This window comes from Centropristis striata, chromosome 4 (assembly GCF_030273125.1).
Source record: "Centropristis striata isolate RG_2023a ecotype Rhode Island chromosome 4, C.striata_1.0, whole genome shotgun sequence".
Taxonomy (NCBI): Eukaryota; Metazoa; Chordata; class Actinopteri; order Perciformes; family Serranidae; genus Centropristis; species Centropristis striata.
The window spans coordinates 21745808-21880601 of NC_081520.1; the positions used below are offsets into that span (position 1 = coordinate 21745808).

The 134794-nt window shown below is 38.8% G+C and overlaps 1 protein-coding gene across 1 annotated transcript; it reads right to left on the bottom strand.

Moving 5' to 3' along the window:
- Positions 1-4651: 4651 nt before the first annotated feature.
- On the bottom strand, positions 4652-111499 carry sgsm2 (small G protein signaling modulator 2). Its single transcript, XM_059331244.1, is given in 25 exon segments — positions 4652-4783; positions 5135-5302; positions 7165-7261; positions 7375-7484; positions 8547-8629; positions 10058-10182; positions 10687-10836; positions 10838-11074; positions 13825-14007; positions 14103-14231; positions 16310-16455; positions 17280-17344; positions 18284-18458; positions 23847-23981; positions 24227-24359; positions 25925-26088; positions 26370-26437; positions 26815-26939; positions 31030-31164; positions 32034-32182; positions 34858-34925; positions 37348-37515; positions 44959-45127; positions 93599-93674; positions 111399-111499. Coding segments are annotated over 25 exon segments (3207 nt in total). The 5' UTR covers positions 111459-111499; the 3' UTR covers positions 4652-4694.
- Between the last annotated feature and the right edge of the window lie 23295 nt (positions 111500-134794).

Below are 134794 nucleotides of genomic sequence, written 5' to 3' on the forward strand. Positions count from 1 at the left end.
AAAATGATTTTAAAAAGCTTGTTGGTCATAGTAATAGTATAATATGTTCTAATTATAGTCTGTTGATACAAGTAGTAGGGTGGCTTTTCAAGAAAAAACAGGAAAACACCATATTTTGAGATGTCCAAAATTTGAAATTTGAAAAAAGTCATAGTAGTATGTCATTCAAAATCACAAAAAGTCATAATATAAAGTCTTCTTTGATGCAGCATGATGCAAGTCTGTTTAGGTTTTTAAGAAGAACCGTGATAAACAGAGAACATATACAGTGATAGAACATTTCTGTAGCATGAAAAGTTAAAAGATGAGGCAGCCCACTAATGAACAAATTCTTATTTAATAATACATTACATTCAAGGCAAATGATACATCCTTACCAATACATAATTCAGCAATGCAATCGTTGGCTCTCTAAATAAATAGAAATTTGAAATCTTGAAGTCAGTGCACAACATTGATAAAGAACACTTAACAGTCAACGTGTAACATAGTCTGCACACATTCTGCATTTCTGCACAGTATACACCTCCAACTAGTGCTGCTAAAACCAACATAAAAAATAGATCTTAAAATAAGTTATATATGTTCTGACTGTCTTCATAGAAATATTGGGCTTTCCGTAAAGTATTTACAGCAATATAGACTTTGATGGATTTTCTCAAACGACAGAAATTGCACAGTAGTTAAAGAATCCAAGATCACCATTTTCAAAAATATTTTACACACATAGTAAACAGTCAGTCTTCAAGATGCAGTATTAAATTGCACATTGTCGTCATGCCACAGAGGGGGCTGTTTCAAGGCTTTGGTACGCAATGTCCTGATTGGAAGAAAAGCTCTGCTATGGGCCCTGGTTCCCCCGGCGACCCTCCTCCATCGGCGTGGTGGAGGGGGGAGGGGCCGTAGCGAGGTACATCCACACCACCGCCCGTTCCTGGGATCAAACTAGTGAATCAGAGAGCCGGATGACTACAGTACACTTCAGGATTGGGGAAGACTCTTGGCACTTGAATCACAGGTGCAGGTCCGTGCTGGATGACCAATCATATGCAGCCATGTTGGACATTTTAAGGAGACGAGGAGGGTGGACATAAAGGGTCACACTGACGAGGGGGATAGGAAACGGTATCAAAAATTCCCTTCTGATACAAACATGAATGTACTCTGTGCTGTCGCCGTGAAGCCAACATAATACTGATTCACTGAACACTAGAGAGAGTTTGGCATTAAAAGAAGTTTTTTTTTTTCTCAGACCACACATTTGTTATTTAGACCAACCCCGTCAAGCATGTTTGAATTTCAGAGGCTGGACTTCTGGCAGGAGGATGATCAGGATCCACATGGACAATTGCAACCACTTCTCCTGACAGCACAGCTGAACAAGTCTTCATGGTGAAGCATGTTTGTCTCTAGTTCCCAGAGAAAATATAGACACATGTAAAGGACAAAGCTGGTAGTATTTAAACATTGTATACTGTCAAAAAATCCCATCAAAACACCACATAGTGTATCAACTAAAGTGTGCAAAGCCTTATATCTTATACAGGATATAAGCATCTCAATATATTAGAATATGATGGAAAAGTCAATTTCCAGGAGTTCAAGTCAAATAGCCCCAACCAAGTATTGAGTCATATAGATGAACATACTTTATAAAAATGGTCTTTTGTAATATTATTTATTTTAGACACTGAATTTTAGGTCTTCATTAAATGTAATCATTATAATTAGCAGAAATTAAATAAATTAAGACATTAAATGTTTATTTCTGTGTGTAATTGATTGATATGTGTTATTTCCACTTTTTGAATTGAATTACTGACATAAATAAACTTTCTATGATATTCTAATTGATTGAGATGCACCTGTATATTGTTTTCATTTGTGCCACTGCTGTCCACAAACTTAATCTCACCAATGATCCAAACCGCTGGACTGGGCTTCCCTCAAACAGAATCCCTGCTGAGACTCCCTGACAAGGCTGGTCCCCTTTCCAAGGAAATATACCCCCAGGAATTCTGGGATATCTGATATTGATCTGTGGAGACTATTGTAGTACAACCCTGATTCCAAAAAATCAGGTTTTCTGAAAGACTTTTGTCATTGTAATTTTTTATTTATTTTTTGAAAAAGTGAATATAGCAGAAGGCAAAATGTGTAAGTTGAAACTATGAAGGTTCAACAAGTGGCTTAATGCAGAGCCTCAAAAAGGCTGAAGCACTAGGTGCAGAATGTTCCAGTTGTGGAAAGTAACTAAGTACATTTACTCAAGAACTGTACTAAAGTACATGTACCTCAAAATTTTTACTTGAGTATTTCCATTTTATGTAACTTTTTACTACCACTCCACTACATTTTTAGGCAAATCTTGTACTTTCTACTTCTACATTTAGCTGACATTTAAGTTACTTTTTGGGTCAAGATTTAACAAGAAAAACAAGATAAATTTAAAGTGATTTGTTTTAAATAAAACCTCATAACAGTATATAAAGTAGTTAAAATGAGCCCTGTCTTTACACAATTAAAACAATAATGTAGTAACATATTAAAATATATAAAACAATCCGAGTGGGTCCATTCTGCATTAGGAGTACTTTTACTTTTGATACATTTTGATGCTGATACTTTTGTATTTTTACTTCAGTAGGTTTTGAATGCAGGACTTTTACTTGTAGTGGAGTAATTAGTACTTTTACTGAGAGAGAGAGATCCAAATTCTTTTTCCACCACTGCAAGGTTCTGATTACAACATCACTGCAACTACATGCTGACTTGCTGCACGCCACTGAAGCAGCGATCAAAGACAGACTCAAACCATTCTGTAGGATTGGTATTTTTCTCTTTCAAAATGCATTTTTAAGAGGAATCACTCCAGGATTACCACACTATCTAACAGATATGGAAGAATAATATCAGGACATGATGAATGCTATTTTGTGACTGAGACTGTAATAGAGGTGTGGTCTATTCGTGGGATTTGTTGACAATAACAAAGAAAAGAAAATAATGCCAGCCTTATTCATGAAGCAATATCCACTGTTAAATACGAGTTAACATAACTGATCTGTAACTGATCTTCTCTGAAGCTTTTGTTAATCATGTTTAATTTTCAGATGATCTCCGATTCCTACAAATCTGTAATACTCAATTCTATTAGACAGTTTCATCTTTTGCCCCTCTTATGTGTCCTTCAGTCAGTGTCTCTCAGCTCAGTGTCCTTTGAAACTTCAGTCGACCTGCCAGTAGCTAACTGAAACAGGGATTTCCAAATACTGAGGTCAGGAGGACAAATTCCCCTACAGTGCAACTCATCCCTCTAAGACATAAAACTCTTCACAATTTAAAAACTGTATTAATGTATTGAATAATATTTAAAAGTTGCAATTTTGCATTTTCCAGCAAAATGCTCTGAAATGTGTTGGGTAATACTAAATAATTTTATTTTAATTAAATGTCTTGCTTAAAAACAGCAACATTTTTAGATATTTATTCTTAAAAACATTGGCCTTAAAAACCTGATGTGTAACATGTGTATAAGCTAAGATGATATTTCTTCCTCCAGCACTTAACTTCCAAATTCTCAGTAATAACTACCTAGTAACTAACCCATGGTACTAGAAAATAAGCATGCACAAGTTTTATACTGTGTGCTTTTGTCTGTACTGTTGTGCTCTGCTGTTCTGTGTCTTGGAACAAGGAGTAAACATGCATTAACCACTGACTAACATGCTCAGGAAAGTTGGCTGCAATTCATCCTGAGTTTCTCAGAACAGTTTGGCCTCTCATGGTGCCTCTGGCCTCCACCGACTCTGGCGAGGCCCTCACCGGCACCACGAAGGAAATCCTCACAAAAAGTGCAACTCAGTACCTTGGGCTGTCACTGATAAAGGCAACATTTGTGTGATAATGAACTCTTGGACACAAAAAAAAGGAGAGGAAGGGGGGTAAAAACACACATGCTTGTAGAAAACACTCATGAAAAGGTAGTTGGCACAGTCCATTTGGTCACTAATGAAAACTTCTTCGTGGCTAAGTCTTCTGCTCCTCTGACAATGTTGTGTGTAAAACCTGCACTCTTGTGGCCTCCGCTGGCATTGCATGGAGGATTCTGTCAAACACCGAGAACACTTTAGCCTTCCTGACAAGCATCCAACATGTTCTGGTTCAGAGTCAGGAAAAGGGGGACACTTGAGAAACTGGAGTATTGATAGAGCTGACATTGTTTCAGTGTGTGTGTGTGTGTGTGTGTGTGTTTTCATGTATGCTCACAAGCTCTGTAGGACTGGGGAGACTCAAGAATGTGTTCACAGTGTGATCAAACTCACAAGCATGCAGACAAATCCACATGTCTGAACGGACACCATGGGCATTCCATGTGAAGGTAAATTATGTAAACAGATTGAGGCCGGGCTCCAGAGCCAGGCTGCTCCAGAGCCAGCCTGCTCCAGAGCCAGCCTGCTCCAGCAGCGCTCCTGCCCCACTACCAGAACCTTCATCTGGGCAGGGAGGAGCGGGTACTCCCTGGACCTGCTCTGGGTAGATGGAGGCCTGGAAACACTTTGTCTCTCTGAGGGACGAGAGGAAGAGCTGAGTGTCCTGTAGCTGGACACTCTCCCTCTGCTTCCTCCCCCCCCCCCCCCCCCCCCCTCCTCCTCCTCCTCCTCCTCCTCCTCCTCCTCCTCCTATCTTTATAGTCACTTGTTGTCCATCAGGGACTGGACTTTGTGAACCAGCTCACGTGCTATCTTCAGGATATGTTGGACGTCATGACGCTCAGCCATCTCTGTGGATCAGACACAGAAATATAAATATTACAACAGCTTTTCAGTACGGCACTCCTGTCTCTTTGTCCAGTCATTCACATTGAGGACAATAGACAATTTCATTCTCTGTTTTGCACTGTGTTCCGGTCATCTTTGCAAATGTTTAATTTATCTGCAAGTTATTTAATTTAATTTTATTATTTTATTTTTCCGTACAAGATATACATCCGTACAACATATATCTATACATACGATAGATAATATACTATTATAAGAGTATGTAGATAGAATGTGCAAAAAGACAGAATATTGTATGTATTAAGTTAAATGTAAACACAGTTTACATTATACCACATGCGTATGTCTCTTACCATTGAAGAACTTGATGATGTCAGTGAAGTCCATGTTGTTGTCCATGATGATCTCACGGTAAACTGTCACCAGGGCCAGAGCCAGAAAGAGAACAAAGTGCTGCGAGGAGATTCTGGGAGCCACCCAGATCACCTCCCACACCGCAAACACGTCCTCGTACAGGAGCTCTGCACACACACACACACACACACACACACACACACACACAAAAACAAATTTTTACACTTCAGAGACTCCGAGTCATCACAAAGATCAGCTGAGAGGCTGAACAGTCGACCTCAAGAGGAAGTAGCCGTTTAATCACTTCCTGGAATGTTAAAAATTTCCACCATGTGCTGCAGGCAGTTTTCCATTTCTTACTAAAGCACTGCGGAAATACTGTGTTACAAGTTAAAGTCATGCACCTATGTACTTAAGGAGAAGTACAAAATTCTTAGAATATTAATAGTACTAAAAGTAAAAGTACTCATTATACAGAATGGGCCATTTCAGATTATTATGTATAGTTTTACAGATTTTATATAGTGCCAGGTAGCTTTATCTTTAATAATACATCAGAATCACTATGTCATTTGTATTATGTATTACTAATCTGAATCTACGAAATAGCTACAGCTGTCAAATACATACAGTGGAGTAAAAAATATTCAAAATTATACAATATTCATCTCCATATCTCCAGATCTTTCCTTTATCTCTTGGATCACAGATTACCTGACAGGAAGACCACAGTATGTCAGGTTGGGGAACTGTGTTTCTGGGACATTAATGAGCAGCACGGGGGCTCCACAAGGCACTGTTCTGGCTCCATTCCTGTTCACACTGTACACAGCTGACTTCAAATACAACTCTGAGTCCTGCCACATCCAGAAGTACTCGGACGACACTGCTATTGTGGCGTGTATCAGGAATGGACAGGAATCTGAATATAGGGATCTGATAGAAGCCTTCAGTGACTGGAGTCACAAGAACTATCTCCTACTGAACACCTCAAAGACTAAGGAAATGATTATAGATTTCCACAAGTTCAAGCTTCAGCCAGTGAATACCCGTGGGGTGGACATGGAGGTGGTGCCAAGTCATAAGTATCTAGGTGTATACCTGGATAATAAGTTGGACTGGTCCCTAAACACTGACGCTCTCTACAAAAAGGGCCTTCTTTTTCTTAAGGAAGCTCAGATCTCTGGACATCTGTAGTAAGATGCTGCAGATGTTTTATCAGTCTGTGGTGGTAGTGTGTTGTTTTCTGCTGCAGTCTGCTGGGGAGGCAGCATCAGACACAGAGATGCAAGGCGGTTGGACAGACTGGTCTAAAGAGCTGGTTCTGTGGTTGGAGCCAGGTTGGACACACTCATTCTAACAGAGCTAACAGATTAACTGAGCTTCCCCTCGGGGATAAATAAGGTAATTTCGATTTTTGATATAAGTATTTACTATTTGGTATGGTAAATGCTTTAAATACTAACTACTTTTAAACATTTGGGGGCAGCAGATACAAATGTTATGTTATCACCTTGGTAAACATATTAGATCATTAACAGTACACAGCAAGAAGATATGAGGCAACATTAGCATAATTTGGGCATGTGTTACTCACTATGTTCCATTATATTTAGCTAATTGATATAGCAGGCTTATCTATGGAAGACAATTGGTGCCAGGTAGTAAAATGAAATGAGAGGAGGAAAAAAGGTTGAAATATCGAGAATAAAGTTTAAATATGATTCCGAGGAAAAAGTTGAAATGAGGAGAATAAATTCAACTTTTTGTGTTCAGTAAAGTTGGAAAGATCTTCACAGATTGGTTGTTCCTGTGTCAATAAGTCATCAGAGGAACATTGTTTTCTATCTGAACAGATACTGCAAGCTACAACCTGATTTACATCAATGCTGTACAATGGGCAATAAGCACAGTATTTAGGGCCAAATATAACTGCTGTTGCAATAAACATATATAAACGTAAAGTTGTCTGACTGAAATGTTGAGTTTGATAATACAGGTGAGTGAGAGTCATAGATGTGTTGGTCACCTCTCTTGAAATCCAGCAGGAACCAGCGGTAACAGAAGTAGAAGTGAGTGTAATCTCCATTCTGCTGCATCAGCTCAAACAGCTCCGAGTCCAGGATCTGACATAAGAGTGAGAGCAAACGTTAACCAGTGAGATTAAATAGAGGTGACACACTCGCTCTCTGTCTCTCACACACACACACACACACACACAGTATGAGTGATCCGTCACCTGGATCAGTGACCTCATGTTGGCAAAGTGTGTGTCCATGGCTCCGCCGTTAGGGAAGTTCTGACTCATCCTCTTCATTAGCTGAGTGAAACAGCTGTAGGCCAGGCACTCTGAGACACACACACACACACACACACACACACACACACACACACACACACACACACACACACACACACACACACACACACACACACACACACACACACACACACACACACACACACACGAAGAAAATAGGGTCATGTACCCAAGACAGCACTTAAAAACTCTCTCACATTCAACCATCACAGTTGGAGTTTTTATTATAATTTTTGGCAAGAAATAATATTTTCCAATTTCACTTCAAACTCATGAAATAATATATGACACATATGGATAATGTGGCGGCCTTACAAAAAATAAAACACAGTTTCTGTCATAATAAAGCTGTTCACTTTACCTGAGCTGACCCACATACCAGTAGAGCAAAGTAACATTTACTCAAGTACTGTACTTAAATACAATTGTGAGGTACCTGTACTTGAGTATTTCCATTTTTATTGAACTTTATACTTCCACTCCACTACATTATAGGAGGTAAATAAATATTATACTTTTTACTCGACTACATTTAGCTGCCTGCTTTTGTTACTTTTCAGATCGAGATTTTACATAAAAAACATGATAAATTAAAAGTTATTATACATTTTAAACCCAGCAGCATATTAGATTTAGCATTTAGCATTATCTTTAAAAAAATTAAAACACTGCTTACATAAATGAATCAATACAAATAATCTAATAATATATTTAACAATCTGAGTGGGTCCATTCTGCATAGCGAGTACTTTTACTTTTGTTACTTTAAGTACATTTTGATGCTGACACTTTTGTACTTTTACTTTTACTGTAGTGGAGTCATTTTACAGCGTGTTATTAATACTTTTACTGAAGTAAGGGATCTGAATAATTCTTCACCACTGCTCAATATACACTAAGAGCTCTCCCTGTGTATGATGTTTGACTGTGGCATAACTCAACTAAACTAGCTGCTATTATATCTGCAATGTACATGAATATTTATCATTTCTATTAGGGATATTCAATTCTGTAATGACTACTGGGGGTATTTTTTTAATCTTTAATTTCAGTTAGGAGATATGAAGTATATGATGATTCTTTCTTCTCACCATCATCCAGGATGACCATGAGCGGAGCGAGCAGGTCACACATTCCTTGAACATAGCCAATCTCTAAATGCTCCCACACATAGCTGCAGGTAAGAAGGAGACACAGCAAACAGATCACACTCACCTCCACAGGTGTACCAAATGTATGTGTGTGTGTGTGTGTGTGTGTGTGTGTGTGTGTCAGCGTGTGTGTGTGTGTCAGCCAGCGGTTGAAAGGAACACAGTACATTTACTGAAGTAATGTACTTACAATCATGGAAAAAATTATTAGACCACCCTTGTTTTGTCTAATTTATTGTTCATTTTAATGCCTGGTACAACTAAAGGTACATTTGTTTGAACAAATACAATGATAACAACAAAAATAGATATCTAGCCATTTTCCATGGTTTTCTTGATAACAAACTAAATCATTATCAAGAAAACGATGGAAAATGGCTAGATATCAGCTCTTAAATTAAACTATTATGACCTATTTTGTTGTTGTCATTATATTTATCCAAACAAATGTACCTTTAGTTGTACCAGGCTCTAAAATGAAAAAGAAGTTGAAGAAAAAGGGTGGTCTAATAATTTTTCCATTACTGCAAGTGCAAATTTTAAATACTTTAAATACTGATTTTACACACTTGGGGGCAGCAGATACAAATTTCATGTTATCACCTTGGTAAACATATGAGCTCATTAACAGTACACAGCAAGAAGATGTGAGGCAACAGTAGCATCATTTGGCTATGTGTTACTCACTACTTAGTGGATGCAAATGGTCCACTATATTTAGCTACTTGATAACTATCTCTGCCTGTCGTTTAGTGCTGAGCAGTTAGTGTTCAGCAAGCTTATCTGAATGAGAGGATAAGTGCCAAGTAGGAAAATCAAAATGTCGAAAATAAAATAAACTTTTTGTGTCGGGTTGGCTTGAGTTGGAAAGATATTTACAGATTGGTTGTTCCTGTGTCAGTAAGTCATCAGAGGAACATTGTTTTCTATCTGAACAGTTACTGCAAGCTTCAACCTGATATTCATCATTGTCATAAAATCAGCAATAACCTCAATATTTAAAGGTGTAGTAGAACTAAAATCCCCTGACACATAAGTGAGATCTTCTTGTTAGTAGGCTACTGCAGCTATTGTTTTGGGAAAAGCTGCTTTTATGTAATTTATGTGAACCTTTTAGACAAATATTAGATGTATTGAAGAAAATCAGGTTGTAGCATGCAGTCTACTTTACCAAACTCAAAAAGTCTACTTTATTCTCTGCATTTTGCCTTTTTTGTCGAAGTACATAATTCATTTTGTTTTCAATCCTCATTATTTTTTTCTCCCACCTGGCCCAAATCCTCTTCTGTATTTATTGCTATTTTCTGAAAATGACAATGATGAGAGCAGCGATAGTGACTCAGAACAGTAAAAGTGTGGGCTGTAAATAAAAAATAATAAGCTGCAAGATGCTACAACCACTCCATGGTACTGAGAGGAACCTGAAGGATCTAAATACTTCCTCTACACACCTGCACATGATGTTGCGTAGCTTCTCCAGGTTGGCTGTGGTGAAGTAGTAATAGTTGCGGTCGCAGCGCTGCACGTCTTTGTCGATCCTGTGGAGGTTGAGGGCGACTGTGTCCAACAGCTCAATCTGCACAGAGGAAAACGGGTTTTAGGGCCGAAAGTGTTTTACTGTGTTTTACTACGAAATGATTCTGCCACTTGCTGCAGGCTTGCTTAGTCAGATTCATTCAACACATGTACAGTCATGGAAAAAATTATTATTCCACCCTTGTTTTCTTTAATTTAATGTTGATTTTAATGCCTGGTACAACTGAAGGTACATTTGTTTGGACAAATACAATGATAAAAAAAAATAGCTCATAAGAGTTTAATTTAAAAGCTGATATCTAGCCATTTTCCATGTTTTTTTGAGAATAATTCAGTTTTTTATCAAGAAAACCAAGAAAGAAAACCATGGAAAATGTATAGATATCCGCTCTTAAAATAAAGACTTGTGAGCTATTTTTGTTGTTATAATTATATTTGTCCAAACAAAGGTACTTTTAGTTGTACCAGGCATTAAAATGAACAAGAAACTGAAGAAAAAGGGTGGTCTAATAATTATTCCATGACTGTATAATACTTTACATACCGTATATGAGGAGAGTGACGGTGATATGGCCTCTGCAGCTGCTCCGTTGGTCACTAGTTTGTCCAGCTGACTGCACAGCCTGTCCTCAGTCAGAGAGTCCTGACACCCCCCCAGCACACCCGGAGTCCTGCCCTCCTCCCCGCCCCCCCCCTTCCTCCTCCGTGCTTTGACCGTCGTCTATGCTGGACAGGATCTGGGAATGAGCAGAGGTCACTGAGTAGTTTCTGGACGAGGGGAGACCTGAGTCGGGGGAATCAAACTCCACCAGAGGTCGCTCCTCTGGGGGGAGGGCTGCAGGGGGAACCAGGGTGGTCATGGTGGGGGTACTGTCCTCTCCACTGGGGGTCTCCTGGCTCCCTGCATCTGGCTCATCCACCGACATAAAAACCTGAGGAGGACAGCGGATGCAATGATGCAGGGTGCTGGATCATAAATCATATATGGATCGTTACAACTTCATGATATCATGAATTTTTATTTCTCTCTGTCTAAGGTGGGCAAGACAATGTTATTCTTCCTTTTGTTGAACCTGGTTGCCAATTATTCCCACATTTGTGAAACCACTCACAAATAAACTTTTGTGCATTCTGTGTTCTACGGTCACTGAATCAGTCTTTTAAAGAGGAGATAATTGTACAGAATCACTGTCACGTTCACATCATAAAGTCACAGTTTAAAGAGCAGTTGCTGAGAGAAGAGATTTCCTTAATGAAATGTGTAATGCAAAGAGTAGTAATTGTTTCCAGATAACATTATGCCATTTAGGAATCTCAAATTGTTGGATTTATTAAAGTTGGTGGACTTGCCGGAGACAGATTAAAATGTGAATAGTTTGGATGTCTTGAAGGCCTCTGGACTTTTTATGTTGCATGTTATCTCTCATGCCTTTTTATCTCCATTCTTACTGTTCACTATCAAAATAAAATGTCAGAAAAATGCACCAGGAGCTGAGATATCGTGACAGGACATCTTTGTCCTTAGAATGGTTCAAGCAATAATCCTACACCTCCCATAATGCACCTCCACAAGATATTTTAATGAGATGCACCATGTCCACATCTTTTAAACTGTGTGATGTGTTGCTCTGTGTGATGTGACCGGGGTTTCTGTTCAATGAGTAGACATACAACTGTTAGGAGCAGTGTTAGGGGAGTAATGCACTACAGTATGTCATCTAAATTTGACAAAAAAAGACATAGTATAGTACAGTAATAATATTACTCTCCTCAGAAGTGATAATTACTAATATAATTTCAGTAATATTACAGTTACTCCTAAATGAGATAATTTGTTACAATCTTACTGTTGCTACATTCCCATTTGTGTTCATGCAGAATCTGAAGAACGGTGAAGATGAAAAAAATTTGACCAATGCCATGTTTTAAAAACACAGCATTTAAAATGTACTTTCGCACATGAGGAAACATGCTGATGTTCCTTTACTGTTGCTCACTCTGAGTTGGATGTGATTAATAAAGGAGACAATCAAACAGAGAAGAAAAAGAATGAATGTCAGTCTCTAAAGGAGACAATCTAGTGTTTGACAGTAATATATCTCTGATTTAGTTTGTAACTCCCATGACGACATCATTAGCCTGATTTCCACTGAAGTGAAATAAAATTTTGAAGCGACATTTTGAAATGTGGCATTCAAGAAAAAGGGAATTTGAGACGTTTCCATTAACTGTTTAGATCAAATAAAAAAAGCTGCATGAATGCACTTTGGTCAGAAGATGGCAGTGTAATGTGTTGCTTTAGGCTAATCCCTCAGTTAACAGTAGAAGAGATTTAGCAAGAGAGAAAAAATAATAACAAACAGGTTGCTAATCGGACATTTTGGCCCCCCCATGAGATAAAATATGTCTTCAGGCAAAAGATTCAATTAGGCAACTTATAATTGTTCTTTCATGTCAGAGCGGAAACAGCTGATCAGCCATGTCAGTTAAATGTTCAACATATCGTATGTTATTCGGAAAAAGAGTTTCCATCTCCAGTTTAGCGTATGAAGACAAAAAACACCTCATGCCAGCCCAAACACTTTTATGCACATTTTTGAAAGCTTTTCTTATGCGAATCTTCAAAATGTGCATCGAAATTTAGTGATGGAAACACAGCTAGAGTTAAGTTTTGTTCACTTTCTCAACCTCTCATGCACTCTCTCTCTCCCTTTATATTGCCGTTTTTTGCTAGTTGTGAAGCCAACATTAACCTTGTGTATCAACATTACCAACTCTCAAACTCCCACATATAGAGATATGCATACAGTACAGGCCAAAAGTTTGGACACACCCATCTCATTCAATGCGTTTTTCTTTATTTTCATGACTATTTACATTGTAGATTCTCACTGAAGGCATCAAAACTATGAATAAACACATGGAATTATGTACTTAACAAAAAAAGTGTGAAATAACTGAAAACATGTCTTGTATTTTAGATTCCTCAAAGTAGCCACCCTTTGCTTACTAGAATATAAGACATGTTTTCAGTTATTTCACACTTTTTTGTTAAGTACATAATTCCATATGTGTTAATTAATAGTTTTGATGAATTTACAATGTCAATAGTCATGAAAATAAAGGAAAAACATTGAATGAGAAGGTGTGTCCAAACTTTTGGCCTGTACTGTACATCCCCGCCTCCTATTGACCCCCCAACCCACGCCTCGACCCTTCGCACCCTCAGCGAGACAAGCGGGTCTGTGACAGTGCCTGAAATGGCTGCAGGACCGGATGGCTGCTTGACTATGCTTTGGACGGGTTGATGGCAAATTTTGTTGTACTAGTACTTGTTTCTCTGTGCAATGACAATAAAGGCTTCTGATTCTGGTCTGATAAGATGAAGAAACATATATCCATCTCTTGTCCTAATATTAGTACTAGTGGCACGTTGTGGACAAAATTTCATGGGATGTCACAGGAAAATTAAATACTATACTATATATAATATATTATAAGTACTGCAACAAATTACTGTTGGCATGCAGAAATAAGTAATAATAGTACTAGAAACAAAATAACATTTTCTGAGTAACGAGCCGAGTTGAGTTCCTCTGGAACAAATACTGCCCATGCTGCAGAGTATAACAGGAGTCAGATGTTTGTTTGATGGATGTCATATTGTGCTGAGCTTCTTCACCTCGTTACTAAGTGTAGAGTCTCTGTGAACGAGTCGCAGCACGTGACTGTCAATGCTGCTGCCCGAGGAGAGCTTGGCGAAGATGGCTGATTGCATCTCCTTCTCTCTCTGCTTGACGATCACCTCACAGGCCTTCCACTCCCGCATCACCTGCTGGTAGCGCTCGCTGATCTTTGCATCGATCTTAACAGGAAAAAAAAGCCATCAAAGGGTTATTTTCTAGTCAAAAGACAAACTAGGAAATTGTGTGTGTGTGTGTGTGAGTGTGTGTGTTGTACCTGGCCCATGTCCTTTTTGCCCATACCGAACTTGTAGTGTCCCAGCAGGAAAGGCCACACCTCCTTCCTGATGTCATGCTGCACCCCGCCATAATAAACCAGCCTCAGTAGCTCCAACTCCTTATAGTTCTACAGAGAGAGAGAGAGACACACAGGAAGAGAGAGAGACAGAGAGACAGAGAGAGAAAGAGAGCAGAATTTCTTACTACACTGTAGTACATACCAAGACATCAGAACAAAGTTCTTTACTAAAATAAAATGTAAAGTCCCAAACTTTGCTTCCCTCTCTGAGCAGACTAAAGCTTCACAATATAACATGTACATGTTGTCTCTTTATTTACTAGATTTACTTAATGAACTGTATATTTGTCATTGATTTGTCTCTCACACATCTATATATATATATATATATATATATATATATATATATATATATATATATATATTACTGTTATTGTGTATTGTACTTGTGCTTTGGCAATAGTGTTTTGAAACATTCATGTCAATAAAGCCTTTTTTGAACTTGAATTTGAGAGAGAGACAGAAAGACAGACAGAGAGAGAGAGAGAGAGAGAGAGAGAGAGAGAGAGAGAGATACAGAGAGAGAGAGAGAGAGAGAGAGAGAGAGAGAGAGAGAGAGAGAGAGATACAGAGAGAGAGAGAGAGGGATAAAAGGAATATAAAACAAAAAAAATGAGAGATGACAGCAAGAAGAAGCCTGGTGTCAGCGGTGAGAGAAACAAGAGGAAGTGCATCAATAATGGAAGGAGAGAAAGAGTGATGGCGACCCATTCAGAGGAAGACAGAGATGAGTGCAGAAGATAAAGGACACAGATATGAATAGAGTGTAAATTAGTAGTGATGACTTTGTTGGGAGTTGATGAATGGTTACAGTGGCTGCTTTAATAGCTACGCTGGTATCACGCTGCACTCTGTGACGAGACTTCATTCCACTGAAACTCATTAAATTTGCATTAGAGTGAAGAAGAGTGGAGGAGGGGGGCAGGAGCAGGACATGTCCCTGACTTTACAGTGAAGGAGGATACAATTATAAAACACACAGAAATACAAGAGTATTAATTGGAGCAAAAGGATCTCCAAAAGATATTTAGACACAAAACACACTTAATTATGCAAGAATACTGTGAAAACTCACATACATAACATAAAACATTGAACTCCTTGATGGTATCTTTACAGTTTAATCTGTCTGTTATAAAAACAGGCTTTTGCATAGTTCAGTATATATAGCTTCTATTTTACCCATGTATGCATGTTTTTATACATACAGGAGTATGTTTATTGATCGTAAACGTTATAGATGCTCAAGTTGGAAGGTTTCTTCTAAACGCCCATACCTAATACAGGTGCATCTCAATAAATTAGAATATCATAGAAAAGTTTATTCATGTTAGTAATTCAATTCAAAAAGTGGAAATAACACATTATATAGATCCATTACATACAGAATGAAACATTTCATGACCAAATTTATTTAATGTCTTCTAATTATAATGAGCATGGCTTACATTTAATGAAGACGTAAACTTCTGTGTCTCAAAATTTTTTTAAATTCAATGTTCAATATGGAAATATTGGCCTCTGAAAAGTATGTCCATCTATATGACTCAATACTTGGTTGGGGCTGTTTGACTTGAACTACTGGAAATGGACTTTCCCATCATATTCTAATGTATTGAGCTGCACCTGTATATACAGAATAATAGAAACACATTAACCATGATTATGAACTAAAGCTCAATTATCAAGTAAAAAAAAAGTTGTATTCATTCTTTCTACAATTAGCAGCTGATTCATCATGCTGCCATATTTTAATATGAATATATGTTAAGGTGCTCATAATTCTCTCGGGAAACATCCCTCAGATTCTTCACTTTATAAAATATGACTTTATAGAAAAGTGAAAAGCCTCCACTCAGCACCAAATTACCATAATTTATCCATAGGGGCTTAATCAATAGCGATGCCCCAGTGATGACTTGGCAATCTGCTGTGATTTCTGGCTTTTAAATTTGCCAGTGGACGAGGGGGTGTCAGATGGTGCAGGAAGAAGATTAAGGTTCTTGTTATGTTGTTGTAATTCCTGCTGCTCGCTGGCAGAGATCCATCACGCTGGCATGCTGCTATATACAGTATATATATATATATTAACTCTCACTGTATGGACCTGTCTGCTCTGTACCCACCTTGCAGTCTTTCTGGTACTTGCTCCACACCTCCTTGCTGAGGCCCCCGGACGCCTCGCAGGGTCTGTCTGGAGGGACAATGTTGTGGTTGACCAGAGCTGACAGGTGAGTTCGCACGGTGGACAGGTGTCGACAGTAGGCCAGCCCTGATGGACAGGTGAGACGTGGACAGACACACACAGGTGAGACCAAGCATCAGTAAAGACAAGTCAGTGGCGTTTCTACACAGGGGCCTACAGAGACCACTGCCCCTGTGAAGAAGCCCTTGGCCCCTGCTGTGGCCTCTGTGTCAAATTAATAATAAAATGATCAATTTATAACGAACGGTGGAACAATTCTTAACTTTTTTTTGTTTGAACAATATCTAATTGTACACAAAAGGAACCAAGATATATAGATAGAAGTTTCTCTTATCTGACAAAACAATTCTTGATTGAATTTCATTTTGTTGACACAAAATTCAGTTAAACAGTTAAATCGCAATATATTGTATCTCAAAACTCAACATTTCACAAAACGTTTAAAATCGCAATAATATCGTATTATGACTCAAGTATTGGGATAAAATCGTATGGTGGGGCCGATGCGCTGATTCACACCTCTAATGTGCTTCATTGCATCATGTTGAAAATATTTCGTAAACCACTTGTTCTATTGAGTTCAATAAACTCACTAGCAGTAACCAAGTAAGGTCTCTAGAGTCATGCGGAAATTAAAAACAGGTCTCCTTGAAAAGCAATATTTGAATACCAATATAAATACATTATGTTACCCAGCAGGGTCTTACAGCATTGACAGTCAACCCTGTGTGACATACAGTATACAAAGGGATTATTCATTACAGATTGCAAAACCAAATAGCTACTCTATTGAAAATAGTGAGTAATGTTTCACTTGAGTGTAAGCAAAAAGTATAGGTGACTGTGCAGAAAACAGCAATAATAGATACATATGAATTTGATGAATTTACATCCATAAAAGGCTCTGGAGACGATCTGCCTCTTCATGTTCTGGCAGAGCATCTTCAGAGGAATACTGGAGGAGAGGAAAGAAACACACCATAACTGTTGAGCCACTGTTACTGATTTGTAAAAGCATATTCTTTAAATATTTTGCTTTTAATGAAGAAACATCCACTGTGGCTGAAAGCGTCTGCAACAACAAAGAAAGCATACTTAAGTGCCTAAATGTGCTAGAATAGAATAGATGAATGAGATGCTGCCTCCATAAAATCTCCTTGGAATTTTATTTCATAAAGACACTCATAAGTACAGTGATTTCACTTCTCATATGAGCAGTTCTGTTGTTCTGACAGCCTGTCACAGCTGCTCTGGGTGCTGATAAGATAAGATAAGATAAGATAAGATAAGATAAGATAAGATAAGATAAGATAAGATAAGATAAGATAAGATAAGATAAGATAAGATAAGATAAGATAAGATAAGATAAGATAAGATAAGATAAGATAAGATAAGATAAGATAAGATAAGATAAGATAAGATAAGATAAGATAAGATAAAGATACATTCTATACACATTATATACATACAGTCATAGAAAAAAGTATTAGATCAACCTTGTTTTCTTCAAATTCTTGTTCATTTTAATGTCTGGTACAACTAAAGGTACATTTGTTTGGACAAATATAATGATAACAACAAAAGTAGCTCATTAAAGTTTAATTTTAGAGCTGATATCTAGCCATTTTCCATGGTTTTCTTGATAATAACCAAAATCATTATCAAGAAAAACATGGAAAATGGCTAGACAAAACCCCTAATAATTTTTCCATGACTTTATAATAAAACAAACACGTGCACACTTTCTCCTCTTTGTCTCTTGTGTTACTCTTTTAGCTATATTGATTACCTTTATTTCACAAATGAAAATCTCAACTAACCACTTAAAAAAAACTGCATCAAATGAAAAGCCGACCAACAGCAGCACACTCTCAGGGAGTTGATGAGAACGTACGTGTGGATGTCTGATGGGTCGTGGATGCAGGTGCAGCCTGCTGGGTAGTCGAACGACACATTGCTGCCGGCCGTGGAGCAGGACTGACACAGCGATTCGTGAGTGGTTACTTCAGCCTGTTGCCACGACGACGGGCTGCCTCCAAAACCCTGCATCTCCACCATCTCCCCGTGGTCTAAACCAGAGAGAAGGAAAGTGAGAAGACGGCGAGAGGTCTCACCGTTCTGAGACAAAATGGATGCCGCTGTCTTCATGTGCTACACTCTTAATTATTATCATGTTCTGTGCCTTACATATTATGACATAGGCCCCTCAGCTCAACCATAAATACATCTTTCCATGTATTGTTATTCATGACATCAAGAGATGAGTAGATGGATGAAAGTTTTACACTAATGTTACATGTGAGAGCTGGAAAAACAAGCGTAGAGAGGAAACGAAAAGTGGAAGGGGACAGTTTAGGAAGCGGGAACGGTGCTTTGGAACAGACAGGCAGAGAGGATGCAGGGAAGCCATGCTGGTTCACTTCATTCAGAGGGGGAGGCAGAGGAGACAGCAGAGCTCAGGGGACACTCCGGACAAACAGGAGAGAGGAGGAAGTAGGAGAGGAAGCGAAGGAGCTGAGAGAAGAGGAGAGGACAGGGACGAGGCTGACGCTCAGGCCATGCAGGATGCATAAAGCCAGAACAAGACAAGAGACACCAAAAGAAATTATCTCATAAAACAAATGGACACCAGTAAAAAGGACACACAAAGGGGAAGGAAAAAAATCATAAGAACTTCAACATTAAATAAATGCTCTTCACCTTAATTCTTCAGGTTGGAGCTGATGACCTGTCATAAATATGAAGCTGCGCTTTGGTCGTTCAATAACCCCAAAAAACAAAAAAATATTAAGAACGTAAAAAAGCAAACAGAAAAAATGCTGGAGCGAGACCAACATGTGGCCTCCCCCCTCTTTACTTTTGGACTAGACGTGATCAACAACTGTCTCTGGGCTCAGTAATGCAACCCCACTCACACAAGGACTCCACGTCTCTACTACTGCGGAACCCCACAGGACCGTAATGAGAGGGGTGGAGGAGGGGGCAAGGGGAGGGGGAGGGGGGTGGCGGGGCTGGTGAAGAATTACAGTGAACAGCACTGCAGCAAACGACTGCACAAACAAGAGGAGAAACAACTGAGGAAGTCAGAGTCAGAGAGAGAGAGAGAGAGAGAGAGAGAATTCAAAACGAACAGAGGAGGAGACTGTGAGAGGATTTTCCATCACAAATACGTAGAAACACAGAATCGTTCTTTAAAAACAATGAAATGGGTGCATTTTTTTCCATGCAAAACTGTCAGGCATGTTGCAAGTGAGAAATCAAAGGACAAAAAGAAGGAAACGGGATTAAGTCAAATTAAAAGGAGTGCAAAAAACCCAAAACAAGGCAAATGATCAAAGCGGTTCTTGGCCACGACAGCAAAATCCAAAAGTTGAGGCATGCTTCCAGAGCTATAACCCTTTCATAACTCTGGCAGTCAGCAACTGCAAATCCCACAATGCAAAGCAACCGGAAAGGGCTCGACCTCAACAAGAAGACCTGGGGAAGTTTGAATCTGTGATAAAACCAGGTGACAGTCAGTCACTGTGTTCAGCAACAAGTCTATTCATCTGTGTGTTTCCAGTGTGTGTGTGTGTGTGTGTGTGTGTGTGTTTCAACAGCTTGCATGAGGATCCCTGCCAAGCCAGGGGATTAAAGTGTGTCACTCAGCGGTGCGAGGAAAGAGAAGAGACAGAGGGAGAGAATAGCATTGAGCAAGAAAGGTGTAGGGGCAGTGTGTCAGCAGCTGCTGAGGCTTTAACTGAATGTCTGATCATATCTGAGACAAAAGCAGACAGGATGGTACTGTGCCACATCACAATGTCCTGGGACTCTTAACTTCCAGCAGTCATTTAGAGTAAATACAGCAAACCAAAAAGCTCATCATGTGTCATATTGTTGAGTAAATGTTATTGAACGGTTGGATTTTGGTGCTAGAGATAATCCTAACTGTTGCATCATGATGGTGTGTGATGAAGCATGTGCGCAGATGGCACTAGGGACAGGGGGATATGTCCCCCCCAGATTCATAGTGATCCCGATCCGACCCCCCCACTGTCCCTACATAAGGCGACAAACATCGGCGGTATAACAAAGGACTAATGTTCCGTCAGTTAGGCTAATTTACATTGCAGTTTGTGAGGTTCAGTAAATGGTGCATTCAAGGTCTATACAAATGTCAGAATTTTCGACGTTGTTCTGAGCTCCAAGTTCCGACTTTCAGTGTAAATTGAACACACCATAAGGCATTATGGTAAGAACGTGTTCAACCCGCCTTCAAAATAAAAGCAAACACAAAACTTTCAAAATAAGAGCACATGGATGATGGATGTGTTAGCAGAGTCCATCACAGAATTTACAAGAAAACTGTCAAAATATGAAGCCTTAAATAAAACAGAACCCTTATTCTTTACAATAACTTATTAAAAATGTGCAATGATTAAGATGGAATAGTGGCATTACAATGTGTGAGAGGCACTAAATTTAGGCTTTTAGGGCGAAAAACCCTCAGGGGATCATGCCCCCGGACCCTCCTACTTTGTTTAGGTCCCCCCATTATAGTCTCAGAAAATCGTGTGGGAAACACTACTGGTCCTGAAGGCTTGACAGACTGGACAGACAAGAAATTGCCCAGCAGTATGTTCAGGGTGATGAAAGGAGGAGAGATGTTTTTGGGTCCTTCATTGAGTAAGCTTCAAGTCAGTAAATTTGTTTGGCTGCACTTTGAATTTCATGTACAAACTTCTTTTTATATATGTAAATATGTTGGTTGTTATTTACACTACTGTTAATTTAAAAAAATGTAAACAAAAACATATTTGGGTTAAGGCACGTAGTGGAAAAATAACTAATTGAGGTGAAATAATTTGCTGACAGCTACGTCCCTCCCTGTTCAAATTCCCATCTGCACCCCTGTGATGAAGACTTGCTCATTCTCCAACATTAGCTCCTATGTCTTTTCTTAACCTCTTCACATCTTTCCTCGACCTTAGGACGTTTTCCATAGAGGTCAAGTAAATATGTAAAGAAGGAATTGAAGAAGGATGACCGTAGTGGCCAGAGAATCAGACTTCACTTATACTAAGCCTGTAATTATGCGTCAGGGGGCCGAGGTTATCGATGTAGGTCTACTGGAGTTGGGGAAAAAATCGGTACAGCATAGTATCGCGATATTATTATAATAATAATAATATTGATTCATCGCCGCCAAGAATCCATATTTAAAGTTCCGACGACCGTCAGTAATTTCGCCGGAGGCCATACAGGGCCCACTTTTGGGTACATACTAGAGAATATTATAGTATTAAATGAAACTAGAAGATCTGAGGAATCTATAGGAATCATGTGCGTCAGGATATCGTGACGGGAAGTTTTTCATAGCGGTCATGTGACCTCTGACCTCATTCTATCTCAATGAAAATCGGCTCTCTGGGTTCCCACAAGTCTCCTCTTTACATACATGGCTACCTCCCAATGCAGAACGTACGAAGAAATTAACACAATCCATGACGGTTTTCATTTGCAAAAACTCGAGGAACCAGGTATTGTCACTCCGTCGTGACGTTATTTCAGGGGCACACCCGTATCGAAGCTATTCAGAGTAGTGAAGCTTAAAGTTAAGGAAGTTTGATAAAATGCTGCAGTTGTTGTCGTCCATACATGTTTGATATCAGTTCAGTTCAGTTTGACTGAACATTTTGTTGGTCAGTCTGTGGGTTTGACTCTCATTGTGGAGAAATAAAAGGACTGAAGTGAGAATTTTCTCTTATTTGACAAAACATTTCTTGATTGAATTTAATTTTGTCAACACAAAATGCAGTTAAACAGTGAAATCGCAATATATTGTGTCGCAATACTCACCATTTCACAAAATGCTTAAAATTGCAATAACATCGTATCGTGACTCAAGTGTCTGGATAAAATCCAGATAAAAATAATCCTGGATAAAAACAATTCAATCATGCACTTTCTCACTGTAACTTCAAAAATCATATTCTATCAATCTATGTGCAATAGTTTGAATTCTACTGTTCAGTCTGTCTGCTTATATTTAGCTTTTGTTACTGTTTACTTATTGTACTTTTATATCACTTTTTTTTATTTATCACTTTACCGGTGCTTCTTGTTTTACCAACTTTGGGATTAATAAAGGATCTTTAATTAAAAATATGACTTTATCAGCAAGTTTGTAAGTGAAATTAAAAAAAAGAAATAGTAACCAGCATTACAAGTGAAATGAAAAAGTTGTCACAGCAAGAAAGGTTGCTCATGATCCTGTCCTCTCGTATTTATCGACATTAACCCCAATTAAGTAAGGAAGCATTGAAGCTCCTTTCCTTAACATTTAGAGAATTTGAGCAGCTCTTATCATGCACGTCACTTAGATACTTCATTTCACTCAGTTAGGAACCTTGTTAAGCAAAAAGGACTTCCATCTGACACATGGGACCAGCAGCTTCACCTACAGTTCACAGGATTTACATTATGTCACTAGAGTTACATGTGCAGAACTGGACAGCTCACTGCTGCACTTTCATAAAGGCATTAGGGCTTAATGACACATGAATAATGAGCGCTGTCCAACTGACAGGGCTATGAAGAACATTCATATAGAACATATGTCCTTTCACCTTATAGCATATTTTAAAACAATTACCTAACACACTAACGCTAATATAGGTGCACCTCAATAAATCAGAATATCATAAAAAAGTTTTTTTATGTCAGTAATTCAATTTAAAAAGTGGAAAAAACACATTATATCGACCCATTACACACAGAATAAAACATTTCATGTCTTAATTTATTTAATTTTAATTATAATGATTATGGCTTACATTTATTGAAGGCCTAAAATTCAGTGTCTCAAAAACAAAGTTGGCCTCTGAAAAGTATGTCATCTATATGACTCAATACTTGGTTAGGGCTATTTGACTTGAACTACTGGAAATGGACTTTTCAATCATATTCTTATGTATTGAGATGTACCTGTACTCTCAGTTTTGGTCTCCTCCAGCTCCTGAGAAACATATCTGGCTCTATAGCAGCTAAAATTAGAACCACTGAAACTAAATTAAACACTTGGTTTAACTATTGGGAATTATTTGTATCCATTTGCCTAATGTTTAATTTAATGTCTTAATAATTTATCAATGGCAATTTTATTGCCATTGTAAGCATTTCTTTATGTGTATGATAACTTATTTCATCAAGCAACTTTGCTTTTCAGTTTTGTGTTGATGAACCTGAAAGTCCCCATGTCCTTGTTAACACAGGTCGCCCCAGCCTGCTCCACACTGTTGGGCTCGGCCTCAGGAAGCACACACACAGAGGCAGACGAAGCTGGGGGAGGGGGGTGGGGGGTGGGGGGGTGGGGGGGCGAGATGGGTGGGATGCAGGGAGGGACGTCTGAAGCTGGGGTGAGGTCCCAAGAGTGGGGGGGCGGTGGGGTTGGGTGGGTGTGTTAAGGTGATAAAAACCTTTCATGACATTAGGGTCTGTGAGGTTCCGCGAGCAGATCATTGAGATCATAGCATGGAGCCTATCTTCCTCTTCCTCGTCATCGTCCAGCGACGGAGCGCGGCTGCCCGTGGTGTGGTGGTAGTTTATAGTGACTGCTTGCACCATTGGGACAATAGAGAACACAGTTAGAACAGTAACACCCTGCAGACGGTGGGAACAGCATCGTGGTAAAGACACCACACTACACCCTCACTGTGTAAATACATCATGCCAAGACAACATTTAAGCTGATGTACAGTATTGTTTCTTTTTCGTGATGTGTGTTAACCATAGAAGCCTTTACTGCCACGGGGATACTTTGTACTAGTGTGCATGACGATGTGAAAGTGTGACTCACTGGCGTCGTAGCGGTATCCGGGGTAGACGATGCGAAACACATAGTCAGCAGCTGTCTGCTCCTCACCGTTCCTGTCCTGGTCGATGAGCCTGACAGAACTGCTCCTCTTCCGCAGTTTAGGGAACACCTTTCCCTGCAGAATACAAACAAATGTATTAAGGGGCCATGCACAACATTCAGAACAGTAATATAGCAATAACACAACTATTCACCGTGTTTTAATCCAAGCTCCTCTGTTCTTCGTTGACAACAAATAACAACACATTTTTGTGGTAGCCAGCCTGGCCAACAGTGAATCTGAGTGCATGTGAGCCTTTGTGTGTCCCATCACCGCCTCTATGCATTGCTCTCTTGCGTTACAAACCAAGCACTCAGGAAGAGCACCAGGCTGTTAGGACAATTTTCATAGTTGCCAAATGGTAGAATCACATGCAACCAAATCTTAATTTTTTGGCTTCAGGTGCCACTAAGCAACTTCCATTGGAGTGAATGCCCCCCCCCCCCCCCCTCCAACGCTGTATCCAGTTCTCTTTTTACATCCATGATTTGGACTCATCCGTTGGACCAGAGCCGGCCCAAGGCATAAGCGAACTAAGCAACTTCAGGGCCTCGTGGCCACTAGGGGGCCCCCAAGAGCAAATACCAAAAATAATACCAATAATATATATTTATTTTTTGCATGTACGAGTGATGATTTCTGTATTATCAAAGCTATGCCAACAGAGTGCTGCTGCTGATGTTGGCCTATATATTTTTTTTTATTTTTATTTTTATTTTATACAACCCCAGGTCGCTCTTGTAGTTGAATGTGCTACATTTTGAGATTAAAAACCATATGTGACACCCTGGACATCATTCATTTATTGGTATTATTTGCATTATTATTGCATTGGTATTATTTATGTTATTAACTAACTATTAACAATCAATATTATTGGCAGAAATAGAGAGCCCAAAATCGAATTCTGCTTAGGGCCCCATGGAGGCTTGGGCCGGCTCTGCATTGGCCCACCAAGTATTCCGATATGTTTTGTTCACTGATAACATCTTCCAAACACACTACGTTGTCAAGTAAAGATGTAAAGCGTGACTCTTAACTTCCAGCATTAATTTATAGAAAATACAGCAAACAAAAAAAGCTCATCATGTATCATATTGTTGACAAGATGCTTTGTTGCTAGAGATAATCCTGACTGTTGCACCATGATGGTGTGTGATGAAGATTTGCTCATTCTTGAATTGAATATTCCAAAACATTACCTCCTTTACATCTTTCTTTACTACATTCCTTAACCTTAAGACGTTTTCCATTGAGGTCAAGTAAGACTGTAAAGAAGGACTTGGGGAAAGACAAACGCAGCGCCCGGAGAATCAGACTTCACTTACACTAAGTCTGTAATTATGCATCAGGGGGCGGTAGTTATCGACGAGGTCTAAAGTGGTGAAAGTGCAGTGTTCAGAAGATGGACGACAAGAAGTGCATCTTCACCCCTTGCGTTCTTACTGTGTTGTTTCATGCAGCTATATAAACAGCTCCTTCAGAAACAGGCTGCTTATAGATATCGCAGGTCCTTCAACATCCTGCTGCTGAAAAATCAACACTGCTCTCTGCACTCACATTGTCCCAACCCACTACGTTGTCAATAAAACTATGATCTTATGTTTAGATGGGATCACAGGTCTAGCAAGGTTACACACCTTGCCTTTCTGGGACCAGAGGGGGGGCTCCAGCTGACCTCGCGGCAAAAGACCTGTTTCCAGACAGGAGAGGAACGCCAGGAGGTGACCACCTGGGGGGAAGTGGAGAGGCGGCCGCTGGATCCCATCCTGACTGACCAGAACCAGCGTACCACCACAATCAGCTGAAATAGGATGAAAGCAAGATTACGCCAGGATAGAAGGATAGAAGATAGATAACATGCACTGACATGAAAATAGCAATATGACCTGCACTGCCCACAAACAGTAAAGTTACACTTTATCAAGACAAGCAATCACTATTTTGATATGACAACAGCTTATGAAAAACAGTCTCTACGTGACAAAATGCTCTTAATATAAGCTGATCAATAGTGTGAAGGAAGACGCTTAAAGAAGGATGACGGAATGATGAGGTGTTGCAGGAAAGTGGCAGTATACTCACGGCGTTGGTGACAGTGGATACAGACGATCTGGCGCAGAGGCACAGTGAGAGCATAGTCCCAGTAGATACTGACAGAGAGGGGAAGACAAGGTGTAAACTGAAGCTGCAAGGTGTGGGATCATTTATACATACACTGGCTCTCATTTATCAAACGAGCGTACGACAGAAAGTGAGCATAAAGTGGGCGTACGATCATTTCTACTCAAGGCTCTTTTTGGCCGTATTGCGTCCTTCGGTGTCATAATCTTTGATATTTAAATGACGCTTGTTTTCTGGCGCCACATTTATCAACAGCCGAACATTCTTACACTGTGATTGGCGAGATGCAACTGTTTGATAAATCACACATGAACCCTGTCGTAAGACGAAATAGACGCTCAGATCTGCGCTCATTTCTAAATGAGGGTCATTATCTTTGAATATATAACGGGTGTGTTTTAACCACCTCTTCTCCAGGTCACAGTCTCCCAGTGTGCCGTTGATAAGCTGGTTGGGTGTCCATTTCAAGGTGAGGTTATCACCAGCCTGGTGGAGCGACAAGTAGCCCCGCAAAACCTCCATGTCCTTCTTCTACCGTGGAACAACGGAGAGGAAGAAAAGAAAGGACATAAGGTGTGACTTCAGGATTGAGAGTACTCAGGCTGCTTCCTTCATTAAACCCTTTTCTCCCAACAACTGCTTAGAGATTTGCAGATAACCAACTGAATAACTTTTTTTAAATTCCGCAAAACATTTTTAGAACTATGCTCCGTAACTTTCCTATCCAAGAACTAAGAGAAGACAAAGTACTATTCTCTGAAATTATATTAATTTTCCCAAAGTTTTTTTTAATTATTTCTTGAAATACAGGTGCATCTCAATAAATTAAAATATCATAGAAACGTTTATTTATATCAGTAATTCCATTCAATATAGATCCATTACACACAGAATGAAACATTTCATGTCTTAATTTCTTTAATTTCTTCTAATTATAATGAGTATGGCTTACATTTAATGAAGACCTAAAATTCAGTGTCCCAAAAAAAATTTGAATATTACAAAAGACCAATTTTCAAAAAGTATGTTTGGTATGGAAATGTTGGCCTCTGTAAAGTATGTCCATCTATATGACTCAATACTTGGTTGGGGCCATTTGATTTGAACTACTGTTAATGGACTTTTCCCACCACATTTTAATGTATTGTAGATGCACCTCTTCTTCTTTCAAAGTAACCTCAAAAAACTTGGTTCTGCTGTTTCATCAGGAATTTCTGATCAGATTTAAATGGCAATGGTGTCTCCATGGCAGCACAAGAAAATAACTGCTGAGGTTATTGAAAATAGGTTTTCAGGGCCTCTGAGTGAAGTCGCCCATAATTTAATATAGATTTTTCATATTCAAACAGGGTAAGTTCTGAGATGCTTTCTGACTCTCTGAGACCTGCCACTTCTTTGCCTTTTTAAGGCTGCAGTGGGCTCAGACGTGTGGGAATCCACACGTCTGAGTCATCCCGTCATGTTTTGCCGGGAATAGGACCTATTAACACTCCAAAATTCAGCTAAATGTTGGCAGGGGGGAAACTGACCTGGCTATTTCCAATATGTCCCTTGACTTTTGACCTCAAGATATCAGAATAAAAATGTGTTCTATGGGTACCCACTAGGGATGGGCGTTTGGAAGAAACCTGCCAACTTTAACATTAACGATCAGTTAATGGAATAATCACTGCATGCATACATGGGCAAAATAAAAGACATATATACAGTACTATGCAAAAGCCTGTTTTGATATTGGACACTTTTATTTTGAAAGGACAAAAAGATACTTGATCCTGTCAATCAACTGAGATTAAGCTGTAAAGATAACGTCAAGGAGTTCAATGTTTTCATATTCATATTTAAATGTGTTTTGTGTTTAACTGAGTTTTGGATCAAATCAAACCTAGTAATTCATGCTAGCAAGGTTTGATACAGTAAGTACAGCAAATTTCTACTCTTGTATTTCTATGTGTTTTTATAATCGTTATTGCAACTTTCAGTTTGCAAACTGTAGCTTTATCCAACTTAATTCTCAGCTCATTGGCTTATTGACCTACAGCCGCAGAACTGAATGCACAGCTGTGTTTCAGTTTAGTGAATACTGATACGCAGTCAGAGATCAAATTAAAAATAAAAGATACACAGATCGATTAAAAATTCCATGTGATTGAACAAATTCTTATTCTTATCATTCTTATTTCCATCTCTAGTACCCACAACAGACATACCCCAATTATGCCAATGTCATGCGGTTTGGGGCAAAAACCCCCATGCTGCTCAAGTTAAGGAAAAACTGTCTTTGCCATTTTCAAAAGGGTCACTACACTTTTTTGCACGCAGATTAAATGTGTTTCCCCATATTCTAAAATTATGCATTTGCATATTTTTGCACACTGGGGTCCCTAAACAGAATTGCATAAATTGGGTATCACAAGATAGCTGAGACTCTTGAGACCAATTAAATTCTTTTGTGATGATGCTAGTGCCCATAGTAGCTTTTCAGTGCAAATTTTTCTGAGCTATGTACATTGTATATAGACAGAAACTACTTTATGAAACGAGCAGCAGAGGGTAGAATCATATGGAGTATCATTTAGCATGCAGTGAATGCTGGATTTTACTGCATAAGCACTCAGCCACAAGTGTTAGCATGGTTCTGTCTGGCTGAGCACTGTGGGAGGCAAATATGTGCTCATTATATATTCCCAGGGCCAAACATGTTGAAGCTTCTTGGCAGCACAGAGCACATTACAGGCAGGAGAAAGACAGCTTTCATTTCAAAGATCACACATACAAAACACTGTGTGTGTGTGTGTGTGTGTGCAGCTCAATGATGGATGAAAATAACCATCATTTGCAATTTTTCTGTGCACCAGCTGAGTTTTGTCTATCTGTACTGCCTGTATGTAGGCTTCCAAGTTGGATTTCTGCATTCATCCCAAAGCAACAGTAGCTTTATGGCCTCCACAGCAGCACATCAAGAGCTTTTACATCTATATTAGGTTTCTATCAAGAAAAGCTATGTTACATAAAGTCAAGATAGACAGCCAGGGGGTAGCTGTAAAACACATTTAAATATAGCTAATTTATTAGAAGTGTGAATCAGCGTATTGGCCCCACGATACGATTTTATCCCAATACTTGAGTCAATTATTATGATTTTAAGCAGTTTTCGATATGGTGAGTATTGCGATACAACATATTGCGATTTAACTGTTTAACTGCATTTTGTGTCCAAAAAATTAAATTCAACAAAGAATTGTTTTGTCCAATTAGAGAAAATTCGCAGTCTATTCATCTCACTTCAGTCTTTTTATTTCTCCACAATGAGAGTCAAACCCACAGACTGACCAACAAAGTATTCAGTCAAACTGAACTGAACTGATATCAAACATGTATGGACGACAACAACTGCAGCATTTTACCAAACTTTCAGAAACTTCAGCTTCACTGCTCTGAAGTTTTTGAAAGAAACATAAAAGAAAGCCTAAATTTGCAGCGTAATTTCGACAACTTCCCGACACAATATCCTGACGCACATGGTGCCTATAGATTCCTTAGATCTTCTAGTGTCATATGATACCAGTATCTACAGTATATTCCTAAAAAAAATGAGCCCGCTTCAGCCTCCGGGAAAAAAACAACTGACGCCCCACCAGACCACAAAATATCAATAGAATATTGCCACGCAAAATAACACGATACTATGCTGTATCGATTTTTTTCCCCACCAACATTTGGTAAAGTGTTCAGATGAACTTCTAGATCAATGTAACCAATGTCACAGCAACAGTACATGATCAAATGTTGTAGGATTTCTCTGTTCTGATCGTTATCTTCTGATGTGTAAATGGCTGCTGAGTAATAAAGTACGGGTGCATCTCAATACATTAGAATATGATAGAAAAGTCCATTTCCAGTAGTTCAAGTCAAATAGCCCCAACCAAGTATTGAGTCATATAGATGGACATACTTTTCAGAGGACAACATTTCTATATTAAACATACTTTTTAAAATTGGTCTTTTGTAATGTTCAAATTTTTTCGCAACATTGAATTTTAGGTCTTCATTAAATGTAAGCCATAATCATTATAATTAGAAGAAATTAAATAAATTAAGACATGAAATGTTTCATTCTGTACGTAATGGATCTATATGTGTTATTTCCATTATTTGAATTGAATAAGTGACATTAATAAACTTTTCTATGATATTCTAATTTATTGAGATGCACCTGTAAACATTTAAAGTGTCAATGTCTAAACAAATGAGAAATATGAGAAGGATATCTAACCTAAAATACTGGTTCATCAAATGTGCAGATGGCTGATTTGAGACATCAGGAAGCAAGATCAAACATTTACACCATGCACCTAATATCAAGTACTACTCACATTGGGATTGGGAGCAAAAAAAGAAGGTGATAAGGACAACTCTGTTTTTGAACAAATCTTTTGACACAAATTTCAAATACAGCAGAGATATTTCAGGTATATACGTCAGACAGTAGTTCTGCAGGATTATCGGGGAAATCCAACTAGAAGCCCATAGTTTAGTTCTAGTAGATAGTCACAGACAGAGATGCTTAAGGAATTGTAAATGTGAAAGCTGGTCACAAAGTAAGAATGTGCAGTCGTACCGGTTGCACCAGGACGTTGTTTTTGCCGTAGAGAAGGTGTGTTCTGGAGTTCTGGTGCAGAGACTCCACGTACTCCCTAGCTGATGCAGCAAACCTGTCGTCTGACATGCTGCCACTGGACTGTCTCTTGCGGATCTAGAAAAAGAGAAGATTTTTAACAATTATTAATAACTTTTACCACAAGTCCCATCGCACATAACCTCAGTGATCATGTCTACACTATCACTAGAGGTGGGGGAAGAAATCGATACAGCATTGTATTGCAATATTTTGTATGGCAATATTATATTGATTCATGGCTGCCAAGTATTGATATTTAGTGTTCTGACGGCTGGCAGTATTTTTCACCTCACCTTTAAGAATATACAGGAGATACTGGTATCATATGAAACTAGAAGATCTAAGGAATCTATAGGCACCATCGTGTTGGGAAGTTGTCTAAATAACGCTGTAAAGTCAGGCTATTCTTTGATGTTTCATGGTGATTTTCAAAGCGGTAATGGGACTTCTGACGTCTATCTCAATGAGATAGTCTCTCTGGGTTCACACAAGTCTCCTCTTTACATAAATGACTGCCTCCCAATTCAGAACTGAATATCCTGTGTGTCAGGATATCGTGTCAGGAAGTTGTCGAAATGACACTGCAAAGCTCGGCTTAAAAAAAATAAAACAAAAAAAATTCAGAGCAGTGAAGCTTGTTGTTTGTGAAAGTTTGATAACATGCTACAGTTGTTGTCGTCCATACATGTTTGATATCAGTTCAGTTCAGTTTGACTGAATACTTTGTTGGTCAGTCTGTGGGTTTGACTCTCATTGTGGAGAAAAACTGAGAATATTCTCTTATTTGACAAAACAATTCTTGATTGAATTTAATTTTGTAGACACAAAATGCAGTTAAATCGCAATATATTGTGTTGCAATACTTGTATCACGGGGCTTCTGCTGATTCACACCTCTAACTAACACCTCTGGAGACTAAAGCAGCTGGTCTGATCCACACTCACCCCCAGAGCAGGTCGGCGGCCGGTCGACGTGTCTTGGCCCCGGTGGGCCCCGTGGATACGATGGCGCTGAACTAGTTCGTTGGCTGAGGGGTCTGTCCAGAAATGATCTGACGTCTTCAGTTTGGTGTATTCCAGAGCACAGGGTCCCACTGAGAGCACAGCACACACACATGAAGACACAATAACAGGTGCATTAACCAGACACACACACAGTAAAATCCTCAACTCAAACCGTTTGAAAGTTTACTACTACTACTACATCTATTTTAAAAAGGTACAAAAGATCTCAGTCTTTTATCATTTAATGAAAATTGTGCTCAGGTAAAACTGCTTCTTGAATGGGGAGTCAGCAGTCAAAAAAGGTTTTTCAAAACCTGTGAATTACTGCACACATGAGAGGTCCCTCAGCACACAGTTATAAGTGTGCAGAAAATATTTAATGTTTTAAACTGATCAACTTATATTTGTTGTAAAAATCCACTCTGAATTTGATGCCTTTTGTTTTTATTAACGTTTTACACAATATCTGAATTCTATGACGGCAAATTAGGGCCAAGTATGAATAAATAAATAAATACGGACCCAGGAGAGGGGGGTAATTTTTTGTGAAAATTTGCAGATTTATTAGATTAGAAGTAGCAGATTTATGAGAAAAAAAGTGTCCTAGATGTAACCAGTGATATCCTTCATCTGTCCATTGCATTTTAGTTCCTGATGCAGAAAAGCTCTCACCTCATCCAAATCAGTGCGGTGGGCTAAAACCACGAGTATTTCCTTATTGCTAAATCTGATTACAAAGTATAATTTGATGAAGTCTCTCCCTGCAGACAGAGTACACGGCATGCAGCAGCTTCTGTGGTCATGGAGTTCCTTGAAAAACTAAACATAAATCTTTTCTTTTTTCCCCTCATAAATCTGCTACTTTTTTCTTGTAGAGTTGCCATCTTTTTCTTGAAATATTACCCCCCTCCCCTGGGTCCATATATATCTATATATATTTTTTCATACTTGGTCTAATACGCCGTCGTACAATTCTCTATAAACTCTCTATAAACTCTAACTCTAAAAACTAAAAGCAAAAATAGCATGCAGATTAAATTTGGGTTGGAGTTTTAAAAACCTCTACAACTGTATCAAAATGCAAACCACAGCAGAAATTGAGCTACTCACTGCTAGTAAATAAATATAGTAAAAAATGTTTTTATTAAATAGAGGGTTCAACAGACAGTTTTGTTCACATCCGAACAGTGGTCAAAGAAGTACTCAGATCCTTTACTTCAGTAAAAGTACATATATATAACACAGTCGGACACAGTAATGTGCATGTGTGTCCCAGCAGTTCCTCACTTGTCCTCCAGGTGTCCTCAGTGTGTTTGCTGCTCTGCACCTGTTGCTGACTCCATTATCAACCCTTGTCAGCTGCTATCTGCCTCATCTGCATCTTGTTCCCTCTGTAGTCAGTGTGGACGTTGTGTTTACCTCGTCACACTGCTTGTGTTGTCTTCTCTGGTTTAGTCGGCTAAGATTTTCTTTTGTTTGTTTTCTTTCCCTGCCTCGCTGCATGTGTGTTCCTGCTCCTCTGCTTATTAGCTGTTATGTCTGTCAGCTCCTGCTGCCATGCTGTCAGTGGAGGTGGTTGGAAACTGTCTGCTCTCACAAATAGCTCTCAGAGTGGTTGACTGTGTGGTAGTTATAAGGATTTTAGTTCCTGAAATGACTGTCTAATAATTTGATGATGTAATCGTTGATCTTACAGGAGCATCTCAATACATTAGAATTTCATGTAAAAGCCAATTTCCAGTAGTTCAAGTCAAATAGCTCCAACCAAGTATTGAGTCATATAGATGGAGATACTTTTCAGAGGCCAACATTTATATATTAAACATACTTTTTAAAATTGGTCTTTTGTAATATTAATCTTTTTTTTGAGACGGTGAATTTTAGGTCTTCATTAAATGTAAGCCATAATCATTATAATTAGAAGAAATTAAATAAATTGAGACATGGCATTTTTCATTCTGTGTTTAATGGATCTATATAATGTGTTATTTCCACTTTTTGAATTGAATTACTGACATAAATAAATTTTTTTACGATATTCTAATTTACTGAGATGCACCTGTACATAGGCTTGTCATAACATATTTTTTACGACGATATACAGTATTTTCCCAGAAACCATCACGATAAACGATAGTATCGTTGATGTCATTTTATGCCACTGATATAATGATATTAGAGCATAATTATCCAAGTACATCCTTCTCCAATTCATTTTTAAATCATTGGAATTGGAATTGTGGAAAAGAAATATTAAAATATCCTAGATAAATAAAACATAAATAAATAAACAAATAAAAAAGACTCTCAGCAGGCTCTGGCAACAAAACAAATGCACTGAGATTAATATTTTGAATTACATTATCTTATATTATAAATAACATATGAACTCGCTTCCACTTTTAGAGTGACGGGGCTCCTTTAAGAGACAAGGCAGTCTGTGTTTGTATGTGCGCATGTAATGAGTGTGTGTGGACATGCAAGAAAGAGCGAGCTTGTGATTCTGGTGACAGTAAATTGTGGGAAGCCGTTTAGGGAGAAACACAGAGAAAAAATAGTTGTCTTATCTAAACAAACATGCATATTAACAACAATATATTGAGTCCAGAAAAAAATATTTTTTATATCAAATGATAAGTCGATATTGTTATTATCGTGACAGGCCTAATCTTACAGAATATTTGTTCTGGATTGTGTGGATTTGTACTTTTTGTTACTGGCCTCTGGTAATTTTGGCAGATAAAGCACAGTGTGATCTACTCACCCAGGAGGGCTGCCAAGATGGGCCCGAAGACTGAGTCATGCATCAGAGCTTCCCTCTCATAGTATTTACTGCAGAGATAAACACACAGAAAAGAAAAGGTGAATCAAAGGAAACCATAAGCAGATGTTTCTAGAGGGAACTTGACTCGATATCTGGACGGTAGGGTTGACACGATTCTAAAATTTTCAACTCAATACTGATACTCAGGAAAATATTCGATACTCGATACCATTTTTGATACCACAAGGATAAAAACAAAGTAAATGTAAAATGTAAATGTAAAATGTAAAAATTAACAGAACCACAGGTTAAATATTTATAATACAACAGTTGTGCAAAAATAAACTGCAACTATGATAACAAGCTTCAGGTCTGAGGTAGTGCAAAAAATAAATAAATACAATAAACAATAACAATTAGAACAATATTTTGAGGTTGTAAACTGTGCACAATATTAGGCAAGCTTGATAAGTCGACTTTTCTCTTTCTCTTCTCTTTTTCACTTCAAGAGAGAAAATAACACTTTTCTGTCACCAACATTCATGTAAACTTATTAACTCTATGCTTATGTGTACTGACACTGTGTCAATAAACGTAATATGGGCATGGTATGTGCCTGATTTATTTATTTATGTTGTTTATAATCATTAACGTGACGTCAGTCTTTGATTGCTAGCTGCGGCTAATGGCTAATAATAATACTGCCAACATTAATGACATTAATGATAACATCAGTAATAGGTAAGTTTGAAACGAAAGGTCGGGGGGGGGGTATTGATACTTTTAAAAATGAGTATCGTATCCGGATACAACGTTTTAGTATCGATACTTTTTTGTGTATCGATACTTTTGACAACCCTACTGGACGGTGGCTTCAAGCTCAGTGGACCAGTAGCTGGAGAGGTGAGCAACTGAACCCCCTAACAAACCTAAATGTGCCACACACATCCTCAGAACTGAATCACAAAGTAAGATCAGTAGGTTAGCCAGCTATTTTTGGTTTTCTGGTATCACAAAGCTGGGTAACTTGTCATTACTCTTTATATTAGCTATAGTACTATAGTACTACTCCCTGCATACAGTCATTCCTCACACTACTCTTTTTTAAATTTTTTTTTTAAAGATTTTTTTTGGGCATTTTTTGCTTTTATTGAAAGTGACAGATAGAAAGGGGGTGATAGAGGGGAAGACATGCGGCAAAGGGAGCTCAGGCCGGATTCGAACCCGGCTCCGCCGCAGCACGGACTCAGCCTACATGGTAAGCGCTCTACCAGTGTGAGCCACCGGGACGCCCCCCACACTACTCCTTTTATTACTTCTCCATTACATTCCACAAAATTGGTGATTGCATCCTTTCTCTAGCGTCATTCAAGCTACAAGCTTCATTAGTTCTTAGTCACATGTAACCCACAATTAGAATCTGGTTTGGGGTGTATAGTTATCATCCACGGCTGCAGAGGGCTCAGCTCTGGTGGGCAGGGACTTTATTTCCATGAGCGTCATGTCGTTGAGTTTTTTGTTCTAGTCAATGTTTCAGGAGATTTTCAGGTCATGTTTGTTGTAAAGAATTTAACTGTTTCCATCTTTAATGCTAGTTCGCTGCTTGGTGGCGTGCACAGGTGACGATTAAAATGAGTGTGGGGATTCTAAAAGATTGTTGGCTCTCTGGATTTTCTAAGGACTACTCGTTACTGGTAAATGTAATATTACAACAATATGTTACTAATAATGTATTACTGCCCAACACTGATGGGAACCCAGCTGCAGCTAAAAATGAGATTTAAAAGATTTGTTTTGGGCGCAGAGTATCTATAGTTGGCCTTTCTGCTTTGGCACAAGTTACTTTAATTGTTTATCATTTGAAAAAAAAAGCACCCAAATGTCACTACAGAAAGAGAAGTAATTGTCTTTTCCTTACTCACTAAAGATTAATGAACATCTTTAAGATAACAACCATATTAAAAAAGCCATATGTTCAAATGTTCATCACAGATAACCCAATGGGAGCCAGGCTTAGTTTGACTTGCTGCAGGTCTATTAAGGCTGCTGTTTGTTAAGAAATGAGTGACTGTGGAACACCTCTATTTATTTCTGGGGGACTGACACAGAACTTGAAATTTACCATGGACGCTCATCAGATTTGATGAACTACGCTGCAGTAGTCCGAACAGTTTTCGATATTAAGCTTTCGATATTTTATCCATTTAAAAGTGTGATTCATATTGTCATATGTCTGTGAACCCCATCTGTGCACTTCATGCTGGAGGCTTTGATCAGTGAAGTGCATCATCTCACTCTGGCTGTGGCTGAGGCGAGTGTGGACAGCTTATTGAAGCACACAGCGGTTGTTATCCAGACGGAGCACAGAACAAAGCGGCCGCGGAGCGAACAGGGCAGAAGAATGGAGCACTAAATAGGCAATTCAGGGCACTGTTCATCATTCGGGCTGCAGTGAGTCACTGCCAGGGAGCGAAGAATACAACAAATCACCTGGAGTTGTCGACGATGTACTGCACTATCTTGTCCAGAACTTTCTCGAAGAGAGCCGTCCGGACCCAGATGTGTTTGATGGCCTGGGCGGAGAGGGGCTGAGGGGGGCGGCTGGTGGTGGAGGAGCCCTGTCTCCTCAGAGGCTCATGGCCCACACTCTGGCTCCTCCTGCAGGACACAAAGCACAGGTCAATAATAATACAATCAACTACTGCTGCAGGGAACAGCTCATGTCAGTATCGTTACCGTTAATATGGAATGTAAGATAATTACAGTATAACATAAGCAGTGGTGGAAGAAGTATTCAGATCCTTTACTTTAAAGTACTAATACCACACTGTGAGCTTACTCCACTACAAGTAAAAGTCCTGCATTCAAAACTTACTGAAGTAAAAGTACAAAAGTATCAGCATCAAAATGTACTTAAAGCATAGACTGTGTAAAAAGTTAAGTTACTTAAAGTATCAAAAGTAAAAGTACTCGTTATGCAGAATGGACACACTCAGACTGTTTTATATGTTCTAATTATAATATTGGATTATAATTTTTGATGTTTTTATGTAAGCACTGTTTACTTTTCTCAAGATAGGACTCATTTTAACTAATTAATATACAGGTGCATCTCAATAAATTAGAATTAAAAATGAATTATTGTTGAGAAGGATGTACTTAGATAATTATAATAATTATATTATATAAATATAATTATATCAGTGGCATAAAATGACATCAACAATATTATTGTTTATCGTGATGGTTTCTAGGAAAATACTGTACATTGTTGCAAAAAATGTGTTATCGTGAAGCCTATGTACAGGTGCATCTCAATAAATTAGAATATCATAGAAAAGTTTATTTATGTCAGTAATTCATTTCAAAAAGTGGAAATAACACATTATATAGATCCATTAAACACAGAATGAAAGATTTCATGTCTTGATTTATTCAGTTTCTTCTAATTATAATGATTATGGCTTACATTAAAGAAGACCTAAAATCCAGTGTCTCAAACGATTTGAATATTACAAAAGACTAATTTTAAAAAGTATGTTTAATATGGAAATGTTGGCCTCTGTAAAGTATGTCCATCTAGATGACTCAATACTTGGTTGGGGCTATTTGACTTGAACTACTGGAAATGGACTTTCTCCATGATATTCTGATTTATTGAGATGCACCTGTACTGGTATGAGGTTTAAATAAAATAAAAAAGTCTCATGTTTTTTTAAGTTAAATCTTCACCTGTAAAGCAACTAAAGTTGTCAGCTAAATGTAGTGAAGTAAAAAGTACAATATTTGCCTCTAAAATGTAGTGAACTAGAAGTATAAAGTCACAAAAAATGGACATACTGAAGTAAAGTACAAGTACCTCAAAATTGGACATAAGTACAATACTTGAATACATGGACTTAGTTACATTCCACCACTGAACATAAGCAAGTAAGACAAGAATTAAGAGTATAAGAGTAACAGTCTTCCTCAAAATCAGAGCCCGAGGATGTATCGGATGATGGACAATATCCTCTTTTATGAAAACAGTTTTTTTTTATTTTACAGAAAATATAATGCAAATGCAAGTGATGCATTGGCTGAGTAAGAAATGCTGTTAAATGTTTCATTTTATTCTTAATTATTATTTCCTTCAATGATCAGCAATCGACTGATGTTTATTGGAGCTATTTTTTATGTATTATTTATTGTGTTTTGTTGTTGTCACTTTACGGTGACCTTGAGTGATAAGAAAGGGCCTAATAAAATGTATTGTTTTCATTTCTAAAATATTGAAATATACTAATAATATTTTCTGATATAATGCATAATAATAACATAATTAAATATTCTTACAGCCTTCTGAGTACTTATGCAAACAACCCTGATGCCAAAAAAGTTGTCTGAAACGCTGATAAAACAGAATGTGATTATTATAATCCTCTGACATATACCGAGTGTACAAAGACATATTTTTGGGGTTTAAGCTGATAAACTTTGGTGTTTGTAATTCACTGAATTCTGAAATTGGTCCACATTTTAAACAGCATCCAAACTTTTTTGGAGTTGGTGTTATAGTATTGGTGCAAAATTGGTGCACAGTCCACATAGAAATGGTCTATTTTCATTTAGTGCTTAAAAAAACAAACTCTACATCAGCTGCGATATTAGCAATCAGTGAATTTTTCCTCTCTAGGTTATTTAATCGGTCTCCAACATCTACGCAAAACATGCAACAACTTTTAGCTGCACATTTGCAGAGACTTATGCGTAAAGTACTAAACTAAAAGTAAGCAAGTTTGACAAATGGAAATAAATTGGAAGTTTGACCATCAGGAGGCAGCATTTAACACCACAATGATTTGCTAATTACAAGTCATCATGACTTACATCAGCCGATCACTGGGTTGTTTTTCAATAAATGTGAACCGTGCCAGACACAAAAGGTGCTATTCTATGTTGTAAATCATCTGTCTCGAGTGTTTCAAGAATATGGAGGCAACTGCCGTCTGCAGAGGAGCACTTTCATCCCGGGAGGAGTTTGATCTCCGGCACTTCTACAGCAATCAGACAAAACCATTCACACACACCCACATCAACAGGCTAATGAATGTGTGTGTGTACTGAGGGGGGCTCGGCTGCCACAGTCACGATGTTAGCAATCCCCCAGCATTTCTGTCTGTGTGTGCCAAGTCACGATTTTTGCAGTCCCCTACCATTTTGTGGTGTATGTGTGTGTGAGTGTGTGTGTGTGTGTGTGTGTGTGTAGAGAGACAGTACTCCAGGGGATGGGGGGAGCGTTAAGATGATGTCAGAAATATGCAGAATGCAGAAGAGACAGGGTCTTCCTTTTCTAAATAAAACCTGCAGTGTTGTTTGACATGAAATATGAGCTTCAACTCAAGCTATATGTTACTTTGGTTCTTACTTGTACTGTACTGTATTTAATCTTTATAGTTTGCCTTTGGTATTATCAGTCTCTCCTTCCTGATGTGAACTCTTTTGCCTTCGCCAGGTCAAAAGTCAACCATGCAAACAAGATGTCTCGTTAGAATTTAACAGTCATACTCCCAGAAGGAAAAACCCATTTGGCTTTTCCACACATGATAATAGCTTAATAAATGATAATAAGGAATATACTGGAGATATATATCATATGGAACTAGAAGATCTAATGAATCTATAGGCACCATGTGCGTCTGTATATCATGTCAGGAAGTTGTCAAAATTACGCTTGGCTTTTTTATGTCTCATTCAAAAAAACATTGAGAACAGTGAAGCTTAAAGTTTTTGAAAGTTTGATAAAACGCTGCAGTTGTTGTCGTCCATACATGTTAGATATCAGTTCAGTTCAGTTTGACTGAATACTTTGTTGGTCAGTCTGTGGGTTTGACTCTCATTGTGGAGAAATAAAAAGACTGAAGTGAGATGAATAGACTGAGAATTTTCTCTTATTTGACAAAACAGTTCTTGAATGAATTTCATTTTGTGGACACAAAAACAGTTAAATCGCAATATATTGTATCACAATATTCACCATATCGCAAAATGCATAAAATCACAATAATATCATATCGTGACTCAAGTATCGGGATAAAATTATATCATGGGGGCTCTGCTGAGTCACACCTCTAGTAAATAATGTTCCAGAGTTGGGGTGAATTTTGACTAGTAAAACTGGGGTGACCATCATCAAAGGGCTGCCTCTCACCTTTACAGACTAATAATCATAACAACAGTCTACATCCTGAAGACAAAAGAAGTGAGTAATCACAATTAATCAAAGCAAATTGTGTGATTAATTAGTTATTTTTTGTAAAATTAATTGACAGCCCTAATTTATATACAGAGATTTACAGCCATTATCGACTTTCTGCCATGCCTGGTACACCAGGTCATTATCTCCATGTTAAACACACAGCTACAGATACACTCCATCAGCGTCAGACACAATCTCTGGTCAGTTGAGTGTTTACTAAAGCTAAGCAATCTGTGTGCACACTGTGATAAGCCTCAGGCCTGTTTCTAGGTGTGTGTGTGTGTGTGCACGCGAGGGGAGGTTGGTGTGCATACTTGCTTACGTGTTTGCTTATGTATTTCTGCATGTATGACAAGTATGATAAACTGCTTTATCTGCAGGCACTTAGGTACTAGCTGAGCTGTTTGCAAGCCCATTAATTGTCCATTAGCCTGAGCCACATGGCTACCACATGTCTCTCCACGGCTGCAGAGAGAGGTTTCCAAATGGAGGAGAGAAAGATTTGGGCAACAAACACACAGAAATACACACACAACTGAATAAAAACACGAACTGAATGTGCAGCAAGACGTCGATGCGGCGTGGCTGCATTATGTGATGTAAAACGAACGTGTCTGGCTACGCTGGGCGCTCATCTCTCTGTCTTCATATCAACCTCCGTCTCTCGCTCATCTGTCACATCTCATTGGCCTTTATTTCTCCAGACACACAACATTAAAGCCTATTATGGTGTATGGATCTGGTTTGCACAAGTCGCACCCCTTCACCAGAATGCATACATGCATTCATGCACACTTATAACACACACACACACGCAGGCAGACACACACATGTTCCCACCCTGCCCCCTCTCCCTGTCATCCCACCTCAGGGCTCCATCGCTCATTTACCCTGGTTACCACGGCAACGCTGTTTGTGCCACTGGCAGTGAAAGAGGCAGAGAGCATGATGGGAAACAAGAGGCAGAGAGAGGAAGACTATGAGCAGACATCAACAGTGGAATAAAGAGTTACTGCGGTGAAGTGGATGTTAATTTTGTGTGCGTGTGTGTGTGTGTGTGTGTGTGCTTTGTTGCATGTGCTGAGTGTGTGTGTGTGTGCTGAGTATGTGTGTGTTTTTTGTTGCATGTGCTGAGTGTGTGTGTGTATGCTTTGTTGCATGCGCTGAGTGTGTGTGTGTGTGTGTGTGCGCTTTGTTGCATGTGCTGATTGTGTGTGTGTGTTTTGTTGCATCTACCGAGTGTGTGTGTATGCTTTGTTGCATGTGCTGTTTGTGTGTGTGTGTGTGTGTGTGTGTGTGTGTGTGTGTGTGTGTGTGTGTTTGTGTGTGTGTGTGTGTGTGTGTGTGTGTGTGTGTGTGTGATGTATCCCTTCACAACTTTTAACTCCTTTTTTAACCTTTTTTCTTACACAGATAGTACAGTGATAAATGACATACACACCACCCTCTCCTCTCCTCTGGCACACTGGGTAAAGAGCAACACTCGCATATCATCTGCATTAATTTCCTATCGTGCTGTGCAGTCAGCCGACCCGCTGTGGCAACAGTCAAGGATTATTCTACTTTATTACACCTGGCCTCTTTTTTTCATAGCTTTGTCCTCTCGTTCTATATATATATGAACAAGCAAGGAAAGTCCAGTAGGCTACTCTGCCTATGGTTTTAACAATGTAGTTTTATGAGTTGGAAAAACTGTTCAAATGGATGCATTACTATAGCAATTGATTCCTTGATATCTGACAAGTGTTGTAACTTTTTGAAAGAGACAATGGTCCTTTTTGGACCTAGCTTTAACTCTCTCTGATGATTGAGACATACGTTTTCTTCAAAAGATCAAAGATACACCGTTTATCGTAGAAAGAAACTGTAAAAGCAGCCATTATTGCCGAAATTTTAAAAAATAGAAAAAATAACCAAAACGAAGCTTAAAATTTAACTGTTTGGAATAACTAGATCTTGTTAAAAAAAAATTTTAAATTCTGCGCTCTGACAAATATAAAATCGGCTCTGCTGTACCAGTCACTCTTCATACTTTAGAGTGCACACACCGTCTCCTGTACTACACAATCTATTCTATAATCTCTCCAGTATTTCTGTTTATGATGCACACACAGAGAACAATCATGGCTTTTACTTCCTCACAGAAAATGTCAGTGGATCCCTCCATATGACCAGATGTAACACGTCGTTAGAACTGAGTCCTAATATATCACCCTGACATATTCCTTTTCCATATTCATAATCATTTGTCAGTTCAGAATGTAGTCTGGTTGTAATCATTGTAATCAATTCAGTTAGCTACATGTTGACATTTGTTGACATTTTACATTTGTGTAAAGAGACGGAGCGCCGCGTGGAGAAGAAGAGACAGCTCTGTAGGAAGGGGTGTTGCCATTAGAGGAGGCTTACACATCTGATCAAGCTTTCTGTAATTACGCAGAGATTATACAGTTGTGTGAACAGATGCTCAGAGGCAATGCATCATCATAGAAGGCATAATTCAGCTCATTGTGCTAGTTTGTGAATGATGTAAGGCCTGTGCACAATGGTGTAATATTATATTCACATTAAAACTCTAAATCATTGTATCAAATGTCCAAAATAAAAATACTCATGATGATCAGACACTCTGGAGCTGATTAACAGAGAGTTGAGGCTATGTTTTGGTCAGCTTGTTATTTTAATATATATATATTTAAATAATAATAATAAAATTACTAATGAAGTTTCATGCGCAATACTGTTCAGAACTGGAAAAAAATGGAAATTTTACATTTTAAAACTACATTCTTGCCAGTTTCAGTTTTATAGCAGAAAAGTAATTAACCTGTCATTGTTCATAACATGCTGTCGATTTGTAGTCTAATAATACTAATAATATCTTCTTCATCATCTAATTTCATATGATACCAGTATTTCCAGTATATTCCTACAGTGAGCCGGCTACAGCCTCTGGAAGTACCCGCCGGCTGTCTGAACACTAAACATCAATACTTGGTGGCCATGAATCGAAATAATATTGCCACGCAAAATATCGCGATACTATGCTGTATCGATTTCTTCCCCTGCCTCTAGTATTTAGACCTCTGACATTACGACATGGTTGGTACCAATAGATTTCTCAGGTTTCCCTTCTGGTTTAATATGATACCAGTATCTTTAGCCTGCTACAGCCCCGAACTTTCATTTTGTATTAACGGAGTTCATTTTTAAAAATTTGCTAAATATTACAAATTAATTGCAAATATTTATTAGCGTATTTCAACATGTAGATATGGTGAAGATGAGCTGCTGAAGTTCAAAGCGAGCATCAGAATGAGGAACAAAGGTGGCATGGTTGTTGGTCTTAGTATATCACTAACTGCTGATTTACTGGGATTTTCACACACAACCATCTCTGCCTTAGTGACAAGGCACTGTATAATGAGTGGAGCCATCATTGATATGATTAAATACACCTGTTCCTTACCTTAGATGAAAAAGGTCTACAGCCTTTCACAAAGACAGGATGTATTACAGGGGGACCTAATTGGATTGCAGGTGCTTCTATTATTTTGTCCATCAAGTATAAAAACTTTCACTGATAGTAAATTCATTGTAAATGATGTAAATGGGTTTATTTTCTGGTGCATAGCTGAAGCGACACTATGAGTCTTATTATCCTCATCACAAAGTGGGCTTTAATGGAGAGGAGTATGTCTTCCTCTGTAATTAAAATGACTGATTAACTCAATTTGCTCAAATGAAATTGTGATTGTGGTTTCAGGTATGTTGTGTCAGGTGTGGGGACACTCGTATGTGAATTCAGTTCAGCAGGAAGTAAAAACAGAAGGAGGGGGTGTGGGACGAACCGTGTGACCAACCTGGTGAGGTCAGCCTGCTGCTGGAGATGCTCTTGCACTTTACGGCAAACTTCGGCCGCTGTGTCGTAGACTTTGCCAACTTTGGTGAAGAGGGCGGCTATCTTGTCGCTGCGGAGGAATCCGGCTGCCCGTCTCTTCAGCAGGTGACCCAGGCAGGCCTCGATGGCAGCTGGAGAGAGAGAGAGGAGGACAAGAGTTTTAATATCGACAAGAGAGGAGAACAGCGTAATTGCCTTCATATTGGAATTGAGGGAAAAAAAACAGGCATTAATTTAACATACTGGGGCCCACGAGAGCTGAGGGACAGTCCCAGCACTTTTACAACACACTGACAATACACAATGTATATACAATTTGCCCAGCACAGAAGATGCTCCACTTATCATCCACACATCAACTTATCATATGCTCAAACAAACTTTTGTTTGGGTGGCATTGGTTTTGCATGTCATTTTACCCACATACTTTGGACTGCACCAATCTCTGAGAGAAACTCTTTTCTCTGTTTATTGCAATGAAGTCACAGCTAAATCTGTTCCACCATTGTTCTGTTCGTACCATTTTTTGGTACACACCAGCAGTGGTAGAAGAAGTTTTCAGATCTCTTACTTTAGAAAAAGTACTAATACCACACTGTGAAATTACTCCACTACAAGTAAAAGTCCTGCATTCAAAACTTACTGAAAAAAGTACAAAAGTATCAACAACAAAATGTACTTAAAGTATCAAAAGTAAAAGTATGTGTTTTGCAGAATGACCCCACACAGATTGTTTTATATGTTCTAAATATATAATTAGGTTGGTGCATTTATGTGAACAGCATTTTACTGTTTCTGTTACTGTTACTGTTTTTACTGTTAAGGTAGGGCTCATTTTAACTACTTAACATACTTTATGTGGTTTAATTTATCAAGAAATACAACAAATAAGTTGTTATATCAACAAGAGTGGAGAGCAGGGGAAAGAATTGTTAATTCCCAACATGAAGAAGGCAGCGAATGTGAGACATTATTACCCAAAGAACAGAACGACAGAAACAAGTGGTTAAAATAAGAGTGAAACATGTACTGTGCTCATAGGGCTTCTTTCATTTATCAATAAGAACAAGACAAAGCCCGGGCTTTTGGTGCAGTACAGTACAGACACTTCCTCTGGTTGGGGTGGACTTACTTCCAGCACTTCCTTTAGTGATACTTGTGTATGGGAAAATATATTTTTGGGCCAGTGTGCCATGTGATCCTGCAACACTGTGTGTGGCACTCAGCCAAGAGCGCCTCACAGCCCAGAGCTGATTCTGGGAGAGTGTGAATGATACATGCAGATTGTGTGTAAGTCAATAGATATGTTTACTTGCATTTCCATCTGCACAGACCACCTACAAAGCAATTTTCATAATTTGTTGGTGGAGGTTCACACCATGACCACTCCAAATTTACCAAAGAGTTGAGTTTTCAACTATCACTTTGATAGGACTGTGACTGATAATGATAATGATCTTGCTAATATTGTATGCTGTTCTTTTTTAAGTTCAATACCTGTAACCATCAGAAATACATGCATTTCATGCACTTCTTTAAAATCACTTCTTATAAACCACTTTTATAGACTTGCTTTTATGTAATGCTTTCTATCTCACCACTTCTTTTTACTTCTTCACTTTTTTCTTTTTTTTTAAACTCCTTTTACCTTTTATTTTCTATGTATCTGAGTCTTGTGATTGTTCCTGCGCTGTCTCTTATTGTTTTTCTTTTAATGCCTTAGCCTTTAGCCTTATGGCATCATTCTCAGTGTGAACTGCTCACTGTCGAAACATTTTGTAAATTGCCGTTTTTTAAAAGGGGCTATATATATAAATTCTTATTGTTATTGTTCATCTGCAGTCTCTAATGTGAGATGCACAGAAAGTATACATGTCACACACCTTCATTAATTTTCTAAAGCTTCTAACAAATGATAAATGACCTTCTGTGCTCTACACATTTTTCTTTCTTCAAGTGAACCTCAAAAAGGAAGAGACTAGGACATTTTGTGCAAAAGTGACACATTAGCCAGAGAGTGGCACTAAATCAAAGCTTATTAAATAACATTTAGCTGGTTATGAACATAGACTTTGTGCATAACAGTGGATGTAGGCCCCTTTACATGAGGACGCTTGCGGGTAAAAACGACAAAATATTTTATCGGAAGTGCCTTTCGTTTAGACGGTGACGGCGTTTTTGGGGCTTAAAAACGCAAAAATCTGAAACCACCCTCCAAAGTGGAAAAGTTGAATACGCTCCGCTGTAGCGTGTCCGTCTACACTGACAAGACGCAAAACTCTGCTCAGATCTGCTCACGTCACGTACGCATTTACGTCACATACATGCTCCAGTACAGGAAAATAAACAAACATGTGGGATTATTTCCATGCGTCAGACCTTCAAGCTGCTCTGGCAGCTCTAATAAACTTACAGGAGTCTTTCCACCAAATGTACAGGATTTGTACAGATAGTATTAGTGAACAAAGAAGGATCTGTAACTACCTCTATCACATTTTGGATGGATTTTGGTCGGAGGCGAGCCAGACGGCTTTGGACCTGGGAGATCTAGTGGATGGTGGATAACTTTGTGGAAGGAGTAGCTGATGAAAATACATGGTGTGAAAACTTCCACATGCCCAAAGATGCTCTTAACTCTTAACGCCGCCTGGCATGCATACAATCCAATTCACACACTTTTGCATCACCGTATGGACGCAGATTTCCTCCCGAAAACGCTCGTCTACACGCGGAATAAAAAGTGAAGACGCAACGCCACTTTTGCGTCTTCTGTTCAGGCCATCATGATGTAAACGTAGCCATAGTCACTGTGACATCACCCATTGGTTTGTAAACTTGAGTTTTGGCCATCACCATCTTGGTTTATGGCCATGGCCAAATTGGTTTTATTGCAACCAGTACATGCACTAAACTGATCAAGGGCCAGAATGATGCGATGTAATCAGCTGACGCTAACGCTGGCTTGGTTAGCTTGGGACAGTCGTTATTCGAAATGAACTGCTGAATCCTTAGAGTGTCTTTTAGTCCAACCGAACACTGAACAAGACACTTTTAAGTGACTTAAATGTTCCAACTGTCAATTAGAGGTGTGAATCATTGAGGCCCCACAATATTTTATCCCGATACTTGAGTCATGATGATTAAAATAATAATAATAATAATACATTGCATTTTAAAGCGCATTTCTAAACACTCAAAGACATTTAACAGGGAATAAATAAATAAACAAACGAACAAAAAATTCAGTGGTTGTAGGCGGTTTTTACGAGGTGAGTTTTGACGATACGATATTATTGTGATTTTAAGTACTTTGCGATTTAACAGTTTAACTGCATTTTGTGTCCACAAAATTAAATTCAATCAAGAATTGTTTTGTCAAAAAGGGGAAAGTTTTATCAAACTTTCCTCAACTTTAAGCTTCAATGCCCTGAATTTTTTTTAATGAAGCATAAAAAAAGCCTAACTGTGCAGTGTTATTTCAACAACTTCCCGATATCCTGATGCACATGGTGCCTATAGATTCCTTTCAAGCATACCCTGCTTGCAACTAGCGATTGAGACCATAAACTCATTATGGGAATGTTCACTGAGGTAATAAATCAAGTGAGCAGGAGGGTCATTTTCCTATTGACTTACATACAATTAAACCTCTTTTTGCAACCAGTGGTGGAACCCCCTGCTAGCCATCAATGCCTGCAACAGTGCCGGGTCAGATTCCAACAAAATCTGATGGAATCATGCAGGTTTCCTCAGAACCTCCTTCAGCACAGACACCAGCAGCGACCAGCCCACTGTGGACGGACTCAGATCCTAAGCATTTGTCTTCAACCTGCAGTGGAAGCTCTGATGCAAGTGCTTTGGGTTTCCATCTGGCAGTAGTGGCCTCTCCCACGGCCAACAGCAGTACTTCGCCCCGCTGTTTCTCCAGATTTTTTGGAGCCAGCACTGAAACCACGCTGCTGTGGGCCCATACCATGTTACTGGACCTGCATGAAGGAAGTAAGGCCCAGGAGAACCCCAAACAGAATGGAATGGGGCAGACTGTCGGACCCTGCTGCAATAAAATTTGAGGTTTTCTAATGGCAGTTTGGTAGGTACTCAAACTCGCTTTTGTCCACAGGGGCCCCAAAACTCCTACAAATTCCCTGTAGTTGCTTTAAAATAGAAATCGTCTACAGACGATTTCATGACAATCTGTCCAGTCATTGTTGAGCTGCAATATCTTCCTCAGAATCAAATGTTTAGAGGCACAAGAGTACAAAGAGGACAATTATGTGAATTTACAGCATACAGTGTCCTCTGTATCTGTACTGATGTCAACATGTTGCTGCGTCTCATCTATTCATTCCACCTCCAGGCTTTCTCAGAGCTTTGCTAATGGACTTGTGTGTGAAGATAATGTTATTAGTGAACACTTTCCGCCGCATCTCTTGTTCTAGGGGAGAGATGACGGCTGCTTATTAAATTAGAAGCAACACAGTCACCTGAAATGTGATTTTCAGAAGTGAGGTACAATAGCTGGCCGCCTACAACACCTTTAAATATTTAGAGGGTTGGCGGCAGTAACCTACGTGCAGTTGCTTCCTGAACGTGCCCTTTACACTGCAGGGACTTGTGTTGTCCGTTCATTACCGATAAAGATAAGATCATATAAACTTTAATGATCTCTGTGGGGGGAAATGAGCTCTGAGCAGCAGAAAAGAAGGGATGGAAATCTGCAAGAAAAATGCTGTTAATTTCTCTACAGCAGCAGCAAATAAAAAAGTAATACTTTGCAATTAATAAGTGATGTGAATCGAACAAGAACTCACAGATATATATGACTTATGTACGTTTTGGACATGTCAGGGACATGTGTAACAGATTCTCACCAGAAACAGTTAACTTCAGGCAATAAAACCACTTGATTATGGTTTGCGTAAAAGAACAGTGTTGGGGTTAAAAACAACTACTTCTACACTACGCCAACTGATTATCACCTCAAACTGCTGATTCAAAAATCAATTATATTGATTAGCTTTATGCTGATGTGTCACATGCATGCATACAAAATGTACAGGTTGTCAAGTCTTGCAACTGGTCTACAGCTCCATATACACAGAAAAGTGGCCATGCAACATTTAAAAGATACTGTTTAGCGTCAACGGGACATGGGTATATTAAATGTAGCAGAGAGACAGAAGTGGCCCAGAGAAATGCACTGATTCATATGCAGAAAATGAGAGAAATGGAGGTAAACAGCGTCCTTTCTAGCTGCGGCTCATCCATTAGCGCTCTCCCTCCCTCCCTCTCTCTGTAATTGCTACATTAATGCTCAATCATAATGAGCTTTTTAGGCCTGATGGTAAAAGCAAAATTGTAACACAATTATTCAAGCAAACGCAAACAGAGAATCAGCCTCGTAATAATTTTGATGTATGTGTTTCGTGGTTTAATATCTTTTGATAATGTGCAAAACAAAAATTAAATAAAGGTTTTCTGAAAAAAGTATGTTATTCATGCAAATGGGTCTCAATGTACAGCAAGCGCAGAGAATAACTTTATTACTTTTAGAGAGAAAGTCCATCTGCAGTAGGATCTCATATCAGCCTTGAGGTTTTGTGGCTGTCTGCTGGTGTTTTTTTTTTTTTTTACCTCTGTGGGTGAATCTAGGGGATATTACAGTGGAATATAATGACCAACAACAACATAATTCTCCATGATGCTGAGAAAAACTAGTGCTTTATGAGTGTAATAGTCTGCTTTTATTGCAGGTCTTGGAGTCTTAGAGGCAGAGCTGAGAGGTTTGAGGTTTTAAGCTCAAAAAAGTCCAACAGTATATTCACGGCAGCTTTATTCTGGCGGATTAACATGTTAATTTATGTCGGAGTATTGTTTTTTTTGTTTTGTTTTTATATATATTTTTATTGATTCACAGTTGCAGTAAACAGTACAATCGAAGAGACATATTTTCATTTTCTTATATAACCCAACACCCATTCCACTCCCCCAGAGACCCTTACATCGTTGTATTAATAGGTTAATACACCAGATCAGTTAAAACAACAGTGTGTAGAAAAAAAATATTAATAATAATAAAAAAAAAAATAAAAAAAAAAAATATATATATATATATACACACACACACACCCATACATAAAATATATATAAAATAAAATAATTAAAAAATAAGTAAAAAAATTAAAAATATAAAACATACATATATATACACATACACACATACATATACAAAAATATTTCTATATAAGAAAATACATATCGACATATATACACACACCCTTACACCCAAATATACACACACCTATCCATATAAAACATAGTGCAACATAGGTTGTTTGTTTGCTGCCTGCGCCTCAGCATGTTCAACAGATCATCCCAATGTTCCTGGACTGACCTGAGTGTATGGCACTATACCTAGGGGGGGAGGTCGGTGGACCGGTGGACCGGGCAAGTGGGATCAGGGGGATGTTTCAGTAGCAGGGAGCTTGTTAACATAGTCAAGAAGTGGTTTCCAGTGTAAGTAAAACTTCTCGGGACAACCTCTAAGGCTGAATTTGACTTTCTCCAGTTTCAGTAGAAATAGTAAATCATGTAGCCAGGATTTGAAGGAAGGTGGTTGAGAGGATTTCCATAAGAGAAGAATTTTCCTACGCGCAATTAGAGACGCAAAAGCTATAACATTTTTCTGCAAGGATGTGGTCACAAGTTCATCAGGAGGCACTCCAAAAATAGCTATCTGTGGCGAAGGACTAACGGATATGCCCAGTATGTTGGAGATAGATTTAAAACATGATTGCCAGTAGGTAGACAATTTGGAACACATCCAGAACATGTGTGTCAGATTGCAGGGCATCTGAGAGCATCTGTCACAAGCTTCAGTAGTCTTGTCTGGATAAAGTTTGAAGAGTTTATCTCTGCTATAATGCAGTCTAAAGAGTACTTTAAATTGGATGACAGAAAGTCTGGCACAGCTAGAGGAGGAGTTAACAGCTTCCAATGCTTTTTTCCATAAAGCATCAGAAATGTTTATCTGAAGTTCAGTTATGTCGGAGTATTGTTGCTGTCCAATAATACTTAGAGGATAGTAAGGAATAGATGCTGTAAAGTTTGAGCTGAAGTGGAGCGCGTAATATTGTTGGACAGAATATAAATACATGGTTGTTTCTGTGGAAACAAAAATGGAGCTGAAGATGCGAGCGGCTCCCGATGAGACCGCACCCTGCTCCTCTCATTCTGCTGCCTTCCCTCACCAGCCTGCTAATTCATGTTTGGGTCTCTGTGGATCAGATTAATCATCAAATCCTTTCTATCATGTGCGTAATTGCCTTCATATTGGAATTGAGGGAATAAACAGGTATTAATTTGAACATACTGGGGCCCACGAGAGCAGAGGAACAGTTAGTCCCAGTACTGTTACAACACACTGACAATATATATATATACAATTTGCCCAGCACAGTAGATGCTCCACTTATCATCCACACATCGACTTAGCATATGCTCAAACAAACTTTTGCTTGGGTGGCATTGGTTTTGCATATCATTATACCCACATACTTTGGACTCCACCAATCTCTGAGAATCTCTGTTTATTGCAATGAAGTCACAGCTACAGTAAATCTGTTCATTTTTTGGTACACACCAGCAGCGGTAGAACAAGTATTCAGATCCCTTACTTAAGTAAAACTACTAATACCACACTGTAGAATGACTTCACTACGAATAGAAGTTCTAAATACAAAACTTACTGAAATAAAAAGTACAAAAGTATCAGAATCAACAATGTATCAAGAGTAAAAGCACGTGTTTTGCAGAATGACCCCACACAGATTGTTTTATATGTTGTAAATATATTATTAGATTATTATTATTGGTGCATTTATGTAAGCAGTGTTTTACTGCTGTCAAGGTAGGGCTCATTTTAACTATTTAATATACTGTGGTTAGTTTGGAATGCAACTAACTACATTTACTGCATGCCAGTGTAGAAGTCAGCACAGCCCTCATTTCTGAAAATAACCATTTTAAAAGTTTGCTTGTTAGTCTCACAGTCAGACTTGACAAAGGAGAAACTCAAGCCTTAATATAAATTAGTATAATTTGAATCTGCCACTATGCCATTATAGTGTGGTCCAGCAAATGTCCCGCTATATTGGCGGCAAGATCTGTGCTAGCTTTTCGCTTTAGGGCTTTCATAGTGATCCCGCGAAGGCGTGATATTCGTGCCCTTTCATAGTGTAGTCCGTCGTCACGGAACGAGGTGGGAGGAGACGATAGTGACGTTGGACAGAGCAGCAGCAGCGCTGCGCAATAGCACAGTGGTAAGAGGCTGCACAGTTAGCTCTGTAGCAGCACAGTGTGTATGAGCTGCAGCAGCATGTGTTCACTTGGCAACCTCTGTTTGTTTACAACAAGCTCCAGACACTCTGTACACAGTTAGCAATGCCAGTTTGTTTACAGTTAGCGTGCCGGTGTGTTTACAATAAGCGGTGGGCGCTGTGCACAGTCAGCGACGGCAGCCGCAGTGAACAGTGATTCGATGACTGTCGGACCAAATGGGAGGTGTGTGTGTGTTAGACATCACGATTGACATCAAATATTCCGCCTTGCTAGGTGGTCCCGTTCATAGTGGTCCCGCTTCCAACACTCCCACCAATTTTCCACCTCTGTGACTACCTCTGGAGGCGGAAAATTGGTGGGATCACTTGACCCCGGCATCCCGCTTCGGTCGCGTTCATAGTGGAGGCGAGACGTTACAGAGCTGTAAATGTCCTGGCATGAAACGGCACTATTAAAGGGGCTAGTGTCACTATTACAGAGACTTTATTATGTTCTTCAAAAATCAACCAGTGGTTCCAAAAGTCTGAACCATAAAGTGCCAGAACGCAGTCCTGTCAAACTTGCGCTAGCAAAGCCAAAATTCGCCTCACACACTGTGTGAACACATCATTGAGAGTTGATGAAAGTGATGACACAGAATCAAACAAGAAATATAGCTCTAAACATTAACAGAGCTTAATAGAGCTGCAGAATCAAAAAGATGCATTTCTTGTGATTTCATCATCGTGAACAATCCCTTTACATTACAGAATAATTCAATTCACTCTTATTTTTGAAAAAAAAGCCAATCAAGAAGGGTTACATTTGTGATATCACTCAATGTTTCTGCACTTAATTTCTTTAGTGCCATCTCACACTCTTCTTTAATCTTTTTCCCTTTGGGATGGGGATGGCAAGCAGACACTGCAACCTTTAAAGGGTACAAAAATGATTTTATATAAACTGATATACATAGTGAAAATGGGCTTGCACACACTTGCCTCACCATCAAACAATGCAATTGTTTCCCCTGTATTTTGTAGGATTAGATTGTGCGTCAAAAGCATTTGTGCTGACATAGAAAATAAGTGTGCATCTGGAGCTGTCTCCAATGGGATCATTAGGAGATCTAATGAAGACAAAGCTAATTAGGCAGCACTGTTCGTCTCCCTTCCTGTCTGTATCTGTCAGCCTGATACACTCTCTCTCAGGTTTCCCGAGTCTGCTGCTGTCAGTGTCTCCAACCGTCACCTCTCTCAATTGACAACATGCCTCCTCCTAGTGTCTACAACAAAGTCGATGTCCTCTGTTTAATGCATCAATGCACATAGCCTGCTTGTATGTGAGGCTCTTCAACAGACTTGGCCTGACTGAAGAAAGATTAGCCTTCAAAGTCCCATAAAAATTTTCCCTGCAGTACCTGGCTGAATGGAAAAAGCTGGCTAAACTTGCTGTACATGCAAGGGAGAGAAGACTAGACAAGCAACAAGTCATTGGGAATTTAACTTAAATACACATGCTGGCACCTACCAAAGGAGACTCAAAAACGTCAATATAAGGAATTTTTTACATAACTTCCGTGGATCATGCCACCCTCGTAACTACTTCATTTCCAGCATTTATTTACTGCTTAAACTGTCTTTTATAATGCCAGGAAGTTTTTGCCCTAAACCTAGGTCAGTGGCTTTGTAGCATAAACTCACAGAAACTGCAGCCTTAGTAAAGCGTGCTTTACATGCGACTAATAACTTTTTTTTTTACAATGAACACTTTGACAAGGTACTACAAAATGTAAACCATATTTTGTTGTTTATTTTTTACCTCTTAATTAGATGGAAGACTGACTTAAGTATTTTACAGAAACAGTTCTTTTTTCCTCATCCTATACCTTTGTGGTGTCCATCCCCCCAACAGCACTATGTAATATTATAGAGTTGAGAGTGTTGCATCCTTTAACCTCAGTGTGGACATTCAAGCATCTTTTATTAGGGATGGGAATTCGATCACTCACATGGAATTTTTAATTGATCTGTGCATCATTTTATTTTTATTTTATCCATGACTGCTTATCAGTTTTCACTGAAATGAAACACAGCCGAGCGTTCAGTTCTGCGGCCGTAAGTCAATAAGCCAAGGAGCTGAGAATTAAGTTGGATAAAGCTACAGTTTGCAAACTGAAAGTTGCAATAACAATTATAAAACATGCTAGCATAAATGACTGAGCTTAATTTGATCCTAATCCTAATTTGAAAACGAATTGAAACACAAAACACAATTAAATATGCAAGATTACTGTGAAAACTAACCTCACGCCTCTTCGGGGGCTAAAACATAAAACATTGAACTGCTTGACGTTATCTTTACAGTTTAATCTCACTTGAGTTAGTTTTAAGATTGATAGAATCAAGTTTCTCTTCGTCCTTTCAAAATAAAAGCTTCCGTTATCAAAAACAGGCTTTTGCATAGTACTGTATATATACCTTTTATTTTGCCCATGTATGCATGCAGCGATTAATTGATTAATTGATCGTTAACGTTATAGACAATTGAGTTGGCAGGTTTCTTCCAAACACTCATCTTCTCTATGTGACAATAGTGCAGTGACCATAGTAATGCCCGGTATTGCACACTAGAGTCCAAAATGCAGTAATGTTAGTCGTCCAACATGTTGCAAGAAGATCATTCTCAGCTGATCACAACATGAAGGGGCTTGAGCGTGAGCCAGGTGCTGACAAGGGGGCGTTACATTACTAAATTGCGTGTACCATTACTTAAAGCGTGACATAATAAACCGTGTGATTTAGAAGAGCGTGCTGCAAGTCATAAAAAGCATGCACGCCTCCCGGCACTCTATGTTACAGCCTTTACCTTTGTGAAAACATCAATGCATTAAAAGAAAGTCAATCATTTTTGAGTAATGACCTGGGTTTTTTTTAATCATGTGTTAACTATTTCACACTACTACTACCGGCTCGGATTCGGAAGATATCACACAGAAATCTCTATTGATCACAACATCCCTGGCTATGCATTCACAATAGTAATATATAGCATAACTATGATTGATGACTTTAATAACCCTGGGAACTCGCGGCTCTACAAGTTGACAGACACGCAGTGGGGTGGATGTGTGTGTCTCAGCCGTATAAGTGACATAATTGAGCATTACTGTTGAAATGTGATTGTGTCATGGTGGATTTGTAGCTCTCATCCCCTCATGCCTTAAAGGAAAAAATCCAGCCTAAACTCCTCATTAAGGATAAAAAGAGGAGGTGGCAGTAGCTCATACGTCTGGAGTGTATTTTTGGATGTAAATCTTTCTCATTCTGGTTGATAACTGGCCACTTGTAGACAGTATGATGTCATGATAGCATTTCCAGCACAGATAGGGAGAAGCATAATCAGAGTTAGCTTTTAATAGCCCATAACATCATGTACTGTACACACATCTATGTAAAGACCTCAGAGCCACAGAAGCTTTGAAAAGAAGTCGATCTTTTCAAAGGCTTGAAAGAAATAGTTCAGGAAGTAAGTCTCCCCACTGAACTGCAAAATCTCTTTGAGTTGTGAAATGGTTTGATTTAGGCTTAGAGCAGCTAAAACTGGATAGCTTTCATTTGCAGAGAAAGTTCAGGTGAACCATCTGCCCCTGCAGCTAGAAAATCTTACACCAGCCAATACATTTACAATGATGGTATATTTCTCAAAGTTTAACAAGCCAAATCACAAATAATAAACATGATAGTCTGGTAAAATTGTTATTGTCTATTTTTAGGAGAGCCAGTTTCATAACCTGGTTTTATTCCTTTGGCCAAGAAATGTCAAATATAGATCCTTTACAATCTTTTTCCAGCACCATGTCTGATATAAATGTACTATTTTTATCAATTTCCAAACTATCTGACTTTATGAGTCCACAGTCCACCTCTGTGACTACCTCTGGAGGCGGAAAATTGGTGGGATCACTTGACCCCGGCATCCCGCTTCGGTCGCGTTCATAGTGGAGGCGAGACGTTACAGAGCTGTAAATGTCCTGGCATGAAACGGCACTATTAAAGGGGCTAGTGTCACTATTACAGAGACTTTATTATGTTCTTCAAAAATCAACCAGTGGTTCCAAAAGTCTGAACCATAAAGTGCCAGAACGCAGTCCTGTCAAACTTGCGCAAGCAAAGCCAAAATTCGCCTCACACACTGTGTGAACACATCATTGAGAGTTGATGAAAGTGATGACACAGAATCAAACAAGAAATATAGCTCTAAACATTAACAGAGCTTAATAGAGCTGCAGAATCAAAAAGATGCATTTCTTGTGATTTCATCATCGTGAACAATCCCTTTACATTACAGAATAATTCAATTCACTCTTATTTTTGAAAAAATAGCCAATCAAGAAGGGTTATGTCATGGCATGTCTGATATAAATGTACTATTTTTATCAATTTCCAAACTATCTGACTTTATGAGTCATACTGCCGCTCCTGAACTTGAAGCAGATAGAAAAAGGAAAAGAGAGATAGTGGGGGACACTATGGCAGGAGAACTGTGAGGCAGATGTAGGGATTGCAGGGGAACAAATAACATGAAGATGAAAAACGCCAGAGATTATATTAATTTTAGCAGAGAGGATGAGAAACACTCGCTCTCTCCTCCCACTTTCTCCTCCAACTGCCCAACTTCAACAAAAAGGGAATCACAGAGTCTGCTGCTGAACAGGTGACAAGGCTGTGTTTATGCAGCCATTCTGTTGCACAAAGGATCCAATATGTGCTTGAAGAAAGTCCTGAAGTTGTGACGTGGGAGAAGTAAAACTTGAGTCTGTTTTTTGTTCAGCCGTTTTTTGCAGGGGTCCTTTTGACCCCATGTTGTGTATATGGCAAATGTAGACCCATCTCTGTGGCCATCATAGGTCGTAATGCTATCTTGAGGCAGCAGAGAGCTATTGTGCCACTGAACCACAAACACCTGGTCTAAAGTCAGGGTGGTGCAGTATTTATCCTTATTTAAAGGGTGCACGGGGTTCACAATGTACGTACACACACACTGGTGTAACTGGGATTGTAGTTTTATCTGTGGGCTGATTAATAGCAGATTAGTTATGGGTGGGTGAAATAATACATAATTTATATACCATTAAGTAAAATATGAAAATAGCATGGAACAGTGCTCTGCAGCAGACAGGCATTGTGTGTATTTAAACACAATAAGAAAAGGCAGCATAACTTAATTGATTACTTTAGAAGTTTAGTTCTGTTAAAGCTTATAACTACAGTTTTTAGTTCTGGTGAGCTAAACCAAACATTTCTATCAAATGGTAAATGGTAAATGGACTGCACTTATATAGAGCTTTTCGCGTTTTTGCAACCCACTCAAAGCACTGTAAAATGCTCTCTGGTTTGTAGATTGGAAGCCCAAGAGCAAACACACACTGGAGATAAAGTAAGGTCTCAATAACGGCCTTTATTTTTGGTCACAGGTGAAATTATGTAGATAGATCGATAGATCGATCATTCTCCAAGAAATTCAGTTAGACTGACCCACAAACACAAAAGTTTACATTTAATTCTTCTTGGGCTAGGCCTGCCCCTTGTACAAAAATGGACAAATCGACACAGATTCTATTGGCCAGTTAATAATAACAACAGCTGTTCATGATGTTTGTTATACACAATGTGTGTATATGTGAAGTGTGTGTGTTGTTCTTACAGGCACGAATCTATGAGTTATCAAGTCTAAACATGACAGCTGAAAAGCCAATCTGTGTCCTTTTAAATCTGTGAGAAAAAGATTATAAAATCACGAGCGAAGTGGAAAGTTACATTTAATCTACACAGCATTATATTTATCCAAATATAACAGCTCTTGGCTGAGGCTGAGGCTACCCTATATGGTGCCACCTGCCACCATCAGGAATTCATTCATATACCGATGAACGCAGCCTCGGGAGCAATTTTGGGTTCAGTATCTTGCCCAAGGATACTTCAGCATGGTTGCCATGGTCTGGGATCGGACCACCGACCTTTTGATCTGTGGCCGACCTCTACTAACTGAGCCCCCTATTTTTTTATAACATACAGATGGTCAGCAGCGCTCCTCCAAAGAGGTTATCAATGCATTGGCTCATGTGTAGTCAAATTAGGTTCTTAATGGGACATAGGACTGGGAGGCGATGGAGGCAGAAGTCCACTCGCCTGTCTATGCCATGTGCAGGACATATAACCCCTGAGCCCCTTGTATTTTACTTTGTGCCAATCTCAGATTGTGGGCTATGTAACTAGCAGAAGTGAGTTGGCCATGCCATAAATGCACCATGTACTATGGATCGTCACAATAGGGCCCTATGACCTTTAACAGTTTGATTAATCTGCAATAAAACACATCCTTCAATTCAATATAGAAGCTTTTAAATCCAGTATATAAAAGGCTAAGGGGTATTTTGAATACTGCCTACAGTGTATTATGAAACAAGCTCAATAAAAGCTGCACTGGGTAACTTTTTATCTCAATGGCTCCAAAAACCAGTGAGAGGAAAAATAAAAATGTGAATTTAATACCTAGAAATCCTGTGAGGTAAAAATCAATCAGTCACAGAAAGCAGGCCAATATTTACCAATCTGGATTTCGATTCCATTTAATCTCTTCCCCTGGAAACAGATTTCCCATCAGTGATCGCTCCATAAATCAATTTAGGCAAACAGGGAAAAATTTGGGCTTCTCAATAATGGGGGTTGGGCTGCTGTTTGCTCTGTGTGATTTATTCCGATACCCAGTGCAACTTTAATTTAGTTTTACCTGAGTCATAAAGCGTGTCAATAATTCTTCCTAATAGCAGCTTTAAAGGGGAGACAGCTTCCAGTAGGCTCTGGCTGCTATTCATCAACAAGGATGATGAAAATCCTTCTGGTGCGAAGAAGCTGTGTGTCATTTATTTTTTCTTGTCTCAAGTCAAAAGGAGGACTTGCTGTACACATCAAGCAACAATGTTTAGAAATGTCAAACACTGATATTTGCTTTTGAAGATGAGCAGCAAGACAAAGGAATGAACAGGAGTGTTGACAGTGTCCAGTATGTGGAAGGAGAGTGTGTTCTGGCAGACCTGAGAGGAGGATCAGGGTCTCCTGAATCAGCTCGGGTAGATTTAGTGTAAATTGACTCAGTCTCTCGAGGTTTCTTCCTCTGACGCCTTTTTCTGCTCTCTTGCGTGAGATGGGAGGATGTTAGAAAGGAAAGAGAGGAGGGAGGGAGCAACAATGGTCAAGGGGTCAGCCAGGTTGGCATGGCAACCGATCTGCATCTGCTTTCGGTTGCCATTGGAAATGAACTGTTGCTGCAGTTTGCTGTGTGCAGAGCTTCAGCCGTGGCAGGACCAATTTAGCTTTAGCTTTTCTGCACCTCGCCGAGTTGCAACCTTGGCTGTTTGAGTCGGAGCAGCGGCAGTGGAAGCTTTTCAAAAGCGAGAGATGCAGCGTCTGCTATGACTAAGACTGCAGTCCTTGAGCCTCAGTCGCATGATACAGCGGATATAGGAGGGATTGATGGGTTCAGGGCAGGGTTTAGTAAAATGTAATTATAACTGAGGTGAGTCAGAATGGAAATACAGGTGCAAGGAATCACTGGCAAAGAAAAAAAGTCAAGCAGGATGTAAAATGGAGGAAAGGAGAGGAGGCGACTGTGCTGAAGCCCAGGATTAAAGTTCAAAGCGGGAGTGTTTGTCTCAGTAACACTTATTTATAACAGTCAAGTCAGATGCACACAGAAATTGCTGATAAGATTTCAGACACACACCTGTTTTTAATGGATATCCTCAGTTTCCACAAGAGGGATAAGCACTCATCTCATCTACCAGCCTTTAATCTCTCAAAAACACACACACACACACACACACACACGCACACACAAACACATGCGTGCTCTCGTATGTGTGTTTGTTTCAACATTATCGCCTCGTGATTCACACCTTATCTTTACACCTCTTCCTCCACTCTCTCACGCTTCCTCTGTTCACCTTGTGACTTCCAACACCTCCTCTCTATGTCTGTGCGTTCTCTCTTCTTGTTTTCACACACACGCTTTTCAATTATTATTGTTATGGAGGGGAACACAGTTAAAGGCTGTGAAGTGATGACCAATGTGCGTGGTGTTAAGATTCTGTAGGTTGGTTTCAGATGCAAAATAAAGAAACCATACAGCATATCTTAAAGATACACTGATACGACTAAAAGGCTCTTTTATAAAAGGGATTATAAATCATGACCTTATTTATGGCTGATAAATAATTTACTAAATCATTCTAATAGTTCTAGATAAGTTAACATAAACAAATTTTGGTGCCAGGTTGGGAAAAATCTCTTGCTTTTTAGCTATGGTACACTGTAAATAAAAAACTATGCAACACTTTTTTATAACTACACACCATCAGATTGTTTTTACACTTTAACACTTGTAGTTTTCCTCCCCAACCGACACTCACTCCACTGAGGTCACTTGAGGGCATTTATCAGACTCCAGAGCTCGGCACACTGAAAGCTTTACATAACTTTCTATATATATTCTAAATATATTAGAATATCCATATATGGATATGCTAAATATCCAACATAAACATGAATGGGTTTGTATGATTTCCTAAGGAAACTTTTTTCAGTACATGTGATATCCTATGAAATGTAACATCTAGCACTGTTTCACTGACATGTAACCGCAACACAGTACACTCTACGTCATGATCGCAGCTTTAAACATTATGATCACTGTTTTTAATAATGATAATGGTGTAAAACAGTTAGGTTAAGGCACCAAAACCACTTCCTTAAGGTTAGACACCAAACCCACATGTGACTGTCATTTAATACGTTGCTGGCATTTGACCACAGCACAATGTTGACATGGGACCACCGATGTTGTAGACTCTGTTACACATGCTGTTTTAAACATCAAGTTCACCATTTTAAACAAATTGAAAGTGATCCAAAACTCTTAGTTAAGGTTAGGAAAAGTTATCTTGAAACACGACTTCTGAACATTACTTCCAACAACCAGACACACACCAGTCTCCTTGCTGCAACCGGCCAGCAGCTGAAGTATGTGTCACAAGCCCCTTTCAGACTGCCATTTCCAGTCGCAGTATTTAAACTCCCCTTTCCTAGTGCCATTTCATGCTGGGACATTTTCGGCTCTGTATCAAGCGATCCCACCAATTTTCCACCTCCAGAGGTAGTCACAGAGGTGAAAAAAAAATGGTGGGACTGTTGGAAGCGGGACCACCATGAATGTACCAAAGAGGAATATTTCACGTCGCAAGTGACGACTAACACGGCGTCACTAACTGTGCACAGCGTCCGCCGCTTATTGTAAACAAACCGGCATGCTTACTGTACATCTGGTGTCCGCCGCTGATCGTAAACAAACCGGCATCGCTAACTGTGCACAGAGTGTCCGGGGCTTGTTGTAAACAAACGGAGGTCGCTAACTGAACACATACTGCTACAGAGCTAAATGCAGTCTGAAAGAGGCTAATGAGAAAAAAAATGGTGGGATGCCAATGAAATACAGTAAATTACTTTTCATAAGAAATCCTGAGGACAGCCTGCTCCTATACACACACTTTGCTGTATAAACAGAAAAAGTCTCTGTCTGTACTGTATGTATGTCCTTTAGTTTCCTCAACAGCTGTTCAGGTGATGACTACACACTTGGCGGGTGTACCGCCAAGGACCCAAGGAAGTGCATTGTTGAGTACAATCTCTTGAGCTCTAGAGGATATATTAATTAGTTGTGCATTACATACACACTGTGCAGTGTATTGAGAGGTGATCTCTATAAACTCACACCACTGAACTTGCTGCAGCACATTCAAAAGCAGATGAAGAAAGAAAGACTGGAAATGTTACACTATAGCCAATTCAAACTATTTTCTTCTAAATGGGGCCATTATTTACACAGTTCACATCATATTGTCTTGGACAAGACTTGAAACTAGTGTTTGAGATCATAATGTAGCCACGAGAATTTTAATAATAAATCAAGTGAGACGTCACCTCATTTTTTTATTGAGATAGATAGGACCGGAGTTATTTTGCAACTACCATTAGCGACCTCTGTTGGTATATTTTTCCAGGTTTGCTTCTCTGCTCAGACCAAGAAGTTGCCGCCTGGAATAGAAGTAAAGAGAAGTGGACCAATGACAGAACCCTGAGAGTCCCCATTTTACTCTTTACTATTCCAACCATAAGGGGGGAGGATGAGGATGTAGTATGAATAACCAACACCTGTTATTATTAAATGCTTGAAGTGTTCTACAAACCATTAGTAAATTGGTCATTTATTAAACTATTACTTTACAATCACAGAGAGGATAATCATGTATGAAACAAGGTTATACTATTTATTGTGATTATCCATCAAGTTTTTTCATTAAGTGTGACAAGAGTAAATGTAAAAAAACACCTCCTCTGAAGCCACTCTAATCTATCGGATGTCACATGATTTTCCACTTCACATCCACCATGAATAGCTTCCAGTGGTGGCACAGCAGCAGCAGGCTGGCATTTTTCAGAGCAGTCCTTCTCTTAACTGGCATCGTGTCACATTACTGAGAATCAATGCTTTCACTGCGAGAAGACAGATGTGCTCATTATGTGTGGAGTGGAGCACTAATCATGGTGATTGTCAGAGAGAGTTTGGGGCTGATTAAGCACTGGGGCTGTCGGGAGGCTGCTGTGTCTGTTTGCATGTGTCTTCACGCTGGGGAGTTCAGTGTAACAAAAACAACCAACAATGCATGCATATTAAGTTTGTGCGGAAGATACTTGATATTCAGCTGTAGCTGTTGCCACGCTGCATCCTGAACAGAACGTTTGTGAAGTGTGAGATCTGATGGTTGGGACTGTTTGACGTCACAGTGCTTTTAATGGAAGCAGCTGTGTACAGAGGTGTCTTTCCTCAGTGTGATGCAGTGGGATCAGTTTCCCACAAGTAATCAGATAAAAAACAACTAAATGTTACCAGCTTGTTATCATAGGTGGGAATCACAACTTTTTTTGACAACTTCCCCACACGATATCCTGACGCACTTGGTGCATAGAGAATCCTTAGATCTTCTAGTTTCATATGATACAAGTATCTCGAGTATATTCCAGCCTGTGAGCCTGCTATGGCCGTCGGAACGCTAAATATAGATACTTGGCGGCCATGAATTGATAAAAAATCGCCAAGCAAAAAATATTGCGATACTATGCTGTACCGATTATTTCCTCCACCTCTGGAAATGATTGACTTCAACTACTGCTGTATTGGAGTTTGTTGCAGGAAACATGCTGTCAAATTCCCAACAGAATTTCTCCAAGGAGCGTCCATGTAGTCAGCTGTTACACTAAATCCTGGGCAGTTGAGGGTCCTCATAGTTTTCAAACATTCTTGCACCAACACCATTTTCTCCTCCGTTCTATGGCAGCAGGGAGAGGCAGGGATGTTTAGTGTCTACAGTATGTCTACACACTCACCAACACGCTGGTTACATGATTGCAGTTGCAGCGTTTCACTGGGCCACTGCATTTTTCGTCTGCATCCTTTGTGGCACTGACCACAACAAACATTATTATCCATAAATATAAGGTTTGCTGTTATAAAAGAAATAAAGGCTTTAATTTTGTTGAATTTAGGCGGCAAAATACTTCTCTAGACTTTATTCTATATTATCTTAGACTTTATTGTCCACCGTGGTGGAAATTTGTCTTTGGCTTCTCAAATATATAAGATACAAACATGACCCACATATAAACATACAATCTATGAATATAAATACACATAAGTAATAAATAAATACACTAGCAATACACTTTACACCAATAAAAACATACAGCAACAAACAATTGTGCAAATGGGCAGGAAACAGCAGCAGCAGGTGAACATATTTAAATGCTGAGGTCTTCATCGTTTGGCGTTCAGTGCCTGTATGGCACAGGGAATGAAAGACCTCTTATATGAGTTGCTGCTTACCATCGAGGTTAGGTGGATGTGAAGAATCTACACATATCTATTTTGCTTTCCTGAGTACAGCGCTGTTAAAGATGTCGTAGAGGCTTAATGGCTTGCCAACCACCTTCCCTGCAGTTTTAACAACTATGGAAAGCTTGTTCTTGTCCTTCACACTCAAGTTACCAAACCAAGCAGTTATATCACACTGTAGAATGCTTTCAAATAGTCCCTTGTATGCCATCTCAAGAATTTGTTGGCTTACACCAAAGCTTCTAGAGATGGTCCCATCAGGTTTTTTGGGACCGATACCAATCACAGATCACCTAAAGCCTCGCCGATCACCGATCAGAACCGATCGATCACGTGGGACGATATTAATATTTATATTTTACTCTTGTTTTCCCCCCATCAATTCATCCACTCATGCACATGCCTATAGTCTTTCATTTATGTTAACCTTGTAATCATTTATTTACTAGATACTACTAGATTACCTAGATTGACCTTTATTTTTTGCATACAGAAACTATAATATTCCTTCATAGCAGCAGTGGCACTGTGGAAAACATGCCAAAATTATCTCTATAGGGCAGTCAAGAACAGGCAAGAGCTTAATGTTGAAAGTTCAGTCATTCATTAATACTATCCATTTTAAATTGCTGTATTGTTGCATATATCGTATAAAATAAAATAAAAATAAAAATTGAGCCTATTTACCAGGCTAAACAAACTCAAGATGCCAGTCTGAACATTGGTGGCATTATTGTACATCGTTACACAGTACAGTGTAACATATTATTGTTGCTCACTCTCACACTAACATTTCTCTAAATGTCTAAACGATTGCATAAATTGCCGCTAGCGCGTGTGACAGCGGACTCACTCACTTCGAAAAAGTTCCATATGGCAGACATGTTGTCGGTGTGTGTGGGTCATGCAGGCTGCGTGACCACAACACAACACTTCTTCTTCGTTTTAAAGCAGCAGTGTTTCGGCGTACTACCGCCACCTTTGGATCCGGAATGTATATCACACCATAACAAACACTTGTAAAGCACATGTACGTATAATGCAATCGGATCGGTGATTTTAACCTTTGATCTGATTTTTCGATCAAACGTTTTTTTTATCGTATCGGGCCGGTCTGATCAGTTGCCGATCGATCGGCGCCATCCCTAAAAGCTTCCTTATTAAAAACTGTCGCTGGTTGGCTTTCTAAAAAAATACTCACCGAATTTTCATGAAAACTTTGAGTTTGATCTAAAATCGTGCCCAGGTACTTAAAATGCAAGGGCAAAAAAGTTACTGTTTAGGCGTTATAAAAGTAAATAAATGTATGTAAAAGCTGGAATTGTAGAAGTTACAAAAATGACGTGACTACTGGAAGTGACATAGTTATGTAAAAACGTGATGCAGGAAGTTCAGTGATGTTTGAATCACATGCTTTACTTTTTTTTCTCATGGGAAACGAACATGGTTCTCCTGGGTGAAAGTCCTCCACCTCCTGTCCCACCCGAAGTGCAACTTCTCTGCTTTATACTGCATTCATACTCTAGTCATTCATATACCGATAGAGGGCAAGGGAGGACATTCTGACACGTAAATATGGGTTGTATTAAGCTGCTTGTAGAAATAGCCTATGGGAGCGTTTTAAGAAGAGGATAGTGTCCATTGTAGCCTATACGCTTATGCTGCATTTTTGACCACTTCTTCTAGATCTATAGAGCAACAAGTCATGCAAGCTTTGGTTATTGCAGAAGGTTTATCTTAGAAAATCATGCTGTCCAGTATTCTACACACCCAAAGTACAAGCAACACATCTTCTACATGAAGACACAGAGGCTGTCTCACCAACTCAGCTGTGTTTCTTTTTTCCACCATAAATGAGTGAAATCACATCCCTGCTCCAACAGTCACAACACATTGATTTAATCCCTCCCACGTGTTGCTATTTATTCTTGTGGATATCTTCTGTTTCCACTGTGTCACTAATCATAAATAGCGCTACACGACTGCACCGAAGCTCATTGAAAACTGTTTAATGATGTTAAAGACACTGCTTTATGGCACGAGGGGAAATTTACACTGCATACGCCACTGTTGACACTGCCAACCACCACAGACTTAACACAACTCCTGACAGGTTTCCCTCCTGTGTGCAACCTCTGATAGTTGCTGAATGGCAGCGCTGCTGTAAATACCAGCTTTGTAAAGCTGATGAAGTCTAATTTGTTGAGCATCTAATAATCTGTGCCAACCAGCACTGCTCTTTTCCCATGGAGTCTGTCTCAGTTTGACATATGTTGTCAGGATTTCTGAAACTGTGACTCAACCACCTATAATTCATACACCAATTACACTAGGAATCTGGTAGTTGCCTCACTTTGAAAACCACATACACGTATCGTGACTGCTAGAACTTTTTTCAAAGCTTGAACACTTCTGAATTAATTCTAATTGAGTAATTTTAATTTAAGCTTCATTAACATTTCTCATGCTTTTTCTTGTGGTGTTTCCATTACTGTGGAAGGTAGAGAGTCTGTGTTGTTTGCGTGGGAGTGAGAGAGGTTGCAACCGGCTGCCAGCAGCGAGGAAGAAAAGAGAGGGATGGAGGGATTAAAACCAGAGAGGGAGAGGTGAGAGCGAGTGTCAGTTCTCACAACCCCTCCCTCTCTCTGGGCCACCTCCCTGATGCCTGCTGCATCTCACCAGGCGGTCAGGACTCCTGGAGCCAGTCTGCCTAGCACCATGGCTCTGAATAAATCCTATAGAGTCTAGAGCTGGGTGCACAGGAATAAGAAGGAAAAAGGAACACATGAAATCTTCAGTTTAGTGAAGATCAGTTAACACATTTTTTTTCTTTTTTTGGGGGCGGGGGGAGTCATATGCTCTCACACGAGGAGAATTACCTTTCACCGACAGATTGAGGTGTTCTGCCTAAAACATGTCATCTGAGCTCTGTTCCAGGAAACGCTGTCTGTGCTCGATTGCTGAGAGAGCGTGACTGAACACTGGCGAGATGAGAGGAGACCGAGTGGAACAGACTATTTTCTTTACAGCACAGAGGACACTGAACACCTTGTTACTCCATTTATCTGTGAGTCATCATCCCACATACATGCACGCACTCAGAGAGAGTTTCGTTTGATCCTTGAGACTGACAGTAAGTCAAAAAAAGACCTTAAACAGTATGTTTTTGGCAGCATAGTTAAGTGTATGGAATTTCTAGTTAAAACATGTTAAATCATTGTATTGCCCTTTAATGGTGTGTTTATCACTGAGAACATTTTTCACTTCTCACTCTTTTACTCAGATTTTTTCACCCACATACATGTATTTAAAATGTTAAGTGTCAGCTGAAAGTGGACGCTGTCTGATGTCACAATTGAATCGTGTGCAAGTTTCAATTGTTACAGCGTGAGTTATGGTTGTAACGGCTTAACAAATTGTTTGAATGGCATCCGAGTCTTGTCTGAAATGGTGCATGCGAACAAAGGGCAATTATGTTACAAATTGTAATGTTACAAATGTAACAAATGTTTTAGAAATGGTCCCGGCCATGCTTTGGCGTTCCTTACAGACAAGAACTGGCATGCATGATTAAGATTTATTCTTTATCAATGATATGTTAAAAAATTATGCTTGCTGATGAAGAACAACAACCAACTTTGGAACGGGCTGCCCCAAGAGATGAGGCGTGCAGAGTCAGGAACTTCTTTTAAATCACTTCTTAAAACCCACTTTTATAGACTTGCTTTTATGTAATACTTTCTATTATACTACCTCTTTCTACTTCTTTACTTTTTTTACTCCTTTTACCTTTTAGTTCTGTGTATCTGAGAATGTCTTGTGATTTTTCCTGCTCTGTCTTTTATTGTTTTCTTTTAATGTAAGTTTTTTAGCCTTATGGCATTGTTCTCGTTGTAACTAACTGCTCTCTGTCGAAGCACTTTGTAAACTGCTGTTTTTAAAAGGTGCTATATAAATAAAGTTATTATTATTATTAAAATTAAATAATTAAATGTATCCAAACACATTTAAATATAAAGATTACTGTGAAAACTAACCTCATGCCTCTAAAACATAAAACATTGAACTCCTTGATGTTATCTTTACAGTTTAATCTCACTTGATTTAGTTTTACAATTGACAGGATCGAGTCTCTTTTTGTCTTTATATAAAGAAAGTGTCCGTTATCAAAACAGGCTTTTGCATAGTACTGTATGTATATCTTTTATTTTTCCCATGCAGTAATTAATCGATTAATTGATCATAATCGACTTGGCAGGTTTCTTCCAAACACCCATCACTACTCTGGATTTTAATTTTTACTGGCTTTATGCTAAATCAGTTCTCCAGCCACCAACCCTGCGGAATGGGCAAATCCTGATGGTGTTTTTTTCAGGGACGTTCACTGGCCACATGGCAATATGACGAGGTCATGATGCCGTTTACGTAGCAAGAGAAACCTTGCAGTTAAAATTAGGTCGACTAAGAATGCCTCTTTATGCATACCATAAACTGACAAATGTGTCATCACAGGCTTAAGTGTTCAGTGTGTTTGTGTGTGTCCAACAGTCTGCGACAGTGAGATAAAGTTCTCCTATACACGAGCTGCAGCGCTCAGCCATTGATTTCCATTTGCCCATGTTGTTTCGGCCCCTGAAGTCCCATCAGTGAAAGGAGATAAACCTCAGCATTGTTTTTTCCCTCTCAACACTACTTCTCTTATATATTTGATGAGCAGTTGAAGAAGTGATGGGCGGACTGACTGACTGAATCAATATTTAATCACACTGTATGCAGTGCTGACCTGAGACCAGAGAAGGTGAACATAAGATGAAATAACCATAAGGGGGGTGGGGGGTATGAAGAAACACGGTTTGTGTGAAATGAGAAAAGGAGCTAATTCTGCAAATATTTTGCCATCCCGTTCCTGATTTGTCTACCTTAGTTAGTGATTTTCAACTTCAGACACACAAAATAATCCTCTTGGCTCTGCGAATCTTCTGCAACCTTTTGCAAGAGTTAAATCAAGGAAAAGACACAGATGGCTCGGAAATACAGTTGATTCTTTCTGGTGCTGGAACAAAATCCTTAAACCATTATTAAACTACAACACATAGACTGATTAAATCTGCTTTAAAGCCCAAAGATCAATAAAAAGCAGGAAAGCACTAATGTGGTGAGAAGTGTTCTTCATTAAAAATGCAATAAATATGAGCCTTACAGCCACCCATGGCACAAAGCTAATAACAAACTAGTTAAAATCTAAACAGGCATAAATGCTAATTTACTATTTCCCTTTGTTAATTAAAGTATTTTTATTTAATATATCTTGAGGCTGTTTCAATAAAGTGTGGGTGTTGCTTTCCTTTCAGTAGAATCGAGCACTGCACCACTGCTGCTACACTATTCTCTTATCTGCAGACAACAAGAGGAGAAAATGTGTTTGCAAATGTATTCGCCTCTTTATTCAACTGTATTCTAGGACCCTTGAACACATCAATGCCTTGCTGAAGAACACGCTGGCATGTAGACAGGAAGAGCCAGAACGGACCAGGAGCCGTATGATTTATGATAGAATTGTATGATGCATAGAAATCACCACTGCATCAACTTTAGCCTCCTCCTCAGATCATTGAAGATGCTGCTGACTTTTTGTCTTTCAGAGGTTAGTGGGTAGAGATGGGAATAATTAGTCAATGATGGATTAATGGTCGTTAAGAACTTTGTCGATCACGTTGAATATTTAATCGATATGTGTATTCTTTTACTTTAATTTCATCCCTGACTGCATATCACTCAACTGAAACACGCTGAGCATTCAGTTCTGCGGCCATATGTCAATAAGCCAATGAGCTGAGAATTAAGTTGGATAAAGCCACAGTTTGCAGACTGAAATTTGCAATAACAAATATAAAACACAGAAATACAAGAGTATTAATTTGAGCAAAACTAGCTTACTGTATCAAACCTTGCTAGCATGAATTACTGAGTTTAATTTTATCCAAAACTTATTTAAACACAAAACACATTTAAATATGAAGATTACTGTGAAAACTAACCTCATGCCTCTTCAGGGGCTAAAACAAAAAACATTGAACTCATTGACGTTATCTTTACAGTATAACCTCAGTTTAGTTACTTTTACGATAAACAGGAAGTCTCTTTTCGTCCTTTCAAAATAAAAGCTTCCGTTATCAAAAACAGGCTTTTGCATAGTACTGTATATATATCTTTTATTTTGCCCATGTATGCATGTTTTATACATACTGGAGAATGCTTAAAAACATAGCGATTAATCGATAAATTGATCGGTAACGTTATAGATAATCGAGTTGGCAGGTTACTTTTAAATGCCCATCCCTAGTAGTGGCCTCAGCTCTGAAATCAAGATACTGGTCATATAAAACTAGTACATTGGTTCCAACCATGTCATGATATCTTTCTAGGCTTAATTATGGAGGAAGGCAAGACTGACATGGTCACTTTCAAAGGAGTCCTTTGATCTCTGAAGTTTTTTGATTGAAAATGGGCTCTATGAGTCCCCACAGGTCTCCTCTTTACAGACATGTCCACTTTTTGCTGATCCAATGCAATTTGGGGCAGAAACAATGCAGTTTGTCTCATGCAGTACAAATGCTTGAGATTTTAAGCTATTGTAGGCCTATTTGCATATTTTTGCATAATTAATAGGCTTGAAATTGGTTAAATAAATTGGGTATGACTGGAGAGCTAAGATCTCACTGAGACCTCTAGGGTAATAACAACCTCATGACACTTTACAACCACAAACCAGAGACCTAGAGCATTCAGAGGACTGATGGCTTTGCTACGTATATTGACAGCAGCTTCCAAAACCTACAAGTTCTCCAACCTCAACGACAGAAGAGGTTGTGTGTCAGTGCCAGAAATTACGACACGTCGTAAATCGCACAAATCGCGGTTGGCGTTTCACTGCTTGCGGTACGTTCTAAAAATAGCACACACATTGCACATTCACAGTTGTAAAAAAGGCTCTGTGTTTCTGTGGATTCATGTTATAAAACCACTGACCTAGGTTAAGGGCAAAAAACTTCCTGGTAAGACGTTATAAAAGACAGTTTAAACAGTAAATAAATGTAAGTAAATGCTGGAAGTGAAGGTGTTAACAGGGTCACATGACTACCGCAAGTTACGGAAAAATAATAACATAAACAACGTAACTTAAGTTAGGTATCATTTGCTTTTGTTTTCACACGGGACTCATCTCCGCTCTCCTGGGGGAAAGTCCACTGTTTGGTTCAACCCATCCACCACCCAGCCTCCTGCTGAAGGCGAGAATCCGCATTTTTAACTTTGCTTGACTGTCAATGACTACTACGTCAGCAAGATGGCGCGGACGCTTAGAGTGGACAGTGAAATACGTAAATATAGCTTGTTTTTCACAGCCTGTACACACAACCTATACTGACGTTTTTGAGGGGAGAGCAGGAGCAGGATTTTTCTGTCATGTTTCTCAAAGTCTTGGTCTCACATTTTTTATTCAGTTCTTGAGTGGAAACATATCTTCAGGTTGTTAGCTTTCAGATAAAGTACTCTACTTCCATGTGGCATACTGTTGACCTTTTATCTACCCCTAAAAGACCCCCTGCCCCCCTACCGAGAGGGAGAATGTAAAGGGGCTAAAAAACGTTATCATAAATTGTGATCTCAGACTGAAGTCTGTAGCTGGTGGGGTCAGACAACTAATGTGAAGAGGAAGCAAACCAGGAAGGAACTTTTCTTGGGCGTACAAGTTAGGACAGGAATTTACATTTGAATGGCTGGCCGCCATCTCGAAACATGGTATCCAGTTCTCATAACACATTCACGGTTGGAACTCACCCATACACCCACTCAAACTTAATTTGATTTCACAGTCAGTATCAGTTTGTAGCTGTGAAGTTATGCTGTTAGGAGACATGCATGAAGGATTGTTTGGTGTCATAATAAACTACAGTATGTCATTATATATATCAGATCAGAGCTTTGTTTGTTTCAAAAAGTACCATTAAATATGACAATGTAATTTCAATTATTCAGATCCTCACTAGCACAAAGAAAGCATCTGCCATTTTCACACACCGGGAGCGTTATGAATTTGTTCCGCTTATTCATGGCTCTAAATATCAAGTTGTTAATGCTGCAAGTCAATTATGCCGTGATTCATCATGCTTCTATCTGCAAACGGGCAAAGCTGCATTTTCTGACAATAAAACTGATACATCTTTCAAAAAATGCAGACAAATGTTTGGGCTTCAGATAATACTGCCTCTGATTTATACTGAAAGTAACGATAAACTCAATTGTAGCTTATACATTTTACAGTTGCCATTGCACCCTCTGCTTGATAATCCCAACAAGTTCTCCGACCTAAACAACAGAAGAGGTCGTGTGTTAGTACCAATGATTACTACACGTATGGATGATCGCAGCTCGCAGGACAGCGCATCGTTCTAAAAATAGAACACACGTCCAAAGTGGAGTAGTTACAAGGGTCACGTGACTACCACAAGTTACGCAAAAACCATAAGTTACGATCAAAAACGTGACTCACGTAACTTAGGTCAAAAATCTTTTACTTTTGATTTCACATGGGACGCAAACACCGCTCTCCTGTGTGAAAGTCTGCTGTTTTATCGACCCATCCACCACACCAATTTCCAACCTAATGTTGGAATCCACCTTTTTAATTTAGATTGGCTGTCAATCACTACTACTTCAGCATGCATAACAACGGAGGGTGAAATACATAAATATAGCTTGAAATTCGCTGCCCGTACACACAACCTATAGTGACGTTTTTGAGGGGAAAACAGGCTGGATAATCACTCTAGCATTTAGTTTCAGGAAGAACATGTTCACCAAAGGTCTAGTGAGGCTCTCCTACCTTTTCTTCATGGATTCTTGACAGTGATTATGATTGACTGTACAGGTCAGTCCAACATGATATGAGCTCCCACTGAATGTGGTAAAAATATTAGTTGGTTTAAACCTGGACAATAATGGTAATAGGAAAAGAATATTCTACTGGAATTATTTTCTAAGGCTATAAAAATTCAACAGTTCTAGCTGATGTTTTTTTAGTGAGACCAATCTGTGCTGCAACAGATAAAACGTCTCCTTGAATAAGCATCAAAAAGACTCAAGCTTTATATATGCATCTGTGAGTGTGTATACTGTGTCTAAATTTGTCCACATTTGTAAGAGTTACATTTTCTGTCACAAGGTACAAACGTTTATCTGAAGATGGCAGAGTTACCATGGAGACTGGCTCTAATCAGTGACACACCTGACGCTTCGCTACAGTCTCTCGTGGCTTCCGATTCCCGTCATTCTCAATTAACTCGGAGGGAGAGAGTGTGAAGGAGAGACACGCCGAGGAAGAATGAAACAGATGGAGATAGTAAATGGAAAACATTTCAGTGTCTCATTTGCATTCTGCTATTATGTAAACGTCTGGTTCTCAAGCTCGAGCTAATGCTACACGTGTGAAAATAGATAAACATTAATTATCTTGAGGACATGTACAACTAACAGTGACATTCAATTTCTTTAGAAGTTTTTCTCAATTTCAGATAGTCTCAGGATTATCATAACTAGCCTATAAACTATTATGAGGTTTAATGAAATTATAATCACAAATGTATCATGTTTTTCATGTTAAATCTTGCAAAGTAACTAAAGCTGTCAACTAGGGATGGGAATAATTCATCAATGACAGATTAATGGTCGATAAGAATTTGGTCGATCACGTTGAATCGATCTGTGTATTTTTTTATTTTAATTGTATCTCTGACTGTGTATAATTACTCACTGAACTGAAACACGCCGATCGTTCAGTTCTGCGGCCGTATGTCAGTAAGCCAATGAGCTGAGAATTAAGTTGGATAAAAACTACAGTTTGCAAACTGAAAGTTGTATTAACAATTATAAAACACACAAAAATACAAGAGTATTAATTTGAGCAAAACTAGCTTACTGTGTTCTATTCAAAACGCATTTAAACACAAAATACACTTAAAGATGCAAGATTACTGTGAAAACTAACCTCATGCCTCTTCGGGGGCCAAAACATAAAACAGCTTTCTTTTATTTTGCCCATGTAGCGATTAATCGATTAATTGATCATTAACATTATAGATGCTCGAGTTAACGGTTTTCTTACAAACGCCTATCCAGTCAGCTAAATGTAGTTAAGAGTTAAAGTACAATATATGCTCAAAATGTAGTGGAGTAGTATAATGTTACATAAAATGGAAATACTCAGGGAAAGTATAAGTACCTCAAAATTTTACTTAAGTAAAGTACTTGAGCAAATGTACAGATCTGCAATCTGCATAGCATAACTCTGATCAACCCAAAAAGAAAAGCATGAGGTTCAACAAGCAAGTGAGCTTTGTGGTTGCCAGAAATAAATCTTCTATGTAACTGAAGCATCTGTCCTCAATGACAATACAAAACAATCAATTAAATATGTTTATAAAAAATGATGACTCACTGCAACCATGAGAGGTCCTTCAGCTTACAGTTATGAATGTGCAAACAAATGTAAGGGTGACTGGTCAACAAGTTCTCCAATCTAGATGGCAGAAGACATATCGCAGCTTGCGTTTCACGGCTCGCGGGACAGCGGCACGTTCCAAAAATAGCATACACTTCACACACTTTTGTAAGGTAGGCTTCACACACTGGTTGTAAAAAAGGCTGCAGTTTCTGTTTAATGTTATAAAACCACTGACCTAGGTTTAGCGCAAAAAACTTCCTGGTAAGACGTAAGACGTCTGCACCAGTCTGCAAATGAATCATGCGTGCGCAAAATCACTGCCTCACCGTATCCAATCAGAGTCAACTAGTTAGTAGCGGCTCAGCAGGTACTTTCTGAGCCGCTACCTGAGCTGCTAACCGGTGAAGTTGGGCGGATCTTGGGTGGATCCTCTCTCCCAAGCCACGACCATAGCAGCTCACTAAACGGAAAAGTACCTAATGGAAACCCCATTAGTAGTTTGGCCTGCTCACCAACATGGTCAACAGTTGAAGCTGCAGCAGTCTGTGACACATAGGTAACGGTCGTGATCCCATGGAGGCCAGTGGTGCTGCAATAAGTTTACAGTGGCTCTGACCAAACAAACGGACACGGAAGGCATTTGGTATAAAACCGTGCTACAATAAATCCACATTGTGAGCTCAGCAGGGTCATGCATGAGCATTGAGATGTGTTTAGGTTGGAACAGAGTGGGCACTGGGGTGGACAGTAGAGGATAGGATTATGCTGCAGGAGTGCTTTGAGAAGTTTTCATGGGCATTTTGATGCAGTTTTTCACAGTGTGTAAGCCTAGCCTCTGTTCTCTGTGGGAAGGAGAAAACTAAAAAAACTTTTACAGCCACCTTTAAAGACAGGGGGTGAGTAAGTAAAGGAATACTGTGAGACTAATGCGTCTTAAACTGGGTGATTTATCCTCTCAGGCCTCAGCTTCCCATTTCAGTTCATTTTTTTTCTCCCTTACATATATAAGCATTAATATTTTGTTGTAATATACAAGCAAACTACTTATATTTATTTACATTCATTTGCATTTAGTTTGTTTTTACATTATATTTCATATAAACTGTTTGCTTTTGATCCATTTCTTTTTCCCACAAAGGAGTTGTAATATACTATATGTCATTATGCTGCGTTGGATCTGTCCATGTCTGATGTTATTGGCTAACTATCGTAAATAATGCTGACACAGTTCTGTGGAGGCGGGTCGAGCTATGCAATAAGTCTAAAGCACTGTGTGGAGCACGGGTATTCTTGTCACAACCCTGCTGTGGCTCTGATGTGCTGTCTGGACAGCCCTGTGGCCCTTTGGCTCTTTGGCTCTCTGCTCTGCATCAGTCACTGCAGCTTCTCACCTGCCTGAGATGTTGTTTTTTTGGCCACACAAGATGCTGTGCTGTTGCTTTCTTTTCTCTGTGTTCAGAAGTTATGATCTGTCAGAGACTTGAGAGACTCGAACTTTTATTCCTTCTGCCTCCCAGTGGACGTGGTGAGAAACATTTGGTAATGCTATTAATGGAGCAGGTCAGGATTTTTTCATTATTTTCTGCAATATATTTGGATAAAGACCATGAGGCAGCTGTTGAGTGAGGTCATTTTGGTTGAAATATGCTGGTAAAATTATAAATTATAAAGAACCTGGTAAATGAGCAACCATGATGATGATATGGTAAATAGTAGATGTGGGGAAAAAATTGATATAGCATAGTATGGCAATATTTTGAGTGGAAATATTATATCGATTCATTGCCACCTAGTATCAATATTTAGCGACAGCCGGGTACTGGAGATACTGGTATGTTGGTGTTTGATATCAGTTCAGTTCAGTTTGACTGACTACTTTGTTGGTCAGTCTGTGGGTTTGACTCTCCACTAATGTCTACAGTGGTGAAACTGCAATGTTCAGGCGATGGACGACAAAAAGTGCATCTTCACCCCATGTTCGTTCTTACTGTGTTGTTTCATGCAGCTATATAAACAGCTCCTTCAGAGACAGGCTGCTTCACCTGCAGTGGGAAGAGGACGGATATTGCAGGTCCTTCATCATCCTGCTGCTGAAAACCAACACTGCTCCCTGCACTCACAATTCAATCATGCTCTTTCTCACTGTATCTTCAACAATCATATTCTATCAATATAATCTATGTGCAATAGTTTGAATTCTACTGTTCAGTCTGTCTACTTATATTAAGCTTTTGTTACGGTTTACTTATTGTACTTTTATATCACTTTTATTTACCGGTGCTTCTTGTTTTACCAACTGTGGGATAAATAAAGGATCTTAAATTAAAAATATGACTTTACCAGCAAGGTTGTAAGTGAAATTAAAAAAAGAAATAGTAACCAGTGTTACAAGTGAAATGAAAAAGTTTTCACAGCGAGAATGGTTGCTCACGATCCTGTCCACTCAAAAGAAATCGTATCATGGGGCCTCTGGGGATTCACACCTCTAGTGGATAGTCATCAATTATTGAATCAATTAGTCAACTAATCGGATTATCTATTACACAATTACAAACACAACAATGGGGCTGCTATGGCTCAGTTGGTAAAGCTGTTGTCCACTGATCGGAACGTAGCCTCATTCACCAGTGTAAATGTGGGTGAATGAGCACAGTCTGTAGTGTAAAGCGCTTTGGATAAAAGTGCAGTGCATTTACAATGCAATCTTGAATTGATTAAAATTTGGTAATGTTCAGAGCATTTAATGCCAAAGTAATCAACAATTAATAACACAAAAAACCTTAATCTCTTTAACAGATCAATGTTTGTTTCAGAATGTTGACTAATCTTTGCACCCCTAATATGGATACAATCTGCAATCCGTAAAGGTGGTCTCTCCTGGCTGGCAGCAGGCAGATGTTGGCACATTTCACTTGTTAATACTTGTGCTGGTAAAGAAGCACATAATCTGTACCAGATATTCATTGCGACCAGGTACTACTCAACCCTAGTGTTTATAAAGCACCTGTCTGAAGTGAAAGTAACAAAGTGCATCACAAGTCTGTTAAACACCTAACAGGGTCTTCTTGTGTTGGGTGCTCCCCTCCCCTCACCTCATCAAGACCTCCTGGTGATTATAGAATGGCATCATGCTCATTAGGATGTCCTTCCATCAGTAATGATGAGCCAGTTGGCTGATGTGTCCAATGAATGTTTAGTGGGAGCTGGTGGCACTCCTGGTATTTACTGCAGTTAGAGATAGGATGTTTGTTGGCCCGTTTCGCTGCGTGGTTGGAGTAAACTGTTGTATAACTGCGTCTCTGTGTAGGAGTCCAAAACTTCTCCAAAACATTTAAACCGATCACATAACTCACCCTTATTAGCCTCATGGATGGGGGTGTCATGTTGTGTAATGTGTGAATTATTTTTTGTGGAAAGGAATTAGTTGTTATTAGTATATCATACATGCCATTTTATGTGTGATAAAACAGAGGATAAAAAAACTTCTGGTGCCTGGAACTGTGTCCCAGCAAATACACAGTGCATGTGTTATTAATAGAGCACCCAAAATAGTGCCATTAAACAGCTACCATCCCCACGACTGGCTTCATTTTTTTCCTTCCAACGCTGAAAACAGAAACACTAAAATATTCAGGTAGAAATAGAATAGTGAACCATTTGTTGAACATCTCATTTCTACACCTTTCTGCAAAGAAACGCTGCTCTAAACTATTCATAGTCTTCAATTAACTTCACTGTCTGTAATTAAAAAACTAATAGGTAATTATAGACCATGGCAAAGCCTATTCATTTGAATCATTAGGTCCTGGATTAGAATAGGCTGAGGGGGTGGGAATATTCAACTTTGCAATGTGTAGGAAATAAATAAGACAATAAACAATAAAATCTTTTTTGAAGCCTTTAACTACAAATCAACCCCCCTGTAGCTGTTCCCGTTGGTGAAATCCTGCATTTCTGCATAGCAGGAATGAGAGACGGCAAAGAGAGATGAAAAAAGAGGTGATAATTGATCTCAGTGATTGGGGGTTAGAAGAAGGACATGATTTGATTAACTGGGAAAGTGTGGAGGAGTGGAGCAAGAGAAAATGAAAGATTGGTGAGTAAGAGAGGAAGGGATGGCCTGAAGCAGCTAATGGGCTCATTAGGAAACTTGTGGTCATGTAATGACCTGCCATCGAGTGGACATCCGGGACACTACAGACAGATGAACAGACAGAAATAGAAAGAAAAAATAGGAAAGAGATAGCAGAAGACAGAGATATATTTAACCAATGGAATTAATGAAGGGTAAAACACGGGTGTCCACTTAATCCCATTTAGATTTCAGATAGATTCAAATGTATTATAAAAGTTAAAGTTTATAAGGAGATTAAAATGTTGCTGTTAATACAGTGATTGGCATTGAATAATAGAACTACATTCTAAGACTTAATATGTTTTTTGAACTTGTCTAATCAGTTTTATTTTCATCAGTAGATGACATATTGTCTGTTATTTTGATAGACTACAATACATACATTTTTTATTCTTTTTCAGGCCACTCAGCTGTTTCAGATTGTAAAGTACATTTCCAAATGTCGCATGAGGAATAAATTACCTGTCAACCATACAACAGTTTGCAAACAGGGAAAGGACCAAATGCATTACAATGAGTTCTTTTGACAGATTCCCATACGTTTGATGATTTGAATATGTCAATGGAAAGACATTAAAAAGATGTACAACATGTTTCAGGTGGTATGATAATGTAATGCACTAGAGGTGTGAATCAACGTATCGGCCCCCCGATATGATTTTATCCCGATACTTGAGTCACGATACGATATTATTGTGATTTTAAGCATTTTGTGATATGGTGAGTATTGTGATACAATATATTGTGATTTAAATGTTTAATTGCATTTTGTGTCCACAAAATTAAATTCTATCAAGAATTGTTTTGTCCAATAAGAGAAAATTATCAGTCTATTCATCTCACTTCAGTCTTTTTATGTCTCCACAATGAGAGTCAAACCCACAGACTGACCAACAAAGTATTCAGTCAAACTGAACTGAACTTATATCAAACATGTATGGATGACAACAACTGCAGCATCTTATTAAACTTTCAAAAGCTTTAAGCTTCACTGCTTTGAATGTTTTTGAATGAACTTTGCAGTGTTATTTCGACAACTTCCTGACACAATATCCTAAAAGTAAGCCCGCTACGGCCTCCGGAAATGTGAAAGTACCGATGGCCCGATGGCCGACAGAACGCTAAATATCGATACTTGGCGGCCATGAATCGATATAATGTTGCCCCACAAAATATCGTGATACTATGCTGTATCCATTTTTTCCCCACCTCTAGTTGCCACTCTTCCATTGTTTCTGTGGGTGAGCAGTGGCAGATGCCAGTTGTGTTGCGTAAATGTAAATGTGATTGTAATGCTAAGTATTGTTATTATAATATATTCTGACCCAAAATTGTATCTTTGAATGTTTTATGTTTGTAATGCATTTTGGATAGTAATTTTCTGCCATATGGTTCAGAAATTATTCACCTGGTTCAAGATCTCCTGCTAATATGCCTGAATTACCATGTGTTTTGTAGGATGAGTGTTACAGCTATGAATTTTAGTGTATTTTGTAACTAGCAACATGCAAATTCACAGTGTCTCACCATGTGGCTATTGTCAGTACTGCAGTTGAGTCACTCTATAATTCATCATTTCAGCCTGTAAAGGTCCGTAGTTAGACGTAGGCCTTCCCCCATTCTCTTCACTTTTGACGATCTTGTGCTGTTCTATGCCAATATTTTTCTGCCGGTTATAAATTGCATTAAGAGATACAAAATGACAAAATAGATGTGTTCACCATACACCCCTCTACCGGGATCTACTGGCTCTTTACAAGTGAAACTCTGGAATTAATTTGGGGTGCATAAGCAGAAACAATACAGAGATATTAAAAGGGACACTGAGGAGGAGTGGGCCAGTGACTCATTCCTGCGCTGACATCACAGGATATCATTAGCATCTGACCTTTTACCTTGCACCTTTCCCCAAGAGTCGCCAATCTCAAGAGCCTGATGATTAGCGTGCTTTACAGTGATGTCATAGCTGGCTCAGCCTGCAGGCTCTCAGCGCACGACTGGTGAGGAGGAGCAGTCAATGTGTCTGACCACATACAGTCAACTTCACACTGTATGTGCCATGAACAAAGCAGTCTTCATCAAGAGTCAGATAAGAGATGGGCTCAAATAAAAATGATGAACATGTAAAAATGTGGTTTTAATATAAAGCAGAGTTTGTTGGTGGTTGGTAAAAATATTTTGCGTTTTCTGAAAGATGTTCTATCTTCAGTTCAGCCTCTATCTTAATGGTTATGGAGCATTATTTATGTCTCATACAATATCAGAGCTTTGATTAAATCTTACACAACCAAGTATCCAAGTAAAGAATATTAGCCATTTTCCATGGCTTTCTTGAAAATTATTTTGGTTATTATCAAGAAAACCATGGAAAATGTCACGAGGTATCAGCTCGTAAATTAAACTCTTAGGAGGTATTATTGTTGTTATCATTATATTTGTCCAAACAAATGTACCTTTAGTTTTAACAGGCATTAAAATGAACAAGAAATTTAAGAAAACAATGGTGGTCTAATAATTTTTTCCATGACTGTAATATACACATACATATACAAACATATATTTCATATCAGCACATATCGAACAAAATACACCACCGCTCAAAAGTTTGGGGTCACTCAGAAACTTCCTTATTTGTAAGAGAAAAACACAACTTTTTTAGATTCTACTTAGAGTCTAGACATTGTTAAAACTGGAAACGGCTGATTTTCTTATGTATTATCAGCGACACTCACTCCTATGTTCCAGTGGCACATTGTGTTAATCCGTGTTTATAGTGTTGAAAGGCTCATTGATCATTAAAAACTGATTTGTGCTGATTTGAGAAGCAATAAAATGATCCTTCCTCAGGCTAGTTGAGTATCTGGAGGTAAAGTTGGAGATTTGAACAGGCTAAAATTATTATTTGTACTCAAGTCAATATATACTTTAGTTTCGATTCATTTTGTAGCTTATTTCATGAATAAAACAGTTTGTTTTAATGGACATTTTCTGGGTGACCCCAAACTTTTTAGCACGAGTGTATGTTGTTCAATATGTGCTGATATGAAATACATGTATATATGAGCACTAGTGTAAATACTGATAACAATATATCTGATCTACCACTGTCCTGATATATTGTCCAGGCTGTATTTTATACAATGTACCCAATAAGAGAAAAACAGATTATCAAGTGAACCTCCCATCTGCAAGAATGTGACCTGAGGCGGCAGCAGCAGACACACACACACACACACACACACAGGTAACTTTATGTGATTTTAATTACACACACACACAATAGATCCTTTTAATTTTTCAAAAAAATGTTTTTGATATTATTAGACTTTTTTCTAGATTTTTTTCCTAGTTCTTTAAAATTAAAAGGATCTAGCAAAATCTAGTAAATGATCTAGAAAACAAATATCTAGAAAATCCAGAAAAAGATCTAGAAATATCTAGAAATGCTTTCGAAAAATCTAGAGAAGGATCAAGAAAAATCAAGAAAAATCTAGAAAAAAATTAAAAAAATTAAAAGGATCTAGAAAAATCTGGCTCACAGCTATTTGTCTCATGAAAGTAACTGAATACAAACATACCAGAGGAAACTCTGTATGTAATTAGAAAGCAGCTTCAGTGTGGCTCTGTGGTGACACTTAACTGAGTGGAGATTTGTGATGTATTGATATCAGATAATCAAAAAGGTTTGAAATGTTGTATATCACCATTTATTCTTCATATTTTTTCTTTGGAGCCACTGTGTGTTACAAAACATGCTTCATATTTTATCGAAGGAGTTTCCTTTAACCTGCCCTTTAGATATGAAGATAACCACATTATCATCAACCATCCAGTCACTGATTTTGTAAACAAATATCATTCTGAGGATTGAGACTGGAATCCCCTGTGCCTTCAATCAGAGAAATCCATCATTAAGTAAGCACTGAGCAGAGGATTCATGTCTGTACAGCGGAGCTGTCTCATCCCTCCCTCATCTGTGAGTCTGCTGGCTGAAAACCATTTCAAAACATACAGTGATGTGACATATGCAAACGTGTGTGTTGAGGGCAGCAGTCAAAACAAACATAAGCATTACTCGCTAATGCTGCCTCTGACTGTTACTAAAGCCATGAGCTGTTTTACTTACAGTCCACACTGTGTTCACACTGACCCAGGAAAAATACCAATAAGCAGCGTTTCAGTAGGAACTTATCCCACGTATGGAAAGGCCGAAGACAAGCAAGTATGTTGTTTAATGTACTCTCCTGTTGAGTGTTTGGGTGGGCCATTTATTCATTATCCTTAACCTCTCATCTGCACTCGGGTCGCAGGGGCCAAGATGGATGTGTCCAGGGTGTACCAGGGGTAGAGACAGACAATCACACTCTCATTCACTCCAATATGCAAACTCCACACAGAAGAGCTGCAGGCCAGTCGAACTGGAGACCCTCTTGCTGTGAGGAAAGAGTGCTAACCACAACACCACCATGTAGCCCACATCGATGCCATCAATTGCGTTAATACTTTAAGTGGGGGGGGGGGAAACGATACAGCATAGTATCACAATATTTTACATGGCAATATTATATCGATTCATAGTCGCCAAGTATCGATATTTACTTTTAGGAATATACTGGAAATCTGGTATCATATGAAACTAGAAGATGTAAGGAATCTATAGGCAACATGCCTCAGGATATCGTGTCGGGAAGTTGTTGAAATAATGCTGCAAAGTTCTACTTTTTTATGTTTCATTCAAAAATATACAGAGCAGTGAAGCTTCAAGTTTTTGAAAGTTTGATAAAATGCTGCAGTTGTTGTCCTCCATACCTGTTTGATATCAGTTCAGTTCAGTTTGACTGAATACTTTGTTGGTCAGTCTGTGGGTTCGACTCTCATTGTGGAGAAATAAAAGGACTGGAGTGAGATGAATAGACTGAGAATTTGCTCTTATTTGACAAAACAATTCAACAATTTGTGGACAAAAAATGCAGTTAAACAGTTAAATCGCAATATATTGTGTCGCAATAGTCACCATATCGCAAAATGCTTAAAATCGCAACAATATCGCATTGTGATTCAAGTATCGGGATAAAATCGTACCGTGGGGCTTCACACCTCTACTAAGCCATATGGATAAAGTCAAATATCACCATATTTTTAATCAAACACTTGGATATCTATATTTCAACGATATTGTCGGGTTGACTATTGGTTCTTTCACAAAATAGCTACCTAATGAGACTATTGATCACTTAAATCATCGGTGATGGATAGAATGATGAAGAAGGTAAAGGCAAATAATAGAACAGCTAGAACAGTCTGGAAATAATGCAGTTAGAAAACAAACAATATATTACAATATCTACTCTAATATTACATTAATATAATATTAATATAATATTGATCAGTTTCACAGCCCTAATATGGATTTTGGTGTGTAACTGTTTTTGAAAGAGTCACCTCTGTGTTACGGTGTGTTCATTTCACCTTTTCCTGACTATTTCCAACTTTCTTTTGCAGCCTTTCACCAGGATCAGTCAAGTTATATTCACCTTCATATGTGTAAACAAAACAAGACACAGACAAGACAAACGGTGTCAGCTCCACAGCAGCAGTGTGAGAGCTCCCCTCTGGATGTCATATTGAATAGTTATAATTAAACCTAAGACAAACAGTTTAATTTTCACCCTGCCTGGTCCCAGGTCAGCCATTAGGAGGGCAGTTCTTCACTGCTTGGATGGGGACGGGGACAGATGTGAGAGAGACGTTTGATCTACTCATGATGATAGATAATAAACTCTGCTTCCACAGCAGTCATTCTTTTATTGCATCTAATCATGGAGGCCCACAGGGGTCAATTCAATTTGCATGTTCCTGTCTGTACACGAGGAAGGTAAGAATTGATAACATAATCTTTGAATATCAGCATATCTTAGGAAAATGTACTTGTTCCAATAGCTATCATACCTGTGAAATACAAACACTTAAAACTCCCTCTGCTATTGGCTCAGATATACAATATTAAACAATAAATGCCATGCTAAAATTATGAAAATATAACAGTTGGTACAGTTATTAAAGAGACATCATTTAGGAAAAAAAAGCAGCAGCTACTTATATCTCATAAAATAATTTGTTGAGTCGAAGATGAAAGAGGGTGGAATAAAAGATCTCATAAAGCTGTTTCCAGTTGCTGTGGGTGCCCCATGACGTCTATATGATATGTTATGAAATATGCTGCCCAATTTATTCAACATTTTAAACAATTGCCATTTTAAACACATCATTAAAAAGTTATGGCCATTTTTCAACATGGTTACCAAGTGTCCCTTTAGAGTCTCCTAACGTCCTTGGGCATTATCTTACAAAAACTTGTGTAAAATAGTTATTATTTGAAGTATCATCATCAAATGTCCACTAGGAGTATGTAAGACTTTCACCTTTGGTCCCATTGTGTTGAACAATGAAGAATCCCCAGCTATAATCACCTTTAGGCACCTATTTACAAAAAGAATATTCAGGTGGAATAGTTGCACTGTGTTCCAACTTGCATTACTCAAGGCCTGTAGCACTCACAGTAGGCGTGTTTCCGCTGAGTACTTTTTGAGTACTTTTTGTAAAGTGGCTGAGTGTTTTGGCTCCGCCCACTAGTTAGTTCCCCTCGGCCTCTGTTCCCATACAGGTACTTTTGTAGCGGCTAACCAAAGGAGTTCCAATGTGACAAGATACCGACGCAGCAAGCAGTGTTGCCAACTTAGTGACTTTGTTGCTATATTTAGCAGCTATTCAGACCCCTCTACCGACTCTTTCAAAAAAGTGACTAGGGACAAATCTAGCAACTTTTTCTGGTGTCATTTGAGACTTTTGGAGACTCGTTCCTACTCTTCTGTAGGAGATGTTAACCCCTCAGCATCCAGTCTGCACCAGTTTGCAAATGAATCATGCATGCGCGGAGTCGCCTTCTCCACCATATCCAATCAGCGTCGACTAGTCAGTAGCGGCTCAAAAAGTACCTACCTGAGGCAGGTACATTCTGAGCCGCTAACCGGTGAAGGGCGGATCCTCTCTCCCAAGCCACACCCATAGCGGTTCACTAGAGGGAAAAGTACCTAATGGAAACGTAGTAATTCTGACTGTTGGGGACAAAAATTTATAGTGTTAACTTTCAAATGAGACCAAGACGATGAATTTCCTCCAAACTATTCAAGAATGGCTTTCATTTTACTTTAGGTAGATGTTTAGGCGAAATGTGCAGAAATGGTACTAGGTTAACATTGTGAAATGGATCTGTTGGTTGTGTTTAGGTAATAAACTAAATAATTGAGGTTAAACTACTTGGTTAACATATGGTGGAAAAAAAGAGTGGGTTAAAAGAACTATGTAACTGCTGGATGCAGTAATAAGGTGATGTATGATATAACGTAACTTTGTACGGAAGTTAATTAATTAATTAATTAATTAATTAATTAATTAATTTTCTTTGCACTGCTTCACCTAATTTCCAGCTTTCCTTCAATCCAGTCATAATTACTGTGACCACTAGGGGTCGCAACTACCATCAATAAAGAGGAAACAAAATGACGTATTTCTGCAGGCCAGCCCGTAAGTAGCATCACCATGGCATCTATTGAGAATTCTCCTGTGGGAAACACACGTTTCTGATGCTGACACATTAAATTTACAATTGAGCAACTTTTATTATGTTTGAAGCGTTAATGCAGCCGACAGAAGTAAAAAGCTAACGTTATGCTCTCAAATTCAACAAGTTCTCCAACCTAAATGACAGATGAGGTCGTGTGTCAGTTCCACAAATTACAAGAGGTTATGTATGTATCGCAGCTTGCGGTTTACGGCTCACGACAGTGGGGAATTCTAAAGTTTAAACAGTACATAAATGTACGTGAATGCCAGAAGTGAAGTAGTTATAAGGTGTGACATAAAAAAAAAAGTTGCGTTCAAAAATCTGTTTCACATAACTTAAAAATCATTTACTTTCGTTTTCACGCGGGACGAGAACCCAGCTCTCCTGGATGAAAGTCCGCTGTTTGTTTGTTTATCATTCCTGTGGCGCCCCCTATATGGGTTGTCAGGTCACAGTTACATTGGTTATCTACAATTTAAACAGCATTACTTTTTATAGGTATAACTATGAAAAGTGAATGAGAACAGCCTTCACCTGTACAATATGTGTTGCACTACATGCTCCTTATGTGCAGACATCAGCTTACTCATATCTGATTGACCCTCCAACCTCTGCAGACACAGGGAAATGAAACTGACTGGAAACGTCAATGGCTCTGATCAAACTATATGAGGTCATGGGTTTAAAATGATTACATTATGTTTTAGCGAAGTGAAACTTTAAGGAAAAGATATAATAATAAAATAATGCCTGTAACTACACACCTCAATCCACATCAGTAATATGTTGATGTTAATACACTGTGTGCTGATGACTACATATGTCACACAGATTATTTAAATACAGGTGCATCTCAATGAATTAGAATATAATGGAAAAGTCAATTTCCAGTAGTTCAAGTCAAATAGCCCCAACCAGGTATTGAGTGCACACTGCACATAGATGGACATACTCTTCAGAGGCCACCATTTTCATATTAAACATATTTTTTTTTAAATTGGTCTTTTGTAATATACATTTTTTTGAGACACTGAATTTTTAGTACATTTACTACATTTTTAGGTCTTCATTAAATGTAAGCCATAATCATTATAATTAGAAGGAATTATATTAAGACATGAAATGTTTCATTCTGTTTGTAATGGATCTATACAATGTGTTATTTCCACTTTTTTAATTGAATTACTGACATTAATAAACTTTTCTATGATATTCTAAGTTATTGAGATGCACCTGTACTTCTGATACTTCTGTCCATACCGTACTGGACAATTCCAAACCATACAGCATCATATTATACCATAGCAAAACCTTAAATCAAATCAAATTTTACTTACAAAAAAGGGAATTCAGGAGTGTAAAGGCGCTGTCTCGTGTTGCCAGTAGTGGTAGATTGCTAGTCAACTGCCACTCACATGGTAACAGGAGTTGGTTGGGCTTGACGTGCCGGGACAGCTTGTACACAACCCTAAACCTGCTTGGTCTCATGTGGTGTGAGTCTGTAATCCATTACCTGGAGTGCAAGAGGTGTAGGGGAGAGGACTAACAAACCAACTCCACCCACCCCAACTGGTCCGCAATGGCCTTTGGTTTGACATAGGGCTAGCAATCGCATTCAGTAAAAAATACTATATGCTACGGAAACAGCAACAAAAGAAACCATAACATCTGGATGTGAAGGCCCACAGGAGTACCAAACTCGTATGACCGCCTCCAATGAAATCCCTCGGGAAGTTGGAGGTGCGAAGAAGTGGGTCCTGAACACCAAAATCAAACTTAGGTTTGGCTTCTGGAATGTGCGAACCATGCTTGAAGCTGGGAAGTTGGCGCAGATCACCAAGGAAATGAGACGCTACAACCTCAACATCCTCGGGATAAGTGAAGCGAGATGGAGTGATTCAGGATCAATTAAGACAAACACTGGAGAAACAGTTCTATACTCTGGGCGAGACGATGGCCGGCATCAAGAAGGGGTTGCCATCATTCTCCAAAAGGGCATAGAGAAATCACTCATAGAATGGAAACCCATCAGCAGCAGAATATTAACAGCCAGATTCAAGGGACAACACAACAACCTTACAATTATCCAAAGCTATTCTCCCACCAACGATGCCAAAGAACACCTGCCCAAGATCTTCTTGTAGTCAGCGGCGAACTAAATGCAAAGGTTGGCAGCGATAACACCAACTATGAGAGAGCTATGGATAGACACGGTTGCGGAACAATGAACAGCAATGGTGAGAGACTAGCTTCATTCTGTCTTTCCAACAACTTGATCATTGGAGGCACTCTGTTTCCCCATAAGAACATCCACAAACTGACATGGCTTTCACCGAATGGGAGAGACCAGAACCAGATTGACCACCTAATGATCAATGGAAAATGGAGACGTTCATTGAGAGATGTCAAAGTGAGGAGGGGAGCAGATGTCTTCAGCTACCATCACCTTGTAACAGCAGACATCAAATTAAAGTTGAAAAGATCTGGACCGACACCCAAAGGTTCCCCGAGATTTGACGTCGGCATGTTGAAAGACCCATCCATAAAAAAGAAATTTCACAATACAACTCCGGAACAGATACCAAGCTCTTTCCAGTACTACAATGGACAATGTTGAGACTGACATTAACCAGCATTGGACAAATATTGTCGAAATGTACAAGGAAACCAGCAAGAAGACTATCGGACACAAGGGGAAACAGCATAAAGAATGGATCAGTAGGGAATCATGGCAGACTATTGAAGAGAGAAAGAATTTGAAATCCAGAATAAATAACACCAAATCAGCCAGGATCAAGGAAGAACTTAAAGTCCAGTACCAAAATACCAATAAACAGGTCAAAAGGCTAATCAGGAGAGAGCCTACCTGGAAGAATTGGCAAGCGCAGCCGAAGAAGCAGCATCACATAACCAACAAGGAACAGTCTACACAATAACAAACATGATATGCGGGAGGAAACCCAGAAACACCACGCATATCAAAAACAAACAAGGGCAACTACTCACCACAGAAAAAGAACAGGAAGACCGCTGGACAGAACACTTCAGAGAGATCCTCAACAGAGATCCCCCTCCACACCCATTAGAAGCGCAAGAAGTTGTAGAGGATCTGGACATTAGCACCAACCCACCAACAAAACTGGAGATTATTCTAGCCATCAAAACGCTCAAAAATGGGAAGTCCCCAGGTGCTGACAACCTAAATGCAGAACTTTTTAAAGCTGACCCCGAATTATCTGCCAATACCTTGCTCCCAATATTCACCAACATCTGGGAGAGGGGGAAGATACCATCGGACTGGACAAAAGGAGTGATCATTAAGGTTCCAAAAACAGGCACATTGACCGACTGCAACAACTGGAGGGGCATCACACTTCTTTCTGTTCCCAGCAAAATATTCTGCAAAATAATTCTACAGCGCATCACAGCAGCAGTTGACAAATTACTCCGCAGTGAACAAGCTGGTTTTAGAAAAGGAAAGGGATGCGTTGACCAAATTTTCTCTCTCAGAAACATCATTGAGCAATGTAGTGAATGGCAACGACAGCTTTACATCAACTTCATTGACTTCCAGAAGGCTTTTGACAGCATCCATCGAGATAGCCTCTGGAAGACCATGAGAAGCTATGGAATCCCCTCCCTCATAGTCAATATCATCCAACAGTTTTATACCGGCTTTTCGTGCACAGTGGGAACAAGCACCACCAGCTTTATCGTAGGATCTGGAGTCCGCCAAGGATGTGTGATGTCAACACTACTCTTCAATCTTGCAATAGACTGGGCCATGAGGAGAACCACCAAAGACAAGGCAAGGGGGATAAGATGGACCCTCCATTCCACCATTGAAGACCTTGACTTCGCGGACAATCTTGCCCTTCTATCACATAAACACACACATTTACAGGAAAAGACAGATAGACTTCAACACTATGGCAAGCAGGTTGGACTCAATAAAACCAAAGTCATGCCCATCAACACCAACACAACAACACACATAACAATAGAAGAGCAGGTGCTAGAGAATACAGACCACTTCACATACCTCGGGAGCATCATTCACCATGATGGAGGAGCAAGTGACGACATTCAAAACCGGATCAACAAAGCATAAGACTCAAGAAAATATGGAAGACAAACCAATACAGCAACAAAACAAAACTCAGAATCTATCAAAGCTGCGTACTTTCAACATTACTGTATGGCGCAGAATGCTGGAAAACTACAGAAAATGACTTCCATAAACTATCCACCTTCCACACATCATGCCTGCGCAAGATCCTGCATATTTTCTGGCCCAAGACCATCTCCAACAATAACCTCGTCAACATCACTGAACAACAAGACATGTATTATATCGTCAGTAAACGTAGATGGACCTGGATTGGCCATGTCCTCAGAATGGACATCAACACCATCCCAAGAGTAGCACTGCACTGGACCCCAGAAGGCAAGAGAAAGAAAGGGAGGCCAAAAACAACATGGCGGAGGACAATAGAGAAAGAGCTCCAGCAGCCCCAACAGAGCTGGGGGACCATAGAGAAGATCGCCAAAGACAGATGCAAGTGGAGAACCTTTGTTGCTGCCCTATGCGCCAGCCGGCGTAATGGGGATAAGTAAGTAAGTAAAGGGGTGAAATTTGGTACAAGGGAACAATTCAGAAAATAAACACAATTTACATAATAATAAACCGATAACAATCCTATCATACTGCCCCATAACATAAAATAAAAATCCCTCCCTGAAATATTTAAAACTCATCCACTGACCAATCATGAATTGAATATGTGACGGAGGAATGCACAGTGCATGTAGGGGGTGTGGCCTCAATGGGGGCATGACCAATCAGGGGGCGTGATCTCATTGGGGGGAGTGGCCTCAGTGTGCTGTGTGCATGTGATTGAGTAAAAGCAGATATTCAAATGTACTTGCATGAAATCTGGTTGTCAAGAATATGCTAAAATATATTTTTCCCAACTATATTTAGGTTCCCTTTTAAGGGCCAACCTCCAATGTTATTAATTCCCTGTTAATTGCCATTAATTCCCATGGAAAGTTTCCAACTTTGTAAATCTCCGGAATTTTGCATTCCGTATCAGGACATGTGCTTTTACATCAACATATGAATTTTGAGTTTATGCAGATTAATAAAACAAAGTTAACTTAGTTTCACCATCATCATTTTACAGTTAGTTATTTTACATAAATACAAATAGACACATGGCCTCATCACTGTGTATCCAGCAAACAGCTGTGTTTTTTCAATCGCTTTCAAAACAAATGAGTGTGCTAGCCAGATCAAAATCTTTACGACACGAGGTGGTGGTGCTCATTGAAGTTTATCAGTCTGTCTATAAGTAAACAAACACACAAAAAAAATTCTTGTAGCAGCTTTAACAGTGTAGATGGAAGGATGCTGGCTTGGCCCAACTCGTAAAAAATAAAAGTAACCTTAAGCTATGATCCACATTCTTTGAAGAAATAAAACTAACAATATGCAAGTTCTTGGAGTTTAATGCTTTTATACGTCCGGACCGCATGAAATGGATACCATGTCACTGGTTATTGAGCCGATCAATAGCGAGCCGAGAGGCTCCAGGCAGCTGTTTGACCAGTGTGGAGCTGTGACTCACGCACCACTGCAAGAGCTCAAGCATCCGGTCAGGAGGGGCAACCCCTCTATCTTTGGCCAACACACACACACACACACACACGTCTAGGGCTTAGAAAGCCTGGGTTTTGTACAGCCTGTCTCTGAAATTGGTTTCCATTAGCTCCACTGTGATTATTAACTTTCCATTGATGCAGCAGCATAGTCAGAGGCACGGTGACGTCAAGCACTGTCCTTGACGAAGAAGCAGCACCCAGTCACCTGCTGAGGAGTTCAACAAGTGTATGCGTGTGTGTGTGTGTGTGTGTGTGTGTGTGCGCGCGCAAGGCAGAGAGCGGAAGACAAGGAGGCGTGTGTGTGTGTGTGTGTGTGTGTGTGTCTCCAGAGAAAGAGAGAAGAGCGTACTTACTGCACAGTGCAATGATGTGGCTGCTGTCTTCGTGGACAAATTTCTTAGTCACTGCTTCCTCCATAATCTGCTTCACCTGCACACAGAAGAACAAAAGAGCCACAGTTTGTGTATTGTGCCTGGAATCATTTTCTTCCTTATAACTGCCATTATTGTACAGGGAAATCTATAATCTGTGTCAGGCATACATCAGCCACAAGAACATACAAAATACCATCTAACAATCTGTTATGTTATGTTATGTTATGTTATGTTATGTTATGTTATGTTATGTTAGTTAAGGTTGGGCTTCAGTATTTATTAATGACTGTTGCATTATATCTTTAAAGGAGTACTCATTAATTATCATTGCACTAATATTGTTAGACTCATGATCAACAGTTTTAAAAAATGATCCAAACTTCAGAACCAGAGATAAAGCATACTTCGTCCTCTTTCCAACCTGGTACCTAGACTAATTTGGTTTTAATTAGTTATTTATAAAACAGGGGTTGACAGATCACATTGTGCTCTGACTGGGTGGGGGGAACTCAATGCCAAGATTCCGACTCTGGCTGCAAGTTACATCACTAGCACAAGATGGCAGCAGCCATATCGGGGATGTTTTGGCTTCACAGTGGGAGGTTGTGACCAAGTGGCAACCTCTGAGTCTGAGAAGTGAGGCAAACTAGGAAGTGCTTTCAGCTGCATTCTACCGAAAATTCCAGCAGGGGGCGCTGACGGTGGCTGCAGAAACATTTGGATCCATTAATTTCAATACAAAATGAGAAAACTTCTCACTTGATTTATTACCTTCGAAAAATTTTTAGGACAAAACTATGCTCTCAATCGCTAATTAAAAATCTTCTTCAAGACAATGTTGATGTTAATAGTGTAAATAATGGCCTTTTGTTGGCATTTGTTTTTTGTTTTTTGCTAGCCAAAATTAAAACCCCAGTTAATGCTAACATGAATTAGCACTAACTCCACAGTCCGAAAACAAGATGTGCAACTGTAATGCAGGACTCAATGCCTCAAATGGTCCACAAACCAATGGGTGATGTCACAGTGACTACATCCATTGTTTATACAGTCTATGGTTGTGACGTGTCCTCCACTCTTTATGCAGTCTCCGACACAAACCTATGCCAAGTTCATTTGTATACTGGACTGATCTCCGGCTGATTTCCAACTCAGACATTGTCATTGTCATCTCAGCCTCTATTACAATAATAAAGGGAATACTAATTGTAACATCCTGCATGAGCACCAGATTAACATAAAGGAATTTTCTTTGCCTGTATTAAAAACAATGGCTGAATATATCAGCCCAAAATGAGCATGTATTTAATCCAGACAGAATTTGTCATGACTTCTAATAACCACAGCTGACAATGCTACCAAATTACTTGTACTTGGTTATCTGTATGGACACCTCTTTGCCATAGTGTGGCACCTACCTGATTAAAAAAAACATAAATAATGAAGAATTATCCATTCTCCTCTTAACATTGTGACAGCTACTAATAACAGCTCTGACAGTGTCACCCAAACATCTGCACCACTGACTTCCAGTTAATGCCACAGCATCCCGGAAACATTCAAATGAGTCTTTCTGCTGCTATCTATTGTGTCTCTGGGGAGAAGAGCCTGAATGAGTTCAACAACACTGAGTCAGTCTGGTGTTCGCTTGTCTAAGTTGCCGCTCTCCGTAGAATTAATTGTCGTCGGTAATTAATCCGGGACCTGTCTGACTCTCTGCCTTGTTTGGGTTTAATTGATAAACAGGAAGAATTTAATTGCTCAGTTGTGCGATAGTAAAACTCTAACTACAGTATCACTTGGTTTAAACTTTTTTCTTGCTTCACAGAGGTGTGAGAGTTCATAGAGCTGAAGGATGGAGCTTCCTCATCAGCCTTCATCAAGTCTGATAATCAAAGTGTTTTGTGAGGGATGGGCCAAATTACCTATTTTGTACAGCCAGCAGAAGCAAAGACAGACAACCATTTTGTCTAAAGGACTACTGACTTCAGTGTTCCTCCACTGCTTTTTATGACTACAATGTCCTCAAAGCTTAGTAGAGGTGGGGAAAAATATTGATACGGCATAGTATCCCAATGTTTTGCAAGGCGATAAAATCAATTCATGGCAGCCAAGTATCGATATTGCCACCATAACGGCAAAAATTTCAGGCTATGGAATGCTACATATCGATACTTGCAGCCATTAATCAATATAATATTGCCACGCAAAACATCGCGATAATATGCTGTATCGATTTTTTTCCCCCACCTCTACCAGTAAACACATGAGGCTAGCAGGCTTAGGGCTGGGCGGTATGGACCAAAACTCATATCCCAGTATTTTTGGGCCGTATGGCGATATTCAATATACATTGGTATTTTAAACAACACATGCAGAGTGTTTAGTTTTAAAGTAACGCCACAAGAAACCATCATCAACTTGTTTTATTCAAAGACTTTATGAAATTCAAAACTTTCCACCTTTTGAACTAATTTCATCAGATTCAGATGCTCTATATTCACAACCCGAAATCCGAAATACTTCCAAATTACAGAACCCTTGTTTTTTTCTCTTAGGAACTAGTTCTTACAAGTATGCATAGAGGAGCAAACAAATAGTTGTCATAAGTTTAAAAAACATCAAAAGATATTATATATATCAGTATGACGGTATTGTCTCAACTACAAATCTCTTTCTATAATATATCAGTATAACTTCTAATACAGATATACCGCCCAGGTCCAGTAGTAATTTTCATTTTCATTTAGGCTTGCACTTAATCATTTTGTGATAACTTTTAAAATGATTAAATGAATAAATCATTCATTTTCTTCAGTGTTTTAATTAAAGTAAATTGTTTTTCATCAACATTCTTCATCTTACACAGCCCAAAATCTGCTTCTCTATTGATAAGAACAAGTGGGAAGTACACAAGTTTTGATGCCACAAAAGCTGCTGTTCGTGACACAGTTTTAGATCAGATCTGTGCATATTAGTGGTGGGGCGAAAAAATCAATACAGCATAGTATCGCAAAATTTTGCGTGGCAATATTTTATCGATTCATGGCCGCCAAGTATCGATATTTAGCGTTTATTGGGAGTCAGTATTTTCGCCATTTTTTAATTTTTTTTTTACAGAGGCAGTAGCGGGCTCACATTTAGGAATACACTGGAGATACAGGTATCATGAGAGAAGATAGAAGATCTAAGGAATCTATATATGTACTTCAGGATATCATGCCAGAAAGTTGTGGAAATAACGCTTCAAAGTTATGCTTTTTTTGGCGGTTGTGGCTCAGTTGGGAGAGTTGGTTGGCCCCCAACCGAAGGGTTGGTGGTTCGATTCCCTGACCATCGCAGCCTACATGTCGAAGTATCCTTGAGCAAGATACTGAACCCCAAATTGCTCCCGATGCTGTGTTCATCGGTGTGTGAATGAATTCCCAATGGTGGCAGGTGGCACCGTTTAGGGTAGCCTCTGCCACCAGTATAAATGTGTGTGTGAAAGGGTGAATGAGCGCAGTCTGTAGTGTAAAGCGCTTTGAGTGGTCGCAAAAGTGACTAGAAAAGCGCTATATAAGTGCAGGTCCATTTACCATTTAAAGTTTCATTAAAAAAAAAAAAAAAAACAGGGCAGGGCCGTCAGTATTTTCATAGTTCCGAGGGCCGTCACTTGTAGGAATACACTGGTAACGTAAGAAGATGCAAGGAATCTATAGGCACCTTGAGCGTCAGGATATCTTGTCAGGAAGTTGAAAAAATAACGCTGTAAAGTTACGATGGTTTTGGCTACATGCTAAAGACACTGGAACCCAGATGTGTGACTCCTCTTTGAGATAAGTTTGAGAAAAAGCTGCAGTTGTTGCAGTTGCAGTATGCTGCACTAAAAGTACATTAACATGAACCCAATTAGCTGATATACTATATTGTATGCAAGTATCTCATATCAAATGATTATGGCATTACTCTAAGCAACATGAATGTCATCCCTAAATTACATAGTAATACAATATAAGAAGTGAATAAAGCTAAATCTCCGCATAGCATGCTAATCATGAATAACAGAATTTGCACATTACATGCAGACCACTACAACGTCTGCTACTCCATAAAACACTTACTTTTTATAAAAGGATGCACACCATTCAGCACATACACATTGAACACTGATATTCGCTTGGAAACTATTTTAATATTATTCGAAAATCAAACCTTGTAGCGCACTTTAAAACTCTGAAAAATAGGTAGGCTAAATAGACTTACAGATGAGATGAGTCAGGGTGGAAATCCAGAGCGAATTGTGTTACTGACCAGGTGTAGGCCTATCACACAATGGGGTGGAGCTCCCCTAAAAGGCGTCCGATCTGAAACAGTGCAATGCCGCAACACGTCCTACGTAAATAATGATATTTTGAAAAATGTATTTAAAAAATCTTCAAAATTGAGGATGCACACCTTCGTGCCATGCGCAAGCCACATACAAAATGTTAGGTCAGTCTGACTGAACGGTCAGTGAGATATGCCCTAGACACACACACACGCACACACACGCTTTTATAGATAGATACTTTGTTGGTCAGTCTGTGGGTTTGACTCTCATTGACAAAATGCAGTTAAACAGTTAACAGCAATATATTGTATTGCGATACTCACAATATGCATATCACAAAATGCCTCAAACTGCAATTATATCGTATCGTGACTCAAGTATCGGGATAAAATCGTATTGTTGGGCCTCTGGGGATTCACACCTCTAGTGCATATGCATGATTCATGCATGAGGACCATTGTGTTCTTGTAATTGCTGGTTGAGCGACTGTGTTTAAATATGCAACAATTGGATGTTAAGACATCATGCTTCCAACTGACCTGGGACGCTATTTTGTGGGAAAGTCTACAAATCCTGACGAACTAATTTGCATATTGAGATCAGATCAGAATGCAGGCAGAGTTTTAGATCATGAAAACGCTTATTTATTTATGACAGGTGTAAATATATGTGTAGCAGCTTTGACGACATAACTGTATTTAAACGCTGCTGAAATGTCCTTGAGCAACCTTGACTCCTTGCTCTGTATATCTGACCCTGACCTCTGATCAGCTTCAGAGGAGAACATTTACACAAACAGAGTGGGCAATTATGAAGATAATTGAATTGAAGTGGCCTGCCTCCCATTTTTTGAGTCCGATTATTCATATGATGTTACACAGCTGGCAACACCAATACTGCACTCTGCCAACTGCAAACTGATTTTCACATCACTTACCCCACACTAGAGACAAATACTATGAAAAAAAAGCAAGCTCACCATAAAATAAATCAGGTACAGAGAAATAATTATAAAGGCATTACAATGGTCTCCTGGGGTCAGTCTGTAATTATGAGCAGAATAATAGTCCTCAGTGAATCATTTCAGCTGTATATTTTTATTATTTCTCTTTAGGAGATGTATCTAGGACAGTTTTCACATACAGACCCAGGAAAATACATTATGAAATTTAAAACTGATCAATATCCTACTTTAGAAATATGCTTGAAAATAGAAATGATATCAACTTACTGTAATTATTGTCCAGCTGGCCAAATGCCATTAGCCCACAGAACTGATCAGACTTGTTTAGCATTCCCGTCTTAACATACCAGACACCCATGCACACCAACAACTGCTTTTGCATGATTGAAAAAAAAGCATTGTTCAGGACAAACAAGGAAATGCCAAGGCCTTTGAATGTTACAGCACCTATCATTTAAAGCGCTGTATGAAGGGTAGTACTGTACATTTTAAATCTGACACTACACAAAAACTAAAAATGCATTGGTTAAATTGCCAAAAATGTTCAAACATTTGGTAGATTTGAGCAGGGTGGGAGTTGTTTAAAGAGGTTTATGCAGAAAAAAAAGTAGAAAAAAATAGTAATCTGTACATTTTTTATAAAATGTTTGGCTTTACTGGCTTGAAATGGTAGTAAATGTTAATTCTGTCACAACACAAAAACTAAAATTGCATCAAAATCAATATTGTCCTTAATCTTTGACATCCAAGACTGTGATAAAAAAAAATGCCCAGCCAAAAAGTATTTATTACATGAAAAATAACTAATTTTTTGTGTGTTTTTCATTTAAAAACATTGTGTACTCAAACTGGCATTGGAACGGTTAAAACCCTCAAAACCTTTGAATCTTGGTAGTTTTGAGAAGGGCGGAAGTTGTTCAAGCGGTCGATGCAGACAAAAGTAAAAAAAAAAATATATATCTTTAACATTTTTATAGCTTTTTTTTTTGGAAGTGGACATTTTGTCCTTAATGGCCTTAAAGTGATCCCAGAGGGTTAAGAAGTACATAAGTATTACTATTCTGAGGTTATACCATATACAAACTGTAATTTAAACTATATAGCCTGGATGTCAAACTACCACTGATGAACCAATGTTAAATGCTTCACTCTTATTTGCTCTAGTATTTGAAGATACACATAGTGAAAGACCTAACCCCAAATACTAAAGGTTTAATTAATAGAAGATGTGTATACATAAATAGATCCCCATCCCATACTGAATATCTGCAGAACGATCTCTCTCAGGTCAGAGTGAACTCTCTGGAGAACTGCAGCTTTTCATCCCATCTCTTAATGCTCTCATGCAGAGCCATATCCTCCACAGAGATGTGCAAATAGATCCATATATTTACCTCTAGCTATAGCTCCACTTAGTGAATCAGAGGAAAGTGATACACGGTGGTCAGTCAGAAGGTCGATACCTTCACCTGGGTGAGCGAATTGATTGTGTTTGGTAATGAACCAGTTTAATAAGTGCTGCCTGTCACTACATTTGGCTTTTTTTATTTTTTTAATTAAGTAAATGGTTAAATGTAGAGGTGGTGGTGGGGGTAAATCAATACAGCATAGTGTCGCAACATTTTGCATGGCAATATTAGATCATTTTCCAGAGGCTGTAGTGGAGCTCACTTTTAAGTATATACTGGAGACAAGTATCATATGAAACTAAAAGATCTAAGGAATCTATAGGCACCATGTGCGTCAGGATGTCGTAGCAGGAAATGAAGCCTAAAGTTGCCGAGATAATGCTGCAAAGTTTGGCTTTTTTTATGTTTCATTCTGCAGTTGTTGTCGTCCATACATGTTTGATATCAGTTCAGTTCAGTTTGACTGAATACTTTGTTGGTCAGTCTGTGGGTTTGACTCTCATTGTGGAGAAATAAAAAGACTGAAGTGGATGAATAGACTGAGGATTTTCTCTTATACCACAAAACAATTCTTAGCCCTAATCATAGCAACTCAATGCAGTTGCCTAAGGAACTACAGCAGATTTTTTTTTTTTACCTCTTTGTCTGCGGACACTTTGGCTTGTTAGATTATCCAAGGATCCAGAGGACTGATAATTAAGGCAGTGGAAAACAACACAAACGCTTGCATTGACTTTCACTAAAAGAGGACTGTATTTGACAGCTGCAGCAAACCAAGTATCTAGTTCCAGAGAGAACACTAAAATACCATAGTTGGTGTTTGTCAAACGGCTGAGTGAAGCTGACTAACTTTGAAACACTTCTTGAAACACAAGAATCCTGAAGCTAATGGAGGAACAGAGGGAAGGGCTCATTAGCCAACTGTCCGTTACATAAGGACCAGTTTGCTTTTCCCTTCATCTCATGGTCATGACTGGGGCAAACAACACAGCATCAAGTGTGTTCCCTGTGACCACAAAGGAGGACCGTTTACTGATGATAATAAGACAGTTTGCTGTTCTTCTAGGCCAGTACACAGTATTTTGTACATGAATCAATCTTGTGCACCTTGAGAGCTAAATGTGAGTGAACACCTCACATAAAATGTTTCATGGGAGATACCATGGTATCTTTATTGTCATCCTACTGTGACATTTTCAATTGCTGTCAACAGGGCTTCCCACTAGGACAAGGAGCAGCCAGACAGTTTGGGAGAAACAGCTGGCCAGGGGGGTCCAGAGAATTTTTTTTCACATAAAAGCCCAAATTTGGTGGCCTCTCACACATTCAAATACCACTATTTCATCATATGCACTGATCTTATCATTGCATATTTTAATGAATTATTGTAATGGAGAATACAGGTTATTTTATGTTTTATCTAAGGCATCTTGAATTGACAGTCTTCTTGTAAATTCAGGTTCTGTGCTCTATTTTGAAAGCTTCATGCGTTTAGCGACAGGAAGCAATTCAGACCGTTAGTTAGTAACCGTTTAGCTTTTGATTGTGATTAAAACAACTTTAATGTTAGCTAATGTTAGCTCGTGGCTACCAAAGACTACTAGATTACTAGACTACTATGGAGGGCCGCCACAGTCTGGAACCAGACTGAACCACAAACCAATGGATGAGTAAATCCATTGTTTTTATACAGTCTAACCTCACCAGACTCCATGTGCCAATGAGAAAAATGTACATTTTAAGACATTTGTACTTCCCATAATACAGGAATTACTAATAATTAACGATGGTTAAATGGACTCTAAGCTAAATGGAATTTTGCAATCATTAATTTGTATCACTGTTTTCCCCACTCTACCTTGTGAACATGTCTCCAATGTAAAAGGCCCATGCATGACAAAGACAGGGTGCAGAACAGTTGAAACAATGCACAGAGTCTCAACCAATGACAGCCTGTACTGTACTATCCATCAATCACCATCACTATATTTGGAATTTTTGATAAAATATGTCTATTGACTAATCATTTCAGCACTATCTGATAGTAGCTCAAACATACAAATCCACCTGTCTGGTTATTCATTATTATCACAATTGAGGTGAAAATATTTATTGCTAAAATGTCATTTTTCTGTGCTTTTTTCTAAGGATATTGTGTTCTGTGGTGCCTACCCTTCCTTTTAGTCTGAGGAGCTGAGATATGGTTCCATCCTAACAAGCTATTGTTAGGCCACAGCAGAGACACAGTCATTAATGAGGTAATTATTCATGCCCTAGTAGGGTTGGTGGATGAGGAGGAGGGCTGTGGTGCTGCTGCAGTGATAGCAGACTCTGAAGGACGAGTCCGTGGAATCAATCCATCCCAACTTGTTTTGCACTTGTTGACCTGCTGCACTTTCCACACACAAAATGGAACTCCTAACATTTACAGATGCTCCAACCCTGCAATCATTCCCTCTTCTTAAGAGTGCCATATCCTGTGTTGAATCAATTTCTCTGCTTTTCCCGTCAAGAAAATGAAGTGAAAATTAACATTTAACCTCAAAATATCAATGCAGTCTACAGAGCTGGCTCTTGGTGCAGAAGTCATAAAATAAGATCGTGGCAAGAAGAAATTATTCTGTCCTGGAGGGGGTGTCAGTCTGAGGGAGATCTTATCCAACACTCTGCTGCATAATGACAGGATATTTCTTCAGGGAAGAGGCAACTTAATGCTGTTTAGCTGGGAGTTCCAATACGGCAACCAAAGCAGCTCACTATAGTAAACAAAGAAAATAATATTAGGAAAAATGGTAGCCCACGGCAGCAACACCTTGGTCAGACTATTGATGTTGACTGGACCACAACAGGATTATTGAGCTTCAAGTCTACTTTCCATTTTTCACACCTGCTGTAAAATGGTTGCCTTAGGCGTAGTTATCTCTCAATGCTAATTAAAACTCCACAAACAAGGCTACATATTTTTGATGAAAAATCATATTACCCATATGAGTTTTCATGAAAAAAATTTTTTCATGAAAACTCATTTCATTTTTTCATTACAAATTTTTTTTGCATTTTTGCCATTTTTGTTTTTTTCTGGAGGCCGTAGCAGGCTCACTTTTATATGCTGGAGATACTATCCTATATAAGATCTAAGGAATCTATAGGCACCATGTGCGTCAGGATATAATGTCGGGAAGGTGTCAAAATAAAACTGGAAAGTTATGATGGTTTTAGCAACATTCTAAAGACACTGGAACCCAGCTATGTGACTCTGTGGCGATATTTTTTCACAGACACAGCCGCATCCAAGCTATACAGAGTAGTGAAGCTTAAAGTTTTTGAAAGTCTCATAAAATGCTGCAGTTGTTGTCCATACATGTTTGATATCAGTTCAGTTTGACTGAATACTTTGTTGGTCAGTCTGTGGGTTTGACTCTCATTGTGGAGAAATAAAAAGACTGAAGTGAGATGAATAGACTGAGAATTTTCTCTTATCTGACAAAACAATTATTGATTGTGGACACAAAATGCAGTTGAATAGTTAAATCGCAATATATATATTGTATCGTAATACTCACCATATCGCAAAATGTTTAAAATCACATTAATATTGTATCGTGACTCAAGCATCGTGATAAAATCGTATCGTGGGGCCTCTGCTGAATCACACCTCTAATATTTACCAAGGCGGAAAAGGATGTAACGTTTGAACTTTTCTCTCCAGTTTACAACCAAGCAAGCCAAGCCTTTGTAGAGACCAAGGTCAGATTATGACATTGGACCCAAGTGTGAAAGATAATCTGATATGCATTTCAAAAAACCTATTTTTCAGAGTTTAAACAAGACACTTTTTACTGTTCATACTACACAACACACTGTCTTGTTATCAGCAGTTTTAAAGTCATGGTTTTCACATTACATGATGGAAAGATCTTCAATCAGGAGGAATCCCTAATGAGTCTTACTGGTCTACAAACATCAGCCGATCAATCAGAAGTTCCTTGTAGTCAAGCTTGTTGATGTTATCATTTGCATACGTTTCTACAATTTAAAGCCCATGTTGCTAATAAAGTTCCTACTTTTATAAGATGCTCCCCTCAACATGTGTCTTGCTCCCTCATTGGCTGCAGCTCCCCAGCAGATGTAGATTCAGTCCGCTATCTGCGATGCATCAGTGAGCCTCTTGGCTCGGTTCATTGAATAGTAGCACTAGAACACCAATTTGCTTCTGATCTGGGGCTTTTTGTCAAGGGGCTCCAAAAAATGTTGGTGAGTGAAAAATCTGGGCTTGAATCGGGTATTGCGAAGCAAGCATCCTCTTGTGTATGACTGATAACTCAATTGTACTGTATTTAGGTCTGTTACTGAGGCAAAAGGATGCACATTGTTCAATAGAGTTTGCAGAGAAATGGTAAAAGACTGAACACATGATTCTAAAACTGACAAAGGCCCGGGATTACTTTCATATCTGTAAAACTGCGATAAGCAATTATTCTACTGGATAGACAATGTGTTCACTAATTTTACTTTTTAAATTTGGATTTGTCAGTGCTTCTGGCACTTTGGGGAAATAAATAAGGTAAGATAAAGTAAGGTTTCTCAGGGAATTGGAAAGGGACAGAGTTATCTGTCGCAAATTTTTCAATAAAACATCTATTACAGCGTCTGAAGACACACTTATATAAATATTATCTTTTACCTGGTCATATAATATTAATATAAACCTTTAATCTTCTGCCTTTACCATTGTCTAAAAATAGAGACCATCTGTACACAAAAAAACAAGAAGATCTGATGGTAGCAGGTAGAGAAAGGCACTTTTTGTTTCCGTACATGAGACCACCTGACAGGGCCGCCTCACTGCTGTGATATTAATTGCCAACTGATGCAATTTAACTTCTTAGGGAGCTGCTAAAGCTTTCAGTTGCCAAGCAATACTGAGATAGCCGAGTGGCGCTTAAAGAGACAGGGAGCTTTAAACCTGGAGGTAGTTGCACCGGCCTCTCTCCGCTCACTTTACTGTGCTTTAAAATCTCAGAAGGATTTAACTAGCAGCATGGATGAACTATGGTCAGTCACACCATTGATTTTTAGACTGGATACACAGAGAATGCAATAAGTTGTTACTAACAGCAAAATGGTACATTTTTGGACAACACAATTGCAAAAAAACAGATCACTTATTGTCCTAAAGCTACATCAATTCCTCTATGTTTGAGCAAACCCATCTCAGCCCAATTAGCTGCATTGGTTCTCGAGGTATCTGATGAAGAGAATATATTAATATTTCAGTATCTCTGAAAGCCACAATCTGAGCCTAAACAAGGCCGTTTTAGATAGAAAAATTTCAAGGGAATCACAGCATCTGCTTGGATAAACACTGGCCATAGCTGCTAAGAAAGATAACATCAAACTCTGATGCTATCATGTGTCTAAAGCTTTGAAACAGTAACAGTAGAGAAAATATAAGACACAAATGTAAAAATTGTATCACACATAGGGCTGGGAGATATAACGATATAAAAGATATATTGATATATATTTTTTAATGTGATATGGAATTAGATCACACACACACACACATATATATATATATATATATATATATATAAAATTCATTTTTCTTTTATTATATATAAATACTGCCCTTACTAGGGTTTGTCATATTTAGTTCTTTTTTAATGTTCGTTATTCTTTTCTCATATAAATATATCTATTTTGGAAAAACATTGGCTTATTTTATTGCATAGGCTATTTTCTTGAAAGATATTTTTTTTTATTTAAATGTGCACTTTATGAAGCTTTGATTTGTTTTAAAAGGTACTCCTGTTCTTATACAGTATTTATGTTCACTTTTCACTTTTTATGTTGGTTTCAATAAAACTACTTGGGACATGTCATATTTGACTTTGACTGAACATTTGATCTCACTTTGTGATAAAATTATCGGTATGTATATGTATATATATATATATATATATATATACGGTACATGACTTTTGGTCCATATCGGCCACTCCTAATCACACATGACAACCAACACAATGAAAAAATCCCATGCTACTTGTGAAATACAAAGCTGTGGAGAACTTACTAAACATCCCACCGACGCAAAGTTCTTTAAATGTTAACAACCAGGAAACATTAAGAATTTATGCTACCGGAGCACAAAGTCAAAATGACCAGAGATGTGTTTGAAGATTCAGCTCGGAGCGTCAACACAGCAGCTTCAAATGGCCCAGTGACCCAAGAATGCAATGTTCCTCCTTATTTCCCTGATGGTCTGAGTTTAGGAGACACAGATCCCTGCCGCCTGCAGACATCCTGACAACAAAAGCTATTTTCAGCCTTACAGACGTTGTGATGATTCAATTATTTAAGTCCCAAACCCGTGGGTGAATGTGGCACGGCTGGAGGACAGAGAAGTATTTAGCCTAGATATTCAAACTGAATCCTCACAGTGCAGTATTCTGCAGTTTTTTGTAAGTTAATATAGAGTTGGAGAGTTATAGAGTATTACCTGGGGACCTCTAGTAATTTCTAATAATTGCAGTGGTTGCCTGTGATCTTAATCCCCTGCGAATCTGCCACGTCAAGTGAAAATTTTACTGCAAATTACCTAACATATTCTGCCAGACACAGATGTCATGTGATAATGAGTCCAGAGTGAATTGGCATCTCTGTAATTTACCTTGGGAGGGTTGACAAATTTTTGCCTTGGTTTGTCATACTGCTGAAGTTTGTCTTATCTTTCCATAATCATATTGTTTTCTGGAAGGCTACTTGACAGGCATATTTCCATATTACACAGTTATATTAAATGAAAAGATACTTTGATTCTTGTAGTCTTTTGCATTTCTGGTGTTACAGGTCATCTGTTTCCCTGTTAACTAGTGATTACAGGAATGTGAGTAGTGATATCCTACATATTTGTGAATTCTGGCACATTTTATGGAGCTAAAAATATAATGTTATTGCAACGCCACTTTTTCCGGGCACAAGATGGTATACAGAGTTTAGAAAGAGATGGGGATGAGAGCAGTAGAAGTTCTGGAAAAATCGATACAGCATAGTATAGAGATATTTTGCTTGGTAATATATCAATTCATGGCCTCCAAGTATCGATGTGTAGCGTTCCGACAGCCGGCGGGCCGTCAGTAATTTCTTCATGGCGGGCTCACTTTTAGGCTTTACTTGAATCATATGAAACAAGAAGATCTAACGAATCTACAGGCACCATGTGCCTCAGGATATTGTGTCTGGAAGCTGTGTAAAGAACGTTGCAAAGTTCGGCTTTTTTTATGTTTTATTAAAAAAAAATTTGAGCATTGAAGCTTAAGGTTTTTGAAAGTTTGATAAAATGCTGCAGTTGTTGTCGTCCATACATGTTTGATATCAGTTCAGTTCAGTTTGACTGAATACTTTGTTGGTCAGTCTGTGGGTTTGACTCTCATTGCGGAGAAATACAAAAACTGAAGTGAGATGAATAGACTGAGATTTTTCTTATTGGACAAAACAATTATTGATTGAATTTAATTTTGTGGACACAAAATGCAATTAAACAGTTAAATCACAATATGTTGTATCACAATACTCACCATATCGCAAAATGCTTAAAAGAAGAACAAACTGTAAAACAACAGACTCATGAACTCTGAACAGGCACTGATCAGTGTTCTGCTGTATTTTGGCTTTGACCCAGACTGAACCCTCATTTGAACTCAGTCTTGACTTGGACTTGTCACTGACTCGTCTTAACCCATTGACGCCGGGAAAGCATTACCGCATTTCTACCATTAAGCGTAACCATTTAGCGCTGTTGCGTCACTCTACCATTAAGGCCGGGACAGCGGATATGTCATTTTGTAGTATTTGTATTTTTTTCCACCTATTTTCGGTCTCTTGGCCAATGAAATGCATCAGAATCATGATCAGAATACATGCGGGAGTGTCACAATGCAACATTGGACTTCCAGAACTTTGAAATCATGGCGGAAGACGACTATATCGGAGGAGCTCAGCAGTAAGTGACGGAAGAGATCTGAAAACAGCGCCGATCATTTTATTGCTGATCCGGACTTTGAACCCTCGGAACCAATCGACCGGCATTTATGGATGAGGAATATGTTTTTAGACGACATATTTTCACCGAAGAACAGACAGATTTGTGGCCATCTGGAGATAATAATAATATTATTAATAATATATTAATATTAATAATAATAATAGGCTAATTGATTGTGATGATGATATAAGAAATCATGACTGTTTATGTCTTATATTACGTTATGCGTCGTTGAGTACCCTGAAAAGTGCAATATATCAAATGTATTATTATTATTCATTATTATTATTATTATGATTTTTTTTTTTTTTATTACAGTAGGCTAATGAGAACTATGCCTTGTTCTTCCAGTGGTCATATCATGTTTGCATCTTGCTAATGGGCATGTATTAGTATTATGCATAGGATTTTTTTTTCAGTCAAATGTAACATTTGCTGAGTTTGTTGATTTTTTAAAAAACTTTATTGAAGGTTTGGACAAATAAACTCAACTTCTCATGAAAGCCACGGGTATAAGCTCTCAAATACTTTTTGAATTTCATTTCTATCTGCTACAGAGGCTGAAAAATCTATTATTTAGTAGGTGTTGAATTTCCAGAAAAACTTCAGGTTTTAGGGGGTCATTTGAAAATCGCCCATAGGTTTTCCAGGCATTTTTTTCCAGGCGCTTTAGGTCTTAATGGGTTAAGTGGAGGATGATTCCAACTCTGTCTGATAAACAGTCTTATAGGTTGCTTGCCAATGAGCGGCATTTATCAGCTTTAAAAAAAAATTCACTCTGCTAATCGTCCAGCAACATAAAGAGATTAAACTACAGATGCATTCACAAAAATACAGCAAAATTACTTTAACATACATCATACACAGCCAAATGGTGTTGGCTAAAGCTATAAATATACTGGATTTTACATTACACCATGCACATTCGGATATATTTGCAACAAATTCTCCAACCTAAACGACAGAAGAGGTTGTGTGTCAGAACCACAAATTACGACATGTATGTACGTATAGCAGCTCGTGGTACAGTGGAGCGTTCTAAATAGCACACACATATGGCTCGTGGTTGTAAAAAAAGCTGCAGTTTCTGTGAATTTATGTTATAAACCCACTGACCTAGGTTTAGGGCAACAAACTTCCTGGTAAGACCTTATAAAAGAGTATAAACAGTAAATAAATGTACGTAAATGCTGGAAGTGAAGTAGTGACAAGGGTCATGTAACTACCGTAAGTTACGTAAAAAACGGAAATTACGTTCAAAAGTGTGATTCCAGAGGCTCATATTTGAACTCTTAAAGCAGGGGGTCGGCAATTTTACTAACAAAAGAGCCATTGACGGCCAAATAAAGAGAAAAAATGTCAGAATTGAGCAGCAAATCTTATTTTGAGCCTTGCAATAAAGGTTAAACAGCCTAGTAAGTCTGAATTAGCCTACCAACATTGCTAATAAGTCATAATGAGCATTTAATATTATGATCTTGGTGGGAGCCACTGCAAATGGCCTGAAGAGCCACATATGGCTCCGGAGCGGCAGGTTGCCTACCCCTGCCTTAAAGGAACAGAAGAAACCGGCTTGACAAGTGTATCACTGGTGTACTTTAGCAGTGGCCAACATGGATATTTGTGACCTTTCTGTACAGTTTTAAAGTGTTTGTATGAATTTTTGTCCATCTTTTCTACCATGACATGACATTTTAATATCAGCTGCAGTGGTATCAGTTCATGAAACCACGAGCTACAGTGAATGCCTCTGATATTTGCCACCAAATATATATATTGATACTTGCCACCTGTGGTTAAAGTGACGCAACTAATGAGGTATAATTTGGGTAAATTTGATGGGTAAAATATGCTGCTCACACAGCATAGAGAACACTCATTATAATATCCAGTGTTGATATTTTTAGCTTGACCTTTCCTTGCCGTCATAATGATAGAAACTACATGCTCACACTCACTGAGACTGAGGTACAGGCAGTGAGCCACACCTTGTCACATTCAGTCTTTGATTTACACTAACATTTCAGTGCAGGAAAATCTTTCCAGTTGTAGCTTTCAGTGAAGGCAGCATGCAGCATACAATGGGAGTGGGTAGAGAGGTTAAAGGAGTAATGATTTATCCCTCGCTGGAGAGATGTGAGACATTCATCACCAGGAACAAAAAGCCTGTAGCACTGTTTGAGCTGTGGATGTTAGTGCAGACAGCATACAACCTGTGCTTAAAGATGCCCTGCTGGAACACTTTACACAGGCTGGAAACAAAGATTTGTGCCCACAGGGTTGGCTTATTAATGGGAAAAAATTGTCGATTTATCATAATTTGGATATCAAGCAACCATGTAAAGGAGGTGATAAAGAATGAAATCAAACATTAGTATTGCATTACGGGGGTATTAAAAATGCATTATAGCAATAACACAGCATATTAAATACCTTACACTCAATGTACAGTCATGGAATAAAATATTAGACCACCCTTTGAAAATAACCAAAAAATATTATCAAGAAAACCATGGAACATTAAACTCTTATGAGCTGTGGTTGTCGTTATCATTATATTTGTCTAAACAAATGTACCTTTAGTTGTACCAGGCATTAAAATGAACAAGAAATTGAAGAAAACAAGGGTGGTCTAATATTTTTTTCCATGACTATATAGTAATCATTAGAGGACCATATATAACGTTTAAGTGCAACCAATAATGCAGGAATAATTTAATACTTATATTTACCTGAATAAATTGGGTATTGCTAGCCATACAATAAACATTTCAGAGAGAGAAATGTTGCAAAAACTGACAGCAGGTGCAGTTAAGCTAGGTCCTTTTATTTTATTCGGCACCAGTTTCATAAACTTGAAATTGAAATTAATTCAGCCCTTACGCGTAACGTTAGACACTAATACGCCCGCGGAAACGAGCTAAATATTAATGCAACCCTTCCAAGCCTCCTGTCATGGTTTTGAAGTGAATAATGAGCCAATATAATACAGTAGAAATGTAAATGTGCAGCTCGACGGGCCGTCAAACAGCAGCAGCGCCTACCTCTCGTTTCACGTTCCATAATAATTTCTCTTTGTAGTCTTCGTCCGTGGAGCCCTCCATGGCTGTTTGTCTGTCCGACCGCAAGGTGTGTGCACGACCCAGGTCTGTCTCACTGACACGGTCCGTCCGCTCTCCCCGGCCTTTCGGAACCGCTTTCCTTCTTATTCCTCGTTTCCTTCTTCCTTTCGCTCAGCTGGACTCTGACGCAGCCGAGCAGCTTGACGGCGACGTCAGAGGATCCGCCTTCCCGCCGTACTGATCAATGGAGGAGGTAAAAAAAAATCACTGGAGCTCCCACCCAGAGGCTCCCAGCATCCAGCCCCGCCCCAACCTGCCTGCCTGCAGCCTCTCCATCTAACACCACCAACCTGTAGAGCCTCAAGTTCTTTTTAGCATCTTTATTCTTTTCTCTCCTGGGTAGGAAAGAGTTACAGCAAGGGGAGATGTTCTTATATGACAGGTGTGAAATGCTGGCAAATGGTTCGGAGAGAGGTTTCGGTTTGTCACTGTCTGCTGGTTGGTTTTGGAGACGTATCTTGTAGCTTGCAGAAAGCTCTCCAGTATATAGATAATGTGACTCTGGTGTGGTGAAGGGAACATGCAATGCATTTAATGAGCTCATTAAAATACAGCTCATTCAGTGACTTCATTCAGAATCATGGCACAATGGCACCAACATACACACAAACACACACACACACAAACACAAACACACACACACAAACACACACACACACGAACACACCCATTCTTGTACTTCTATCTTTGTGAGGCCCCTCGTTGTGATAGTGAATTCCCTTGCAAGGTTATAATAGTTTTGGATTTTTCATTAGTTTTAGTTTTAATTTCGTTCAGAATTTTTGTTTTCATATTCAGTTAGTTTTAATACGTTTTTTAGAGTGAGTTTGCTAGTTTTAGTTTAGTATTTTTTTTTAAAAAATGCTTTAGTTTTATTTGACCTTTTATTAGTTTTAGTTTTTTGTAATGTGTTTTTTGTTGGGTGGGAGATTAAAAGAGGTCATAATAAAGTTTGCCTTTATTTTCTTTGCCTTATCCAGCTTCATTATGTATGGAAAAAGTTGAGAAAGATGAAAACAAAGGACATTTTTTTCGCTATAATTTTAGTTACTTTTAGTTAGTTTTGTAACCATACAATACAGTTTCTGTTAATTCTCTCTTTTTTTTTTTAAAAACTCTCTTTTTTTTTTTTCGGTTAACGAAAATATTTTTTCAATTCTAGTTTTCTTTATTAAGATTCATTTTTGTTAATTATAATAATCTTGTTCCCTAGCCCCTTACCCAAACCTTCACCATCACAACTAAATGTACAACCCTAACATAAACCTAATTGTAACCTTAACCCTAAAACAAAGTCTGAAATCTCAAAAAAGCCTTTAAAACAGTGAGGACCAGCCGAAATGTCCTCACTTTGCAAAAATGTCCTCACTCTGTTGGTTAAAAAATGTGTTCCGGTCCTCACTATGTACAAGAACACACACACACACACACACACACACACACAGACTGCAGCTCATCCCATAGGATTCTAAAAATAGTGGTTACTGAAGCACATGTTGATCATAGTGAGTGCTGATGCCAGGTTGGCATGCTGCAAAATAAATGACGTCACAGCAACATGATACAGGATGACCTCTTGTGTTGGCGCCCCTCTCATTAAACCTACTACTTGTGCCTCCATGTGGGCTGAGCGTGCACCTGCAGCGACCCATAAGATAAGAAGATGTACATCATGGAAAAAAGAATTAGTCCACCCTTGTTTCCTTCAATTTCCTGTTCATTTTAATACCCGGTACAAGAATTGTTTTGTCAAATAAGAAAAAATTTGCAGGCTATCCATCTCACGTCAGTCTTTTTATCTCTCCACATTGACCAACAAAGTATTCAGTCAAACTGAACTGGACAGAATTTTTAGCCATGGGAGTGTTTAATAACTGAGTGTTTTTTATTTGTCAGCCTGTGTATATATACATGTGGAATAAAAGTTTGAAATCTTTGGTATTTTTTTGCTTTTTCAATCACAAAAAAATGTTCAATGTCAACAAATTTCAATTCCACATTGAATATTGGTCAGAGCTTACATATATATAAGCTTATATATATAAGCTTATATATATATATATTATATTATATATTATATATATATTTTAGGTGGATATATATATATATATATATATATATATATATATATATATCCACCTAAAATTTCATAGTTATAAGAAAGTAATAAACTGATAATAGAAAAAACATATGTATAACATCAACAAGTTATAATGACAATAACAAAAACAATAAAAATTAACATGTTATAAAAGTGTATTTGTGTTTGAATTAGAATTTTAAAACAGCAGTTAAATGAGCTTTTAGACATCTTTAGAAACATTTTAAAGAGATGGAGTCCTTTGCCAGATGGGAAAAGGTATTCCATAATTCGGTCCCCCTAAAAATTGAACAATAAATTGGAGGATGAAGATCTAAAGACTGACGCGTCGAATAAGAGTGAATCTGAGAATTAAATTTAAAATAAGTCTTAAAGTGCTTTGGAAAGTTTTCATGAACTGAATATACCTTAAAAATAAAAACACATATTTGAGAAATATTAATGTCATGGACAGTAAGTATCTGGAGTTTCTGAAAAAGGGATACAGATGAGGCATGTGACTCAGATCCGGTTGCCATCGTAACAAAACGTTTCTGAAGAACCAAAATTCTATGGAGTTTAGTAGGAAAGGTGCTTGTCCAAACTATATTACAATATGAAAGATATGGATAAATTAAACTATTATAAAGTGTATGAAGACAGTTTGTAGTTACCAGATTACTAATCATCTTAATCATACCAATAGATTTGCTTAATTTTTGCTAACCCAGTGTATTTGTCCTTTCCGACTCAAGCTCTCATCAACAAAGATTCCCAGGGATCTTGCTGTTGACAATTGAGGCATCTCAACAGACTGAAAAGACTAGAGTATGATTTTTTGCCACAAAATATTATATATATATAATATTATTTTTTTATATTCAGAGATCATTTATTTAACTTGAACCATGTAGTATGTGTAGTTAAACAAACATTAACATTTTTAATCAGAGAACTAAAATTTGAGTGAGAAAGAATTAGAGTTGTATCATCTGCAAACATTTGAGACATTTGATAAATCATTAATATAAATAAGAAATAGTAATGGTCCAAGAATGGATCCCTGTGGGACCCCACAAAATAGTGTAGTTTTGTTGGAGACATGATGGGCAGCACTAGGTGTTTGCCCTCCTTTGTTTTGGAGGGTTTTGAGTAGGTGGATGGACAATGAGTTTGTCGTATCTCAAATATGCAATGTCAGCTCTCTCTCTCAAGCTGCCTTCATTGCAAGGAGTAGATCTTTCCTTCTCTGTCGGACGGTTTCAGGAAAATCCTCAATGATGAAGATGCCTGAGCCCTTCAGGTTTTAAGCTTTATCCAGAACAGCAAGTTTGTCCTTCAGCCGCAGGAATCTGACCTCAATGGGTCTGGGCTTTTCTGATGGTGTTCTGGCTTCCTAGTTCTATGATCCCAGTCCAGCTCTATTTTCAAGTGATCCAGTTGTAATTTTTCACCAAATAGTTTTCTCACTTTTTCTTCAATTTCAGACACCTTTTCTTTCACAGACTCTTTGATGCCATCCACAACAATATTATGCCTATTGAGCTGTTACGCTGAGGGCGCCCCCTGCAGGTTTGGAGCATGATTCATGATGACATTTGCAGATCGTTTCTCGGTCTGCAGATCGTTTCTCCATTTGCAGCGCGTTTGATGATGATGATGCATTTGTCTTTGTTTTTTGCAGCACGTTTTTTAATTTGCACCACGTTCCTCGTTTTGTACCTCGTTTAGACTTGTGTTTGAGTTTGTGATTTTGCATCGTTTCTGTACAAGAAGCTGTTTTCTCAAACTGAGACGTATTGGGCCGTTGCCGTCCGTTTGACCCTTGTCGGCCACCGTACAAAACACCCACAAAATCTTAGTATTAGAAAAGAAACTTTTGTCTATTTTATATTACACAGAAGAGCAAATTATGATATTAATTTTCTCACTAAGACAAATTCAAATATACAGACAACAACAACACCATATACAATAAGATAAGATAAGATAAGATCTTCATCACAGGAGCTCAAGATCCAGACACAGATATAAAAAAAAACTGAATAAAGAATATTAAAAAGTATATACACATTATATAAATACATTTCTGCTATGTGGCATTGATAGTTATTCATATATATATATATATATACATAATATTTTTTTTAAAAAGGATTAAAAATGAAAAATAAATAAATACAGCAATGTATCATGGAGACATTAATAGCAACAATTTTGGTTTTGCATAATCAAATAAAATCCATATGTTAAGTAAAGTCACATACAAAAAGACATTCAATGTTAAAATCACTAGAAACACATTGTGACCCTATTGTTGGCAAGAATGAACGATTATGTGGTAAATAGCGCTGTCTGGTGGCCAAACAATGTAACTGCGTATTTCTGTAATTTTATGTCCACAGGTTGTATTTATCAATTCTACTAAATATTCACTTCAAGCTATGATCAATTTTATATTAGGGCACATTTCTATTTCATTTAATACAAAAAAATCAACAGGGTCCATCATTTATTTAGCAGAAATTGGTGTTTAAAAGTTTTCTGACTCATATTATTCACTTTGTGTGAAAATAGTTGAAGTCACAGGAAAAAAGTCAAAATGACAAAAAATGTTGAAATCATGCAAAAAAGGCCAATATTAGAAAAGAAGTTGAAGTCATGAGAAAGTATTCAAAATGAAAAGAAAAAAGTTGAAGTTACGAGAAGTCAAAATAACGAGAAAATAGTTAAAATAATGAAAATAAGTTGAAGTCACGAGTAAAAGTCAAACTGAAAAAAAGTCGAAATCACGAAAAAACGTTAAAATAAAGAGAACAGAATAAACAGAATGATGACAAAAGGAAAAAAGTTCTTGACAAAAAAGTTTGTAATAGTGGGGCGGATTAGCTGAACAATCGTTCACTTTGTGATAAAAGCATGAAATTTGGTAGATGTGTTGGTGAATATGTTTCAAACAAATCTGGATATTGGGCCACCTCAAAAGCGCCCCCTAGTGGCCGTGGCAGGCATTTGTTATACGAATAAATCAATTATGAATAAAAACTGCCCTTTTAATAATACCAACTGGTGATGAATTGTATATTGTTGGAAAGCCTGATTAGTCACCTTTACAACGAGGTACAGCTTGTAAGGATCGTGCATTCATGGAATGAGCAACGGGGCTAAACGTGTGGGTAGCACCCCCCAAAAATGTGCATCCCCTGTGGGGCGGATTAGCTCAATAAATCACAAGAATTGTTTATTTTGTGATAGAAGCACACAATTTGGTGGATGTGTTGGTGGATATGTTTCAAACAAATCTGTATATTAGGCCATCGCAAATTTGCCCCCTAGTGACCATAGCAGTCATTTTCTTCGTTAAAATTACTAAAAATATTTAAATTATTTCTTAAAATATTTAAAAAATGTAAACTAAATATACAAACGTAAATTAAAAAATGTAAATACACATATTAAATTAACAAAAATCCAGTTAGACACTCTTTCAGTTATTTTTCCTGCCCCACCACAATCCGGCTAGCCATCGAGCTAGCTAGCATTTGCTTCCTGGGACAATCAGTGCAATGGACTGTCCATCAAGGTATGTCTAAATATTTTATTTCACCTGTTATAATTATGAATAAAATATGCTATGAACATCATAAAGGCTAATAGTGGGGCGGATTAGCTGAACAATAGTTCATTTTGTGATAAAAGCATCAGATTTGGTACACTCATTGCTGAATACATGTTCAATGAATCTGCATGGAATGCTTTGCCTACCCTACAGCTGCTTTTTCATGTTTTCAGCACCACAAATATAATTTAGAGACATGTTAAAGTGACAAAAGCTTTATTTATCGCCATGAAACACGAGACTGTATAACTTGACCATACATTGTCCAATCTGTCCCAAATTTCACACACGTGATTAGGGTCCAGCCAGGAACACACCCAGGTGTCTATATTGACACACAGTCATAGTGCCCCCTGCTGGCTACAGGAAGTAACATGTTTTACACCTACCACGTGCACAGTAGTAGGAGACATGCAATTTGGTACGCATAGGGACTGAGCCCACAGCGCCGCGTCCGACGGCGCCTCCCACGACGGCGCCTCCCACGACGGCGCCTCCCCCGACGGCGCCTCCCAAGACGGCGCCTCCCCCGACGGCTCCACTCTGCTCGGTCCCGTTCAGTCCTGCTTGCAGGCCTAGTTAGGGACCGAGCACTAACGGTGCGAGGACCCTATTGAAATTGGTCCGTTTATTATTAGGGACCGAGCACTAACGGTGCGAGGACCCTATTGAAATTGGTCCGTTTATTATTCATTTCTTCCGGAATTGGAATCGCCTTTTTGGGGGCTTTATCATATTCAAAAAGTCACCATTTTTGGAATATACATAAATCTCCACTGAAATTTATGTAATCTAGTGGTCCCGGGAATGGGCGTGCCAAAATGACTCAACAGCGCCCCCTGGAAAATCATCTTGGATTGAATATTGCACGTTTCATCGTTTTATGCCATTTCTAGCTTGCATACTTTAACGAACTCCTCCTACAGATTTCACCCGATTTACTTCAAACTTGGTCAGTACCATCAAAAGGCCTTTGGGATCAAAAGTTGTATAAATCTTTACCGACGGTCACACTATGTGGGCGTGGCATGCTGCCAAAATATGGCGTCTCGCCATAACACACAAGACTGTATAACTTGACCATACATTGTCCAATCTGTCCCAAATTTCACACACGTGATTAGGGTCCAGCCCGGGACACACCCACGTGTCAATAGTGACACACCGTCATAGCGCCCCCTGCTGGCTACAGCAAGTATTATGTTTTACACCTACCCCGAGCACAGTGGTAGGAGACACGCCATTTGGGACATATAGGGACTGAGCCCACCTCGCCGCGCCCGACGTGGCTTCCCTCGACGTGCCCTCCCCCGACGGCTCCACTCGGCTCGGTCCCGTTCAGTCCTGCTTGCAGGCCTAGTTAGGGACCGAGCACCAAGCACCGAGGACCCTATTGTAATTGGTCTGTCTATTATTATTTTTCCGGGTAATCAATCGCTTATTTGGGGGCTTTATCATATTCAAAAACTCACCATTTTTGGAATATACGTCGCTCTCCTGTGAAATTTACGTATTCTAGTATTCGCGGGAATGGGCGTGGCAAAATGACTCACTAGCGCCCCCTAAATTTCATATCCTCACACTGGTTTGTCGGAGAAGCACGAAATTTGGTACATACGTGTATCATGGTAAGACGCACCAAAAAGTCAGTGGAAGCCATGTCCTAAAACATACAGGAAGTCGACCATTTTGGATTTTATATGGAATTTTCGCCATTTCCACGTCGCATACTTTAACGAACTCCTCCTACAAATTTCATCCAATTATCTTCAAACTTGGTCAGTAGCATCACAAGGCCTTTGGGATCAAAAGTTCTATAAATCTTTACCGACGGTCACACTATGTGGGCGTGGCATGGCGCCAAAATATGGCGTCTCGCCATGAAACACGAGACTGTATAACTTGACCATACATTGTCCAATCTGTCCCAAATTTCTCACACATGATGAGGGGCCAGCCCTGGACACACCCACATGTCAATATTGACACACAGTCATAGCGCCCCCTGCTGGCAACAGCAAATAACGTGTTTAACACCTACCCCAAGCACAGTGGTAGGAGACATGCAATTTGGTACGCAAAGGGACTGAGCCAACAGCGCCGCGTCAGATGTGCCCTCCCCTGACGGCGCCTCCCCCGACGACTCCACTCTGCGAGGGCCCGTTCAGTACTGCTTGCAGTCCTAGTTAGGGACCGAGCACTGAAGGTGCGAGGACCCTATTGTAATTGGTCCGTTTATTAGGGCCCGAGCAGGCAACGACCTGCGAGGTCCCTATTGTATTTCGAATGATTATTCTTTTTTTTTTTATTATTAGGGACTGAGCACTAACAGTGCAAGGACCCTATTGTAATTGGTCTGTCTATTATTATTCTTTTTCTTCCGGAATTGGAATCGCCTTTTTGGGGGCTTTATCATATTCAAAAACTCACCATTTTTGGAATATACATAAATCTCCGCTGAAATGTACATATTCTAGTGGTCCCAGGAATGGACGTGGCAAAATGACTCAACAGCGCCCCCTTGAAAGTCAAGAAAATTCAGCCCCTTGCACAGGAATGTCGTAGAGACACGAAATTTGGTACATACATGTATCATGGCCAGACGCACCAAAAAGTCTCAAGAACCCATACCCTAAAACGTACAGGAAGTCGGCCATTTTGGATCGAAAGTGGCGTTTCCTGCTGTTTTTGCCCATTTCCATGCCGCATACTTTAACGAACTCCTCCTACAGATTTCATCCAATTCTATTCAAACTTGGTCAGTAGCATCACAAGGCCTATGGGATCAAAAGTTGTATAAATCTTTACCGACGGTCACACTATGTGGGCGTGGCATGGCGGCAAAAAATGGCGTCTCGCCATAAAACACGAGATCGTTATAACTTCCACAATCTTTGTCCCATCTTGTCCAAACTTCTCATGCTTCATCTGAGTCCAGCCCTTAACACTTCTATATAACAATATTTCATAACGCCCCGCCCCTTATGCTTTATCCACGCCCCCTTTCACAAAATGACCACGTTGCGTACTTTACATAACTCCTCCAACAGATTTCATCCCATTGACTTCAAACTTGCTCAGTACCATCACAAGGCCTTTGGGATCAAAAGTTGTATAAATCTTTACCGACGGTCACACTATGTGGGCATGGCGGCAAATTATGGCGTCTCGCCATAACACACGAGACTGTATAACTTCACCATACATTGTCTCATCTGGCCCAAAATTCTTACACGTGATAAGGGTCCACCTCTGAACACACCCATGTGTCAATAGTGACACACCGTCATAGCGCCCCCTGCTGGCTACAGCAAGTATTATGTTTTACACCTACCCCGAGCACAGTGGTAGGAGACACGCCATTTGGGACATATAGGGACTGAGCCCACCTCGCCGCGTCCGACGTGCCCTCCCCCGACAGCTCCACTCTGTGAGGGCCCGTTCAGTACTGCTTGCAGTCCTAGTTAGGGACCGAGCACTAACGGTGCGAGGACCCTATTGAAATTGGTCTGTTTTTTTTATTCTTCTCCCAAATGAATCGCCTTTTTGGGGGCTTTATCATATTCAAAAACTCACCATTTTTCGAATATACGTCAATCTCCCTGTAAATTTACGTATTCTAGTATTCGTGGGAATGGGCGTGGCAAAATGACTCACTAGCGGCCCCTAAATTTCATATCCTCCCACTGGTTTGTCGGAGACGCATGAAATTTGGTACATACGTGTATCATGGGAAGACGCACCAAAAAGTCAGTGGAAGCCATGTCCTAAAACGTACAGGAAGTCGGCCATCTAGGATCGAATATGGAATTTTTGCCATTTCCAGGTCGCATACTTTAACGAACTCCTCCTACAGATTTCACCCAATTGACTTCAAACTTGGTCAGTACCATCACAAGGCCTTTGGGATCAAAAGTTGTATAAAGCTTTACCGAAGGTCACACTATGTGGGCGTGGCATGGCGGCAAAATATGGCGTCTCGCCATAACACACGAGACTGTATAACTTGGACAGACTTTGTCCAATCTGTCCCAAATTTCACACACGTGATTAGGATCCAGCCTGGAACACACCCACGTGTCAATATTGACACACAGTCATAGTGCCCCCTGCTGGCAACAGCAAGTAACTTGTTTTATACTTAGCCCTTGCAGTAGGTTTCACGTAGAGACACGAAATTTGGTACACACGTGCTTCATGTGGAGACGCACCAAAAAGCCTATGTGGGCGTGGCATGGCGCCAAAATATGGCGTCTCGTTATTATTATTATTCTTGTGATTTTCTAATCGCCTTTTTGGGGCCTTTATCATATTCAAAATCACCTGATATTTGGAATATACATAAATCACCCGTGAAATTTACGTATTCTAGTGGTCCCGGGAATGGGCATGGCACAATGGCTCACCAGCGCCCCCTACAAACTTTTCTACTGTGAACGCATTACTCCTACCGATTAAACCCTATCCACTTCTAACTTGGTCAGTGTCATCATGAGGCCGTTGGGATGAAACATACTCAAAAGCTTCACTGACCGTCACACTATATGGCCGTGGCATGGTGGCAAAATCTGAAAACACGAGACGAAATAACTTCACCATACATTGTCCCATCTGTCCCAAACTGCTTGCACGTGATGAGGGTCCAGCTCTGAACACACCCACGTGTCAATATTTACACACAGTCATAGCGCCCCCTGCTGGCAACAGCAAGTAACTTGTTTTATACTTAGCCCTTGCAGTAGGTTTCACGTAGAGACACAAAATTTGGTACACACATGAATCATGTGAAGACACACCAAAAAGCCTCTTGGACCCATACCTCAAACCCAACAAGAAGTCCGCCATCTTGGTTTGAATATCGCACTTGTCAGCGTTTTTGGCCATTTCCAGGTCGCATACTTTAACAAACTCCTCCTACAGATTTCACCTGATTTACTTCAAACTTGGTCAGTAGCCTAACAAAGCCTTTGGGATCAAAAGTTGTATAATTCTTTACCGTCGGTCACACTATGTGGGCGTGGCATGGCGGCAAAATATGGCGTCTCGCCATAAAAGACAAGATTGTTATAACTTCTCCATTCTTTGTCCCATCTGGTCCAAACTTCTCATGCTTCATCAGAGTCCAGGCCTTAACCCTTCTACATAGCAACATTTCATAAAGCCCCGCCCCTTGTGCTTTATCCACGCCCCCTTTCATAAAATGACCACGTTGCATACTTTACATAACTCCTCAGACAGATTTCACCCCATGGACTTCAAACTTGGTCAGTAGCATCACAAGGCCTTTGGGATCAAAAGTTGTATAAGTCTTTACCGACGGTCACACTATGTGGGCGTGGCATGGCGGCAAAATATGGCGTCTCGCCATCTAACACCAGACTGAATAACTTGACCATACATTGTCCAATCTGTCCCAAATTTAACACACGTGATTAGGGTCCAGCCCAGGACACACCCACGGTTCAATAGTCACACACAGTCATAGCGCCCCCTGCTGGCTACAGGAAGTAACATGTTTTACACCTACCACAAGAACAGTGGTAGGAGACACGCAATTTGGTACGCATAGAGACTGAGCCCACAGCGCTGCGTCCGACGTGCCCTCCCCCGACGTGCCCTCCCCCAACGTGCCCTCCCCCGACGGCTCCACTCGGCTTGGTCCCGTTCAGTACAAGTTGAACTGTACAAGTTCTTCTCTCGCCGAAATAAGGCTGTTTTGGCCACCAGCAGTCATGTTTTAACACTGTAAGACCCAAGTATCATTTTTACTCTTTTCTTGTGATTTCAACTCATTTTCAGCAGGCAACATGCATTTTCACTCATATTCAATCCCTGTAGTGATTTATTGATTCATCATCATTAGTATCAAGGATTGGCTGAAATTGTTCTTCTCTCGCCGAAATAAGGCTGTTTTGGCCACCAGCAGTCATGTTTTAACACTGTAAGACCCAAATATCATTTTGACTCTTTTCTTGTGATTTCAGCTCATTTTCAGCAGGAAACATGCATTTTCACTCATATTCAATCCCTGTAGTGATTTATTGATTCATCATCATTAGTATCAAGGATTGGCTGAAATTGTTCTTCTCTCGCCGAAATAAGGCTGTTTTGGCCACCAGCAGTCATGTTTTAACACTGTAACCGTGTGTTCAGACCGGACGCGTAGCGAATATTCGCGTCGCGTTACTCGCGCGAATTGATACGCGCGAGAATTGAATTTAATTCGCGTCACTCGCGCGAGTAACGTGACGCGAATTTTCGCCCAAGAGACTATTTAGCGCCAAATAATTGCCTCCATTTCATTCTGTCATCAACCATGGCTGACATTACAAGCATAGCGTCCCTGTACCTGCTCTGCCGTCGTGTCTGGGTGAGTGACATCATCCGGAGGCGCACTCAGCACGGAGAGAGGACCGCAGAGTACTTCCACCTTTTTCCCTCCTGCCGACCCACTCCTCCTTCCTGCCTCTTTTCTCCTCTCTCTCATGTATGTATCTCGGACACTGTCGTCCAGAATCTCAACGCTGATAGGCTGTCCCGACACAGCGTCACGCGAATATTTCGCCAAAGTTGAATTTATTGAACTCACGCGAATTCGCGTTGTTTCATTCGCGCCGCGAAATTCGCGTCAATCGCGGCATTCGTGTCGCGCGAAACCCGCGATTCGCGCCGCCGGCAAAAATTCGCGTCTATTCGCGTGTTTGCATTGACTTTGTATGTAATCTTGTCGCGCGAAATATTCGCTACGCGTCCGGTCTGAACGCACCGTAAGACCCAAATATAATTTTGACTCTTTTCTTGTGATTTCAGCTCATTTTGAGCAGGAAACATGCATTTTCACTCATATTCAATCCCTGTAGTGATTTATTGATTCATCATCATTAGTATCCAGGATTGGCTGAAATTGTTCTTCTCTCGCCGAAATAAGGCTGTTTTGCGCACAAGCAGTCATGTTTGAACACTGTAAGACCCAAATATAATATTGACTCTTTTCTTGTGATTTCAACTCATTTTCAGCAGGCAACATGCATTTTCACTCATATTCAATCCCTGTAGTGATTTATTGATTCATCATCATTAGTATCAAGGATTGGCTGAAATTGTTCTTCTCTCGCCGAAATAAGGCTGTTTTGGCCACCAGCAGTCATGTTTTAACACTGTAAGACCCAAATATCATTTTGACTCTTTTCTTGTGATTTCAGCTCATTTTCAGCAGGAAACATGCATTTTCACTCATATTCAATCCCTGTAGTGATTTATTGATTCATCATCATTAGTATCAAGGATTGGCTAAAATTGTTCTTCTCTCGCTGAAATAAGGCTGTTTTGCGCACAAGCAGTCATGTTTGAACACTGTAAGACCCAAATATAATATTGACTCTTTTCTTGTGATTTCAACTCCTTTTCAGCAGGCAACATGCATTTCACTCATATTCAATCCCTGTAGTGATTTATTGATTCATCATCATTAGTATCAAGGATTGGCTGAAATTGTTCTTCTCTCGCCGAAATAAGGCTGTTTTGGCCACCAGCAGTCATGTTTTAACACTGTAAGACCCAAGTATCATTTTTACTCTTTTCTTGTGATTTCAACTCATTTTCAGCAGGAAACATGCATTTTCACTCATATTCAATCCCTGTAGTGATTTATTGATTCATCATCATTAGTATCAAGGATTGGCTGAAATTGTTCTTCTCTCGCCGAAATAAGGCTGTTTTGGCCACCAGCAGTCATGTTTTAACACTGTAAGACCCAAATATAATTTTGACTCTTTTCTTGTGATTTCAGCTCATTTTGAGCAGGAAACATGCATTTTCACTCATATTCAATCCCTGTAGTGATTTATTGATTCATCATCATTAGTATCCAGGATTGGCTGAAATTGTTCTTCTCTCGCCGAAATAAGGCTGTTTTGCGCACAAGCAGTCATGTTTGAACACTGTAAGACTCAAATATAATATTGACTCTTTTCTTGTGATTTCAACTCATTTTCAGCAGGCAACATGCATTTTCACTCATATTCAATCCCTGTAGTGATTTATTGATTCATCATCATTAGTATCAAGGATTGGCTGAAATTGTTCTTCTCTCGCCGAAATAAGGCTGTTTTGGCCACCAGCAGTCATGTTTTAACACTGTAAGACCCAAATATCATTTTGACTCTTTTCTTGTGATTTCAGCTCATTTTCAGCAGGAAACATGCATTTTCACTCATATTCAATCCCTGTAGTGATTTATTGATTCATCATCATTAGTATCAAGGATTGGCTAAAATTGTTCTTCTCTCGCTGAAATAAGGCTGTTTTGCGCACAAGCAGTCATGTTTGAACACTGTAAGACCCAAATATAATATTGACTCTTTTCTTGTGATTTCAACTCATTTTCAGCAGGCAACATGCATTTTCACTTATATTCAATCCCTGTAGTGATTTATTGATTCATCATCATTAGTATCAAGGATTGGCTGAAATTGTTCTTCTCTCGCCGAAATAAGGCTGTTTTGGCCACCAGCAGTCATGTTTTAACACTGTAAGACCCAAGTATCATTTTTACTCTTTTCTTGTGATTTCAACTCATTTTCAGCAGGAAACATGCATTTTCACTCATATTCAATCCCTGTAGTGATTTATTGATTCATCATCATTAGTATCAAGGATTGGCTGAAATTGTTCTTCTCTCGCCGAAATAAGGCTGTTTTGGCCACCAGCAGTCAGTTTTAACACTGTAAGACCCAAATATCATTTTGACTCTTTTCTTGTGATTTCAACTCATTTTCAGCAGGAAACATGCATTTTCACTCATATTCAATCCCTGTTGTGATTTATTGATTCATCATCATTAGTATCAAGGATTGGCTGAAATTGTTCTTCTCTCGGCGAAATAAGGCTGTTTTGGCCACCAGCAGTCATGTTTTAACACTGTAAGACCCAAGTATCATTTTTACTCTTTTCTTGTGATTTCAACTCATTTTCAGCAGGAAACATGCATTTTCACTCATATTCAATCCCTGTAGTGATTTATTGATTCATCATCATTAGTATCAAGGATTGGCTGAAATTGTTCTTCTCTCGGCGAAATAAGGCTGTTTTGCGCACAAGCAGTCATGTTTGAACACTGTAAGACACAAATATAATATTGACCCTTTTCTTGTGATTTCAACTCATTTTCAGCAGGAAACTTGCATTTTCACTCATATTCAATCCCTGTAGTGATTTATTGATTCATCATCATTAGTATCAAGGATTGGCTGAAATTGTTCTTCTCTCGCCGAAATAAGGCTGTTTTGGCCACCAGCAGTCATGTTTTAACACTGTAACACCCAAGTATCATTTTGACTCTTTTCTTGTGATTTCAGCTCATTTTCAGCAGGAAACATGCATTTTCACTCATATTCAATCCCTGTAGTGATTTATTGATTCATCATTATTAGTATCAAGGATTGGCTGAAATTGTTCTTCTCTCGCCGAAATAAGGCTGTTTTGGCCACCAGCAGTCATGTTTTAACACTGGAAGACCCAAGTATAATTTTTACTCTTTTCTTGTGATTTCAAATCATTTTCAGCAGGCAACATGCATTTTCACTCATATTCAATCCCTGTAGTGATTTATTGATTCATCATCATTAGTATCAAGGATTGGCTGAAATTGTTCTTCTCTCGCCGAAATAAGGCTGTTTTGGCCACCAGCAGTCATGTTTTAACACTGTAAGACCCAAGTATCATTTTTACTCTTTTCTTGTGATTTCAACTCATTTTCAGCAGGAAACATGCATTTTCACTCATATTCAATCCCTGTAGTGATTTATTGATTCATCATCATTAGTATCAAGGATTGGCTGAAATTGTTCTTCTCTCGCCGAAATAAGGCTGTTTTGGCCACCAGCAGTCATGTTTTAACACTGTAAGACCCAAATATCATTTTGACTCTTTTCTTGTGATTTCAGCTCATTTTCAGCAGGAAACATGCATTTTCACTCATATTCAATCCCTGTAGTGATTTATTGATTCATCATCATTAGTATCAAGGATTGGCTGAAATTGTTCTTCTCTCGCCGAAATAAAGCTGTTTTGGCCACCAGCAGTCATGTTTTAACACTGTAAGACCCAAATATCATTTTTACTCTTTTCTTGTGATTTCAACTCATTTTCAGCAGGCAACATGCATTTTCACTCATATTCAATCCCTGTAGTGATTTATTGATTCATCATCATTAGTATCAAGGATTGGCTGAAATTGTTCTTCTCTCGCCGAAATAAGGCTGTTTTGGCCACCAGCAGTCATGTTTTAACACTGTAAGACCCAAGTATCATTTTTACTCTTTTCTTGTGATTTCAACTCATTTTCAGCAGGAAACATGCATTTTCACTCATATTCAATCCCTGTAGTGATTTATTGATTCATCATCATTAGTATCAAGGATTGGCTGAAATTGTTCTACTCTCGCCGAAATAAGGCTGTTTTGGCCACCAGCAGTCATGTTTTAACACTGTAACACCCAAGTATCATTTTGACTCTTTTCTTGTGATTTCAGCTCATTTTCAGCAGGAAACATGCATTTTCACTCATATTCAATCCCTGTAGTGATTTATTGATTCATCATTATTAGTATCAAGGATTGACTGATATTGTTCTTCTCTCGCCGAAATAAGGCTGTTTTGGCCACCAACAGTCATTTTGAACACTGTAAGACCCAAATATAATATTGACTCTTTTCTTGTGATTTCAGCTCATTTTCAGCAGGAAACATGCATTTGGACTCATATTCAATCCCTGTAGTGATTTATTGATTCATCATCATTAGTATCAAGGATTGGCTGAAATTGTTCTTCTCTCGCTGAAATAAGGCTGTTTTGCGCACAAGCAGTCATGTTTGAACACTGTAAGACCCAAATATAATATTGACTCTTTTCTTGTGATTTCAACTGATTTTCAGCAGGCAACATGCATTTTCACTCATATTCAATCCCTGTAGTGATTTATTTATTCATCATCATTAGTATCAAGGATTGGCTGAAATTGTTCTTCTCTCGCTGAAATAAGGCTGTTTTGCGCACAAGCAGTCATGTTTTAACACTGTAAGACCCAAATATCATTTTTACTCTTTTCTTGTAAATTCAGCTCATTTTCAGCAGGAAACATGCATTTTCACTCATATTCAATCCCTGTAGTGATTTATTGATTCATCATTATTAGTATCAAGGATTGGCTGAAATTGTTCTTCTCTCGCCGAAATAAGGCTGTTTTGGCCACCAGCAGTCATGTTTTAACACTGTAAGACCCAAATATAATATTGACTCTTTTCTTGTGATTTCTACTCATTTTCAGCAGGCAACATGCATTTTCACTCATATTCAATCCCTGTAGTGATTTATTGATTCATCATCATTAGTATCAAGGATTGGCTGAAATTGTTCTTCTCTCGCCGAAATAAGGCTGTTTTGGCCACCAGCAGTCATGTTTTAACACTGTAAGACCCAAGTATCATTTTTACTCTTTTCTTGTGATTTCAACTCATTTTCAGCAGGAAACATGCATTTTCACTCATATTCAAGCCCTGTAGTGATTTATTGATTCATCATCATTAGTATCAAGGATTGGCTGAAATTGTTCTACTCTCGCCGAAATAAGGCTGTTTTGGCCACCAGCAGTCACGTTTTAACACTGTAAGACCCAAATATCATTTTGACTCTTTTCTTGTGATTTCAGCTCATTTTCAGCAGGAAACATGCATTTTCACTCATATTCAATCCCTGTAGTGATTTATTGATTCATCATCATTAGTATCAAGGATTGGCTGAAATTGTTCTTCTCTCGGCGAAATAAGGCTGTTTTGGCCACCAGCAGTCATGTTTTAACACTGTAAGACCCAAATATAATATTGACTCTTTTCTTGTGATTTCAACTCATTTTCAGCAGGCAACATGCATTTTCACTCATATTCAATCCCTGTAGTGATTTATTGATTCATCATCATTAGTATCAAGGATTGGCTGAAATTGTTCTTCTCTCGCTGAAATAAGGTTGTTTTGGCCACCAGCAGTCATGTTTTAACACTGTAAGACCCAAGTATCATTTTTACTCTTTTCTTGTGATTTCAACTCATTTTCAGCAGGAAACATGCATTTTCACTCATATTCAATCCCTGTAGTGATTTATTGATTCATCATCATTAGTATCAAGGATTGGCTGAAATTGTTCTTCTCTCGCCGAAATAAGGCTGTTTTGGCCACCAGCAGTCATGTTTTAACACTGTAAGACCCAAATATCATTTTGACTCTTTTCTTGTGATTTCAGCTCATTTTCAGCAGGAAACATGCATTTTCACTCATATTCAATCCCTGTAGTGATTTATTGATTCATCTTCATTAGTATCAAGGATTGGCTGAAATTGTTCTTCTCTCGCCGAAATAAGGCTGTTTTGGCCACCAGCAGTCATGTTTTAACACTGTAAGACCCAAATATCATTTTTACTCTTTTCTTGTGATTTCAACTCATTTTCAGCAGGCAACATGCATTTTCACTCATATTCAATCCCTGTAGTGATTTATTGATTCATCATCATTAGTATCAAGGATTGGCTGAAATTGTTCTTCTCTCGCCGAAATAAGGCTGTTTTGGCCACCAGCAGTCATGTTTTAACACTGTAAGACCCAAGTATCATTTTTATTCTTTTCTTGTGATTTCAACTCATTTTCAGCAGGAAACATGCATTTTCACTCATATTCAATCCCTGTAGTGATTTATTGATTCATCATCATTAGTATCAAGGATTGGCTGAAATTGTTCTACTCTCGCCGAAATAAGGCTGTTTTGGCCACCAGCAGTCACGTTTTAACACTGTAAGACCCAAATATCATTTTGACTCTTTTCTTGTGATTTCAGCTCATTTTCAGCAGGAAACATGCATTTTCACTCATATTCAATCCCTGTAGTGATTTATTGATTCATCATCATTAGTATCAAGGATTGGCTGAAATTGTTCTTCTCTCGGCGAAATAAGGCTGTTTTGGCCACCAGCAGTCATGTTTTAACACTGTAAGACCCAAATATAATATTGACTCTTTTCTTGTGATTTCAACTCATTTTCAGCAGGCAACATGCATTTTCACTCATATTCAATCCCTGTAGTGATTTATTGATTCATCATCATTAGTATCAAGGATTGGCTGAAATTGTTCTTCTCTCGCTGAAATAAGGCTGTTTTGCGCACAAGCAGTCATGTTTGAACACTGTAAGACCCAAATATAATATTGACTCTTTTCTTGTGATTTCAACTCATTTTCAGCAGGCAACATGCATTTTCACTCATATTCAATCCCTGTAGTGATTTATTGATTCATCATCATTAGTATCAAGGATTGGCTGAAATTGTTCTTCTCTCGCCGAAATAAGGCTGTTTTGGCCACCAGCAGTCATGTTTTAACACTGTAAGACCCAAATATCATTTTTACTCTTTTCTTGTAAATTCAGCTCATTTTCAGCAGGAAACATGCATTTTCACTCATATTCAATCCCTGTAGTGATTTATTGATTCATCATTATTAGTATCAAGGATTGGCTGAAATTGTTCTTCTCTCGCCGAAATAAGGCTGTTTTGCGCACAAGCAGTCATGTTTGAACACTGTAACACACAAATATAATATTGACCCTTTTCTTGTGATTTCAACTCATTTTCAGCAGGCAACATGCATTTTCACTCATATTCAATCCCTGTAGTGATTTATTGATTCATCATCATTAGTATCAAGGATTGGCTGAAATTGTTCTTCTCTCGCCGAAATAAGGCTGTTTTGGCCACCAGCAGTCATGTTTTAACACTGTAAGACCCAAATATAATATTGACTCTTTTCTTGTGATTATTACTCATTTTCAGCAGGCAACATGCATTTTCACTGATATTCAATCCCTGTAGTGATTTATTGATTCATCATCATCAGTATCAAGGATTGGCTGAAATTGTTCTTCTCTCGCCGAAATAAGGCTGTTTTGCGCACAAGCAGTCATGTTTGAACACTGTAACACACAAATATAATATTGACCCTTTTCTTGTGATTTCAACTCATTTTCAGCAGGCAACATGCATTTTCACTCATATTCAATCCCTGTAGTGATTTATTGATTCATCATCATTAGTATCAAGGATTGGCTGAAATTGTTCTTCTCTCGCCGAAATAAGGCTGTTTTGGCCACCAGCAGTCATGTTTTAACACTGTAACACCCAAGTATCATTTTGACTCTTTTCTTGTGATTTCAGCTCATTTTCAGCAGGAAACATGCATTTTCACTCATATTCAATCCCTGTAGTGATTTATTGATTCATCATTATTAGTATCAAGGATTGACTGAAATTGTTCTTCTCTCGCCGAAATAAGGCTGTTTTGGCCACCAGCAGTCATTTTGAACACTGTAAGACCCAAATATAATATTGACTCTTTTCTTGTGATTTCAGCTCATTTTCAGCAGGAAACATGCATTTGGACTCATATTCAATCCCTGTAGTGATTTATTGATTCATCATCATTAGTATCAAGGATTGGCTGGAATTGTTCTTCTCTCGCTGAAATAAGGCTGTTTTGCGCACAAGCAGTCATGTTTGAACACTGTAAGACCCAAATATAATATTGACTCTTTTCTTGTGATTTCAACTAATTTTCAGCAGGCAACATGCATTTTCACTCATATTCAATCCCTGTAGTGATTTATTTATTCATCATCATTAATATCAAGGATTGGCTGAAATTGTTCTTCTCTCGCCGAAATAAGGCTGTTTTGGCCACCAGCAGTCATGTTTTAACACTGTAAGACCCAAATATAATATTGACTCTTTTCTTGTGATTTCAACTCATTTTCAGCAGGCAACTTGCATTTTCACTCATATTCAATCCCTGTAGTGATTTATTGATTCATCATCATTAGTATCAAGGATTGGCTGAAATTGTTCTTCTCTCGGCGAAATAAGGCTGTTTTGGCCACCAGCAGTCATGTTTTAACACTGTAAGACCCAAGTGTCATTTTTACTCTTTTCTTGTGATTTCAGCTCATTTTCAGCAGGAAACATGCATTTTCACTCATATTCAATCCCTGTAGTGATTTATTGATTCATCATCATTAGTATCAAGGATTGGCTTAAATTGTTCTTCTCTCGCCGAAATAAGGCTGTTTTGGCCACCAGCAGTCATGTTTTAACACTGTAAGACCCAAATATCATTTTGACTATTTTCTTGTGATTTCAACTCATGTTCAGCAGGAAAAATGCATTTTCACTCATATTCAATCCCTGTAGTGATTTATTGATTCATCATCATTAGTATCCAGGATTGGCTGAAATTGTTCTTCTCTCGCCGAAATAAGGCTGTTTTGCGCACAAGCAGTCATGTTTGAACACTGTAAGACCCAAATATAATATTGACTCTTTTCTTGTGATTTCAACTCATTTTCAGCAGGCAACATGCATTTTCACTCATATTCAATCCCTGTAGTGATTTATTGATTCATCATCATTAGTATCAAGGATTGGCTGAAATTGTTCTTCTCTCGCCGAAATAAGGCTGTTTTGGCCACCAGCAGTCATGTTTTAACACTGTAAGACCCAAATATCATTTTGACTCTTTTCTTGTGATTTCAGCTCATTTTCAGCAGGAAACATGCATTTTCACTCATATTCAATCCCTGTAGTGATTTATTGATTCATCATCATTAGTATCAAGGATTGGCTAAAATTGTTCTTCTCTCGCTGAAATAAGGCTGTTTTGCGCACAAGCAGTCATGTTTGAACACTGTAAGACCCAAATATCATTTTTACTCTTTTCTTGTGATTTCAGCTCATTTTCAGCAGGAAACATGCATTTTCACTCATATTCAATCCCTGTAGTGATTTATTGATTCATCATTATTAGTATCAAGGATTGGCTGAAATTGTTCTTCTCTCGCCGAAATAAGGCTGTTTTGGCCACCAGCAGTCATGTTTTAACACTGGAAGACCCAAGTATCATTTTTACTCTTTTCTTGTGATTTCAAATCATTTTCAGCAGGCAACATGCATTTTCACTCATATTCAATCCCTGTAGTGATTTATTGATTCATCATCATTAATATCAAGGATTGGCTGAAATTGTTCTTCTCTCGCCGAAATAAGGCTGTTTTGGCCACCAGCAGTCATGTTTTAACACTGTAACACCCAAGTATCATTTTTACTCTTTTCTTGTGATTTCAACTCATTTTCAGCAGGAAACATGCATTTTCACTCATATTCAATCCCTGTAGTGATTTATTGATTCATCATCATTAGTATCAAGGATTGGCTGAAATTGTTCTTCTCTCGCCGAAATAAGGCTGTTTTGGCCACCAGCAGTCATGTTTGAACACTGTAAGACCCAAATATAATATTGACTCTTTTCTTGTGATTTCAACTCATTTTCAGCAGGCAACATGCATTTTCACTCATATTCAATCCCTGTAGTGATTTATTGATTCATCATCATTAGTATCAAGGATTGGCTGAAATTGTTCTTCTCTCGCCGAAATAAGGCTGTTTTGGCCACCAGCAGTCATGTCTTAACACTGTAAGACCCAAGTATCATTTTTACTCTTTTCTTGTGATTTCAACTCATTTTCAGCAAGAAACATGCATTTTCACTCATATTCAATCCCTGTAGTGATTTATTGATTCATCATCATTAGTATCAAGGATTGGCTGAAATTGTTCTTCTCTCGCCGAAATAAGGCTGTTTTGGCCACCAGCAGTCATGTTTGAACACTGTAAGACCCAAATATAATATTGACTCTTTTCTTGTGATTTCAACTCATTTTCAGCAGGCAACATGCATTTTCACTCATATTCAATCCCTGTAGTGATTTATTGATTCATCATCATTAGTATCAAGGATTGGCTGAAATTGTTCTTCTCTCGCTGAAATAAGGCTGTTTTGCGCACAATCTGTCATGTTTGAACACTGTAAGACCCAAATATAATATTGACTCTTTTCTTGTGATTTCAACTCATTTTCAGCAGGCAACATGCATTTTCACTCATATTCAATCCCTGTAGTGATTTATTGATTCATCATCATTAGTATCAAGGATTGGCTGAAATTGTTCTTCTCTCGCTGAAATAAGGCTGTTTTGCGCACAAGCAGTCATGTTTTAACACTGTAAGACCCAAATATAATATTGACTCTTTTCTTGTGATTTCTACTCATTTTCAGCAGGCAACATGCATTTTCACTGATATTCAATCCCTGTAGTGATTTATTGATTCATCATCATTAGTATCAAGGATTGGCTGAAATTGTTCTTCTCTCGCCGAAATAAGGCTGTTTTGCGCACAAGCAGTCATGTTTGAACACTGTAAGACACAAATATAATATTGACCCTTTTCTTGTGATTTCAACTCATTTTCGGCAGGCAACATGCATTTTCACTCATATTCAATCCCTGTAGTGATTTATTGATTCATCATCATTAGTATCAAGGATTGGCTGAAATTGTTCTTCTCTCGCCGAAATAAGGCTGTTTTGGCCACCAGCAGTCATGTTTTAACACTGTAACACCCAAGTATCATTTTTACTCTTTTCTTGTGATTTCAGCTCATTTTCAGCAGGAAACATGCATTTTCACTC